Source organism: Equus asinus, chromosome 20 (assembly GCF_041296235.1).
Source record: "Equus asinus isolate D_3611 breed Donkey chromosome 20, EquAss-T2T_v2, whole genome shotgun sequence".
NCBI lineage: Eukaryota > Metazoa > Chordata > Mammalia > Perissodactyla > Equidae > Equus > Equus asinus.
The window spans coordinates 112778771-112921156 of record NC_091809.1 but is presented as its reverse complement, the minus strand read 5'-3'; the positions used below and the strand labels follow the sequence as shown (position 1 = coordinate 112921156).

Below are 142386 nucleotides of genomic sequence, written 5' to 3'. Positions count from 1 at the left end.
GACAGTTTGACAATTTCCCATACAGTTGAGCATTCATTTTCCATATGGCCTAGCCATTCCACCCTCAGACATTATCCAAGAGAAATGAAGGTATCTGTCCACACAAAGACATGCACATGAATATTCACAGCAGCTTTATTCACTGTCACTTAACAGTGAAAAACAAGTAATGGATAAATAAACTGTGGTATATCCATGCAACGAAACACAACTCAGCAATAAAAAAGGACAAACTACTGAAATGAACATCCACATGAAAGAATCTCAACACGTCACATTGGGTGAAAGCAGCCAGATTTAGAAGACTATTGACCGTATGATTCCATTTAAAGAAGCTCTAGAACTGACAGAACATGTCTACAGTAAGAGAAAGCCAGTCTCCGGCTCCGTGGGCCAGGAGCCCGGGACAGTGAGACCAACCACAGGGAGTGCAAAGGGCCGTCTTCGTGTGACACAAATATTCTGTAGCGTAACTGTGTTGATGGTGACAGGGACGTGCGTGTGTCCAAATACATCAAATCGTGTTCTTAAAATGGCGCTCTTGTTATAGGCAAATCATACTTCAATCAAGCTGATTATAAAGTAGTTAAAATATTTACAAGTTTTTTGTTTTTGTTTTTGTGAGGAAGACAGGCCCTGAGCTAACATCGTGCCCATCTTCCTCTACTGTCTGTGGCTCGCTGCCACAGCATGGCTTGATGAGTGCTGCGCAGGTCCACAACCAGGATCTGAACCTGCAAATCCTGGGCTGCTGAGGTGGAATGCGCAAGCCCAACCATTATGCAGCCAGGCTGGCCCCAACAAGTTTTATTTTTAAAAGTAGAATTAGGGGGGGCTGGTCCGTGGCCAAGTGGTTAAGTTTGCGCGCTCCACTTCGACGGCCCAGGGTTTCACTGGTTTTGATCCTGGGCGCGGACATGGCACCTCTCGCCAGGCCACATTGAGGCAGTATCCCACATTCCACAACTAGGAGGACCCACAACTAAAAATATGCAACTATGTGCTGGGCCTATTTGGGGACAGAAAAATAAAAAAGAAGATTGGCAATAGTTGTTAGCTCAGGTGCCAATCTTTTAAAAAATATAAAAATAAAATAAATAAAAATAGAATTATTAATGTCTTCTGTTTAGTATAATTTTCTCTGAGCTTAACAGGCACCTCAGGATCTGTGGAGTATGTTTTTTAAAAAATTATAGTCTACAAAAAATAATTAATTAAAAGTATCAATAGTTTCACACTCACTTTAAAATACACTTTAAAGAGCAGATAATTTTATGAAAAATTTAAAAATAATGGCTTCTTGAGAAAAAATGGGTCCTGATCTGGATGATAAACTATATGGTCACCTCACCTGTAAATGTGGCCCGAATTTCCCTGGCTGTGTGTTCATTCTGCTCCCGTCAAATGGAGCTCTCCACTCGTGCACATCCACGTCTTGCATTTTCTGCCTCTTTGCCTTGATCTCTGTTAGTTCCCAATCCTCAACCCCGTTTCCATTCCTCATGCGTCGCCTCGCCTTTCTCCAAGGCCCCAGTGGCCTTCTCTAGAAAGCCCTTCTCTGGACAGATTTGGCCTCTAGCACTTTGATTCTCTTGGATGACATCACATTTTTTGTCTATAGTTCTTTAAGTACATGTTTCATCTCCTCTTATTTCCAGCTGCTCTAAGCCCAGAGGTGGGATTCATTCCTCTTTATGTCACCATAGTTGCTAGAACAGTGCCTGGCACATAGCACACACTCAGTAAATGTCTGTTAAATAAACAAATACGTGAAAGAAAGAACAAACCAACGGATGGAGGCATGAATGAACGAATGAAACCTCTGTTAGCACAGGTGCTGAGCATAGTGTCAGCACCCATGGTGTAGAGAAACAGATTTTTAAGTCCTTTTTTCACTGCATTGGTGATCATTGGTAAAACTTACAAGTCCATTTTAGGACAAGGTTTGTGCACATGGAGTAGTTAAACATGTTTCTTCTGTCTCCGGAGACAGGAGTCCAGCCAGCAGCCCAGATTCTGACGTGTGATGCCCATTGTCTGCAGACTCTGCCCCAAGATTCTTCCATGAGGAAGTGCCAAGATTTTCCCTGATCATAATTCAGGCTGAGCTAGGACAACCCAGACATCACAGTTCAGAACTTTTCTGTGTGTCCTCCATAATGCTGAGCACAGACAGTATGTGCTCATGACTCAAACAAAATCATTGTAATGTTCACTGCATATCGACAAATGAGTGAGCAATCTAATCAGCACATAAAGCAGGAAGGGCTGCCCTTTGTCTGGAATTGTGAAACTGCAGGCTGTCCCGGGACGTGGGGGGCCGTCCTGCTTAGCTTCCCAGCTGTCTGACTTTAGCCACCACTGTGGAGGTAGCATTTAGCTCCAATGACACAAGTCTACCGAGAAGGAGGACACTTTCCACAAACCCTGCTCGAGTGCCAAAAGCTCACAGCTGAATGAGAGCAAGGAGACGCCAGCCAGCCCGTGCTTGTGGCACTAACTGCACGTATGCACAAGCACTCTCATAGGATCACAAGTTCACAAAGGAAACACAAGGCACTATTCTCGCTTTTCAAGAACTTTAAATTTTGTTGGGATGCAATATTAAAATATTCACAAAACAAAAAACAATGCACAACTATAAGTAGCACAACATCAAATCACATAGTTGAGAAAATAAGGCAGTGCTGAGTTCAGAGAATAGATTGGGCTGAGGAGACCTCTGCCGTCGCGTGGTCAGCGTCTGTCAGCAGATGCCGTGCAGCTCGTATCTGAAAGCATGTTCAGACCCTGTGGCCCAAACGCCTTATCTGATCCCGGCACCCACAAGGCAACACTGGCTCTCTAAACGTCCCGCTCTCTGGCTGGTCCTAAGGGAGGGAAGTGAGCTCCAGGCACGACACCTCCATCCAAGTGCAGAGAGCCTAGAAGCAGGCTGGACCAGGCAGAGCATTTCTGTAGAGCCGCGGGAGACAGGCACCCAGAGAGAAAGGAGGCAGAAGGGGATGCCGGGCACAGGGTAGAAGCTAACAGATCCCAGCAGTGAGGGAGGCAACAGCCAGGAGGCTGACCCGCTAGATCATGAAGCAAGAAGCTCTGACAGGTCAGGAAGAGAGGCGTATACTGGCCCGAGTTGTGCCGGTCTGTCAACTCCATAGGGTACTGGAGGCCAGGAGTGGTCATGGGTGGAAAAGGAAGGCAGGGGTTGGAACGCCAAGGGGCTTCAGAGAAGTTAGATCGGAGGTAGAGAAACTATCTAAACAACCACTAGTTGAAGATTAACCTGTCCAAGAAGTCCAGAAATAAGCTTTTGATCCAATATCTATCTTGGGGAACTCCAATCTGAGTACAAAACTTTCAATCCTACCATTGCCAGGGACGTCATTTACAACAAACTGTGGAGGAGAGACTTGGGTATTAAGAATAAAACTTATTTAGATTGGTTTGTTCCATGTGACTTCTCACTCACCATACACCAGTCTCACTGGTATTTTTCTATTTCTTCTACATGTAAAGCACATTCACACCTCAGGACCTTTGCACATGCTGTTTGCTCTCCAGAGAATTCCTTTGCCTTGAATCTTCAAAGGGCACGTCCTTAACCATACCTTCTAACATTGCTTCCCCTCCACCTCTAGCCTGGCTGAGCCTCTACTGAAGACCTCACTGGGTGGATTCAACCTGTGATCGCCACCATCTTAGAGGAGACTTGTCCACACCCTGAGGAAGCTGCTCAATGGTGTTGGTGACATCTCACGGACAGCCTTGATCTGGAGGAGCTCGGGAAAACTGGTGGCCATCAAGCAAGGATCATCCAAACTTACCTTTTCCTGAACTACTTAGAATAAATTAAAGAAAGAGAAGGGGCTGGCCCCGTGGCCTAGTGGTTGAGTTTGGTGGCCCACGTTCACAGGTTCGGATCCCAGCTGTGGACCTGCACGACTCACCGGCCACGCTTTGGTGGTGACCCACATACAAAATAGAGGAAGACTGGCACAGATGTTAGCTCAACAAAAGCAAAATCTTCCTCAACAACAACAAAAAAAGAAAACAGAATGTGGTCCGCTTCAGAATATTTTAATGCCTCTTTATCTATGGAGAATGTAGAATCATAAAGTTTGGGCTTTTTTAGCACACCAAACTGGCAGGTTTGGAAGAGCAAAGTAATCAAAGCCAAATATTAGCACTGAGAACATTAAGAACAGAAATAAAGGACGGGAATATTAAGGCATCGTGCTAGATGCTTTATTAATTAAGCCATTCTTACACCCACCACAAAAACCAACAGAAATTCCCTTCATGATTTCAGCGGTGTTGGTGGATCACATGAGCACCCAGCCCCGGGAACCAGGAGGGTGATCAGAGCTGAGAACAGAGACGATCAGAGACCCCAGTCAACTCCCATCAACTCCACGAAAGAATTCAACCCTGTGGTTTTTATAATTTCTGCAGATCTTATGATTTTCTGAAGTAATGTGTCTAAGATTTCTGAAACAAACTAAAGCAAAAATGATCTAACAGCAGGATAGACTATTATAAGTAGGACTGTTTTTAAAAATCCTTATGATTTCCTTATCTGACATCAACTGACCCATGCTTAGAAAGACTCCAACTTTGGGCCACGGCACCAGTGTCAGAAGATGAGCCAGTCTCTTCTATTCCATCCGCGTGTTGTCTCAAAGCCCTGGGGCTGACACACCTGTCGGGAACCCCAACTATCACAGCACACAGTTTCCAAAAGCACACATCTTAGTACCTGCACTTGGTCTGGGCTTTTAAAAGTGGGTAAGAAGAGAGGAAGACAAGCATGAAGGCACAGGTCCCTGGAATCCAAAGGCTAGACAGGACCTTCCCGTTGCTCTGGCCCAACCCCATCACTGCTTATATGCAGACGCTGAGTCCACTACGCTGAGTCAAGAGGTTTTTCCAAAGTCCCTTAGAATCTGGGGCTCCTATTCCCATTTCAGTATGCTCAGAAAGACAGTTAAGATGGTTGAATTCGCTCACTCAATAAGTGGTTATCAAAGGCCTATTTGTGTGTCTGGCATTACGACCGGCGCTGGGGGTGTTTACTGAGTGAGGCAGACACCACCCCTGCCTGCACAGAGCTTAGAATCCGTTAAGGAAAACAGATTATTAAATAAACAACTGCAATGAAGAGGGACAGTGTGATGATAAGGCAAGTGCAGGATAATTCATTCATATCTTCATCAAAAAATTATTAAGTGCTTACTGTGCGCCAGGCACTGTCCACGTGTCCTGACATCACAGTAGAAAACAGACAAAGCCTGTGCCCCGGGGCTCACGCTGCTGCAGGGGCGCCAGGCAACAAGCATCGCAAATAAGTGAATGATCGGTAGGGCTTTAGGAGGCAGGAACGGTGGGGAAAAGGGAAGATGGAGCTGGGGAGGGGCCGGGACCGCGGAGGTCGTGAGGGAGCAGCTGCGAAGGGGCGGTCGAGCGGGACCTGCAGGAGGGGGCCCCACGCGGACATCGGGGGCGTCTCAGGCGGGTGTCTGCCCGGTGGGCTCACGGACCCCGACGCCGGTGAGGGAGTGAGGGGCCGCTGCGGAGAGTCATCCCGGACCAGGCTTCTCGCCCTGCGGCCTGGGGGCGCTTCCTGGAGGAAGAGGGCGTCGAGGGAAGACGCGGAGGCGACTCTGGGTGGGCTGGACCGCTGGCCCGAAGCTCGAAGCCAAACCCGCAGATTCAGCGGTCTCTTCCTGAGCGCCGACTCCACAGCCGGGCACGTGCTGGGTGTAAAAATAAATTAACAGGGTCCGTGTGGCTCACAGGTGCCTTTCCCGAAACACCCGGAGGTCACCGACCATCGCACAGTCAGATCGGGCGCCTCTTTCAGGGGACGGTGCTAGCAGAGGTGAGGCCGGCCTCCAAGGCCGAATCAGCGAAGACCGGGTTTTGCAGGGCTCGCCCCGACTCGCCCTCCCCGGCCGGCCCCTCGGAAGCAGACGGGCCTGGCCTGGCTGCCACGACGCCCTGGAGCGCCCGCTGCGACCCGGCCGCGCACCCCGCGCTTGCAGAGGAGGCCCCTGCGCCAGGCAAGCCCTCTGGCGGAGCGCGGGGTGCGGGGCGCCCTGGGCACCCGGTCAGGGGTGGGAGGAGCCTGATCTTTTTTCTCCCCATTCTCTTCTTTCCTCCGCTAGAAAACAACATTCGCGGTGTTTACCTTGATTTTGCCTTCATTAATCTTATTAAGTTTCTGCAAAGCTTGTTCCGTGAGTGCCCAATGGGCATGTTTTCTTTACCAAAGTTCACGGCTCTATGTTCAAACCACTAATTTCCACGGCTTCACTCCAGTGCTTTAGTGCTCCTCAGGCCCTCCAGGAATGAGCTCAATTATCAACCCCGAGTGAATCTGAAACCCGACTCAGTCTTCGCATGATCTGATGAAAGCAGCGGAGTTTTATAAATGTCACTAGAGAAATTGTCGAAGCTAGGCTGCTAGAGGCCGGCCAGGCCATCGCTTCCTCCTGCGGACTTGTGGCTCATTATCTTTCAAATATTTGAAGCAGATCAGTGGTCATTGTGGGTCTTAGGGTTTAAGATTTTACCCTGAAAAGCATTCCTTGTAATACTTGGCATGCACATTCAACAAAAAAAAAATCCTGTCAAGAGACTGGCAGTTTTTAAATTAATTATTTGAGCTTGAACAATTCAAAAGTGTCATCAAATTAAAACAAGGTAATTTGGCAGAGAGGTCATTGCCCATCATGTCTTCTAATTGCTTTTCTGTATTTTGAGAAAACAAAAACAAAAGGTTAAATGCTGAGATAATGAACTTTGAGCACAGCGTTCCACAGCAGCCCCACTGGTGATGGAAAACAGCGCTGGTTTCCAAACAGACCCATCAGATCCGGCCCAGAAGGATCTGTTTCAGGAAGTGGCAGGTCTGAGACACCATCTCCTTAGAACACCTGCACAGCACAGCCGCAGACTGCAGAGCTGGCCATGGAGCAAGGAGAAGAAAAAGGGAAACACAAAGGTGCTTTAAAAGACTCTGCTTTACTGATGGGTAACTTATGTATAATTAAATGCATCTGTTTTAAGTGTGTAGTTTAAAGAGTTTTGACAAATGCACCCAGTTGTGTGACGACCAGTACCATCAACGTATAGCACATTTTCATCACCCTAAAAACTTCCCTGTCTCCCTCGGGGTCGATCCCCACAGTCCATCCCACTTTCCAACCACTGGTCTGTTTTCTGTCTCTACAGATTAGAATTTCATGTAAATGGAATCTCAGAGTACGTACTCTTTTGTGTCTGGCTTCTTTAGTTCAGCAAAACATTTAAAAAAATTCATCCATGTTGCTGTGTGTATCAGTAGTTCTTTCTGATTGCTAAGCAGTATTGCATTGAACGGATGTAACAAAATTTGTTTATCCGTTCACCCGTTGATGATCATTTGGGTTGCTTCCAGGTTTTTGTTTTTGTTTTTTTACTATTTTAATAAAGCTGCTGTGAACATTCGTGTGGAAGCCTTTGTGCGGACACAGCAAGTCTTTTTTGCAAGAATAAGTCTGAGAACTATAAAAGGTTCAGGCAAACTCCATAAGCTCAGTTGTCACAGGGAAGAGGTAGGTAATGTAAATGAGGGAAGCAGGTAGGCACGCGACAAAATGGAGTGGTGGGAGCTATATGCAGGAATAGCTTTCAGCTCCTGGTTTACAGGAATAATGTGAGGAAGTATGAAATGGTAATGGACCAAAACTATCAGAAGAAAAAGCTTTGTTGGTCAGCTCACTCCGCTGGGTCAGGGAACGAACAGCCTTTTTCAGATTTTCCTCTTCCCACAGGCATCATGGAATAAAAACCAAGAACATAAAATTTGGGCACAGTCTTGCGTTTGAATTTGTGATCCACACCCAACAGCTATCTGTGTGGCTCTGGACAGCTTCCCAACTTTCCGAATCTTGGATTTGTTATTTGTAAAATGGGCATAATATTACTAACAACTAGTAGTAAAGGATAAGTGAAGTGAAGGCCACAGGTGCAGTCGGCCTGAACATTTTCGGAGCTGAGTGCTGATTCCCTCCCTCACTTCGGCACAAGCGACACACCAGGAAAGCAGGCACTTTACTCTCATGATCTTTTTATTAAATCCTCACTCCGTTTTGCTAAACAGGAAACGAGTCTCGGAGAGGTGGTGAGCCAAATGATGAAGGCAGAGAACGAGAGCCACCAGCTCCAGCTGGACTTCGCGATGCTTCCCTGAAGCACAAGCCACAGCAGGACGGTCTCTGAGACCCTAGACGCACCTCTTCTCTGAGTTTGTGGTGAAGCTCAGTGTTCCCCAAGTGCTGCAGCCTCTGCCGCGGTCCACAGCCTGGGTGTCTGATGTCCTCAGGAGCACTGGAGGCAGAGCTTTTCGAGGAGCGCATCTTGGACTAGCTGTCTCCAAGTTTTCAACTCAAGTGTCTCCCCCATGAGGTGACATAGTGCCGCTCTGTGCTGCTTTCCCAGGACCTGGTGCAGCACCCGGCATGTACTGGGACCACAGTCAGTGTGATCCCAGCGAAGTTGCGAAGGAATGAGCACGAGGAGAATAACACGGCTGTTACCCACGAGGGCATTCGTCCTATTGTCTGCATGAACACACACACACACAGCTTGAACCCATGAATGATTGTAATAAAATGCAATCACATCCGAATGAAAGGAGAGTTAAGCAGATAATTTCCATAGATGTGATATTGCTTTTGGGCTTATACAGTCTCTGTTAAAAAATTTAAATGAGCCGGTCCCGTGGCCTAGTGGTTGAGTTTGGTACACTCCACTTCACTGGCCCAGGTTCAGTTCCCAGGCACAGACCTACACCACTTGTCAGTGGCCATGCTGTGGTGGCATCCCACATACAAAATAGAGGAAGATCAGCAGCACAGATGTTAGCTCAGGGTAAATCTTCCTCAAGCAAAAAAAAAAAAGTCTATAGTCATCTACGTTAAAGTTTATATACATATATATGTGTGTGTACATGTGTGTATATATATATATCTATATACACATGTACACACAGACACATGTGTGTGTGAGCTGATAACCTGACTGACCATAGAGTTACTTAGAAGTTCAACTTATGAAAAAGATTATAGTTAACTAAAATATTAGGGAATATCTGTGTACTAAACATTTTCATTCTAATGAGATAACTTTTAACTCTTTGGTATGGGTCTGTTTTGTTTTTCACTTGCTTATGAGAATTTGGGAGCAACTCCTACCCAGAACGTGTTTCTGGAGTTTTTCTTCCTGGATTAAGTATGGGGATAAAACGATACTGAATTTGTTCAACTCCTGGCAGTGTTTGGCAGGACAGAGCACAGGTTTTCATTGATCAGGTAGAACGATTAAAAAGAATGTTCCTAGAAACCACTAACCTCTGTCTGGGGACCCCTGAGGGAGTGAGTTCCGTGTTGGGGTGTTGGGGGGGGGTTTCAGAGTTGGAAGAGACTGTCTTGTGGGTCCCACAGTCACATCTGCAGAGCTGAAAGGGACCCAGGGCAGCGTGGAGTGCTGAAGCTCACTTTACTGAAAAAGGAAGAGAAATGACCGTTTAGTTCACAAAGCAAATGCATAGCACTGAGTCCAGAAACCCAGACCTTCAAACACTCATGCCAGTGCTGAGAATGCTGCCAACATCTTATGAATAAATATTTCAAACTTAGAGAAAAGCAGAAAGTGTACTACAACGAGCAGCACGCCCTCCACAGATAGTCAGCAATTTTTAATATTTGCCACATTTGCTTGATCTCTCTCTCTGTAAACCTGAGTAAAGCTTCAGGCTTATTTATAGCTCTTTTTGTCCTTACAATATATCCTATTAAGGATGTACAATATATCCCACTAAGGAACACTGTAGTCAAAAGTTACCTTGAAGAAGTCTTTCTCTGTCTGGTTGCAACATCCATTTGATATACAGTTGGGTTCAGTTGTTCCTGTTTTGCTTCAGTTTTAGAGCGTCTTTGTTTTTTCCATTTGACATAAGTTTATTTTTAGAACATATAAAACATATACGGTGTTCAAAAGTCAAAGTGACATGAAAAGCTACGCTCAGAGAAGTCCCCCCACCAACACCTTCTGCAAAATAAACATTTTCATCCTGTTGTGATTTATCCTTCCTGCAGTTCTTTTCAGGAAAATAAGCAAATATGGGTATGGATTCGCATTCCCCCTTCTTTCTTACATACAAGGGAGGGTAGTAAACATCCAGCTCTGCAACTTGATTTTTCCCCCCATTTCACCACAAATCCTGGAGAGCTCTCTGTTTCGGTTCCTCACTCTCTTTTATGGCTGCAAAGTTCTCTGTTCCATGGATGATCCAGCCTGTCCCCTGTTCATGGACTGGGGGCCATCTCTGATCTTCTGCTCTTAAATCATGCTGCAATGAGCAGCCGCATTCGTTCTTGCTCGTGTTGTTCACATTGTGGAGGCTTATCTTCAGAGCAGATACTTGGTAGTAAGATTGCTGGACAAAGGGTAAATGCATGTGTAATTTTGACAGATCTGGCCAAATTTTCCTCCATAGGAATGTACTATTTTGCATCCTACTAATGGATGAGAGGCCTGTCCCACAGCCTCACAGTGGTCTCGAGCTTTTGGGTTTCTGCCAGCTAATAAGTAAGAGATGGTGTCTCAGCACAGTTTTCATTTACAGGCCTCTTATTGTGAAAGAAGTTGAGCATCTTATCACATATTTGAGTCACTTGTCTTTCTTTTTCTATAAACTGCAGGGTCATGTTTTATATCTATTTTCCTGTCAGTTTTTGTTGTTTTTCTTCTCAATTGTAAGAGCTCTTTATGTATGGGGAAATTAGTTCTTTATAATGAGTTGCAAATATGCTCCCACCATTTGTGTTTTGTTGTTATTGCTGTTGTTTGCTTATGATATTTTGTTGTTTCTCCATAAAAAGTTTTTAACATATTCAAATTTATTGTTATTTTTTCTTTTTATTGGTTCTAGTCTTTGAGTCGTAGTTAAAAATTTTCCCACTGCAAATTATAAATAAGTTCATCTATGTTTCCTTAACTAATTCTCTTGTTTTATTTTTTATACGTAGATTTGAATCCATTTAGCATTTATTCTGGTAATACTGTAAGTAATAAAAATTCATTTTGGTGTTGATTTTTTCTTTGTTTCATAGTATTTTTAAGATTAATCAACTGAATATTTCTATATTTTATCATTGGCATCTTTTCTGATTTTAAAAGTAGCATAAATTAATTGTGGACAAAATGAATAGTAAAGTATAAAGAAATAGGGGAAAAAATCCAGAGAGTTTACAGAGATCCATATTTTTATGTTTTTAATTCTATGTTATATTATTGTGACAAAACTGCCTATACAATTTTGTACCTTCCTCTTTTTCACTTAACATTCTGACACAAGCACTTTCCCATGGTCCTAAAAGCTATTCATTAAACAGGCATTTTGGTGCCTGCAAAATAGTCCATAGTTTGGATATATTATTATGTACTTATCCACTTTGACAATGTTGGTTTACTTTTTTGGTAACTCTTTCATTCATATAACCAACTCTGTGGTGATTATATCAACATGGTTCAATTTGGAAGATAGATTCCAGAAGAGAAACTGCTTTGTGAAAACTTAAGCACATTTTTTTTAGGATCCTGATACATAGTGTCAAATGCTTTCCAGAAAGGTTATAGTAATTAATATATATTATATATATAACATCTATGTAATTGCTAATATATATAATTGCTAAAAGTATATATATAAAATTGCTACCAGCAATATATAATCCTATCACAACATCCAAGTTCAACATTTTTGAGAAATATCTTTTCCCTCCGGTGAACTTTTTTTTTTTTTAATCAAAGAGGAAGTGAAATCTTTACTATGGAGCAGATAAAATAGAATTAGTCAGAATATCTTTACATTGACCAGTAAATTTAGTTTTATTCTCCTTTAATTTTAAGTCAATATAGTGATGGCTACACAATCAAAACACTACTAAAATTTTAGATGTATAATTTGCATACAACTAATAAAAAAACTCATATTAATTCTTTTAATTTTGAGTGTTTTCTATGTACCAGGCATGCCTGGACCACATGAGACTCATGACTGACAAGACACCCCTTCACATGCTTGTCACCCAGCCAAGCCTTGAAGGCATCGGAATTCGTAAAACCTTCTATCCATTATGCTGTCTCCCATCTATTGCTTTACAAATGTTTACTCATTCATTTATGAAACATGTATATATTGATGGCTTACATAGTGCCAGATACTGTTCTGGGATCTCAAGATAAACCAGTAAACAAGACAAAGCCTATCCCTCAGGAAGCTTGTCTTCTCAGAGGGTAGCATGCGGTCAACGCTAAGCATAATGAGTAAGTGTATCCTAAGTTAGAAGGTGGTAAGTACCTGGGTAAACAGAGGCGGGAGCAGTCAGAGGTGGCAGTAGGCTATGAAGGTGGAGTATCTGAACCTCCAATCTTCTCCACAATTTTTTCTCATTAAATTCTCTTTGAGGGTAAAAATAGTTTTAATTTTTTTTAAACTTTTATTTTGATCTAATTTTAAGCTTACAAAAAGAGTTGCAAAAATAGTCCAGAGTTCCTGATACCCCTCACCCAGCTTCCTCGAATGTTAACATCCTACTGAACTGTAGCACAATCATCAAATCCAGGAAATTGCCACTGATAGAATTCGAATTTCACCAGTTTTTCCAGTAATGTTCTTTTTCCATTCTGGGATCTTATCCAGCATCTCACATTGATCTGGTTGTCCATGCTCCTTCATCTCCTTCAGTCTGTAACAGTTTCATAGCCCTTCCACGTCTTTCATGACCTGGACACTTTTGAAGAGAACTCATTTCATAGAATGTATCTCAGCTTGGATTTCTGATGTTTTCTCACAATTGGAGTGAGGTTATAAGTTTTTGCAGGAACACTGGGAATGAAATGTTGTCCTTCTCAAATCAAAGGCTTTGTGATGTGAGTATATGATATTGTTGGTGATTTTAACTTTGATCTTTTGGTTAAGGTGGTGTCTGAAAAGTTTCCCCACCAAAGAGTTACTATTTTTCCCTGAGGAATTAATAAATATCTTGAGGGAGATATTTTGGGACTTGGCAAATCCTCAAACTTGCCCACTGATTTTTTAGAACTATCTGTGGATCTTGTCTGCAACAATTGCTACTGTGATATTTGCCTAATGGTGATTTTCTACTTCCGTCTTTTTTTTCTACATTTATTCATTGGAATTCTACTCTAAGGAAGAGCTGTCTTCTTAGCCATTTATTTATTTGTTCAATTATAAATTTATACCAGTCTGGACTCATGGATATTTATTCTATTCTATGGACAAAATACAATAGTATCAATATTTATTTTGTTGCTCAAATTGTTCTCATTTGTCCATCAGAAGCTTTTTCAGGTAGACTTTTGTTTTCTTTTGATATGCCCCCATCTTATTTTGATCACTGTCCTACCTTCCAGCTCCACAAATTTTTCCAGACTCGTCTTGTATTTTCCCTGTCCCTGCCCTGCCACTTCCCCAAGGAGCCCTGGTTCCTTTTACTGGAGAATGGTGCTTAGAAACCAAGATCTGGGCACTGGGTGTGCTCATTGAGACCGAGTACCATTGCTTCCTGGCAGATAGAACTGGGAAATTACGTATAAACTTTGCATCTATATTTCTGTAAGTGTACAGAGAGAGAGCAGGCTATGATTACCGATAACATATTTACTCATTTGTTTTAGTAAACATTTAATGAGAAACATGTTTACTAAATATAATACAGCATTTACAGATAGTTCTTTTTGTCTTTGGCATGATAAGACCTAGTCAAGATACTGTTTCCATGGCTCCTTAAGTCAGCTCTTTTCAGCCCCCTGCCTTAGCATAGCTATGTTCCTCATTTGTAGAGTTTGTAATCTACTTTAAGTTCCCTCTGTAGTTGGTTTTGTTTGTTTATTTTTTAGGAGAAAATGAAAGGTATATAAAATATTGCTATGGTTTTAATAAACAGGGCTATAAGAAAAGGTAGACTAAAAAATGCTATTAACCTTTTAGAATTCAGGTCTTGGTAATGTTGGCAATTCAATCAATATTTATTGAATAAAATAATTAATTTAGGGCTGACCTGGTGGCACAGCTGTTAAGTGCGCAAGTCCTGCTTTGGCGGCCCGGGTACAGACATGGCACCGCTTGACAAGCCATGCTGTGGTAGGTGTCCCACATATAAAGTAGAGGAAGATGGGCACGGATGTTAGCTCAGGGCCAGTCTTCCTCAGCAAAAAGAGGAGGATTGGTGGCAGATGTTAGCTCAGGGCTAATCTTCGTCAAAAGAAAAATAACTAATTTATATGTAAATGCAAAATTTTGATATTCTAAAAGCATAGTTACAATAGTATTTGAAACTAAAATGATGGCATTGGAAAAAATGTGGCTGGGAAAGAAAAAAAATTAGAATAAAAAATATTAACAGGATCAAACCAAATCAGAGGAAAACATGGCCTCAGATTCTCACTTTAGCTTTTTTGACTGAATTCTATACTTTTTCAATCAGCACTTCTAGGGAGTTTTGCACAAATTTGAAAAATGTCAAATTTGTCAAAGAATTCTCAAAAACTGAGTAATGTACACGTCAGAGCTGAAGTTAGCCAGAAAGTAGAGTCACCCGTAATACCATTTTCTTATCTTTATATATATTTTTACTTCTATAGAATCTGAGGCATCTTTCATTTCTTGTCTCATTGTAGAATTTAAAGAACTTTCAAACAAAAGAACACATTTAATTATTTCACATTATAAATCTGCATGTGTCCTCTAAGTAAATGACATTATAGACCACAAGTAATTTAAATTCCATTGATCAAAGTTGGGGTGGGGTGGAGGAAGGTGTCACCTCTTTCTGTTGTCAGCTATTGTGGGACACTTTCCACTGTCAGTTTTTTTCTAGGTCACTTTCAAAGAAACTAAACATAGGCTTCTTCATAAAGTCTGTAAACGTGTTTTCTTTTTTAAAGTGGGGAGATAAGGAACTAGATATATTATGACAATAACAATGTATAACGTGGAAAGAGTTATCTGAGTAGAGTGTGACCTGGATTCCCTCAGCTGGACTCTTCTTGAATGCGTCCAGCCTGCTCTCCAGCATGGGTGGCCTTGATGTTGAGGATATTCCCCCGTGTACTTTTTGACCAGCAAATGATCATGTTCACCAAAACAGCACCTTTCCCCCAGTCCTCGCTGACACTCCTCCTTGGGCCCATGCTCCCTCTCCTGCCAAGTCCTGCTCTCAGGAAAGTCTGCTTCAGTCTCCTCCAGCGTCCACGACCTCGAGTCCACAGGACAGGGGGAGGGGAAGGGAGCCCGCGTGTGGGGGCGTGTACCCGGCACTGTGCTGAGGATCTACAGATAAGCCTCACGTCTGAGATGAGGAATGGGGGGATTTGACCACAATGTTAAGAGAATTTTAGTGAGAAAGTTAAAAAAAAAGATCATTTAAACAGATGGAGTCATCCATTTTGTGAAAGCTGAGAGCTGCTCCCCTGGCTGGAAGCAGCGTCTCTCTGACTTGGCCTGCGTCTCCCTCGTGCCCTGGCTAGTCTGGTCCCTCATCTACAGACTCTGAGGACCATTAGCTGAAGCTTAGGTTGTTTTCACCCACAATCAGAGCAGATTCCCTGCTCTGACTGACCTCACTTCACAAATATTTATTGAGTTCCTGCTTCGTAAATCTCATTTCCTGTGAAAGGCGATTGGAAAAGGATGCACAGGGAATAAAATGTCACCCCATCTTTGAGAAGCTCACAGCCCAGCGACAAACACGCACACAGAGTGTGATTCGGGAGTACATCCGTGTTTATCCGTGTGGGTCTCCACACCATGTGACTTTGCCTTCTGATTCATCAGGCTCGGGGGGCTCTCGAGTCCCACGTGGACATTCTGGTTTCCCTTTAACCTGCCGTCAACACAGCCACTTTCTCTGACTGTCAGACAATAATACACGTGGGGGCGAGTGATAAATGACTCACGAGGGCTGCCCTGTTTCCAGCGGGAAGGAGGCTCCTCACCCTGGTCAGTGCTGGTGGGAGCGAGGGGCTTAGTGTGGTGTCTGAGCACCCTTTTCTATCCCAAGGTACATGACCTTTTCTCAGCTCTTGTCTTGATTCGCTCAGGGGTGTCTCTTTATTTATGCTCTTGTCCCAGCAGAGGGTGGGCATGAGGGTGTGTTGGTCCCGTCTTCCCGGCAGGGTTGAGAGAGATGCCTGAGCATGTCACCCAAACAACACCCCCATCTCTCTAGATGGTTCTCCCCTGCGGCTGATGCTGGGGTGAGCACAGAGCAAGAGACGAGGCTGGTCGCCCGACCACAACTACTGTGAACTACCCCCTCCCCCCACTCTGGAGTCCTGGCTGTGGGACAGGACTCAGGTTCATGTTCATTCTCTCAGGAATTGCCTAGACTTGATGAGAAAGTGACTTCTAACTCTACCCTTGGACTCACCCCAGCCGGGTTCATTAAAACGTCAGCTGTTCCAACAGCTACTCTCTTGGGTGTAGCCTGTTTACTGTGATGTGTTTTCGGAAGGGCTCTGTGCTCCTGGCTGGTGTGGTTGAGGACCCTGTACAGGGTGACCACAGAATGGACAAAGCTTGTCCACACAAGCACACACCGCTTCTTCATCCTCAGATGGGACGAAGTTGTGTCGCAGAGAGACCTCTGAGGGGGACAGTGCCTCGTGCCATCAGCTTTCCTTTGCACGTATCTCAAAATCTGGAAAAAAGCTGAAGACAGAGAATTTCCTAGGAAAGGGAAATAGACCATATAAATAGCCACAGCTACTCTGGTTTCATGGAAAAATAAAACAGTTATGAGTTCTTTGACACACTTCCTCATCTCACTCTAGGTTTTGGAACGTAACGCCTTAGACCCCCTTGGATGAAATCTAAACGTCACCAGGAAGGCAAAGCTGGTGTTTCTACTTTGTTGAGTGTCCGGCAGAAGCTGAGTGAGGACCGCACCATTTTGTCAGGAGCTTCTAAACAATAGCTGGGAAAGATGTCAAGGATGCTTTGGACTCGGGGGTAAGATTCACCACGTGTCTACATGACTGCACGTGCTCCTATAAACGCTTTAAAGTATTCACACGCCACGGGAGGCTGTCCACAGAGCGCCTGCCGCTGTTGCTCCACAGGACGGAGGCAGGAGAGTGGGGAGCAGTCGAGGGTGGAGACAGGGAGACTGTAATATTGTTTTCTTTACACACTTCAAATCTGTTCAAATTGTATAGCAAGTATCTAATTACATTTACAATTAGAAAAAAATAAAGCATTTTGTTTTAAAAAGTAGCTGGAAGGTTGCTTGTGCACCTGAGGCTGTCTGAGGGGGTTAAATCAGAGCCCTGCTAGCCAGGCAGGAGTGTGCTGGGCCCCACTTAGCCCCTCGACCAACCAACCAACCGAGCAGAGGCTGCCCAGGGGCCTGTCTGGCCACCCCAAGGCTGAGGCCGGCTGTCGGCAGCTCGCCTGCGGTTCCTCAGCCCTGACCTCCGGTCGCCGCGACTGCAGGCCCAGGCGTGGTCAGTCGAGTGCCTGCCAGGCCCAGGCCGGAGGGAGACTCTGGAAACCAAAGGAGCTGATAACCAGGAGCCCTCAGCGGGGCCTGGAGCCCGGCACCGGGCTAGGGGCAGCTGCCGAGCGGGCTCCAGGGCCAGGGGGCAGTCGGCGGGGCACCGCCTTTATCTGTGCGTGCCTGCCGGCCGTGCTGGTCTGTCATCTCACGACGAGAAGCAGGAGCTTATAAAGCTGCGTAATTTGTCCAACTCACTCAGCTTCCGTCACAGGTCTGGGTGAAAATGTAGTTGCAGTTCATTAATGTGTGTGAATAGTTGCACATTCATACTCTTCCAGGAGATGTGCTGCGGCCTCCTAGTTTTTCCAGCACTTTCTAACACCTGAGTAACCTTCCCTAAAGCCTCCCAAAAAACAGCAAGCAGAGGATTTACTTCAGTCCTCCACAGGGCCTGGAGTGTCGCAGGCCCTCCTAAAGAGAGGCTGAGGTGTATTTATTGTCGGAGCAGCGCTGACTGGACTCGGGCCCCACACAGGCCGGGCGAGAAGCCCTCCAGGAGGACATGTCAGAGGCCATCGGCCTCGGGGACATTTCTTCGTGTGGAGAAAGGTTCTCATTCTTCAGCCTGCTCCTTCCTCATATCTTTCTCCTTTTCCTCTTCCTTCCCTTATAAAAATATCTGAGTTTGTGTTCTGGGATAAGAGAAAAATGCGGGTTCTACTCAATTTAGTTCTTCCTCTGCTGATCTGATTAGAATAAACAAGAGCCTCCTAGGACTTGTAAAAAAAAATCCTTACTCAGATCTTGGATGAATTATTGCTGAGAGGTTTTAATTGGCTGTGGTTGGCTTCTGACCTCTTGTACAGATTGATTTACGAGGTGAATTTGCAATCAACTGTTGGAAAAATTGATAGCATGGTAGCAGATAGAAGTCACTGTTTGAATGGGGCTTGGGAAATATTTATGCTATTCCGCGGCCCCCACCACAAGCACCCAGTTTCGTGTCAGCAGACAACATTCCCCAGGAGCAGTGAGGGGCCCTGCGCTGGCCCTCGTGTTCTGTTTCTGGAGTCAGATAAAGGTTGGCATTTTCCCGTCTGCAGAGGGAAAAATATTAAATTATCTGTTTTATTTTTCCTATAATTGTTCTTAAAACTGCTACAAGATTTTACACATGAAGTTTTCTCTTCTAACACGAAAGTATTTTTTTGCTTGTTTTTTCCCACCGTTTTAGTATTTCATGTGTTTCTTCAGGAGGCATGATGGCGCCTACTTGTGAACTGCTGCCCTAGGGATTTCAGACAAGTCTTGGACTGCAGGACGGCTGGTTCCTGGCTTAAAGAAGAAGTCAGATCTGGACAGCCAGTGTGGGACAACGGGGGCCATGCGAAGTGGTCCAGGCGGCTCATAGCAGCCTCTGCGCCTGGCCCTGGATATTGCTGGAAAATGAGAGACCTGTGGATCGTGACATTTCTCTCCAGTTCATATTACTTCTAGGATATAAGGCACAGTTCAGATCCAAGGAGCCGTTCTTAGAAAGCAGTTTAGAAATAAGTGGAGTGTTTCCTTGAGTGAATTTTCATAGGCTGTGTGTTGTGCTGATTCACATTGATCATCAGCCTGCTTTCTCCAACAAGCTTCCGAACCTCCATGGTGCTTTGCCAGGTTCAGAGTCAGTGCCTAATAACTTCATATGAACTTTATCCATTTACCCTTCATTCACTCACCAAGTCTTTGTTGAGTGTCTACCATGAATAGCCTCTGAGGAGGCACCTGTGTGCAGTGGTGAACAAAACAGACGTGGATCCCACCTCACAGGGCTCAGATTCTACGGGAAGGCAGACCCTGGACAAGTAAAACACATCAGCGTGTCATCACAGTTTATCATATAGGCTAAAAGGGAAGAAGAGCAAGATGCTGTGGGGGCCATAAAAGGGGAGCCAACACTACCCCTGAAGAGGTGACATCTAAGCTGAGACCGGAAGAAGGGAGCCAGCCCTGAGAAGAAGGGGGAAAGCATTCCAGGAGGAAGAGACAGCATATGCAAAGGCCCAGCACAGGGGAGGATTGAGCAGGTGCAATCCAGGAGCTAAAAAGGGCCTGTGTGGGAGAAGCATCCCGAGCAGTGCAGAGAGAAGATAGATGGGTGGTCAGAAGACCAGAGTCATTCAGGGCTTTGCAGCCTCAGTTAAGAAGTCTGGACTGTGTTCTGTGAACAATGAAGAGACATGTTGATCCTTATGGAGCGTCACAAAGACACTGTATCAAACTTCTGCCTAAAAAAGGCCTCTTGTCAGCCTTGAGCCAAATTCAATGAGGCTACATCTTTTGAGAAAGTTTAGTGTACCTGCTTCATGTTTTTCAATGCATATTATACACCCTGTGTGTACACTACACCATTGGGATAGCATCCTCTTGTGCTCACTTAACACATCACAGGAGTGTCCCCATGTTATCCAGTGCTCCTCTACGACATGATTTTTTTTTTATTGAGTTATTGGTAGGTTACAATCTTGTGAAATTTCAGTTGTACGTTAATGTTTCTCAGTCATGTTGTAGGTGCACCACTTCACCCTTTGTGCCCACCCCCCACCCCACCTTTCCCCTGGTATCCACTAAACTGTTCTTGGTCCATAGTTTTAAATTCCTCATATGAGTGGAGTCATACACAGATTATCTTTCTCTCACTGGCTTATTTCACTTAACATAATTCTCTCAGGGTCCATCCACTACATGATTTTTAATGACATAGCATTCCCGGCATGGATGTGTCATAACACATCTAGCCTGGCTCCTATTAGATGTTTGAGTCTAATAACTTAGTGACAATATTAATAACAATGATAAGCAACTTAAATAACGTTGCATAGAACTTACTTGCACAGTAATCTTTGCACACGTATACCTGATTCTTTCTTTAGGGAAAACTCCTAGAAACGAAATTGCCGAGCCAACAGAATATGCTTACTTTTACGATTGGATCAAAAGCAACAAGGGTTCAGTCTGAAAGCTATCAATTTACATGCCATGAGTGAAGTTTGAAAGCAGCCATTTCAACGGCAGTATGGTTTTCAACTGGTGTGTCTTGGGCTGCAGAGGAATGGGGAGTCACTCGGGCCCACTTGGTTGGACTCTTGGGTCTGCCTCTCATAAGCCTTGTGTACCACAGGTCAGTATACAAACCTTAACCTGAGAGAGAGGAGGTGAGAGTATCTGCCTCACAGGACAGATGCAGAGATTGCGAACTCACATATGGAAAGCACTTAACACGGTACCCACCCAGAGCAGGCATTTATTAGTGCCCGACCCCATTTTGTGTGTGTGTCTTATGGGTGTGAATTTGGACACTCTCTTGAGCAAATGGAAAAAGGAAAACTCCTGTCTCCGTTATCACATCTTTTAGGCATTGAATAAAGTGTTTACCCACTTTCTCCTGGAAACTAAGAGTGTGATCTCCATATTCAAAGGTGAAATTTCTCCCACACGCGTATTTCTTTTCTAAACAGAAGACAAGTCCTCTTTGGCTCACACTGGCGTCGAGACTACCTGTTTTGCACTCAGTCTTTCATTATTCACTAATATTATGAGCGGAAACACGGTGTGTGAGTAAGAGCCCTGAGGGCTGGGTGGGAGGCCGGCTCCGGCTCTGGCCGCCTGCAAGCGGGAGCTTAGGCAGGTTCTCGTGTTCTCTGAGCCTCCTGTCCCCACTCTGTAATGTGAGGTAATACCTCTCAGTGTCGATGGAGAATTAGATGAGATAACAGAAGCAAGAGCACTTAAATTCCGCTGAGCAGGAGATCAATAAATGTTGTCGAATCCAAATCTCACAGCCACTCCTAAGCAACAAATAGTCAGGATGTGACCTCGTGAAACTTCTTACATCCCTGAGGAGGGACAGCTGCTCTGAGGTCCAGCTCAGCCTTTTGTTCCTACAGTGATCGATTGCCTCTCCTCTTTCGTGTGCTGCCTTGAAAAATCACAGCGACCCTGACTTATAACCACGATAAGAAAACACAAGTGATCCGGACACCAGTGGCTCTCCTGACGCGTTGCAGGGTTATTGAATGATTAGGCTGACCTGCGATCTTCTTCCTTTGTCAACTAGAGAACTCTGAAATGGTCAAGAGGGCCAGGGCAGCCAGCAGCCCAAGGGACTGAAGAGTGGAAGGAGCGACTGAGTTCATGGTGGTCCTAGGAGAGTCTCGGCAAGCAGAGAAGCGTCTCCCGACAGTCACTGTGACAGGAACGTTCGTTCCCAGTGGGAGTGATGGCCCTGTGGCTAGCACACCAGGACGCACTTGAGCAGGTACAGACTGTGTCTGGAGTTGGGGGCGGTGCAGTTACGGGAGGAAAGGGCCCAGATGATCAGGAAAGTTTGGGAGGACGGGGAGTTTAAAAGTCATAACTCAAAAACTAGGCTTTGAGACGAACTCTATATGACCCCACTTATAGGTGGAAGTTAACATATAGACATGGAGAACCAATCGGTGGTTACCAGGGAAAAGGGGGGGTGGGGGGAGGGCACAAAGGGTGAAGTGGTGTACCCACAACATGACTAACAATCATGTACAACTGAAATCTCACAAGGTTGTAATCTATCACAATCTTAATAAAAAAAATAAAAAATAAAAAATAAACTAGGCTTTGAGACTTTCTAATTAGTTTTTTCGTTCTTGTAACTTCTGTGAAGCTATTCCTCATGCCCCAGAATCAGGTACAAATCTCCAGACTCCAGGTTCTTAGGATGTTAGCTCGAGCATGGGCTTTGAGACTGATTTGTACCTGCAGCCCAGAGTGCTCCACCCCTCCTGGATGTTGAGGGCGTCTCGAGCCTCTCCATCTCCATTAGTGACAGCTCCGTTCTCTTACTCCGGGAACCAAAACCTTGGGGTCCCTGTTGTGTTTTGTTTGCTTTTCTCATACTCTAGCCAATGCTCTGGGAAATCCTATTGGCCATAACTTCGACATATATCCAAGCCAATTTGGTCCTTTTTAACTGGCCTATAGAGTTGTTCCATCAATATTTATTGAGTTGAATTAAACCCACATCTCAAACTAAAGCCGGGCTCTCCCACCTGTTAGCTGGGTGATAACTAGCAAGACACTTACCTGTCTGAGTGTGTGGAATACGTGGGACTCTGCTCGGCCTACCATCGATTTCAACAAACATTTATTCTCTTTGCCTTCTCCCAATTCTAGTAATGGCAAAAAGCTTTCTGAAATGCTAGAAAAGTGACAGCCAAGTACAAGGATATTCTTTCTCTTCTCCTTCCCTCTCTATTTCACCTTTCATCCCCTTTTTATTCCTTGTCCTCATCATTGTTCTTGCTAAGGTTGCTGAAATAATGCATGGAAATAATAAATGGAAAGAATGGCAGACGGACTCTGAGCCAGCAGTTATAATTGTTGGAACCAGGAAAGGGAGTTGCTCACTTAGACATCAGCCCCGTACGCTGCTGATGGGAGAAGAGGCCGGGGGGGATACTGGAATCTGAAGAGTTTATAAAGGCGCAGACTTGACGAGTTTCTTGGTGCCGTTCTGGAGAACACAGGAAAGGTATTCAGGAGCTGGACAGTAGTCAAAAGAGGCATTTAAAGTAATTCACAAGATTAGGAGAAAGAATGTCTCTGTGAGCCCCCCACTACTCCCACCGACCCCAGCAAATTGTGTCTTCAGTCTGGAACGGTGACCAGGAGAAGGAATGTTAGACAGCAAACCGGTACATCACACTGCACACGTCAGGCTCGTGCTGTGCATATGAACAGTAACCTGTTCAGTCCTCATAGCTCTCCTAGAAGGTAGGTGCTATTATGCTCATTTTATAGATGAGGACACCAAGGCACAGAGAGGTTAAGTAATTTTCCCAAGGTCATTCAGCTGGTAAGTGGCAGAGCTGAGATTCACATCTCGGCAGGTACTGACGAAGAAATATGACTTAAGTCTCCAACAATTGTGTTGATCACGTGAATGTAGACTTGTTCATCAAACTCTAGACCTGCTGTGTAACCTGACGCTGGCTCCTGCTGACGGTCTCTGGTGGCCCAGCTGGCCTCGTCTTACCTGCCCGGTTGATACTGCTTCTGCAGCACGTGCCTACATTCTAGACTGGTTCTCCCTTTGTCCCCAGACCCTATCCACACATTTGTCCTTGCTGCCTTCCTCACATCCTTCTTAGCACGCTCCCCACTCCAAGCAGGGGCTCCACGTCCCAGTGGGAGTGTCTGCCTTTGGCACCAAGCGGCTTGGGAAACGCTCCAGGTTTCCTCTCCGCCTCCCTCCCGAACTCTCGGGCTTCGGACTGAGCTCTCTCCTTCCTGCCTCTCGCTTGTTCGGGCATCCTGCCTCTGGCCCAGAGCTTCCACCTCGACAACTTCCTGGCTTGTGGTTTGGTGCCACTGGCCGCTCTGTCTTGGCCAAGCTCTGCGCCATGCCCTGCAGCCTCGCAGACCATGCCTGCCCACCATAGCTCTAGCAGCCCAGGGGCAGGAACCTCCCTGAGCCACCTTGCCTCTTCCTCTATTGTCCAAATCCTGGGAGAGTCCTGTCAAGACTTGGCTCTTCAATAAGACCTTCCCCAAGGATGCCACCCGGGGTTTTATCCTTCTGCTTCTTGGTCATCCCCGTGTTTGTCATCCATTAGACCTGTGATTGACTGTCCCTTCAGCACTCTGCACAGTTGGTATTGTTCGACATCTATTTCTTCTTTTTTTTAAGATTTTGTTTTTCCTTTTTCTCCCGAAAGGCCCCCAGTACATAGTTGTGTATTTTTAGTTGTGGGTCCTTCTAGTTGTCGCACATGGGACACCCCCTCATCATGGCCTGATGAGCGGTGCCATGTCCGTGTCCAGGATCCGAACCAGCGAAATCCTAGGCCGCCGAAGTGGAGCGCGTGAACTTAACCACTTGGCCATGGGGCCGACCCTTCTCTTTTTTTTTTTTTCTTAAAAATTGGCACCTGAGCTAACATCTGTTGCCAATCTTCTTCTTCTTCTTCTTTTTCTTCTCCCCAAAGCCCCCCAGTACATAGTTGTATATTCTAGTTGTGAGTACCTCTGGTTGTGCTATGTGGGATGCCGCCTCAGCATGGCCTGATGAGCGGTGCCATGTCCATGTCCAGGATCCGAACCAGCAAAACCCCAGGCCGCCGAAGTGGAGCGAGCGAACTTAACCACTCAGCCACAGGGCTGGCCCCCCAATGTCTATTTCTTACCACATCACTCCAAGAAAATGGTATGTCCTCTAACCAAGGACTGTTTCACGTCCCCCGTTTTTGTTCGTTTTCTCTTTCATGTGCTAATATTTTCCCAACAAACGCTTGCTGACTTGAAGATTCTAGACTAACCTGTGACGAGTGGATTAGTGAGAGGACCGTGAGGCTGTGTCGACATCTGCAGTGTGGTCCTTGCGAGGCTGGGTTTGGAGGCTGACAGGTGTGGATCCCTATCGCGGCTCTGCCAGTTTGTGCACCAGCTCTGCCTCCTGTGTTACCACCACCGCGTCTGGCCCCTCACCTGGAGTTGAGGGCTGTCGCGAGGGTTAGCCGAGAAAACAGACGGAAGTCCTTCAGAAGTGCTCAGTGAACAGTACCTATTCTTTTTCTTGTCCCTAAGTTTCAAAAGTTATATTAAGGGAACAATGAACCACTGGAATGCGTTCCCTGATGAACTTCTCTGATACTTCCTGGACCGTGAGCCTGTCCCAGGACAGCATTTTGCACAACCTTATGTTAAACTGGATTGTGGGGTTTTCAGCCCCTCGAAACTGTGGAATAAATGCTATTAAACACTCAGGACCGAGGGTTCTGGGGAGACTCTGAGAGGCTGGATGGAGGGGAAAGTGAAGACGTCTGATAATCTCCTGATTACCGGTTTCCCTCTGGCCTCTCCCCTTCCGCTCAAGTTTTGGAGGCTTGTCAGGAAAATGAAGGAAAGATCAAGAAAACCACTGATACACTTAGTTTACGTGCAGACGGGTATTTACAGATTCTTTCAAGTCTTCAGCATTTAAAACTTGAGTTTACTGTTCTTAGCAAAGCTTGGTTGGCTGATTCCTGTCACTCTGTTTTGACCTGCACAGTCTGCAGTCGCAGCTCGAGGCAAAGCCTTGTGTGGAAACCCTGCTGTTCCCTCAGCCTCTCAAGATGCGGTTCCTAGAGGCTGAGTCACAGCTGCCAGAGCTGCGAGCTAACTCCGACCTGTGAGTTCAAAGGTCATCTCTCAATGTCTACACTTCTTCTTCATTTCATTAATTCACAAACATTTATTGGGTTCCTGATATGTGTCACTTATGGGGATGGAAAGATCAATACAAGCTCTGCTCTCGAGAAGCTTACGTCTGCTTTGTCTACTTGCGTTATGCTCTACTGGATCATGATGATCGACTGCTACAGGCTATCTTGATTTCCAACGATGCATTTGAATACTAGCCTCATTAAAACACACTGAGGAAGTTTTTATTGGCTAAAGTGGTGTTTACAGGTGTGTGTATGTGTGTGCGTGTGTGTATTTAATGCCCCAATAATTTTTTGGTGCTTTAAACAATCTTTTAAAAAAAGTCCTCAAGTCCAACTTATGATCTGAAGATGTGTCTACTGGAGTCTCCTGTCACATTTTGTGTTGCCGTGTGGCAGGTCAGGTTATTAAAACGTCCTAGTTGTTTCCATAGTTTTGAAATGCAAAAGCCTTCTTATTCCCCTAAGTATTCTTTTGTAAAATTGACCTTTTTGTACTCAGAAAACTTGTAGAATGGATAAATGAACCCATAGGAAAATCTCAGTTCTCTTTGTCTCTCACATAACTAAAAACATTTTATCCAGCTATGTTATTTACTATTTTATGAATTTTAATGACTTTTTTGTTTGTTTTTTAGGTGATACATGTTATTGCAATTAATGACAATGAAATTTAGTTATGTTCTAAACTTTGTTTCTCTATTTGTGTTTCATGTTTTGTTGCATTGTATGCATGAACAGGTTTCTCAGCCTCAGCACTCTTGACATTTTGGGCTGGATAATTCTTTCCCATCATTGTAGGGTGTTAGTGGGATCCCCAGCAGCTAGATGCCAATAGCACTCCCATCCCCAAAGTTCTGACAACCAAAAACGGCTCCAGACATTGCCAAGTGTCCCCTGGGAGGCAAAATCACCCCCAACTGAGAGACCCCAGTCTAGGACTTCCAGAACATTCTATAATAATAGCTGTGATAAGACGTTCTGTGTTTGCTCTGAATTTTTCAGGGAATGGCACTGCTGGTGTTTTTCCATGAAGTATATCAGTTTAGCACAAGTAGTCTTCATGAAGTCAAAGAAAGAATTTTACTCTTACCCTAAAATAAATAAAATGTAAATTTGCAATGACTATTGATTGGTGATAATGTAGGATAAATTCCTTGTGGTCAAAAAGCCTTAATTAATTCAGCAGACCCTCGGGAGTGTGCGTGCGTGTGGAGTGTGTGGGGACTGTTCTTGACTCCAGATGCCTGACTCAGAAGCAGAAGAGAACGTGTGCTGAGAGAGCACAGCCAAGGCTTCTGCACAGTGAAGGGAAGGAAACCAAACCCTGGATTATTGCTGTAATTGAGAAATGGCCCCTAGGTGTTTTGAGTAGATGAGTTCTTTAGCCACTCCTTTCAAATGATAATTTATAGCTCTTTTTGTTTTTCTGAACTCATTTTATTAGGCTTCTGCTTTCAACATTTCAAACATAATAATGAAGTGGAGAGTCCCTGTTACTGGATTCCAGTGGCCTTGAGGAGTCAGCTTCTGTGGCTGAGGTGATGATGGCAGACTTGGCAAGGAGCTGGGAGGTTATGTTCAAACCTCCAACGACAGACTGGAGTCGGGGCCACAGACAGACGCGCAGGTGAGAGGAAGTATAAATTCCACGCCTCCGCGGCTCAGACTTCTCCTGGCCTGGATGGGCCTCCCTTCGCGGGGGTTCAGAGGCCCCTAGGCTGGCGGATTTATGTTGCGAGAGCAGCGTAGTAGAAAGAGATTAAGAACCCTTTCAAAGGGTGTGCAAGGGGGCTGCTTCTGGATCTGAGCAGTCTGGACACAGGGCTCAGGCTGTGGGGACCTGGGCTGGTGCCAGCAGAGGGAGTAGGGCGGGCCTGAGGAATGAAGGTCACCGGCCAGTGGGGTGTTGTGATAATTATGTCCTTGTTTCCTGGAAGGGACTGGGGTCCTTGACTTTCCGGCTTCAAAGAGCACTGGCTCTGAAGCGGCACGTTCACACCTGCCCTCTGCAGTGAGTTCCGCCTTCCTGGCTGCAGACTCAACAGGACAACAACACGTCTGTGGACGTGTTCAAGGCCACACTCATAAGCCAGGCCTGGGAGCTCCTCTTCCACCCTTTCTTCCTGAATGAAAAGAAAGGTTAGTGTGCCCCATGAGACTTCAGCAACGAAACAAATTTAATGGTTTTGCTTAAACTCAGAGGCTTTACCGGTCAGGCCCTCTAAATTATCACCCCACCACCCCAATCCTCTCTCCCTCCAGTTCTGGCTTCTCCCAAAGGGACTGTCACGGACCAGAAGCCGCATGATTGCTGGAGGCGTCAGTACACAGCACACCTGGAGTGGCCTTTCTTCTCCCCTCCCTTTCTTCTCCAGAGAAGCTGCGCCAATGGCAGTTAAGTGTGAGTGTAGTTCTGCCCCTCGTATTTCCTGACAGTACTTAGGTTCCCACGAGAGCTTTACAGAGGAGAGAGAGGTATTTACTGTTTTTAATGGGACCCTGTTTGTCTCCTGGGTGCAGTGAATATGATCGAACAATGGGATATCCACTGACTAAACATGTATTTGCTTCTCCCCCCAACTTTCCACTGATCATGTGAGCCCTCCCATCATCAAATGTGCAAATTTGAAACCATACTTTGATAAGTTCCACTTGTTAAAGATGAGATGGCTGGTTTCCAGCGTGTGAAACCTTCCCGAGAAGTAGACCAGGTGCCACGCGTGACTCGGGATCCTGCACTCTGATGCTCCTCTGTCGTTGCGTCAGCTCACAGACAGCCCTTCCTCCTCTGGGCAAAGGCAGGTGGTGGTCAGACCCAGGAATTAGCGAGAGGGAAGCACTGGGTGTTTTTCTAGCTAGTCCTCGTTCTGATCTTGACAGTGATAAATAGTGGTTCCAGTTGCAAAATGTTCCCTAACTCTTTTTCACTTTTGCTCTGAGATCGTGGAAATATACACTGTTCTGTTGATGAATCCCCAATTTAGTGACATATAAGTAACTAGAATCTTCCCCCTAAGAAACGTGCAGACTCTCCCCCTCCCCCGTCTCTCTCCCTCCGCCTTCCCTCCCTCTCCTCTCCCTTTCTCTCTCTCTCTCCATTGTTCTGAGAGTTTTCCACTTCCTAAATTCACAGGAATGACACCAGGGGGACAGAAGCTCCGTCCTCCACAGTCAGCTCCGACCTGTCCTTGGGGACCCTGGATTCCAAGCTTTGGCCTGTGATTTAATAACGAGACCCGTCGGGCGGCCCAGGTGCTGTCTCTCATACCCTCGCCGATTGCCAGGGGAACGTTTAGTCTGTTGACTTTATTCAGTTATGCTAGTCTGGCAAACGTGCCCGGAGCTGTAAATTATTGAGAGGTTTAATTTATTTGGTGTAGAAGGAATTTTCTTTTACCTTCGTTATCAAATAGCAGAAGATGAAAAACCGCTTTGTTTGCAAATCATAAAAACTTTAACAGACTTGTGCTGTAAAGAGTAAAAGAGACTTCCCTGAACTTAGAGGATAACAGGGGTCACCACACCACCCCAAGATGAAAGTTATGGTACATACCCCTTCAGATTGGGAGCGAAATGTGGAACTACTGCCTCCCGTTGGTGCTAACAGACAACCCCTCTGAACCGAGCACTAGGCAAACCGGGGACGAGGCCAGCAGGGCCTTTGTCTCGATCCCTCTTCCTGTGATGATCGATGACTCCCCAGTCACCCAGGAGAGGGAGACATTTGAAATTGTAGGAAATATGATATAACCTAAACCCTCTTAGTATATAAAATTACTACCTAATAGTGAACATGTCACTGCTTTTAAATTCTTTGATCTTGTACTTAGTACATGTTTCATTAAAATAGAAACAACAAAAACAAATTATCTCACAGAACAGCCACTGTCACCTCAGATTACAGCCCCTCCCCTCCAACTGGCTCATTCACTCTCTTGATGAAAAAGGGTTGATCTGATGCAAAAATAACCATCATCTACAGCAATGCAAAAATATAAACAACAGAAGCACAGAAATTCTTTGTAAAATTTTTCTCTTATAATTGCCTTGTTTTAAATGTACTTCTGGAATCAGGTGACACCATTGAGCTTTTGTTTATCATCTCCAAGTATTTTAAAAATTTGCCTTTATCCATGGGCAGCAACACCGTTTCAGCTAAGAATGCTGGTTCTGCAATCCAGCTGTCTGGGTTTGAATTCTTGACTGTGTCATTAGCTGTGTGATATTGGAGAAGGTATTTAATGTCTCTGTTCCTCAGTTTTCTCATCTGTAAAATAGGGATATTATCTTCCTCATAGGGTTCTTGTGTGAACAAGTACAAAAAATAGCACCTGGCACATAATAAGTGCTCAATAAATGTTAAATTATTGCTATGAATCATTTACTATGTATTTTGGATTCATTTCCTCATTTCCTTACAATAAATAATTATTATAATTGTTATTATTCCCATTTTACTGAAGAGGAAATTTACTCCTGGACCCAGAGTTAGAAGTAAGCAGAGCCCGGGGTCTGTAAGTTTCGGGGGCAGGTCTGGATCCCCCAGCCCCTGAGACGGGAGGTCTACTGGGTAGTGCTCAGGGGACATCAGGGGAGACACCACCAGAGCCCTGGACTGTCAGGACACATTGGAGTTGGCCCCCCCGGGGCCAGGGCTGACCCTTCCATGGAATCGGCAGCCGTGGGTGGCACAGCAGCTCTCTTCAGCCACAGGCTCTCTCCAGAGAGGGTCTCCCCTGAAGAACCATCAGCAGCCCTCAGGCCCCACAGCCGAGGCACAAGCCCTTGAGGAGGGTCCGGCAGTGTCTCACAGGGTCGGCACCTCTCTGCAGCTCCGGAGGGCGTCCGAGGTCATCTCGTGCATCATGGTGGCTGTGACCTCTGCCTCTTTTGCCCAGACTCTCTCAGACCCTGTTCATGTCAGGGAGTCCCAGAAGCACATGGACTGTTTCTGTGAACCCCGGAGGGTCTGGCCGCCACGGTTTATGTTCTCTTCATAGCTGGCTGTTAGACTGATCCTTTAAACATCCTTAAGTGGCCCAGGTTTTAAAAATCCAGTCTCTCTAGCAAGTGCTTTTCATGGTGTTTATGTCTTGATCCAGAGGCCAGAACGACAGGACTTTGAAACCAGACAGAGCCGGAGAGACTCGGCCCTTTCATTTGGGCTGGGGTGGAGGGGAGTGATCCAGTCAAGGTCACACAGCAAGTTAACAGTTACACACAATGGGATTGGGACCGTCCGCACGAAAACTGATACCTCAAGGAGAGCCTAGCTGTTTGCCAACTGCAAAGAAATTATAAAAACAAATTCTTGGCTGAAAACTTGAAAGGATAGGTTTGGAATGTTATCTTAATGCACATTACAATCTTGAAGTTTCTTGTCATATCCTAGATAAAGTACTGTGTTTATACTTTATTCATTTCCATGCAAAATGGCTTCTAAAATTAAATGCCAAGAATTCTCACTGACACGGTGTAGTTCACATTTCTTTGCTTATATTTTGTTTCGTTTCTGACAATACAGTATTTTATGATTAAGACACTCTTCTCCTCCTGGCACTATAGTTTTTCCCCATATAACGATACAATTATATAAATACTGTATGGTGTTGGAAATCTTTAAAGAATCCATTTCACATTTGAGAGTAAAGTCTTATCTTTAAAATTACTTTCAGAAAACACATGAGACACACGGAGCTGTCAGCTTTAAACAGTACCCCAACTTTATGTTAACACCATCTAAAGTGCAGTACTCTCCGGCACAGAGATACATCTATAACCACAAAGATTAGTGCTCAGCCAAAAAAAAAGCTTTTAATTTTTCATTACCTCCTCAGTGTACTACCTGGCTGGAGTTAGACATTTAAAAATCCCATATGATTGTTGAGCTCCTCAGAGAAGTTAACCCTCAAGTTTCCAGCAGAAAACCTACCGGACAATATTTGACCATTAAGAGTAGCATTGGAGCCCAGAGCACGGACTTGGGATCCACACTGCCAGGGCTCAAAGCCCAGCTTCAACAGCTGAGTGATTCAGGAAAGTTACTGAGCCTCCATAAAATGGGAATAGTAGGGGCCAGCCCGGTGGCACAGTGATTAAGTGCACATGTTCCGCTTTGTTGGCCCAGGGTTTGTGGGTTTGAATCCCGGATGCCAACATGGCACCACTTGGCAGGCCATGTTATGGCAGGTGTCCCACATATAAAGTAGAGGAAGATGGGCAGGGATGTGTGCTCAGGGCCAGTCTTCCCCAGCAAAAAGAGGAGGATTGATGGGGGCTGGCCCCGTGGCCGAGTGGTTAAGTTCGCGCGCTGTGCTGCAGGCGGCCCAGTGTTTCGTTGGTTTGAATCCTGGGCGCGGACATGGCACTGCTCATCAGACCACGCTGAGGCAGCGTCCCACATGCCACAACAAAGAATATACAACTATGTACCCGGGGGCTTTGGGGAGAAAAAGGGGAAAAAATAAAATCTTTAAAAAAAAAAAAAAAAAGAGGAGGATTGGCAGCAGATATTAGCTCAGGGCTGCTTCCTCAAAAAAAAAAAAAAATGGGAATAGTATTAGTACTTGGCTCGTATAGTTGTTGTAAGGATTAAATGAGACAATATGTGTAAAGTGCTTAGAACAGCATCTACATACAGGAGTGCCCAGCCGATGCTCCATCATTAGAATCCACTTATTAAACTGCAGAGGACTGAACCTTTACAAAGAAAGTTAAAGATGAAAATTTAAAAACTAGATACACGTAAGTGATCATGTTAAATTTGAATTCTGACAATAGAACTCTTACGTGAAATAGAATCATAAACCTATATAGACTAAAAACTTAGATTCTAAAAGTTTATTCCACAACCTGATACACGTAATAAATGAGACTGTAAATTCCCAGTTTTTAAATAGAAGAAATTTGATTTCAGAAAGCCAAGAACAGTGTTCCACTCGTGAGCTCTAGAAAGTCGTTCTCAGCTAGCAGCTCCATGAAGGCGGTGACAGTGCCTTGCTCATCATGATACGCCCAGCATTGTGCACACTGCCACGTGGTAGGAATTTCATACATGTGGAATGACTGACTGATTGACTACAAGAGGCAATGCTCTTTAACTCATAGAACTTTAGAGTTAGAATGGGTTGCCTGCTCATGACGTCATAAACAAGGAACCTGCGGATAAACAACTTAAAACTAATTATGTGATTAGCTGTTAATAGAATCAAGATCCAAGATGTTGACTCCAGGGCTTGGACACTCAAATAAGTCATGCCTTCAGTAGTATTTTTCTAAAATGATTTCTTAGAAACACCATTCTCTTGGGATACACATGGAGTAAAGGATGGAAGGAGTTGTTCTCCGGTCAAAGAATTTTGGGAAATGCTGAGTTAAACAAATTAAACTGTGGGTCTCCAAGAGGGAGAAAATAGTACCATTTGCAGTATTTCTGAAGCAGGTTTGACCATAAAACTCCTTTTGAAGGGAGCATCTTTTGGAACTGATGGTCTATGAAATGCATGGGAGAAGACTGACCAGTAGGCTTCAACAAATACTTATTAAGCACCTACTACATGCACTTATCATGATAAGAACCATACAAAAAGTTAAGGTGAGTTAGACCTCACAGTGCTCCTGGGGCCCTTCATGAGAGAGGGTAAGAACAGTGGTGGGGGTGGGAGGGCATTAGGAAAAAGCACATGTAACTTCAGTCTACGTCTAAATTTGAGAAGTGTCATGAGAAAGGCTTAGATGAAATGCAACCAAGATTCAAAGGTTAGAGTCCCATTGAAGAAATAGCATTTGAGATGACTCTTGAAGGATGGATGTGACTTCCTCTAGGAAAGGTCTGCTACGGTTGGTTTTATCTGAAAATATCTTTATTTTACTATCATTCATGAAATACAGCTTTTTTGGATATGCAATGGACAGTTATTTCCCGCCAACACTTTGAATAATTATTCCACTGTCTCCTTACAGCTACTGTTGCCCTTGGTAAGTCTGCCGACAGTCTAATTGTCAGTCCTTTGTAGGTTAGCTTTCTTCTCTCTCAGCCTGCTTTTAAAATTTTCCCATTGTCTTTGGTGTTTTCTAGTTTTCCTATAACATGTCTAAGGGATAAACTGCCTTTTAATTCATCCTGCTGGGCTATGCTGTATTTCCCAAATCTGTGGACTTAGGTCTTTTCACCAGCTCTGAAAAATTCTCAGCTACTATTGCTTCAAATATTATGTCTCTTCCTCTCTCTCAATCCTCTCCTTCCAAAACTCCAGGTAAATGGGCATCAGAATTCCTCGCTCTAGCTTCCACATCTTTAACCTTCTCTTTCATATTTTCCATTTCCTTTTTTCCTGTGATACATTCTGAACATTTTTTTCAGATATTTCTTCAATTCACTTTCAGATATTTAATATGTTCATTAAATGTCCACTTCCAACCATTTTACTTTCATTTTAGGAGTTCTTTTTAAATTCTTTTTCAAATTTACCTGGTTATTCCTGAGGGTCCTTTGATATACTGATCCTGATTTCTTTAAATGGGTCATATGCAGCCATTCTACGTTAGAAAGGCAGCAAAATGTGGTGGTGAAGAGCACAGACTCTAGAGTCAAAGTTGCAGCTCCACCACGTAAGAAGTATAGACCTGGGACAAATTAACCTCTCAGTGGCTCAGCTTTTTCATTTATAAAATGGGAATACTAATAGTACTTCCTTCAAAGAGTTGTTATAAGGATTAAATGAGTTAAAGTTTGAATAAAATCTTTACACTACCTAGCACTTAATAATTGCTCTATGCACTTTTGTAAATAAAAACATTGTGTATCTGAGAATTCCCATATCCTAAGGTCTTGAGGTCTAAACTGGATGTTTGTTTTTCCACTGACTCTCTCAGTGTCTTGCCCCCTTCTGTGCTCCATGGTCTTGGATTAGTGGCCACCATACTGTGAGATTTTGTATCCACTTCTGTTAGGAGGCAGAGGGAAACCCACCTGAGAGGCTTTTCCCTCTCGGAGTGTCCTGGCCTAATGCAGAAGTCTCAGAACCTTGGTGTCCCCACCTTCTGATGCGATGGAGCTTCACACAGGGCTATTAAGGCACTGGCCCTTAGGACAACCCAATTTTCTTATCTTCTTAGTACTCTTGGCTCCAAGTTGTGGTTTTAGTTCACTTTTTGGGAGAGGGCTATCCCTAGACAATTTCCTTCAACTTACAAGCCAAGTCGTGCATTTACAAAGCGATCCAGTTTTTCTGTAGTTGGAAGGCCTTCAAAGTATCTAGTTATCTATACTGCCAGGAGCTCCCTCCTGCTTTGTATCAGTCAGAATGGGTTACTTTATGCTGCAGCAACAAACAACCCACAAACCTCAGTGGCTTAGAAGAGTAAAGGTTGATTTCCCACTTGTGTTACACGCCCATCTCAGGTCATTAGGGGCTCTGCGCCATCTGGTACTGACTCTGGGACTCAGGCTGATGGAGAGTTGACCATCTGAACATCATCAGTCCTGTAAAAGGGGAGAGAAAAAACGGTGAATAATACTATGGCTGTTAAAGACTTCCATCTGGAAGCAACATACATCATTTCCACTCACTTTTAATTGACCAAAGCAAGTCATAGGGCCATGCCCAACTCTAAGGAAGTGCTTAGGAAGGACTGGAAACATAAGTGAGCATTACTCACAATTACTACACGCTTTTTCACCTAACATTATAAACTTCTTTATGTTCTTATATAGATTTGGTAACCACATATTTTTTTAAAATTTATTGTGAAAATCTCAAACATAAAAAATGTAAAGAGAATGGTATAATAATACAATCAAGACCTATAAATATAATTTTAAATGTCTGCATAATAGTCCAGATGGGGGATGTTCAAACAAATTTTATCATGAAATATTTCAAACATACTAAATTTGAAATTATGAAAGCTTTTTGTTGTAAAGGTAACATATTTATATTTAAATATTAGTATTTCATTTAAAAATCATAGTAATATAGTTCATTAAAAATTTTTAAATACAGAAAAAATAAAGAATGACTAGAATTTTAATAGATGTGCAATCCAAATGGAAGAGAAAGTACCAGCAAAAATAGTGAGGTAGGGGCCAACCCCGTGGCCAAGTGGTTAAGTTTGCATGTTCCGCTTTGGTGGCCCAGGGTTTCACCAGTTCAGATCCTGGGCACGGACATGGCACCACTCATCAGGCCATGCTGAGGCAGCGTCCCACATGCCACAACTAGAAGGACCCACAACTAAAATGTGCAACTATGCACCAAGGGTATTTGGGGAGAAAAAGTAGAAAAAAAACAGAAAAAGAAGATTGGCAACAGTTGTTAGCTCAGGTACCAATCTTTTAAAAAAAAAAATAATGAGGTCTGAAAGTACAGGGAATGTTTGTAGAAAAGCAGGTAGCTCTGTTTTGCTGGGACATAGGGTCCTAATGGGAACTGGGAACAGAAAGTTAAATGGAAAACTTGTCATGGAGCGCTCTGAATGCCAGGCTGGAACTTCATTCAGGAGGGAATGGAAAACCATTGGAAATTTTTCAGTAGAAAAATAACATAAATTTAATCTAGCCTTTATTGAGTACCAGATACAGTGTTAGACACTGAGATACAGAAATGGACAAAATGTAGTCCTCATCACCTGGTAGCATGATTGAAAATGTACCTGGGAACACTGATCTAGACCATAGTAGGAAAGACCAGACAGCAATGCAGAGAAACCAACTTAGAGGCTACTGCAACAGTCCAGGCAAGAGCTCAGGAGGGCCAGAACAGAGGACTAGCAGGGGGCTAGAAAGGAAGGAGTGGACTGAGAGGTCTCATGGAGCTTGGGTTTGTAGAATGTTCTAATTACTCAGATATGGGGAGCAAAGGAAAGGAAAGACCCAAGCTACTGAAGATCATATCATGAAGGACAGGGAGAATAATAGCATCGATAGAAATAGAAACACCAGGAAGAGGCTTGGTTTGAGGAAAAGATGATAACTTTGGTTGTATACACATTGAATTTGAGATTCCATGAGTACATCCTGGTGGAAGTATCCAGCAGGAAACCGGATGTATGAAAAACAGAACTCGAGGGAAAGTCAGAAATCAGCTTTTGGCACAGCAGTAATGGTTTATATCCTTTGCAGAAGACAGATTGCTGAAGGATAGGAGGCTGCAAAATCCTCTTTTAAAAATTTCTGGATGAACATGTGGAAATCACAGGATTGTCCCTAAAAGAGTGAAGCACAAGAGGATCCCCCACTCCAGGTCCTGTCCCGTCATGTGGATGCAGGTCCATCCTCACAGGCCCATTCCTTTGTGTCTCAGAGGCTTTTAGTCTCCAGTGTCCTCAGTTACAATCAGATGCCCCCAAACAATCCTTAGGGCTTGATCAGAAAATACCTTCCCTAGCATGGGCTTGTTAGGACTTTCCTGCCAGCTGACAGAGGGGGACCGAGAGGGCATCAGGGTGGACAATGCAGGGGTGAGGACCACTCAGGAGATGAGGAAGAGCCAGCAGGACGCAGAATCCAGGTGAGGTGGTAAGAGACAGAACCACTGAGGCCTGAATGGTGTCCTGAGGCTGGGCTGTGGGACACAGGCTCACACATGCACACGTTTACACACGTGTTTACCAAAGGTACAGAGTGGGAACATGGTATCAAAGTTGAGCACGGACGAGTCAGCACTGTCACCTGGTCTGACCATTACGATGCTCACGCGGCAGGCCGGTTGACTGAAATACTAAATTGGTTCTCGCCCTGAATTTCACACAGGCTTCCAGGCTTTGTAACGCTTTGCCCGGAAAATGCGGGCAGGGCAGAAAATCGGATGCAGCTTCTCCTGGTAAAAGTTTTGCACCTTGGTACTCGAATACCACTGAACACTGAAAAACGGTTAAAACAGTAAATTGTGCGTTATGTGTATTTTGCCACAATTTTTTAAAACTGGATTGAATTAAATACAAAATAATTTTGTTCTGAGTATTCTAATATATGTGTGTTATAACAAGAAATAAACATAGTACTTATTGTCTTAAAGAGAAGCTTTGCACCTTGAGGGACCTTGAAGGGTGTCGGGAGAGGAACAGCCTGGGGGACGTCTTTGAGCAGTGAGGCATCTAGGAGGGAGATTCCCCTCAAGAAAGAGTGTCGAATCCTCCGACAGGGCTCTGCCCCGGGTCTCGGCAGTGCCTGGGTGGCAGCAGCGGTGGGGAGGGCTGCATGTGCTCCCAGGGGCGCGAGCCCAGCCTCCCGAGGGGTCCCTCTGACCAGGCGAGGAGCAGAGGTGCCGGCTCAGCCTGCAGCGGACACAGGGATTTGGCCTCTCTGTCCACCTACCTACCAGCTCCTGGAGCAGAGCTGGCACGCGGCAGGCGTCCAACAAATGTTTGTTAAATAAATGAATGATCACGATGAGGCCGGGCCTTGGCGTTGCATCAGACCTCTGACTTCTGCACATGCCACGAGTGGGACAGAGGCCGGGGTATGGTGACCCTTCTCACGAGCCTGGCAGCACGGGGACTGGGAGTCAGAATTAGATTGCCTCCAGGAAAATAATAGCAACATCTTGCACAGCTGATAGACAGCTTTTTTTAACTGACCATTTCCTTGCGTTCTTTATAAAATGTTATGTAACATATTGTGTTTGCAAATAAGGGGTAGATACTTATTTACCAGGATAAAGAGCAGGGTAAGAGCTGTGGTTCTCAGGGTAGAGGCACTTTCCTCCTTGAGATCCCTAAAGAATTAGACACTCTCCCCAGGGAAGCCTTGAGTGTGAGCTGGGTCTGGGGTAGAGCAATGCCACCCTACTCACCTTACCTGGGCTCTGAGGCCACTGGCTGCAGCAGAGAGGGCTGGAGGGCGGGTGCGGGGGCCTGGGCTCCAATCTGAGCTTTGCCACCACCTGGTCTCAGGCAAGTGCTTCAGCCTGTTTTGCAAAACAAGGGCTTGGGTCTGATGGTCCCTAGGATAGGGCTGGGGCTCAGCCTGTACACAGTGGGTCTGGCTGTCCTCAGTGTCTGCAGACTGCGTCATCTCTGACTGGTCAGGTATCTACTATACGATGGTTCGATGTTTTTACTATTATCCCTACTCTCAGGTCCCTTCCAGGTGAGCACAAGTCTCCTGCGGGTCTGCAAAGACAGAGGTAATTTGGCTTTCCAGAAACAGAAGAGTCACAGGAACTCATCCAAAGCACAACTTACCCCGATTATAAGAATTAGTCCTGAGGACTCCAGGAGCACTGCTCTGTGCCATATAAAGCTGACTTCTTATCCCTGGCTCTGTGCTCCAAGCTTCCTTTTTTAACCTCCTCTAAGTCTTTTCTCCACTTACTGCAAAGTAATGTTTTCTCTGGCTTCAAAATATGCGGACACCTTCCCCCTCGATGTGGAAAATAAGAAGAGGCTTGGACGAGGGCACCAAGATCCTCTCCAGTGCTCACTGTTGTCCTTGGGTGAACATGACCCAGAGAGAAGGTGCTGCGCTGAGACACAGCCAGGCGGGCAAGGGTGGTTGTGTTCTCTCACCCCTCCACCCTCTTCCTCCACCTGGAAACATCCAGCCACTGCAGTTCTCTTTTGGAAAATATCTCAGATGCAAATGAGGTTATAAGGACGTGAGGTTGAGGAGGGTGACACCGAATGTTGAAAGTGTTTCCTGATAGTGATTCCAAGGGGTTCCACCCTAACAACAATAAACGCCCTTTACATAAATTAGCTTGAGAGACTCTGTTCCTTTGCCACCGACAATCCTTATCAGTCAGGGTTCTCCAGAGAAGCAGAACCAAGAGGATGTGTGTATGTATACACGTGGAAAAAGAGATTTTTAAGGAATTGGCTCACACGATTGTGGAGGCTGGCAAACCCAAAATCTGCAGGGGTGGTACAGGCTGGAGACACAGGGAAGAGGTACAGTTTGAGTCCAAGGCAGTCTCCTCTTCCTCAGGGGAGCTCAGTCTTTTTCTCATTACGGCCTTCAACTGATTGGCTGAGGCCCACCCACACTATGAAGGGTAATCTGCTTTACTTATTTGTGTCAGTCTCAACTAAAAAACATCTTCACAGAAACATCTGGAATAATGTGGGCCAATGTCTGGGGCCTGTGGCCCAGCCACGTTGACAGAAAATTAACCATCACAGCCCTTATCTCTGATTCTTAGCGGTGGCTGCCTTAAGGACTGTGTTGCAAATGACTCTGAAGCCAAATCCAGACTCAACAGGAAAGAACAGCCTCATGAACTAGCAGGGTCTGCAGGAAAGAACAGCCTCATGAAAGAGTAATGTCTGCAGGAAAGAACAGCCTCGTGGACTAGCAGGGTCTCCAGGAAAGAACAGCCTCATAGACTAGTAATGTCTGTTCTGAGCACAGAAGGGAGGAGAGCAGCCTGTCATGTATTTGCTATTCCTACAATAGAAGTCTAGTTTAGTGTTTATTAAATGAGTGAAGAAGTGACAAATTTTGCCCATTTTGCCATTAAACCGAGGACTAGCCTTGATTCAAGTGGTGTTCAAACTAAACTGTCTGACATCACCCAGGCAGGCAGAGCAAATTCTCATGTGCCCCTGCACACGTGCGCAGGAATGCTCCCGCAGCTTCATTAGCAACATACGTGAACCAGAAATAACCCAAATGTCCATCAACAGTATGTGTAACAGTTCGGTAAATAAAAAATATTGTGCCACAACAACGATGAACTACAGCTACCTACAACATGGACATATCTCACAAACCTAAGATGGAGCGAAAGAAGCCAGACACAGAACAAGGCATGAATTCCATTTATATTGTCAAACACATAAAATTAAACTATATTCTAAGTAGATGCAAACTTAGGTGTTCCTAATTGTTTAAAAAAGCAAAGAAGTGATTCTCAAAAAGCCACCACAGCGATCATCTTAGGAGCGTGAGAGAGGCCGTGGGGGGAGTTGGCAACATCATCCTTGTTGACCTGGGTGTCAACTTTAAAACAACTTGTTAAACTGCTTTTTTCTGTATGAGTGTTAAACGTCGCAATCAAAAAGTCTCAAGATTTTCCTAAGGTCTCCTTATGCTAGTCCCTGAAAAAGCAGACACGAAGGGGACCTCACAGACGGCTGATGCGATGCCCTGGGCAAAGAGGCCAGCACTTCGCTCCCAGCCTTCTTCCCCACGAGATCTGCTGTGGACCCTTTCTGTTCTGCCTCTTCCTCCACAACAAAGGTCTCCATTTTAGTACAGTGATTAGATTTACAATATAACAAATGTAACAGTTGAAAGTCTAAAGTTCGTCCTCAGCAAAACTTGCAAAACAGCTGCAAAAAAGATGAATGTCACTGGTGGGATGAGAGGTCCAGAAGGATTCTGTGGAAAAGTTCAGGTTGTGCACGCAAGGCCTGTTCTGAGCAGAAGCCCCGTCAGAGGACAGGCTGTCGTCTGTCCCATCGTCAGCACGAGGTCCTGGGACATCTGCGCTTCGGAAGGCTGGCTGTTCTCAGGCAGCAACCCTGGGACACGGGGCAGGCGTTCACCGTCCGCCCTCCAGTGTCCTGGGCTTAAACTCAGAATTCAGCTCCAAGAGTCAGAGAAAAGGCAGCTGAACTTAAGGGCAGGTGCGAGGTTGACTTTGCCTCTTTTCACAGCTTTTAGTACTTAGAAATTTGTAGTTAAATATGCTTTATTCCCTCTGGAAAAAGGATTTCCCCCCCTCTCCCATCTCCGCCTGGGGAATAACAAATTTCATATGGAAACCTGAAAACCCAGAGAGAAATATGGAATGCTTCAGACACCTCCTGTCGGCCTGGCCGGCACAGACCTGGGGTGGGTCAGGCTTCTTGGGCTTCTCTGGCGCACGCCTTCATCCACAGTGGGTCGTTTTATAGATCCATTAAATTACATTTCTCTTGGGCTCCTTTCCTCAGTTCCCCTCAACCCCGCTCCAGTCACACACGCTAAAAACCCCCTTAAGCTCCAGAAATAAATCTGTATAAACTGCCAAGTGTTCAATCAGGCTTTTACTATATCTCTTTGCAATTAGAATAAATTTACTGCTCGCAGAGATGGGGGAAATATGCAAGGTACTCCTTGGATAAATACACCGCAGTGAGAAAAGTAGAGGCTCTGTGAAAGTTATCTCTGTGAATTCAACAAGAATCAAGGTCACTGCCGCGGCTGCATACCAGCGAACACTAATTAATGGGCCTGCAGCTGGTGGTACCACTTGGCCGCTCTGCTCCAGCCGCTGCTCCATATTTCTCTCGTTTGTAGGACCATTCTTGGATAGAATCCCATCTCTTTTTTTCCTCCAAGTACAAAAAGTACATGTCTATCCTGGAAGGGTGCCAGCCTTTCAGAGAACTAAGGAAAGTGTTGTTTCTTGGCTATTTTTATCTCCTTTTTTAAGAAAGGACACTCCGTCACCTCTGGAGCCGGATTACGGTAATCTGCGTCGGGCTCTGGTCTGAGGTCGCCGGCCCGCCCCGTCCCCGCGGGGGAGGTGTTCTGAGGACCGAGGGCAGAGAGGGACACCTGAAAGGAAACAGCTATCTCCCCGCACCACACAGTTTGCATTTTGGGCCGAAAGCAACGTAAAGCTGCAAGCAGCGCTCACCCACCCTCAGAGCTGGTGAGGGCGGGGAGGGGGTGGGAGAACCCGCAGAAAGTCCCCCGGGTCCGGGGTTCACTCCGTGCAGACCTGCTGGGAAGCGTCTGGTGAGACGCGCGGTCCCCTCAGCGGGACAGGCAGCTGCTGAGGGTGAGGGTGGCGTCCGGAGAGGGGGGACGGGGCTTCGAGGTGGGCACCCCGGGACCCCAGCTGTGCGGCGCTCTGGTCAGACCCGACTGCAGCGCCAGAAAGATCCGGGCTCGGCACCTGCCCCGCCACGAGGCAGCCGTGTGTCACGCGGCGGCCTAAGTGGCCGCGAGGCCTCAACTTTCTCCTCTGGAAAACGGACCAACAGTAGGAGGCGCCTCCAGGCTGCGCAGGAATTCTAGGCGGCAGCATCCTGCGGGGCTGCGCGGGCCGCCCAGCGCCTGGGCCGTCTCCGTGCACGGTCTCTGTTGCAACTGCGGCTCCTCACCCGCTTCGCCCCTCGCGAGGGAAGCCTGGAGGGAAGCGTCGCAGGAAGGCGGCCTCCCCGCTCAGCTCCCGCGCCTCCCCGCCCGCCTGCCTTCCTCCGCGGGAAACTCCTTCTTTCCTGCGGGGCTCGCAGCGGGGACTCGCCCGGGAAAGACGGGGTGCCTGACCCCACCCTTCAGGGGGTTCTCCAGGTGGTCCGGGGCACGGGGTCGGCGTCCGCTGGTGCCAGTTCCCCCAGAGGGAGGCCCAGCCCCCCCGAGCCCCCCTAAGGAAGGAAGAACGTTCTGAAAATTGGGAACTGCTCTCCCTTATTACGTCCAAACCGTAAACTGATATTTGGGCCTTTTAAAGGACTTGGGAAATCTGAAATTGAGGAGTAAGGATTTAAAGGAAGCCTTGGGGGGTCGGGTCGTCCGCCTCCGGGAAGCTCTGAAGCGCCTTCATCTGCCCCTGGGGCAGCGTCCTGGCGGCGTCTTGTGCCTTCTTGCGCAACTGATACTTCTGCGCCTCTTTTAAAATGTATTTGGAGAAATATTTAGGGTACAGGAAAAAATAAAGCGTCAATTTAAGGAACAAGACTATTCGAGGTAAAGGGTTGGCTTCTAAGATGCTTGAAAGAAAGTTTTAAATTTGCGTTTGGCGCCTAAGAAAATTAAACAAAAACCTGGCTGTTTATGCAACCAAAGCGACATGAGCATTCATGTGGAACTTCCCAGTCATTGCTCCTATCACGCATGTTCATGTATACGGTGCTTTACAGTATACAAAAAATGTCACACACTCTCACAACAGCGCTAGGCGGGGAGCAGGTGTTATAATCCTTATTTTACCAACAAGGAAGCTGGGGCTCAGGGAGTCAAATTTTGCTTAAAGAAAATGTAAAATGGCAAGAACTTGAACTTGGGACTTGGGGCTTTGGTCCCAATACCCTTCCCACAACACTGGGTCACCTTTAACCTGCCGTGGGGCCTAGGCCACCAGTCAGTTTTCTGTGCCTCGGTTTCCCGGTCTGTGAGATGAGAACCTCCCTGGCCTCCTTTCAGGGATGCGGGGACAGGCCTTCCAGGCCCAAGTCTGTCTATCATGTGACCAAGATTTCCAGGAACCGGGTGTCATGAGCCCAAATGAAACACTCTGCAGTGAAATACCGTGGCGCCCTGTCTGCGCAGGCTGCCCCAGCTCTGCGGAGACCCCCGCGAAGCTTCCACATGACACAGGTTGCCAGAGGCCAGCACAGAAAGGCTACGCCACTGGCAGATGGCCTGGAAGCTGGGAGTAACTGCGAACAGCTAGTTGTCCCAGGGCTGGGGGACCTGGAGAAGCGGCAGGGAGGCAAGGAAGGACACACACTTGCCGTCAGGGCCTGAATTCCCTGAAGCTTTAAATGAGGAGCTAAGTTGTGTCGTCAAAGTGGATGAAACTCAACAGCTGTGCAATTCTAGAAGAATGTACAGTTTTGAAATGTCTAGGAAAATACCATTTCTCCTTTTTATTTATTACAGAAGCATATCTATTGTCAAAATAACGGATAGAGAAGTGCAGAATTAGAAGGTGCATCTCTCCTTCATCTGCTCCTCCCTCCCTCACTGACTCTCCCCGCTCCGTGTGCCCTGCGGATGCCGTGTGTGTGTGTTCAGACACACGTTATACGGATTCGTATGTACTTTTAAATGGGGACTCACGACACATCCAGTTCTGTAACTTGTCTTTTTCCAGCTTTACAATGTATCAGCGATACCTGCGCACACAGCCCTCGGATTTCCCCCCAGCTTTATTGAGATATACTTGACAGGTAAGAGTTGTGTATCTGAGGTGCTCAACGTGATGATTTCATATATGAATACATGGTGAAATGATTACCAGGACCAAGCTAATTAATATATCCATTACCTCACAGAGTTCCCTTCTTCAGCTGTGGCCAGATCTACTCTCTTAGCAAATTTCAAGACTACAAGACAGTGTTATTAACCAGAATCCCCACACCTCACATTGGACCCCCAGAACCTGTTCATCCTCCATAACCGCAACTTTGTACCCCTTGACCAATACCTCCCCATTTCCTCCAAGCCCCAGCCTCTGACAGCCACCATTCTAATCTCTGCTTTTATGAGTTCAGCTCTTTCAGAGACCTCGCCTTTCTTTAAAGCACGGAGAGGATTCCATTGTATGGATATGCTGTAGTTTCTTCAACCACTCCCTATGCAGATATAGGTTACTTCTGCTGTTTTTTCCCTCTTTTTTACAAATAATGCTTCAGTGGATAATAAGGATGGTTTACCAATATGAAAGAAAACAATCTAGGGATAAATGGGCCAGAGCAAATTTGGGAAATTTGGTGCAAAACAAAACCCTACGAGTGAGCCCAGCATGGGCATCAGAGAGAGGGGACCCTCCCAGCTTAGCCCCTCTCTGTGTCGGATCTGAGGGACCCCCAGCACCAATAGAACCCAAGAAAAAACCAGTTAAAGAAAGAGAAAAGCACAGCAGGACTTTTGAGAGTGTGGGTAAATTGAAGTAAGCATTGGGTATGTAGACAGAAATCCTACAGAGAAACGACAGGCTGGGTAAGGAAGGTCACCTGGAGAGCTCAGGCTGGCAGCAGCATGAGGAGGAGCAGGCTGTGAGGCTCAGGGTGTCTGAGCTTCAGGCTCCACGCCAGGCCTGCAGGACTGTCCTGTCCTCTTGTCTTATCCCTTTGTGGCCTTGACACCTGCACGATGCCTGACAGGTAAGCACGTCAATAAGTTCTTGAAGAACGGGCAAGGAGTGCTGCTCTCAAGGGGACCACGCCTCTGGATGTGGCCAGCAGACCCCACCCAAGTGCAGAGAATCTTGATTTGTGACTTTAAAAATAACGTAAAAATTTTGAAACATTTAGCTTAAGTTGGAAAGCAGTAAGTTCGAAAATGGTTTTACTGAAAGCCCCCTATTTATGGAGCGTGTTTCCCTGCTTAGTGTTGTGTTTTAATTTGTTGCCTGCTTAAAAAGTGTAGTAATTAAACTGTCACTGGACATTGAATTAAAAAACTTTTTAAGTTGACCTCATTTTTCTTGAACCCATCACAAAGTTGTTCTGTGTCTAGTTGTGTCAGTTGGTGGGTTTCTGCTCCTGGCCTCAGCATTCATGTCCCTAAATGAAGTAAAAAGAATCAGTGGCTGGGGCACGACTTTGGCCTTGTTAACAGAGAATTCAAGGGAAGGTGAAGACGCTCTCCTGTGTGACGGTCCTGTTGACTGCATGACTACGTTCCAGCCAACAGGAGATCAGACAACTGGATGTGTGTGCACTTCCCTCAAAGATGCAGTCATGAGAAAGGGATACGTGCAAGGCAAGCAGGTGGATGTGAAGGGTTTATTGTTAAGAAGAGAGAAGAGCAGCTCCTCTCCTCCACCTGCATCAGGGCTGCAAACTACCAAGAATATGCCCAAAGGAAGACTGCCCCCTGTTCTCCAGCGGCCGAATCCTCGGGAGCAGTGATCCATACTCATGAGGACGGCCTCGATGCACAGGGGAAGAAAGGTCGAATTAAATCCAGTAGAGTTGCTGGTATTTCAATGCTCCATATATTATTCATCATTCGACAAATATTAGCAGAGTCAGTAGAATCAGAAAGACGACTCTCCAGCCACTCTGAATCAGCAGGACTGTTCTGTTGAGCCTCTTTTTTTTTTTTTTTTTAAGATTTTTAAAATTTTTTCCTTTTTCTCCCCAAAGCGCCCCGGTATATAGTTGTATATTCTTTGTTGTGGGTTCTTCTAGTTGTGGCATGTGGGACGCTGCCTCAGTGTGGTTTGATGTGCAGTGCCATGTCTGCGCCCAGGATTTGAACCAACAAAACACTGGGCCGCCTGCAGCGGAGCGCGTGAACTTAACCACTCGGCCATGGGGCCAGCCCCTCTGTTGAGCCTCTTAATCAGTTCAGTACCCAAACCGATGCCGAACCCCCTGCCTCCCTGCTGCAGAGCTCCAGTCCACGATGAGACGCTTCAGAGGGCTGTGAATTAGCTTGTGGACAGAACTGCCTGCAGGGAGGTGACCCTCGGCTTTGTCAACAAGAGGAGGACCATCTGTTTGGGAGGAACTTTTTAAATCATCCTTTTGGCCCTGTGGCTCAGAGGATGGAGAACGGGACTGATGTCAGCAGTCTTGGGTTCCAGGCCTTTATTGCTATCCCACTGTGACTCTGGGCTTCAGTTTCTTCACCATAAAATAAAGAGCTCAACTAGGTGGCCTTTCTACGAGTGTACAGGATAAAGGATACTGCTCACACCATGTTAAGATGAGTCTCCATAGTCCTGAAGACTTATGATTCTTCAGAGAGGAAAAAAGATCCTGGGGATCCTAAGGGGGCTACTCTGGGGCCCCAGTCCTAGGTGTGGACTGTCCCCAAATCAGATGTTCCTTGTGCTCAGGGATTCTGTTAAGAGCTGTCCTTCCTAAACCAGATCAGCTGTTAGCCCCACCCTTCCTGGAGGCAGGAGAACCTGGGGTTTGCTCGGGACTCCGAGCTGTAAACCTGGCAGGTGGTCCTGTGCCAGCAGGAAGTCCTCTCTTTGTAGCCCCCTGAGCTCTGTGAGGCCACCCAGAGCAGCCACACTGGCCCAGCTTCCCTCAGCTCCCACCTCGAAAGGGACCTTCAGGCCCCCAAAGGGAAGGCCTCCCCAGGGCTGTTGATTGGGTGGCAGATTGAACTCTGCAGCCCTGACTGGAGCCATCATTCGCTGATAATCATGAACAATTTCAAGGAGTTAAGAAAGCCTCAACCCCAGAGCTCTGAACATTTGCTGCCAGTCGCTGTCTGGTGGGTAGAGCCTCATGTTACCTCTGGGCACCTTATGTCCTCAGAGTTCTTCTAGAAGAAGAGAATCTGAAAGACGAGCTTTCTGAATTGGTTCTCTGGTCTGATTAGAGGTAAAGGCCCAATGACCGCACGTGCTGTGGTGAAGAGGGCACTGACCGCCAGTTCACGCGTGTTGTGGCAATAGAGATACGAAAAATGAGACCGCTGGATACTCCTCAACAAGCACAGAGGACGAGGATCTGGGTGACCACGTCATGCTTCTGCAAAGGAAATTCAGTGGTGGCTCTTCCAGGAAAGATTGCACTCCCCCTTCCTGTTAATATGGAGACAACGCAGACCTGAAGAATCTGGCTGTGGAAAGGCTGGCTTCACACTGCTCTTGCTGAAAGCCACGGGGGTGGGGGGCGGGGGGTGGGGGGGAGGGGGGGAGGGGGGGAGCCGCGGGCCGGCCGGGAGCAGAGGCCTGGAGGCAGCAGGCCCCGTGTGAAGCTGCCAGGACAACCTGAACAACCTGAAGTGGTGTCTCTTCAGGCCATTTGCTTTTCCCTGCCTCCCCATCCCGTTTTTCAGAGTCACTAAAACAACAATAGTGGCCACTCACACGGCCCTCACCACGTGCCAGCACACGGATCTCAGGCTGTAGAGAGGTCCATGCATGTAATTCTGACAACAACTCGATGAGGTGATATTATTATTAATCCCATTTTAGAGATGGGAAAAGGAAGCAAAGTCACATAGCTAACAGGGGAGAAGCAAGGATTTGATCCCAGGAAGTCTGACTCCAGAGTGGACGCTCTTGGTGCACGTGGGTGATGAACATGTCTGTGCTGAATCCTGGCCCTGCCGCTCAGTGGTGATATGGTCTTGGACGGGGCCCTAAAACTCTCTGGGCCTCTCCCTCTGACTCTGAACACGGGAGTAATAATGGCTCCTGCTGATAGAAATGCTGCAAGATTGAAGTGGAACAATAAAAACAAGGGGCTCAGGCCAGGGCCTGACACATCCCAAGGGCTGTCAGTGGGCTTCCTGTCCCCCGAGACGCCTGTGTGCAGTCACCGCAAACCATACTTTCTCCCAGTCTGGAGCTCGTCTTTTCATCCTCTTAACGTGGTCTTAGACAGAAGAAAAGCTTTTAATTTTGATAAAGATGTTGTTTAAGAGAGCAGGTTGCTGCAGCTGGAAAGAAACAGAAGATGACCTTTCTGGAGGTCACAGGGTTGTAACTAAGGGGACTGTCAGGTGTGAGGGTGCAGTGGGTCCCCACGTCCTTGCTGGCCTCAAGACAGGCGGGCCGATCTGGCGTGAAGATGGCCCAGCCCTGTTGCTCTGCTGCTGTAGAGCACAATCCGTCCATCGAGGCTCCCTTTGCAAGTCCGGCATGTGGGGCTTCTGATGGCTAGAACCCACTTCTGACCCCTGGACCCTGGGCCCCTGCCTCCTGTCCCAGCCCCTCCGCGGCCTGACTTGTTGGCCACATGGTAACAGCTGGGATTGGAGCAGGGGACTCCAGCAGGACTCTGCCACCCGCCCACTCTACACAGAAGACGTGGAATGGTCTTAAAAGACAGCGCTAGCTGTTTCAGAGGCTCCCCCCCAAACTTCTGAGAAGCTGATACTTTTGAAAGGGCATTTTGCATGAAACTTGAAAGGCTGTTTGAGAGAAAAAGGTGAAACTTGCTATTTAAATTATTTAGTGAAGTTAGGAAACAATCCTGCATTTGATTTGGTCAGTCTAGAATTTCACGTATCAAGTTCGTGCTCAGTGGAGCACTGCTTGAAGTACCTGACTATATACTTGCCAAGAAGATCTTATTTTTTGTTTATCAAATATTACTGTAGTTTGCTGAATACCGAGGAGTCAGGTAAAACCCCTGAATGGTGATGCACAAAAATTTCATAAAAATTTAGATTAAAAGCTAATTATGTGGTGAAAACTGCAATCTAAATGTCCATCAAAAGAGATTTGGTTAAATTATGATAGATCCATACAAAAGCTCAACAGTTTTTGCTGTAGAAAGGTACCCTTATGTGTCAGGTATAAAAAGCCAGTTATACATTAACAAGTAGAATTTGATCCTATTCTTAAAAAAGCATTTGGAAAGAAATATACCAAGAGATTTTCAGTAGTAATCTCTGGGTGATAAAGTTATGAAACTTTTTATTTTATTTTTTCCTGAGTTTTCCAAATCAATTGCATTGAGTTTATATTGCATTAATAATCAGAAAAAAAATGAAAATGAATTCCCAGAAATGTTCATAGGATGGCATGTTAAACAGAACTGTTACAATTTTATTAACTAGTTTTATAATATAAAAAGATCACAGGTGGGGCTGGTCCCATGGCCAAGTGGTTAAAGTTTCGTGTGCTCTGCTTCAGCGGCCCAGGTTCTCTTGGGTTCAGATCCTGGGCATGGACGTGCTCCACTTGTCTGCCATGCATGGCCGCGTCCCACATACTAAGTAAAGGAAGACTGGCACGGATGTTAGCTCAGGCCTAATCTTCCTCAAGCAAAAAAAAGAAAAAAGGCTCATAGTTAAAAATATTTAAAAGGGACACAGAATATGAGGAGAAAAGTAAGCATCCTCTCCCTTATGAGTCCCCAGAACCCTCCCTGCCACATGTAACTGCTGTCAACAAAACACACCTTTAGAGCAGCAACTGAGTAGTGAGAACCACTCTGAGGTGCAGACACTGACAAAGAGGCAGAGGCCACCTGGAGCGGAGCGGGGCAGTTCGCAGCCTGCTGCACCCCAGCCCTCTCAGGACGCCCTTCGTGATCACAGCGCCCTTCACGTAGGGAGCTGCCCTCTCACACTGGAGCGCATGGCGCCATAGGACGCGGGGCCCAGCCAGGCTTGAGAATCAGCCGGGCTCCAAACCCTGGTGCCTGGTCAGGGGGACTCGCACAGTGCACTGGGGCAGTGAGTCCCAGGGGCAGCGGGCTCCCCAGATGGGCTAATTTAGGAGTTTAGTAGCTGACTCCTGCTCATTCCCAGGCTGGAGCGTAAACGTTGCTTCCTCAGGGAGACAATTGGCCTGGCGAGATGGCAGAGTCCTTCCTCCATTCTTACCACCTGATCACATCCTTTATGTAGTGGTGCCGGACCCCTGCCTCCCCCTCGCCCCAGGCGGTAATCGCCACAGGGGCAGGGACCGTGTGTGAGAAAGCCGGCTTTGTTTAGCCAGCTCTTAGCCCATGACAGGCATTTAATAAATATAGTGTTAATAAGATGGAAAACTTCACAAGTCCATTTTTGAGATGAAACTAATTTTATGAATGTTTTAGATAATGGCTGACTCTTGAATGCCGGGTCCGTTTCTTTCTTCATTCATTCTTTCATTCAGTCAATCAACAAACCCTATTAAGTAGGCACTTACAAACAGTAGACCTATTTGCCAGGTCCTGTGCTAGATGCTGGGGACAGATGTGCCAGCAGGGAAGACAAATGGAAATGAGCAGATGCGACCCACGAGCTGTGATGCAGTTACACGGGGCTGAGGGGAGCATCGAGTCACCTGTGTCCTGAGCTCCACAAGAACCACAGCTGACGTCGTCTCCACCCAAGTCACCCTGTGACGTCCATTCGAGCCCAGCAACTTCATTCCCAGAGCGCTGATCTGGCCTATCTGTGTATGTATAAGTCTGTACAGAAACGATTATAATCAACTTCTTAAACAGAATAAACAGCATAAGAGAGTGACACTAACAAACAAGAAGCCAGAGGGACAGTCTTAAAAACTCTCCCTGCAGAGGAGGGTTTTATAAAGTGCGTGCTCTCCCTCCTTTCCTTCATTCCTCTCCCCACCCTCCTCCCTCCGTTCTCTCTCACACAGCTCAGACACAAGACATGGAGAAGCAAATGTTTTCTGACTCGATGACTTCAGCGGACTAGCGCTCCTTTGAAAGTGATATAGTTACGGGCATAACGTGCTACGTGTAACACAGGCATCTTTATGTGTAATGCAGGCGCGTCTGTGTGGCGGACATTAGCATCCCGGCCTTGTCATTTAACGAGGTAGGAAGTTCACCTACAACTGTAGATCCCGAAAGCTCTGGGGAGTCTCGGCTGAGAGAAGGAGGGAGCTGGAGAGAAGAGGGAGATTTCTTTACGGTTAGTTCTTTGTTTCTAAGTCTCCTGGGCTTAACTCCTACTCTTTGAGAAACAGTCCTCTTCCAACACAGCTGGGATGGTCGTCAGGCAGAGGTGTCCTCGCCGAGGATAGCAGTCATCCTAGAAAGGTCCACTCAATTAGGAGATGCTGGTAAATCACGGAGACACCACGGTGAGAGCTCGGTGACCTGACAGCAAAACATCCGCTTCAGGCCCTGATCCACCACCCCAAAGACGCAGGCTAGAGGGAGCGTTTCCCAGTAGCTTTCTTTATATGTCAAAATACATCCTGCAAATTAACTTCTTATTCTAATATTTTAAAACTCTTTATTGTTCTTTGTGAACTGTGAAAGCAGCGCAGGCTCACTGACAGGTCAAACACTACACAGTGTAGAAAGTGACCAGCGAGTCCAGTCCCCCCGCCCATGCCCGAGGCAGCTCTGCCAGGGAGAGACCGCGAGCCACGCGTGCAATTTAAAACTTTCCAGGAGCCACAATAAAAGAAGGAAAAAGGAACTGGTGAAGTTAAGTTTAACTGTTCATTTTATTTAACCTAATGCACCCAAAATATTATTACTTCAACATGTAATCAACATTATCAAATTATTCATGAGATAAAAAATTATTATTGATATTTTTTCATCATTTTTTGTAGACAGTCTTCTAAATCTGGTGTGCATTTTTGCACTTAGAACACATCTCAACTTGGACGCTAAATTTTCCTTGAAAAGGCTTGATCTGTATTTAGATTTCAGAAAACATACAGTTTAAAAAGTGGATTCACATATCCAAGTTGTTGCGAACATACTTAAAAGTTTTCCAGTAACTGAATGAAGCACCAGTGTTTAAATTAAATATGAAGTATTTAAAATTAAGTAAGATTTGAAACCAAGTTCCTCATTGCCCCAGCCGCATCTGAGTCCTCAGTCGGCTCGTGTGGGACTGACTCCACTAGGACCGTGCAGACCGAGAGGGAGCCACTGTTGTAAGTTTGTCTGGAATCTTCTTGGCCTTTTCTCTCTGCATGTACATATAGACATATAATTAAACAAATATACATCATACTTATCTGGATTCCATTTCTGAAAAACATGTAAGCATGCTACATATTTTACTCAGCAACTTAATTTTTTTCACTTGAAGTTGTATGTTGGACGTTTTTCCTTTTCAGTACATGTGGATCTGGCTGTGGAGCAGACTGAGTTACCCACTTCCCTACTAATGGACACACACTGTTTCTGACGTTTTGCCGTTATAAACATTCATGTTTGCACACTTATGCTAGGATTTGCATAGGATCCATCCCAGGAATTGATACTTCTGGGCCAAAGGTATGCCCATTAAAAATCTGAAAGCTCATGCCCAATTATCTTCCTAAATGGTTGTGCCAAATTTTATCCTACGCTCTTTGCTGACATTTCTCTCCAGCATCTGTAGATGCTCCAAACACCAGCATCATAAAATACCCACAAGAAAATATCTTAGAAATCGTCTCTTCAGTCCCTTTATCTTATGGACAAGGAAAGTCACGCCTCCACTCAGGGAAGGGTTGCACGGCATGTCTGAGGCCTGAAGCCGCTCTCGGTTCTTGCCCCCGTCCCAGCGAGCACCCAGGAGGCTGGAGGGCCTCTCAGGGGCATCCCTGGGAAGGTCATCTTTCCTCCAGCTCAGCATCATTATCAGCGGGTGGGCAAGATCAGCAGGCCTTTCAATGGAGCATCGCATGCGCCTCAGTGAACAGCAGGAGCCTTTCCTTGACATTTGTATCCAAAATGGAATTCAATCTGCTCAAATGCTTGCTACAATTTCAAAGTGTACTTTTCAGGCCTCCCTTCTGCTGAGCACAGCCAAGTCACAGGCCCCAACAGAGGGAAAAAAATAGGTGTTTTGTTTCATGCAGAAATCAACTCCACTGTTCAGCAGTTCTGGCTGGCCAGCTCGGAAACTTTCGCCTTCAATAGGAGTTGCTTTGGGAGGACAGCAGCAGAAGGGCGTGAAGGTCCCTGTGGGGGAAGGTGGCTCCCTTTAGCCACCCTGGAGCGGGTGGGGCCGGCAGGAGACCAGAGGCATCTCACAGGCCAGCAGGATGAGCTTCTGCTAAGGCCTGCGCTCCTGCCTTCCAGTTACGACATCACAGCCCAGAAACACGAGCGCTGTCTCAGAATCCTGTGCAGGAGACGGGCTCCATGCTCACGTGCTCCCTGGTGGCAAAGCCGGGGCCAGGAACCTCTCCCCTGATTCTATCTCCAGAGAGCCTCCTGCTCCCCGTCACTCAGTCCCCACCCCACTCACACCCTGCACAGCCACCAAGGGCCAAATGCCCCCAGCCCAACTGCATTACAGGCATTAGAAATGGAAACCCATTTGCTTATGCAACTCATTTATTTATTTTTAAAAAATTAATTCATGCATTTTAATTCTATTTAATTTTTCTTCCCCTCTTGTCTGACATCACCTCTTTCTGCTCAATTATAATGCCTTGTTCACATACCAGCACCAAAACCCCCAAATTCAGGTAAAAGTCGTCTCCTGTTTTTGTTGCATGCTGCCAAATAGCTCAGCTTCTAAACCTGGTGCCTCCCTTTGGTCCTGGTTTTAATTTTTCTGATGTTTCTTTATTATCGGGAGAAAGGAAAAAGGTACCACAGTAGGAAAAGATGGGGGTGGGAGAGCAGAAGAACAACTAAGGGTTTATTTCATGCTGTAGTCGCATGCCGTTGTCAGGCTGCCGACTGTCGCCCAGCACATTCTCACCGTTGGACGAGGCTCACTCGCAGGCCTTGGTGACTTTACCGGGCACCACCGCTCAGCCCCACCCATTCCCGTTTCCACCGTCTTCACGCTAATTCAGTCTTCCTCGGATTAGCTCCTGCCAGCTTGCACTCACTCTTGCCCAAACAGTGTATGTTCCACACTATAGACATAATGACCAAAAAGGACTTTCAAGCCTCCTGTGAAACCCCATAGGGAATACGATAACAGTCATCATCACTACTGTTAAAATTTGACGAGCACTTCCTGTGTGCCAGGCACTGTTTTTAGTGCTTTAATGTCTGTCATTTAATCTTCACAACCCTAGAGGTAGATATTATTGCCTCTGATAATAGTTAGAGTTCAGGTTCCAGTTCAGGAAACTGAATCTAAAAGAATCATCAAGAAATACCAGAGTAATTAGTATTCATATATATGGCCATGCCGGCGGGGCCCCAGCCAGGTGTAAGTCATCATACAGACCCCACATCTCACTGACTGACCGGGAGGCGTGGCCTGGATTGTGGGCTGAGAAGGATGGTGAGGCTACCCCTGGCCCTCTGGGAAACTGTGAGGGGTTAGAGATGTCTGTCCTGGGCCAGGTCCTGGCTGGAGTGGGAGAGGATGTGTTGCTGGTGTAACAAATGACCACGAATGTAGAGGCTTAAGACAACACAGATTTACCCTCTTGTCGTTATGGAGCCCAGAAGCCTCGAGTGCTTCTCCCAGGCTGCAGTCGAGGTGGTGGCTGGGCTGCACACTTCCTGGAGGCTCCTCTGGGGAACCTGCCCGCCTTCTCCAGAGTCGAGGCTGCTGTTGGCTCGTGGCCCCAGGCCAGGAATTGCATCCCACCCCCTCCACCCCCCCCCGCCCCCTACCCCCCCCCCTTCTGTCCTCACCTCTCTTTCTCTGACTCTGGCCCTCCTGTCTCCCTCTTTCACTTTTAAAAGGACTCTTGTGATGACACTGGGCCCACCCAGATAATCCAGAACAATCTCCTCATCTCAAAATCCTTAAGTTCAAAGTCTCTTTTGCCTGTAAGGTAACATTCACAGGTTCTAGGATTTGGCTGCGGGCACTCTGAGGCCGCTACTTTGCCTCCATGGGGAACGGTAGTATCATGTGGCGTGAGTGCCCCCTGTGAGCACAGTCAGTCTGACCTGCTTCTCTATCTTTCATGTCTGTCACACAAGAGGTGTGCAAATCTTTGATAAATGAAGAGATGAAAGAACGGATGAAAATACACAGAATTACAGAATATCTATTGAGATCTCTCTCTCTATATATATACTTGGGAGTGTAAGGAAATGCTGCTATTTTAACACAGAAATTTGGGGGGAACCATTTTTAAACATAGTGGGGTCCCACAGTTTGGGCAACGCCAAAATGAATGGTGGAAACTGAGGTTAATACTAAGATCTCAGTGCTGCACGAATTTTTGGATTTGCTAGTTGTCTTGATCAGTTTGCAGTGCTGTAACAAATTGCCACAGACTGGGTGGCTCACAAACCACGGAAACGTATTTCTCCCATCTGGAGGGTGGAAGCCCGCAGGCAGGTACAGGCACGGACTGGTTTCTGCTGAGAGCTTGCTTCCAGGACACAGACGGCCGACTTCTCACTGTGTCCTCACGTAGAGGAAAGACAGCGAGCTAGCTCCCTGATGACATCTGTGAGAACTCTGCCGTTGTGGCCTGATCAGCTCCCAAAGGCCCCACCTCCTAATACCATGACCTTGGGATTTCAACATATGAATTTGGGGGGAGACGCAAACATTCAGTCCACAGCACCAGTCTTTTCTTCCATCACCATCTTTTCATGGCAGCAGAGGACAGAGGTCTGATAAGGAAGGAAGGATGCAGAGCCCACTTCTCCTGCAGATGACGGAGGGAAGGGGGGGTGAGATGCCCGCCCAGCAGCAGCTTCCGTCTTCCATGGGGACACCTCTCCTCTCCCAGCTGTGGCAGTACCACCCTGAGTCCCATGTCCGTCAGGTCCTCTGGGAGCTCCCACACTGCCCAGCACAGAGCTCGAGATTCCTAGCAGGATTTACAAGGTCCCACCTGCTCTGCCCCTTGCCTGCCTCTCCAGCCTTGCCTCTCATCCCCACACTGCAGTCACACCAGCCTCCAGGGCCAACTGCTTCTGCTGCAAGGCCTTTGATATGCTACTCCCTGATTCTGGAATACTCCTGTTACCTTCTTTGGCTAAATTAATTCCCACTTCTCCTTGGGCTTGGCCTAAAATCATATCCTGAAGGAAATTTTCTTTAACCTGCAGATCTAAGTCAGCACCGGCTCCTGACTCGGGTCATAACAAGTGGCGTCGTGTGAGGAACGGGGCCTGCACTCCACTGCTGGACTGCATCCTAAGCCACCACCGTGGCTGTGTGAACTTGGGCAGGACACGGAGGCCACCGTGCCTCTATTTCTCCATCTCCAGAGCGGGGCTGACAGCACCTCCTGCAGAGCAGATTATGAGGACTAAATGGACATCCTCGCGGAAAGTCTGAAGAGCGTGGTGCCTTTAGTATAGGCTGCTATCTTCCTTCATAGCATCTATCCAAATTGTAATTATGAAATTATTCTTGTTATTTGTCCAATATCTGCTTTTCTACTTGTAGCAGGCTCTGCAGCAGCAAGGCGGTGCCTCTCGTTCTCATGGCACCCGCAACGCCCAGCACACGGCCTTCCAGGCGGTGGGCCCTCAGTATGTGTTTTTTGAATGGACGGATGGACGGATGAACATCACCTATTCCTGGGCTGGGTGCCATGAAAAAGCGTCACCTTGTCAGAAAGTAATCAATGTGATTAAAGAACATTATCTGGAAATTCTAGATTGTCAGATTCTGGGCTGATTAATAGCCTCAAGTGAGACGCACGTTCACTGTCTCTCCGTTTCTGGGGCCTGTTCTCACGCAGGGCCTTGCGATGCTCATTGCCAGGCAGATTTATGAAACATTTCAACAGACGCTTACATTCCATATGTTACAATTTACGCATTCCTGCCGGGGTCAAGGTGGGGAATGGCATGCCTGCTAATAGCTGCGTTTCTCACGTGAACTTTCACATAAACCCTCTTCCCAGCCCGTTTCACGGATACATTATAATATACTTTTATAAACAATTTTTCAAGGTCATGAATGAACACTTCCTCATTTCCATTTTTAGAGGATTACGAGTCTAGAAAGGCCAACCGGAGGTTTCTGAGCCTGGCCCCTTCCACAGGCCAGAGCTGCATCTGAGCCGGCCTGGCGGATCTCCAGGAACCAGGATGACAACAGCTCCAGCGCGTCGCAATAGACCTCTGTTCTTCCTTCCTCAGGTCTCAAGGAGGCTATGCTGTGTGTGTTGATCGTGTATTTTTACTCTTATTATGTTTGAAGTCCTAGAAAAAGTGCTCTTTTGCCAGAAAATATCCAACAAAATTGCTGAATCCAAATGTCCACCGTTGAGCCAGTTTGCCATGTGGATGGAGCCCTCCCTCAAGCGTTTGCTCTTGGCAAGGAGACAGATCAACCTCGGTCTTCCTGGGCTTCATTTTCTCTCTGACTTGAATTGTCAGTCAAGCTGTATCTGTGTTCCATTTGTGAAAACACCATTGTTCTCTCTCCTCCCTGTGGCAGTTTCGTTTCATTGTTAAAAAAAATCAGAAGTCAGAGCAGCCTTGGGTTGATGGCAGCAGGTCTTATCGACTGCGCAGCTAGTTTGTGGCCAGGAGCCAGCCTCATCTTTGGTGTTCAACAGACCATGGAAATCATCTCATGCCAACCAACTCTGGCTCCACCAGGAGTCTACAACCCACAAAAGAATTTCTGTCACCAATTGTTCTGTGCTGGGGCCAAACTTACTGGGTAGTGGTTTCTACAACAGGGTGCTCTCTCCTCCCAGCTACAATATCTTCAGGTGAAATAACAAGCTCATTAGAAATAAAACATCATTTTTCTAAAAGAAATGTCTGGTAAGTCTACTTTTTGAAGAGTCTGTTCCCCTAGTTATTATTAAAAGGACTGTTTAGTGCCAACCTAGGCCTTTCTTGTTCAAAGAAAGCAGTTTTCATGTGAGGACAATAACTGAGACATTTTTAGATGCTGAGCAGAAATACTATAATCTTGGACACTCCTACTGTCATGAATTTTTTTCTCCCCATATCTAACGTGATTTACCAAGAGAACGTATTTTAAAACAGAATTTAAAATTCAATACTTATATTAGATTGAGCTCTAAATGCCACTTATGGAAAAAGTGATTTCTCCAAAAATGGATTAGTAATTCCTTTTTCTGCATCTATAAACTGTCATTCTAAAATAGTTGTTGGGACAATTTATTTATAGATTGATCTTTTTAACAGGGATTATTGGGAACGGAATTCGGCAGTTCAGAGGACTCCTGAAGAGAAGATCCTGTCAAATTCCAGAGAGAAAAAGCTAATTTCTTCACAACAGCTTTGGATTTCTCAAAAGCAATGCTGGAAGCTAAAAGGCAAAGAGCAATGTCTTCAACATTCCAAGGGAAAATGATTTCCAATCTGGAATTAAACAGCCAGCTAAATATCAGTCAAGAGAAGGCTAAAGTCATTGTCAGACATACAATCCCCCTCCAAATTCATCTCTACCTTTATTCCCCCGACTCTGGGCCTCAGGAGGCTGACCATTGCCTCTTGCAGCCTCAGGGGGCTCCCTTGCCTCCCACTTCTGGTAGGATGTGGCCACTGGGAAATCGTGGCAGAGCTTGGCGGGAGAAAGAAGAATAAGGTCAGGCTATTTGTTCCCTGCCCCTCCCTGACAAATCAGCTCAGGCCGACTTCCCCACAGAAGGTTAGCTGAGGTGGGCCTCTCCACCTCCCCACACCGTCAGTTCCTCTATCTGGGCTCCAGGACCCACTCCCTCCCTTTACCCCCTCTCAGCCCCAGGATGGCAACAGGCTCCCTGGGCGGCCAGGGTCAGGGGGCTTCACCCCTGCACTGGCTTCCCTCGACCCTGCCCACAGCTTTCTAGACAGACATTCATTAAACGTTCCTCAATCACCCCACCCGACTGTGTCATCGGTTGCCTGCAGGACCCTGACCAACACAGAGGCCGGGTGACCAGCAGATGGTCTCACCCACTCACCTTTCTGCCATCTCCCACCCATGGGATTCTGGACACATGAGAAGCTCTCTGTGCCTCATCTATAAAATGGGGATGTTCTGGGGCTGGCCCCGTGGCAGAGTGGTTAAGTTCGCGTGCTCTGCTTCGGTGGCCCAGGGTTTCCCTGGTTTGGATCCTGGGCGCGGACGTGGCGCCGCTCGTCAGGCCATGCTGAGGCAGCGTCCCACATAGCACAACCAGAGGCACTCACGACTAGAATATATAACTATGTACAGGGGGGCTTTGGGGTGAAGAAGAAAAAAAACAAGATTGGCAACAAACATTAGTGCAGGTGCCAATCTTAAAAAATAAAATAAATAAAATAGAGAATGTTCTTATGATTTTTCTCCCAGAATGTCTGTGAAGATCAAATGAAATAATTGAAGAAAATATGCCAGTCATCTAACAGGCCCAGGATAACAGGTGGTTATTATCATTATTATTGTCCTTGTGCCATTGCTGGCCTGTGAAAGCTGCCCACTCTGCACAGGGGCCAGAGGACCCACGTGGCGGGGATGCCTCAGAGCCTCCTGTGAATCTGGAAGGGATGCCAAAGAAACCCGAGCTGGGGGAGGAAGGTGGAACACGGCCCCTGAGTGCGGCTTGGGTGGAAAGGGCTGCTCCCGCTCTTGACGTTGGACCCCGGCAGGCAGGGGGCCACCCAAAGTCCTCAGTCCATGATCACAGTGCCCTTCGCCAGAGATAAAGGGGAAACTGGAACCAAGACGCGTTTCTGGGAAGAGCTGGGATCTCAAATACTGGCCCAGGGCTTGTCATCTTCCTAAGACACCCTCCTTCTCAGCCAGGCAGAGCCGTCTTGGCCTCGGAGCACAGGACTCCCCGTGGGGGTCCCGGACTTTCTCCTACCAACGTGCAGAAGCTCCAGGAAGTCACCTCGATGGAGCTCCGGGTGTCAGTGTCCGTGGAAGGCGCCAACTTGCCCCCATGAAGCCATCTTCCTTTTTAAATTTGCAATATCCTTTTAGTTCAAGACTTCAGGATTGTTTGTGATGGGGCGTGTGGAAGGGAGAGGACGTGCAAACAGAAGCTTGCTTTTACAGACGGGGTAAAAGTGAGACGGTGCAGCTCAGTGGGCATCAGAAATGTGTGTGGGCATATGAACATCTGCACACACAGAGGAGCTTCTGGGTTTATAAAGGTGCGTTTTCTTCCTGTGACCGCCAGGAATGGCCTGGCTCTGAGATCTTTGGGAGCCACCTTTTAAACACCTGAGCAGAGCCTTTGGCGGAGCTGCCTCTGGCTTCTTGTAGACACAACGCTGGGGTGCCCGTGCGTCTCTGCTCTCCAGTCAATCCTGGCAGACGAAAATTCAAGTTTGGAGAGAGAGGAATGACTCAGGAGGGAAAAAAGTCACCTTGAGATTCCTTGAACTAGCAACTTCTTTTTGTAACTCCCCCACAGTGCAATGACACTATTATTCACTGTATTTAACAAAAAAATTAATTTCAGGGACACAGCCATTGTGGGAAGTAGGTTATGCCAGAATTTGATACAAACAGGAAGTGGGTAGGTCAGACTTTAGTTGACACTGTGTGGTGGAAACAGATTCTGTGGCAAAAGCAGTTTAATTCTGCTTTGGTCTGTGGGTCTTGTCCTGATGGGGCCGGACAGTAATTGTGATGCTGAGGACGAGCTTTGCCGAGGTCTGGCTCTGGATCCGCACTGTCTAACCACTTCACTCCTTCCAGAATTGGGATGCTATACACACAAAACCATGACGGCTGCTCTGTCTGGTCACACCACATTCTGGATGCCAACAGTGGGCAACCCGACCTGCCAGCATCTGCTTCCTCATCTCAGAAATAGTGGAAATAACCTCTAATTAGAATAGTTGTTATGAGAAGTAGAGAGAACGTATGAGAGGGCTCGGCTCTCAAAAAATGATGGCTAATAATAATAATAATAACTGTTATCATGAAAAGAAGAGGAGGAAAGCTAATTCTAATCACAGGGAAGTCACCCGCAGGGCCATCAGGGAGCATGAGAGAGATTTTACAGCAGCTTTAAGAAATCTTATTTCACATTCTCTTAAAGAAGCTTGCTAATGTTCCTGATGGGATGCTTTCTTTGTTTCTAAGCCTCAGTATTTTATTCTGTTTTAATTATAGAGAATTTTAGGTCTGATGTCACAAAGAGCGTCATCTGTTTCTGTCCTTCTCAGCCTTGTCCTGTCCTGGTTGCTGCTGCCACGTGTCCTGGGGCCACGCAAGTCCTCTTGTTCTGGAGAGTAAGCCGACAGGGCAGTTCAGAAAACTTCTCTTGTTTGTGGACAAAAAAACATAAAACAACCAAGGGAGCAATTACTTTCTGGGATAATTTTTTTAATGCCATACTGTACACATTTGAAATGCTTTTCAGGTCCTTTGGGAGTCAAATTAGGAGAAAATCTCTTTTATTTTGTTTATCTCTTGGAACTTGACTTTGGTAAATGTCTGTGATGTCTGCACATGTGTCACTAGAACCCTCGCCCCCCCGCCCCCCATCCCAAATGCTGTCAAGATGTCATCAGCTTGAAATGGGCAACAAAAACACGGGCTGGAGAGGATTCCTGATTTCCTTGTGTCTCTCAGGTCCTCCTCCTCTGACTGTGCCACTAACTGCGGCTCTGAAAGGCTGAGCTTTGGGTTTATCAGCCAGTCGCTTCCATTCAGTTCCAAACCAGAAGAGCTCCCCCTTGGGGCACCCTTGTCGCTAAACCTCGGGGAGGCACCACTGACTGGTTCCAGCAAACAGACATCAGCCTGTCAGCTCTCCCGTCGAGTCCTCCTCCGTCCAGCACAACAACGCATGGCTCATTTCAGCAACATGGTGATTAGCCAATTACTTACAGACTCACCAGAGCCCTCTCTGTGGAGCTTAACGGAGTGGCCCTTAGGCTCCCCGATCACCAGAGGGAGGGACTGAAGGGAACTCTTGGGCCTGGTGTGAGGGAGGGCTGCTGCCAGGATCCTTCTCAGGGCAGACTTTCCAGACCCTGCTTCTGTATGACCAAGTCCTGGCACAGCCAGGCTGAGCAAGCTGAAAGCAAGGGCTGCCTCGCTCCACTTTGGCCCCGGGGTCTGTTACAGGCATTCAGGAAGCGTGCGCAACTCCATGCTCTTGCAGAAAGGTGGCTCGCCCTCTCACAGGCCTGGCCTTAGGGAAAGCTCTGCTACCAACTAGCTGTGTCATCTTGGGCAAGTCATATAACGTTTCATCTGCAAACGAGGGGCAGGACTGGGTCCTCCTCAAAGCCCCTTGCAGCTGTAACCTGCTGCAAACCGCTGATTCGACCCGGAGAGAAAGTGTCTCATGGGTCTTGCGTGAACTGAACTGCCTCTGGGAAGCCGCCTTACTGAGTCAGGAAAAGGAGATGACTAAGGACGACTTCATGATATTTAGATTCCTCCTGCCCCAAATAATTACTTACAGCACACACAGTATTTCTTTTAAAATGAAGAAGGCCAGCTTGTCAATATCCTCTGCCTCAAATATCCACATTTTTTGAAAATGGTTCAGTTGATGGAATTCAGAAGGAAACTGCGGTCTCCATGGGGCTCTCCACGCATGTGACCCATCCAAGATGAGCAGGTGAATGTTTTCCTTTTTTAAATCTGGTTTTCAAACACAGAGAGGATCAAGGAACAGCACTGTCATTATACACCCATCTGAGACCCACCTGCAATGGATGTAATTAGAACTGTGCTCAATGAAGCCAGTTGCCTCAAGGAAACAGGGCAAAACTGGCCCAGCAGATGTTCGGCTTGACCAACAATAATAATGATACACTGTGTTTATTTGGAACAGACTAAATTGTTCCTGCTGACTTGAAAGTCCCAGAGCAAACCCTGGATTCAGATCCTGTGGATTTATCACACCCACTGGAGGATGCTGGCTTTCCAGCCCTCTGAGTGGATTATCCACTTCCATTAGAGCGGGCTCATCCTTTCCAAAAGATAACATCTTGTTTCTCTGGCCTGAATTTCCCTTCACTTCTTTCAAAACACGATTTGTGAAAACACTGTGTGGGAACACATGACAATGGGAAGTGCTCAGCGGGAATACTGCAATAAATATGTCAGGTATATAAACTCGCTGATGCTGTTTATTTGGTCCTTAAGAAGAAAGTTTTGGGATAAATAAATTACGACCATTTTTCAGCATCTCGGATTTCTCCAGTAATGCGTATATGTTGGCAGACCTTAGCGGATCGTGCTAATTTATTTGTAAATCATCAAAGGGAAGAATAAAATATGTGTCTCCAGGCGAGTGAATGGACTGGAAAACCAAATTGGGCAACAGCGGTATTTTCCTTCGCCAAAAGTAAACACGTCGACGTGGGGAGAAGGGCTTTGTCCCACTCCTGGCTGAACTCTGAGGGTGAGATGGCTGAGACCGAGGGACCTGCTTTGTAGTCCTTTCTCACAAAGCGTTCCATGATTCCAGAGAAGGACAATCTGCAGCATGACACCGCGAACTGGGTCAGAATAATATTTCTTAGTGGCGATTCCTGCAGTGTTTTATTAATTACAGCATTGGTTCAGAATTTTCTGTGCCTGGATAGGTTGTATTTTTAAGTAGGCACCCATTTTTTAAATTTGATGCGATATAAAACTGAGTTCCAAGGAATCTCTAATATGTAAGTGGTGAAAAATGATGTGGAGTCTCTCCCTGTACACACCACAAGCGGCGTTCACGAAACGGTCTTGGGGAACATAGACAACATTTATGCTGTCTTTGATTTGTGTGCTTTTCAAAAAATGCTAGCAATATTGAGGGATCTTGGAGCATAGCGTCAGAACAGAACGCTTTGCTCTGAGTGTGTGTGTACGCTCTGCCTTTCTCTTACTGCTCCACACGGATTCCCCCTCTTTTCTGGCCAAACCAGTTAACCCACAGCTTCTGCGTGGACGGCAGCCCTGCACCATGCCTGGCCTCTCCTCACCTGCTGTTTCCTCACCACCATTTCTTGAGCCTGGGGAGTGGAGTCTCCACCCGCCCTGGGGTGGGGTGGGGGAAGTGAGCTCAAGGCTCCCTCCGCCACGAAGCTTTTTCCTTTGTACTCCAGCTAGAAATGATGATCTCTCCTGCTGACAGTACCTAGGGCAGGGTCTTTCAACCTCAGCACGACTGACATTTTGGGCTGGATAACTCTTTTTAGTGGGGGACTGTACTGTGCATTGAAGAATGTTAGCAGTGTCCCACTAGATGCCAGTGGCGTCCGCCTTCCTACCCCACTGAGCTGTGGCAATCACAACTGTCTCCAGACGGTGCCAGATGTCCAGGGGGTGAGGGTGGGGGCTGTGTGCAAATCACCTCAGTTTAGAACCACTGCCCTTGGGCTCTCCCCACATCAGATCACAGATTCTGGAGAACAGGGTTAGGTCCTTAGCAGTGTTTTGGTTCATGTTCAAAGTTATTCGATGATTAATGAATAAAAGATGTTTGTAAAAATTATCAGTTGGGAGTTTCTGAAAATTAACACATTAGGTTAATTTAAATCAGGTCAGACCCCCACAAAACTATAAAAAGGGACTATGTTATTGCCTCTCTCCTCTTAGAAAAAGCACACAGAACTATAAATTTAAGACTACATCATTTGGTTGAAATGGGAAACCACCAATCAGAGAATGTGTCCGCAGTTTTTGAAACATTATTGTGGAAGTCACTAACCATCGTCTGATGACCCTTATAGAAAGGCCAGTGAGATAAGATCCTCTTAGAGTTTAGAAAAGTTTGTCTCTTCTGAAAAATTGGGTTTCTTCCTTTATTGCATATTGAGAGATAAGTAACTAGTTTTATTTTCCCTTTTTGACTAAGCTGGGGGAAACTCAGAACTAAATTTATTTTCAACTACAGTAACTATCCTCATCCTTTGATTTCTAATATTAATCCAATCTTTTCTTCTTCTCCCTAGACACACTTAACTCTTGGTCTTTCATCTTTGTTCTAATGGCTTTCTTAAATCTTTTTTATAAAATAAAATTTTAAGCAAGTGGAGTCCTTATCATTTAGAATCAAAACCAGGACACTTTTGGGAATAAAAGGAGAGCAATTAATAATTAAGTCAGGACAAGAGCTTAAACTGAGACTGTCCTGGGCAAAATAAAAATGTGGAGTCACTCTAGAAATAAATAATAAATATAGCAGATAACAACAGTTACTCCATTCCCAGGTTGGGGATAATTAAAGATAAACATGTGCTGTAATAGAGAATCCAAGTTAAGTTATGTCCTTCTCATTTATTGTGGTCACATCTGCTGCTTAGTTTATTTATTATCTCTTGGGAAATTTTGTAATTAGCCTCTGTATTGGTAGAGAAAAAAATCCTAGGCTTTCTTAAATGTCTTTAATTTCTACCAAAGGGGAGAGGGGAACCCTTTAGATCTGGAACAGTGATCACAATAGAAGTTTCATTTGTTTGTGATTTATGGAGACTTGGAATAAACGCACTATTGACCAGTATCAGATTTCTAATGACTCTATCTTGTTTTTCCTAAGCAACTTCTCATAAACTTTTGTAATCTCTTGAGCAGCCAGCTGATACTATGTTCAAGCCTGTTTACGGAGCTATTAATAACGCGATGTGGCAACTCGGGAAGAGTCAAACTGCTTTTTACCTCCATTGGCTGAAACAGCTTCCTGCTTATTTTGCAAAACATGGGGTTACCAAAGTCCTTGATGTATGCTGGATATTCTGCAAAGAAACCCAGTAAAAATAAATGGGATAATGTCTTTTAACCTACAGAGCTTGTAGTCAAAGGAAACATTGTCAATGCCTCGACTGCAGCATCTTTCATACAGGGAAGAGTGAGGTTTCAACCTGGTACAGGTTTAGAATTTAAAAGAAGATGGGAATCTGTTTCTGCGCATGCTCAGTCACGCTGTAAACCACCTTGATGGCTGATCTGTTTTTCGAAGTCGGTTAATATTCTCTGATTAGACAAGTTGAAAATTTAATAATGACCATTTATTTTTTTGTGACTACATGCCAGGCACCACGTAGGGACTTTACACGTGTGTGTTGATTTGTTCTCAAAACAACTCTGTGAGGTGAAGCCATCGTTAGCCCCATGTTACAGTTATGAAAATTCCTGCTCAGAGAGAATAAGGAAGTCACCCAAAGCCACACAGAAAAAAAGGAGCAGAGGAGGATTTAAACCCCAGCGTCTGACCCCTAAGCCTTGGTCTTCCTACTGTTCTGAACTTCCAGAGTAAGAAACTATCAGTGTGTAGACACAGGCTCAGCTCTGGGCCCAGGAGGAGGCCAGAGAAGGTGAGAGTAACAGTAACAGCAACGCCCACGGCGCACACTCTGCCAAGGGTTGTTCGCAAAGTTCACCAGGCTCGTCCAGGTCTCACCGCAGCCCTCTGGGGAAGGTACGGTGCCCACTTCACAAACGAAGAAACCTGGGAACAAGCCATGTACCCTCAAAGCCCCAACAGCACTTTCTGCGGTGCGTTCCCACATGACAGATCATCCAGATGGTTCTCTGTACCGCCTAGCACTTTACAGTTTTCAAATCACTCTGTATGCTTTATTTCATTTTTATTATCATCCTTGTTTCAGGTACTGAGAAATTGAGAAATTAAGCTGTTTCCCCAAAGCCACGGTCCTTGGCAGACACAGGATTTGAGCCCAGGTGTTTTTATACCTAGCCCAGGATTCCTTATTCCGGACCAGCCTGCGCCCCTGAAACGCAGCTGTAAGGAACAATGCGATCCTCAGCTTTTCCAGCTGATGTTAACCTATACCCTTCTGTACTGAAGGAAAGAATGGAAGCTTGATTTTGAAGCAAAATCCACATATTTCCTATTTCAGGGCCCAGGTGTAGGACAAAATGGTTTCAGTTTTCTTCAAGGTGGCAGCAACCTTCCTTAAAGTCAGACTCGGTGGCAAAGGGCTTGCCTTCCTGGCCCCTCCCTGACCCAACGAGAACGAAGACGGCTACTTTTCTAAACTCACACCCGTATCAGTACTAAGTCTAGAACTTACACATTATCAGAAGTAAAGGAAAACAGAATCTATGTCAATACAGATAACAGCCACCATTCCCTGAGCACTTCCTACCAGCTACGAAATCCCACGACTTCCCTCAGCCAGTTCTTACAACGCGAAGAGGCACTGTAGTTTTTTTTTTTTATCTTGAAGGAGAAAATCGAGTTTCCCAGAGGTTAAGTATCTTTCATAGTCGCTCAGCTGGTGGTGGCGATTTAAACCCAGCTCTGTCTCAACAGCTGCTCCGTGGAGTCCCTGAAGTCCAGCACCTTGCAGGCAGAGATGAACCCAGACCAAGCGTCCTAAACCCTTCAGGCCCCTCAGTCGGGTGGGGTACTCAGCAGACACGTGAAAACGTGGCAGTGTGGTGGAAGACAGAAAGCAGCAAAGGAGCGAGGGCTGGTCGTTCCTACTCCCCTCTCCCTCTAGTGATCTCTCAGCTAACAGACATCCTTGCTCCTTTACGGAGGCCGCCACTATCTGAAAGCATCTCGCTTGTTCGCTCATAATTTGTCTGTCGTTCCTCCTGGAACATAAGCTCCGCGGGAGCAGGGGGAGCCTGGCCGGCAGCATTCTCAGTCCCTACACGATGCCTGGCACTCAGGTGGCACCAAAAGGATGAGGATGCCCCTGCTGAAAACAAAGGGGGACTACTCCCTTTATCTGGTAGATGCCTTAATTTTAAAAAAAGCTTCAGAATCACCATTTCTAAAAGGCAAAGAATGCCCTGATTTGCCAAGATTTTCGGAGAGCCGTGGTTATGAGCTGTGCCAGCCATTGCTCCTTAGACTTGTCTCTGATTTTTGTCTCGGTAAACCCTGCTAGGGAGCCTGACAACTCCCCTGCCTCACTCCCCACTCTCTTCTCCCGTCCACCTCCAGTGAATACACAGCCTTCTCCGTCGACCAGCTGCACATCCGAGCTTGTAAACCAAGGCCCAGGTGGCTCTTCACTGATGGCTCATTCGTTATCTGTATGCTGAGCCAGTGCCTTTTCTGAGCAGATTTTTTTGCAGCTAAATTGATTTAAAAAAAAAATGCATTCTACAGAAAAAGCACTGCCTTTTGCTCTCTGTTCATCTCTTCCTTATTTCTTTGCTTCCCATCAAGTATATCCTGCAAATCTCCCTTTAAAAATCTGTCTACTGAGTATTTCAAATGCAAACTGTTGAGATTTTTTGTTTGTCACTTTTTGAGCCACCACAACGCCAACAGGCTGCTCTAAAGAACACCGCCATCCTGCCACCGCCCCATGTTCCTCTCAATGTTTGGCTATTTTTACAACATATATCCAGTTTGAAAGATAATACTGATACCTTGTTTTATACGAACATTTATACACCAGGACCCTGGCAAGGGACTGACTTCATTGGGATATTTTATGGCTTAATACATCTGAATGATTTATACCTCGTTTTGTCTAAGCATTTATGCTAATAAATTTAACAGATTCCCCAGCACTGCCTGGTCCTTCACTTTCTTCAGGGGTCAAAGTGAGAGGAAAATAAAGCAGCGTGTTACTAAAGAAAGAAGGAAGAAATTGGTCCAACCGATTTAGAACACAAATAAAGTTACAACACAAATAAAATCTCTGATTACAGTTAAGCTGGAGAAACAGTCAAAAGAAGATAAGTTCCTAGATCCAGATAAATTTCTGTAATTAAGCTGTTTCTCAAAGGCGAAATCACACAAACAACAGAATATTCAGCAATCTAATTTACTGAGGAATCTTTTGGTCCTACATAATTAAATCCAACACTGAGGAAAAACTGACAACTATTAAACTGAGTGCAGTCAGGAGAGGAAAAAGAGATAAGATAAGATCCAGTCTATAAAATATATTCCATTATCTTTTACAGGTTAAAAAAACACAGAAGAAATACTTGGAAAGAATTCTCTAAGATAGATTTTAAGATTGTGTGGGGATTTTTTTTTACAGGTGCAGAATAAGTTGAGTGTTCTTTCTCTTGCTTTTCTGCTTTTCTCCTTTTTCCCCTGTTGTCTGCAGAGTTGAATCTGGGGTCAGGAGTTCTAATTGTAACCTCAGACTGGAATTCCAGATGGTGCGCCCGGGACTGGAAGCAGCTCTCAGTTCATCAATTTCATGGGCCGAGTATCTGCTCCGGCCACGGCCCGGCCTCCATCCCCACTGTGGCATTAATGCAGAACAAATTGAGACATATCCTCTATATAATTAGTTCCAGAATTTAAAAAGATTTACGGTATCGTAATAGAGGCGGCGCTGCGGCGTCCTTTCACCGGGGACTCTCTGGGAGCTCGGGGACCATCTCGCGGGGCGTCAGGACAGACGGTGGCCCCGGCGGTTCGAGGCACCGAGCGGGGAACCGAAGAATTTTCACGGCGCACCCGGCAGTGTGCGCGCCCCCTGCGCCCCCAAAGCGGCTCGGAGAATTGGGTTTGAACCGGAGATGGGGGATTGGTCAAAACATCGACCTAATTTTCAAATGAACAGAGGGGGCCGGGGTGGAGGATGGACTATAACAAAAGTCCCTCCCTTCCTTTTTTTCAGTTTAAAGAAATGAAGCTGCGATCTCCCGTGCCCAAGCGCCTGCCCCGCGACCAGGGCGGGCAGACTCCGGCGCTGGGCCTGCTGCCGGTCTGCGCCGCCGAGCCCCCCTCTGGCCGTCCTCCGGCCGTCCGCGGCCCCGGCCCCGGCCCTGACCGCTCCGCGCTTCACTCAGTTGGGGCGGCCGCGGGGCGACGCCCGGAGCGCAGCCTGAGCGCGCTGGGCCCTGGGCCCGCGGCTGCAGCGCCCGCGCCGCGCTCGGGCAGGGGCAGTTGACAGCGCCGGGGTCAAGCGGGGGTTCAGAGGTCCCCACTGCCCGCTCCCACTCAGGCGCGATATTTTGATCCTGTAATAATTAAGCACCGTCAGGCCAGGATGAGCTTTACCGACGTTCCAAAGCCACCCGGGCTCCCAGAGTCCCGCTCGCCCTCCTTCTTCCTTTCCCCCTCATTCCTTTAGCTCTAGAGGGCCTTGGGGTGGTGGTAAAGCCCGAGCTGGATGTCGAGGGACCTGGGTTTCGGCTCGGCTTTGCCACTAACTTGCTACCTGTGTTTGAACAACAATAGAAACAAAAGTGGTAACGTCTGTTGAGCGCATAGGCCAACACTAGCCTCCTGCCCAATCCCCGAGACCTCATGAGCTCATTTCCCATTATTCCGTTTGACCAAAAGGGAAACTGAGGTTCGGAGAGGCTACGGAACTCGTCTAGGGTCACACAGCTGCTGGTCACCCGGTGGAACTGATTCCATTCTCTGGCCACCAGTCCTTGCTCTTAACCCCTGCGCTCCACAGCTACTTTTTCTCCCGTCTGTGCCTCAGTTTCCGTCTCTGTAGAATGAGGAGTTGAAAGTCCACCTCTGCCAATCAGTGATGCAGACCGACCCTCTGCGCCGCACGTCTCAGGGCTGATGGGGTGGTAAAGCGGGTGAAAGAAGGGGCCGGCCGGGTCTCCGCAGCCTTCGTTCCCGGGACCCCGGGTGGGCCTCGACCACAGCGGGTGCAGGAGCGCGCCGACCTGCGGGGGCGGGAGGAGGGTGCAGCCCGTGCCCAGCTCGGGCACCGAAGCCGGTTTGGCAGGGGTACCTGCCTGGGTCACCGAAGAGCGGGTTACTCGGGGAAGGAGAGGCGGGAGCGGGGGGGCCCTGCAACCGCAGGAGTCTGCGCCCCACCCGCGCTGGCCCAGGTCCGCCTGGACCCCTGGCAAGGGATGGGTGGGCGTGAGGCCTCCGGCTGCGGCTGCGGGCGGCTCGGGGCGCCGCGTTCACTGCGCGGTCCGCCGGCGGCAGGGAGCTCCTCCCACCGCAGCGGAGTGACTGCGAGTCCGGGCGGGAGAGGGGGTGCCGGGGCCAAAACGAGGTCGCACCGCGGCTCTTCCCTTCCTCGAGTATTGTCAGGCAACACGTGGCGGAGGGGAGACGAGTCCTAAATTTGCTCGGCTCCCCTTCCCCTCTCCCTACTCAGCTCCCCCCCCCCCAACCCCCGGGCAAAAATTCTTTTTAACGTAAAGACCGAGAGTTAGGCGCCTTTGCCCTATCTGGGATTCAAAAACACAAAAGCTCCCATTCAAGTCACCTCCTCCAAATACCAGCCCAAAATCTTGCCAAGGAGGATAAAAGAGAAACAATCTCCACCTTTCGTTTGGAAATGGAAGTCCCTGGCTTTTCATAAAGGGCGGTCCTTCCCGCGCGGGCTCTTGAGTGAGTCCTGGGTAAGAAAACGACTCCGAAGTAGAAGTAAAATCGGGGGCCGGACACGGGTCTGGGCGTTCCAGGGGCGACTCGGCCGGAGAAGCTGAGCCTCGCGGGGCGGTTCTCCGCCAAAAAGACCCACCGCGCACGCCCCCCGTGCAACCCTGGGGCGCGGGGGCTGGAGATGCAGCCTACGGGAGAGGACGGGCGCTGGCCTCTAAGGTCTTTTCGTTTCTAAAACAAAAATAAAAAGCTTCCGAGTGGAGACCAAGCAGAGTTAAGGCACCAAAGTAGCGCAGAGAGATGTCCACACCTGCGAAGGTAGCCTGGGGACACGCGGGGAGCACACGTTCCCGACCTTTGCCCTTACGGTCTCCCGTGCCTCCAGGACCCGTGCCGCCAGGAGTCCCGAGTGCGGGTCCCGAGCCTGCGCGCGCTTCGGGTCCGCGGCCGGAACCGACGGCTACTTCGTTTACTCCGTGCAAATTAAAACCAAAACGTCAGAAATGGAGAGTAAGTCAAGGCTTTCACGACGCGCGGTTCCTCTACAACTGCAACTGCCCTGATGCTGCTTCACGTGGGCTTGGCTGGGAGCCGGGGGCCCCTCCAGGGCCGCTTTGGTGAGACGCCCACGGCCACCGGCCGCTCCCCGCCCCGCGCTCCTGGCCGTCCCAGGCTGCGCCGTCGCCGCTGCCTCACGGCTCTCCCCGGGGCGTTTCCGCGCGCCCCTGAAACGCACTCCAATCCGGTTCTCGGCGTTTCTCCTTGCCTGGGGTCTCCTCCATAGATGCCGACTACTTTGGAAGAACCAAAAAACAAAACCAGACCTCAAACACCTGCTCTGGGGCGCGGGGCTCGCAGAGTGAGTAGGTGGAGGAGGAGTCGGCTTTGGTGATGCCAGGCGCCCGGAGCGCCCAAGGTGCGAACACTGCCTTGGACCGTGGGCCGCTGGAGGCTCTCCTCCTCGGTCAGCCTAACTGGCTCGGCCTCTTGAGCAGTCTGCATCCCGAGTGGGACTCCCGACCGCGGGCAGAGGCAGAGCTCGGCGGGAGCGGCTCCAAGAGCCGACGTCTCCCCGCGGGCTTCCTATTCAAACCCTCCCCACGTCCCACCCCCACAGTGGGCACCGGGTTCTCTGGCCGGGATGTGTGCAGGCGCTGAGCGTTCCCTAAGGGTTTAATGCCCTCCCAAACCAGCTGCTGTTTTCCCAGCTTCACCGCAGAAGGTCAGGTACTCACTAGAAGGGGCGATGGTGCCGCTGACATCGATTTTAGTACGGGGCCACCGCCCTCCTCTGGGCGCAGACCTACCAAGTGACCAACTACCAGACGGCCGAATACGCCCTGGTTATCACAACTGAATGCAGCCCCTCCAGGTGACCCACGATGGCCTGGAGTCTGACCTCCGGAACCCAAAAGGGGTCACCCCCTCCCCAGTGACCCCGGAATTATGGCTACCACTCCAGCCCGACAGACTCGCGGGCGCTGAACGAGGGAATCCGGGACAGTTCGCTGCACTCGCCTCAAGATCCCGCCCTCGGCGGGCGACCCCCCGCCCCCCCGCACCCGTCCCTCCCCCTGATCCGCCCTCTCAGATTGACAACCCCATCCCTGCCCCCATCACCCACGTTCGCGGAGGACACATTCACCGCTCACCTGGAGAGGCTCGCCAGTGCCTCGAGGCGCCCACACCCGCGAAGGCGAAGGGGAGGAGGAGGAGGGCTGTGGCCCACAGGCCAGCGAAGAGCGCGCGGCGGGTAGGAGAGGAGGGAGTCTGCGAGAGGAACGCTCCTTCAGGCCCGCCCCCCACCCCCGCTGCCAGGGCGCCCCCAAGGAACCGCGCGCGCCGCCTGGACCGGCCAGGGCTGTGGTGTGAATGGAGCAGACGAGGCTCCTGGCTCCTCCTCCTCCCCCGCCGCCAGCCCCTCTTATTTGAGCTTTGGGAAGCCGGGGGCAGCCCGGCAGCTGGGGTAAGGAGTTCAAGGCAGCGCCCACAACCGGGGGCTCTCCGCAACCCGAGCGCCTGCCGGCTCCCCCTTCCCGCCCTCCCTCCCACTCATTCTCCCACCCACCCAGAGCCGGGCCCGCCGCCTCCTCGCCGCGACCCTGGACTTCCTCCTGCTGCAGGAGCCGGCCTCCACGTGTGCCCCAGAGCCGGCGTCTCCGCACGCGCTCCGCTCGGCGCCTGGGTGCCCTCCGCAGTCCGAGCCGCCGGGGGTCCGGGGCCCGGGTGGCACCTGGGCCAAGCTAGGCGCGGCCGAGCCGAGCGCCGAGTGCCTGCCGGGCCGGAGGAGCCGCGGGGCGGCCGGGGTCGGGCCGCAGCAGATGGGCTCCGACGTGCGGGACCTGAACGCGCTGCTGCCAGCTGTGCCCTCGCTGGGCGGCGGCGGCGGCTGCGCCCTGCCGGTGAGCGGCGCCGCGCAGTGGGCGCCGGTGCTGGACTTCGCGCCCCCCGGCGCCTCGGCCTACGGCTCGCTGGGCGGCCCCGCGCCGCCGCCCGCCCCGCCGCCGCCGCCGCCGCCGCCGCACTCCTTCATCAAGCAGGAGCCGAGCTGGGGCGGCGCGGAGCCGCACGAGGAGCAGTGTCTGAGCGCCTTTACCGTCCACTTCTCGGGCCAGTTCACCGGCACGGCCGGAGCCTGTCGCTACGGACCCTTCGGTCCTCCTCCGCCCAGCCAGGCGTCCTCCGGCCAGGCCAGGATGTTCCCCAACGCGCCCTACCTGCCCAGCTGCCTCGAGAGCCAGCCCGCTATTCGCAACCAGGGTAAGCAGGCCAGGGAGCGCCCCCTGCACACGGGGCGGTGGCGACCTGGCCGTGGCCGAGCGCGGGCCTTCCTCGCCCTACCCCTTCCCTGATCCCCGCTCCAGCCCGGGTGCCTCCCCGGACTGCGAGTGTAGCCGCTTCCGCTGGGGGCGAGGAGGCCCAGGAGAGGGAGCGCACGCCGGCCCGGGCTCCTGACATTCTCCGGAACCGGACTGTTCGTAGGAGCCGGGAGGCCCCCTGGGGCACCTCGGACCCGGGAGGCTCCTGGACTGCGAGTCCCCGTGGGAGTGGGCAGGGGGAACCGATGCAGTGTCTGACTCTGCCTCGGAAAGAGGTTTTGTCCCTCAGGGCACCACCAAAGTGTCACCAGGCATTGGACTTTTAAGACATTTAAATTTTGGATTCGGAGTGAGACCAGCGCAGGGTGAGCAGCGCATGCTGCCTCTGCCGCCAAAACGTCCAGGAGCCGCTCTCGTCCCTAATACGTAGTGGCACAAACTAGACGCGCAGTGAGTACCCCCGAGCTCAGAACGCGCAAAGGAGCGGGCCAGCCGTGGGTAGAGGCTTTCCTGGAACGCTGTCAGCGTACGGCTCCCGCGTCTTTGATATAGAGGCCGATCTCTCCTGGGTTCCAGCTCACGGGGCGGCCACGCGGGCTCCGGCGCTGGGAGGGAACCCGGTTTATGCGATTCCTAGTCTGCGGGCCGGGGCCCTACCGCAGGAAGTGGAATGAGCCCCGAGCGTGGCCTGCCTTCCAGCTTGCCTCGGGCGCCTGCTCCTCGTGGAACTTGGGGCTCAGCTGGTGAAAGGTTTTTGCAGGACGTGTGCGTGAGAGCAAGGACGGGCTTACTTGCCGTCTTCAGTCGTCCGTCGAGGGATCTGGCTGGTGGTTTTCCCATTCTGCGCTGGCGCCCGCACACCTCCCTCAGGGACCCGCGCGGGACCAGTCCTGCAGAGTCCTTGTAGTTGGGTTTATAAATTTGTTCTAATTGGACTCCACTGTTGAGAACCTAAACTACTTCGGGGTGACTCGATATTTTAGGAAATGCTTTACAAACGCAATGACGGATGCTTTTCCTGGAGGAAAAATTCGCGCGGGCCTAGGGACTGGGATGTTTCTGGAGCGTGAGAGATGGGAGGAGCAGAGCGTACCGTTTGCAGGACGTGCCGGGGTTCGGGAGGCGCGCGAAAAGGGCTCTCTTCTTCCCGCCGTCGCGCGCACCTGCTAAACGCGCATCTGCAGGCCGTCTCTACCGCAGCTCAGCCCGGAGCACCTGGCCCACTAGAAGCCCAGCGAAACCGCAGTCTCTCTCCTCACTGCGTCCGGGGAATCTGGGATCTGGTCCCGTAGAGGAACCTCAAGCTGACCCACGGGGTTCCTCCTCTCTAGGTCTTTTCTAAATGAAATTAGTATTTCAGACTCAGGGGATATGGGAACAGCTCAAGTAGAACGCAGAAGCTTAGGTTGTCTGATGTGCCACCTTTAATTAGCAGGTTGGTGTTATATTTGGCAAATCTCCAGGTCTCAGTTTCCCCATCTGTGAGAGGAGAGCTGAGCTGGGCAACCTGGAGGTCAGTCCGGCCTGAAGTTCTAGGCCGCAGAAGCAGAAGCCAACTTTTCATGGCTTTGGGGTTTAAACAAAAGGCAGCAGCCCACCTAAACTTGACTGGGCCAGAAACGCAGGGCTGGGCGGCAGGTGTGTGAGGCGAGTGAGTCTCTGGGGACTGTGCTGTTTGGAGGAGCCTGAGAAGCGTTTGATCTAAGTCCCCAGGGTACAGAATACTCCTGGGTCATTATCATTTACTCCTGTCCTTCTCCGTTCCTTGGGATTTTTGGAACCTGGGCTCTGTTGCTTTGGGCCCCTGTGTCCAGCCTTTTACAGGGCTGGTCTGGTGCCTGGAACCCCATCAACCTAGCATGGGGGGGGGGCAAGACTATGGGCTTCTTAGCTGGTGGGCACTACATGTAAGGGGAAAATCAGAATTCCTCTCTAGCAGATAGAGTGGCTGCCAAAAAGACAAAGGGCTTGGGAGCCAGGGACCAGGACTTGCAGGTGAAGGAGTCCGCTCTCCCTACCCCGGGGAAAGCCTAGTGGAGAGCTGGCCCCAGACTCAGGCCACAGACTGTAGGCTGGTTCCTGTCTGTGGGCTCAGGTTTTCTCCTGCATTGAAGACATAAATGGGCCACCCTGACCTGGACCTTGGACCCATGAGGGAGCTGGGAGCTGGAGTGGGATGTCAGAAGCTGCTCTGGCCTCAAGATTCTGGGTTTATTCTCTTGATTCCTGGGTTCCTGTGTTCCCCCCCTCCTCGTGGGAGGCCTGGGCTGGGGGAAGCCGGGGCTTCGGCTCCTTCCCCAGAGTGTGGGAATGGCCATCAGCAGGGTGAGGCCACACTCAAGCAGAGAGGAGCCCAGACTCTGGATCCCTGTCTGCAGGCAGGGCAGCCATGCCACCGCCCACGGGAGAGGACAATTGCTGGCACCCACTCCTCCCCCAACCAGGCATCTTATCCCATTTACTTTCCCCCCTATTTTTTTTTTAAAGATTTTATTATTTCCTTTTTCTCCCCAAGGCTCCCTGGTACATAGTTGTATATTCTTTGTTGTGGGTTCTTCTAGTTGTGGCATGTGGGATGCTGCCTCAGCGTGGTCTGATGAGCAGTGCTGTGTCCGCGCCCAGGATTCGAACCAACGAAACACTGGGCTGCCTGCAGTGCAGCGCGCGAACTTAACCACTCGGCCACGGGGCCAGCCCCCTTTCCCCCCTATTTTTTAAATGTTATAGCTGATGCCCTAACCTTACTTCTAAACATTAATTCAGCAAGGATTTATTGAGCATCTCCTCTGTGCCAGGCTGGGGGTTGAACATTGGTTAAGACCATTAATGTGCCTCAACCTTTGCAAGAAGCTCCCAGCCTGGAATTGGAGGAGTCCCTTATGTTTGGATGAGGAGGCCTGGCTCTAGGAGATGATGTGCAAGAGACCTCTCAGTTTGTGGCAGAGCTGGAACTCCAACTCAGACCATTCTAAGCTATTTCTACCTCCTTTTCCAGGGATCTTGGCCCCACTGTTGAGATGATTCCCTCTGCCGGGTTAGATGGGCAGTGAACCCCCTGCAGTCCAGGTGTGAGGGTTGGGGGGTTTGTCAGCGCAGAAGGGTGAGAACTTCAGTAACCCCAGAGTAAGCGAGGGATTTAAGGAGGGAAAGAAAAGATCGCTTGTCAGTCAGCCCGATTCGCCAGCCCCGCTGGCACAGGAGGAGGCCTCGGCATCGCCAGGCCATCCCAGGGCCACGTGGGGGACCAGCTCGGCCTAAGGCCCGGGGTGCCTCCTCCGGTCGCACGGGAGAGGGTATCTCGTGGCGGGACAGATTCCCCGTGTGCTGCTGCAATGCGAAGTCATCATTTTCAGCCTCTCCCGCCTTCTCGCCTTCCCGCCTGGGCCTGCTGTCCGCTCCACCTCTCAGCTCCCCGGCCCAGGCCCATGCTTCCCAGCTTCCCCCCCCCCCCGCCCCCCGCACGGCGGGGACGGGGCGCGGGGCACAGAGCGAGTCTCCCCTCCCCGCGCGTCAAGGTTGCGCTCCCTTCCCGGCCGGGACTAACCGTGGGAACGGCTAGAGCGCGTCCCTCTAAGGCCTGGACCAGGAGCCTTCGAACGCGCTGTCCTTTCCGCCCGCAGCGCCCCCGCCCCCGAGCCCCCCGCACCCCCTGCGCCCGGCCCAGCGCGAGGCCTCGACCAAGCGCCCTAATCAGCCCCGCGGTCAGATAAGCTTCTAACTAAAAGAGCCCTCCCTCCCTCGGCGCTTTCGCCGCTGCCCCTGGGAGGACCTGAGGGAGGGGTTGGAGGCGGCCCTGCCCCCCGGGGTCTGCGCGTCCTGTCTGGGAGGGGACGTGGGGGGCTCGCCGGCACGGGAGCTGCGGCCCGCACCCCGTGGCCCTCGCCGCACGGCGGCTGCGGAGCCCGCCTCCGAGGACAGCACGGTGCAGGCCCAGCAATGGAGCAGGGTTCGTCCGGAGACGATTTCTGTCGCTTCCTTTTCTCCTTTTCTTTACTTAAAAAATGTCCTTTCAGAATTGGGCCTTTCCTCTGCAAAATGGGGCACTGAGAGCCAAATTTCGTTTGTGTGCTGATTGGTAAGCCTCAAACGGGGCCTGACCTCCGCTCCCAAAAGGAAGCGCCTGGAAGCCCAGGCAAGCTCACCCGTCTGACACCTAACCGGTGGGTTATCTCTGCCCACCTAGCAGGCGAGAAACGAGGCCTCAGGGGTTACGTAAATTATAAAAGCCGGTGGCTTTTTGAGTTAACCTGTGGCGCCAATCGGTGGGTGAGACTTGGCCTGCCCTACACAAAACCCAGTGATTAAGAGACGCTTCCTCCCGCTCTGACACCACATCCCCCGGGGTGGACGGTAGAAGCTCGGATTTTGTTTCTGTTTTAGGGGTGTGTGTTTCCAAGACGTCGGAAACAGCCTCCTTTCTCTGTGCAACCTAAGTCGGCGCGGACACCTGCTCCAGAGCCCTTGTCATGGGAATGGGATTCGTGGGAGGCATCTGGCTCCCCAGAACTGAGCAGAGTTTGGAGACCCAGCGCAGTGGCTGGAGGTGGGGGGACTGGGACTGACCCGGTGGCTCTGCAGGGCCGACGTGAGCGTCTGGGCCAGCCTCATTTCCCATTAGGCCTGGGCCTCAGGCCAGAGACCCGAAGCCTGCCCGTAGGAGGGGACCCCACCTTTGGTCTCAGGGCCCCAGGACTGATCCTTATTTTAGCGGGAAGGTGTTTATTCCCCACAGGCAGCAGCAGTTTTCCAGAAGCTGATAGGGTCTATGTTTAAAGCAATTTAGTAACAATAATCCTAGGAGACTTGTTCATCAACGGAGACACCAGGACACGCACCGTATTGCCCTCGGTTTCTTCGCAGGGAAACTGAGGCAGAGGACGGTGCACTGCCATGGAGGGAAAGGGAGATGCAGCGTCAGGCACACACCGAAAGAAGCTGACTTCTCGGCCTGGGCACGGGGAGGTGGCCCCCACAGTAGTGGTTCGGACCACTGGGTGCACGGTGGGTCCAGAGCGGAGAAGGAGGCGCAGTGTCTAGGCCGGCGGACCCAACTGGAGAGGCCCGTTCTCTCCCTTCCCCCCAGCTTTCCGAGGGCCTGGGTGTCGGGGCGCACAGCCTCGGGCAGATTAGTCGGTAATTACTCTCCCCATTTGAAGTCCCTGCCGTTTAACTGGCTCGGAGTAATTAATGAAAGTGGGTGCGCGGGCCGCTGATTTACGGCTCCGAGTCAGCGCGGGGTCAGCCGAGCAGCTTCATTTCGCTCGCCGGCGCTGCCGCTGCGCGAGAGCCCCGGGTTTTGGTTTTGGGGGAGAACAACTTTCTCCGCCCAGCGGTTTTCGTACCCAACTTGCTGGAGGTTCGGTGCAGAAGTGGCACACACCGTGGAAGGCAGGGCGGGGACCACGTACGGGGTCACACGTCGAGGCTGGGGCCTGGCTTCCCGCCCAAAGCCCGGGAGGCTGGCGGGGCGCACAGCCCTCCGCCGGCGTCCCAATGCGGGGCGGGGGCCCCTACGCCGGTTCTGGTTCAGACCCATCGGCCCCGTCTCCCCGCTGACGCTGTGCTTCTCTCCACCGCGCCCGCAGGATACAGCACGGTCACCTTCGATGGAACGCCCAGCTACGGCCACGCGCCCTCGCACCACGCGGCGCAGTTCCCCAACCACTCCTTCAAGCACGAGGACCCCATGGGCCAGCAGGGCTCTCTGGGTAAGCCCGCGCGGGAAGGTCGGGGTCCACCCCCGCTTCCATGCTGCCCCTCCCCGGAGTTTCAAACCCATAGCAGATCCGGGAAAGGAGAGTACATCTAAAGAGGTTTTAGGAATAAGTAGGTCTACCTCACTCGACTTAAAAAGTTGAGTTTCTCCACCCCAAATGCGTTGGGACAGCTCCACTCAGTCACACCTTCGAACGTCTTTTCGGGGTGCTACTACGCAGTGGCGACTAAAGGAATGTAAAGTGTCCCGATCAGGTCGCCCTTTCTCCGCACCGCCCAGCGTCCAGGCCCCATCGCCCCCAGCTTGGCCTCGGAGGCCCGCTCCGCATGCTCTCCCTGCCCTGCCTGGTGCCCCCGAGGCCTGGGGGCGCTCAATCGACTGTTCCCGGCTCTCTGCAGGCGAGCAGCAGTACTCCGTGCCACCCCCGGTCTATGGCTGCCACACCCCCACCGACAGCTGCACAGGCAGCCAGGCCCTGCTGCTGAGGACGCCCTACAGCAGGTAGGAAGGCAGTTGGCACCACCGTGAATGGGTCCCCGGGACACGGAGGGGGAGCGCGAGTGGCGGGCGCCGGCAGCCCGGACCGGGGGGCGCAGGGTCCTGGAGGCGAAGGACGCCTTAGCCCACTCGGTACTTAAAGCAAATTAAAGCAGATCTTCTGGCTCTGACTTGAAAGAAGGGCGTTTGTTCATTTCTTGGGGTTCTTATTTTGCATATAAAAGAGGGCGATTACTGTTTGGAGCTGAAGAAGAACGGCGCTTTGGGAAGGTATTTTTTTAAGGGCTCTGCTGGGAGGACTTGAGCTTCCTCGGGACCCAAGAAAAGCACGGGGTCCACTCCCACTCGGCTCTTCTCGCTCCTCAAACCCCGCGCCACTGGCACAGGGGCCGAATTTCTTGGGGACTTGAATTATTCGAGGGCGCGCACAGCCCCCACCCCTGCCCCCGCCCTGCGGAGTCCCGGGAGCGGCGGCGCTCGGGGGCGTCGTGCTCCGCGGCTGCCACCGCTGGGCCGGACCGGGCCGTGCAGCCGAGGCGCTGCCTGCGGGGACTGCTCAGCCCGCGCCGGCCCCTCTTCCCGCTCCCGGAGGCGGAAGACCGGCTTCTTCCTGCGCCTCGTGCCTTCTCTCCCCAAATTTACTCTTCACCTTCGGGTGAACTTGGCTGGCGTCCGCGTCCGCGATAGGGTTGCCTGGTAACGCGCGGCGGAGGGAGGCGGCGCGCAGCGCCCGGATTGGGCGCGCATGACCTCATCGCCCCCCACCGACCCCGGGCTGCGGGGGGTTTGATACCGCCTGCCCCCAGACTCACCTCCATCCTCCTCGGCTCGGGACGCGGGGCTGATGTCACGGAAGGAGGTAGTGAGGTCATGAAGGAAGGAAAAGGGCCTGCCCCCGGAGACTGGGTGGGGGCCGGCGCCCTGGGCCTCCTGTCCACAGCGGGAGGAGGGGACCGACTCTTCCTTCTGAGCCCACGGGCGCGTCCCACCACCCGGCGTGCTCCGGACGCTGAGCCTGCGGCTGGGCTGGTCTCCAGGTCGCCTCTCCTTCCGTGGAGGGACACGGTCGCGCACCCGAGCGCGCGAGTTTTGAGACCTTCCCTTTTGATGGGAAAATCCCATACATCGAATCGGGTCTTGGGTTCGAGATCACTCTCGCTCTCTTCCTTCCTTTCTTCTTTCTTTCTTTCTGAGAAAGAGAGGCAGAGAAACGCACGCGGTTGCACAGACGGAGCTGGAATGGTCATCCCTCCGCACCTCCTCTTCTCCCTCCTAGCTGGAACCCAGCTCTGTCTTTGGCACTGCAGGTTCTGCCCCAAGTCCGCCATCTTCGCTCCTCTCTCCGTGGGTCAGTCTCTGGAGTGGGTGTAGAGTGGCACCATTCTCTGTCGTGACCCCCGCCTCGCCCCAGAAAAACTTCGGCAGCTGTCATTGCCATCCTCCTGGAGGAGCTGCTCCTGCCCGTTGCGAAAGCGGGGTTGCTGTCCTTCCGGGAGTCACTGGGGCAGAGTTGGAAGGGTTCCCCATAGGGTGACCTTGGCCCACTCCTCCTTCCTTGGCTCCTGGCGCCTCATTCAGGGGGCGAGGAGGACCTGATGCCGGGAGTGGGTGCTGTTTAGATGAGCTGGGATACCCCCTTGGGGTTGGGGCCCAGGAGGCATTGGAGTCTGGTTGGGTGGTGACATGCAGCTACACACACTTTCCTTTCTCACAAGTGTAGACCCAGCTTTTGGGTCACTAGGAAGGGGCCCATCAGAGGGACTGAGCAGCCTAGAAGGAAAAGGAGTGAGGGCAGGGAGGGTACAGTGATGACACCACCTCATGGAGTCCCTGTGGTAGGTTTGACTCAGGGCTGAATTTGTGATTGCTGTGAAAGCAGGGGAAGTCACTGGATTGCGTTTTATACATACATTTTTCACATTTCATGATACAGCTTCTCATTGGCCGTGGTGTAAAGCAGCTTTGTCAGGTTCATCTTTGGGAAATAATTCCTTATCCCTTTCTTCTTTGTACGTAATTGGAACTTTTTTGGTTCTTGTTTTTATGTGAATGTCATAAAAATACCATTTTCTCCTGTTAGAGAAAATTTCCTAAGCAACAACTTCTCCTAAAAAAGAATTTGTGACCCTGATAGGAAGAGTTTGCTCTCTTAAGTTTGTACTGTCTGAGACTTTGATGCTCTGTCCACCCTGAATTCACAACGTTTCCAGTCGCTTTTCTGAGATCAGGTCAGACTCTTCCCCTGAGGTAACATGAATGGACAGGTGAGGGGTGTTTTGCTATGGGGTCTGTGCATCAGCATACCTAGAGTTATGTTGGTGCTTTCTTCCTTGCTCCTAAAAAGCTTTGAAAGGATGTTGAAATGCCTTTGTAAATGCAGTGTTTGAAAAGTCATAAGGAATAAGACTAAACTTCCATTGCTTAACGACTCAACGTTTAGTGGTGCTTCCACTGTCCCTGGCTCCATCCCTTTCCGTCCGACATTGGGACCTCCTGGAAAAGGCTGGCTTGCGTTCTGTGTGCCTGGTTGCATTTGACCCCCGGGCAGCCTGCTCCCTCGTCTTTGCTTTTCCCGATGCCGTCCCTCCCGAAGCTCTCTCTCTCCGACCTCAGAGCCCCTCCCTTCCCAGCGTGAAATTAAGGTGGCATTCCTGGGCCGACATTAAATAGGCACGCACAGCATGACTTTGCTTTGAGGAAGTTCTCAGAACTCGCTCCTCGTTGGGAGAGAGCCGCACAGCCATCCTCCCTCTCCCGAGGGCGGCAGGGCTGAGGAGGTGCATGTACCTGTGTGCAGACACAGGCGGTAGCCAATGGACGCTGCCCCCATGCAGCTTAAGGAAGTAACTGGAGATGGGTTCCCCCTTCCCCCTGCCCCCACATACGAAAGAGGTTTGTCTGTCACCAAGGCTTCTGAAACCTGATGTCAGCCCTTAGGGAACCCAGTGACCACAGCAGGATAAAAGCATGAGACCCTGTAACATCCTAACTGGTATTTGTTGCATGCTGACCGTGTGCTGCTGGGCACTGTGCTGCGTGCTCCACTCAGGTCCCTCATTAATCCTTCTGACTACTCTGTGCAGTAGGTGCTCCCATCGCCACTTTCCTGAAGAAGAAATAGGCCTAGAGACTCAAGGTAACTTGTCCAAGGTCACACAGCGAGTGAGAATCAGGACCAAGGTTTGATTCTCAATCTCTCTGACGTCAAAGCCTGCCTGTGTTCTGAATCACTGAGGGATTCCAGGCCACTCTGCGTCCTGTGCCTGGAATATTCTCCGTAGACAGTCTGGGCTGGCGCTGTTGCTGACGAATAATAAGAGCAGATGCTTGTGTAGACCTACTGCGTCCAGGCACCGTTCTCAGCGCTTTACAGAGTGTTAAGTTGTTTAATCCGTGACTCTTTGGGGTAGGCAGTAGGTTATCACCTCCATCTCACACAGGAGGAAAGTAAGGCCCTGGGAGGTGAGTTAGCCCAGGGTGACTCGGGACTGGGCGGAGCTGGTGCTCAAATCCAGGAGGTACGGCTCCGAGCCCTCCTCCTACCAGCTCGCCGCTCCCCCTAAGGACACGTGTTTTCTTTCTAAAGGTGGCATCTGTCCTGGGTCTCACTAGAGGAAGGTGTTTATTCCTCACAGCTGTGAGAGAAACCCTGCTGTTTGTTAGCTTAACCACTCTTTCAATAGAGAGCACTTAGTGGACAGGGGTGGTATTTTCCCTGGTGGACATTGTGGCGCCACCTGGAGCTCTCTCCCAAGGTCCTGAGGCACAGAGCAGCGTCTGTCTCAGACCCCTCCAGCTGCTGGGCGGGACACGCCGGGTGACGCTCAGTCCAGGCCCCCGAGGAAACCCAGCACAGAGACCTCCTCCCTGTGCTTCCAGACCCAGGGGCTTGCAACCACGCTGGTTTGTGCTGGCTCAGAGGCCAGGCCCAGGGAGGGCTGGACCCCGAGCTCTCTTGGGGGGTGGGAGTGGCGAAGGGCACCCTCGGAGACCTTGGTTTTCCCCTGATCTCTCCCCAGAACGGGAAGGGAAGCTCGCAGGGCCTCCCCTGCTCTCTTTTCCTGAATTCTCCTCCCTCCACAGGCCCCTCTGCCTCCTCTGCTGCTGACCTCCTTGGAGCCCCCACTTTGAAAAGGAGTTCCGTGCACTGTTTGGAAAATATTCCCGTGCACACTGTTCTTTTAGGCATTCTAGTCTTTTCTTTGTTTTCTTTGTTTGTTAGGTTTGCAGATCCCCCTTGAGCAACTGTGCTACCGATTTAAATGAGGGTAACTCCTTCTGCCCCTCGGCAGGTAGAACTGCTCCACTGTGGGAAGCAGTAATTAGTCATTTGGATATTTTAAATTGAGTGTTGATGACTCACAGATGGTGAAGTTGACAGTGGAGCCTGTTACAGGAGATTGTGAGAGAAGCTCCTGAGCAGCCGTAGAGCTTCTGGGAATCTGGGTCAGTGGGAAGTCCTCAGTCCAACATTACAGCTGGACTTCTCCAGAGACAGCTTGTGCCCGGGGAAATACAGTCATAATTCGTAGTGCCTTTCTCGCTTGTGTGTCCATGTACACTTTACACTGCATAAGAGTGTCACTTAAGACGACACTGGTAGTTGTTTCCCGCGTCGTAGGCATGAAGACAAAAAGTCTGAAATGGTTTCCAGGGTGTGGGCACTGTTATCAAAGCCAACGGCCTGAATTGGACTTGTCTCCAGGGAAGGGGGAAAATCTGGTTTCAAATATTCCTGCAACTTTTTGCTGACCAAGTGTTTATTAATAGAAGTTGAATCCCCAGTGGGTTTTTCTTTGGTGAGCTTGAGAGAAATTACAATACCAAGAGATTGACTGTAAAATAATTATTCACCGTGGCCTGCTGGGCAGAGATTTCTCAACAGGCAGCCTCCTCGGCGCCTCAGAGGGAAGAAGGCAGGAAGAGGGCTGTGGAGTCTGGCTGCAGCCTCTGTGCAGGAGCCTCGGTTATCAGGTGGAGGTAAACCCACAGAGGCCTCCCTGTCGGTGTGGGCAGGGCTACTGCAGCAAAAGCTGGAAGCAGCTTGGGTTCTGATCGTGGATGCATTGTCTCGCCTTTTTCTTGTTTGGCTGTTTTTTTATCCCGTGGGGCAATTCTTTTCTTCCATCAAGATGCTCCTTTGCCGGCTGGCACCATCTGGCAGAGGGAACTCCAGGCTTGACCAGGTTTGAGGGTTCCATTCTGCTGGTGACATGAACTTCTCTACCTTGTTCTGCTGAATACAGTAAACGGACTTAAAGATGAAACGTACTTGAACTACAGATGCATTTGAGAGTGGAGGAGTTCTAGTCCAGATAATAGCCGAGGCTTTTTCTTCCTTTCTTTTTGTGTGGAGGTCGGGAACTCGGTAATACTGCAGTCCTGGCCAAAACAAACTCTATATGATCTACTACTGGTTTCCTTTAAAGTTCCCCTTTTTGCAAGGACTGACTTCCTTTTATTTTACTCCAACTTGCATTAATCCCGGTTAAAGAAGTTTCTTTCCTTTCTCCCTTGCCTCCACTTCAAACATTTCTTACATAGGAAACAAGTGACTTCTTTTTTAAAGATTTACTTAGAAAAATATAAAGGACACCATGAGTTTTGGAAAGTATTTTGACAGCCTGTGATTTCAGAGTTCACTTCCGAGCAGACAGAGTTAGATGGGAGCTGAACTGCCTACGTGACGGCTGTGGTCACTCTGAGCCAAGCCACCTGCTTATCTGATCTCCCCTGGGAATGAGGTGATCGACACCTACAGCGCTTGTTTGATAACTACATGCTTTGTTTGTCAGAGGCCGTATATCCTTTGACCAGTGCTGCCTCTTTCCGTGGGTTTCATGATGAGAGCTGAGTGTTGACCGATTGCCCAAAGAGATCAGATCCTGAGCATTCTGGGGCCCAGTATTTTTAGCTCATGCTCACATTTTGTCCCCTCCTCAGCAGGAGTTATCGTCATTGCTGTCATTGACTTCCAGTTGAATGGTTGTGCCAGCCAAGCCGACTCTCGGAGCCACCGAGGAGCTCCAGACAGCAGAAGGCAGGATGTGTTCAAAACTGTGCTCTGACCCTATCACTGGACTCAGGAAACCTGTTAGGAGCCTGGGGACTTTCTAAAAGTCCTTCTCCCTGGTGGCCCATCCCACCTTCTCTCCCTTTCTGAGGATTCTCAAGTTGAGCTACCAGGACACTAACATCAAGAAGTGGGGCTCCTTGGGGGTCTTAGTACCCCATTCTTAGTCAGTTGAAGAGGGTGTGTTGAGCGTCTCACATCTGGTAACTTTATGAAGACAGAGAGGTCACAGTGCTCCCTTGAGCGTGTTCTCTTTCACCCCAAGACTTGTCTGTACTGTTATTGTATTTATTATTATTATTATTTTTTCTTTTTGAGGAAGGTTAGCCCTGAGCTAACATCTGCTGCCAATCTTCCTCTTTTTGCTGAGAAAGACTAACATCTGTACCCATCTTCCTCTACTTTATATGTGGGACACCTGCCACAGCATGGCTTGACAGGCACTGTGTAGGTCTGCACCCGGGATCAGAACTGGTGAACCCTGGGCCACTGAAACGGAAGGTGTAAACTTAACTGCTGCACCACTGGGCTGGTCCCTTATTATATTATTATTACTGTCACATTTAGATAATGGCAGTGAGAGGATAAGGCTCAGAGGCCTAGTCAGCCAGGGTGTCCCTTAGGGTGGGGTGGGATAGGAGGGGGCATCAGACAAGCCAGCACCAGGCACCCCCCTGAGCCCCGTCTTCTCTGATGAGTGGGCATAATAATTACACCTGCCTCACCAGGTCTGAGTAGTGGGGATGTGTGAAAGTACTGTGCAAAATTTGATCGATTAGAAAAAGTTAAAATACAGGATGTGTGTAATCCTCAAAGAGCCTATATTAGAGCTTGACATCCCTGGAAAGCTAGACGACTGAGATTGATAGCTCCATCTGGCAGGTGAGGGAACCAAGGTGCAGAGACTGGCCCGATCTGCTCAGGTCTGAGGCTCACAGAGTGCTGTCCAGTGGACATGCAGCACATGCTGTATCTGTGGTTTGAAGTTCGCTAGTAGCCACATTAAAAAAAGAAACCGTGAAAATTAATTGCTAAAATATGCTATTTAACGCAATATGGCCAAAATCTTGTTCCAACATGTGGTACCAGCCGTCCTTCGAGCTCAGTACTGCGCATCTGACTGGTGGCCGCCATGCAGGGCGGTACAGTACGGGGTGCTGACTGAGCCCTCCCTCGGAGGATGAGCAGCAGGACACAGATGCTGTGTGGGAGAGAGCTCGTTTTCTAGGGGTTGAGAAATGCCCTTAGAAATACCTTCTCTTTGGGTGCTTCCTCATGGAGACCCTTAGGAGTCTGCAGGCTGCTCTTTGTGAGAAATGCCTGTGTCGTAAAGCGAGGTGCATGTAAGCCTGCGGCCCTCTTCAAAATCATGGTTTGTGCACTCTTACGCAGGAGTGAAATAATTCCAGAAAGATCCCACATCCCGATGGGGCCGAGGAAAACTGTCAGCTGGGACTGAGTGATCTTAGTTGGTGAACAAGTTTTTAAAAATTAGTGACAAAAATACAGAACTGTCTGGGGAATACAATACCCTTTGGCTGAGATTAATGGCAAGATTAATAAATGGACTGCTTGATGAAAAGGCAGGAGAGAACAAAAACCAGTGGAGATTGTGGAGGAGGCCGCTTATTAATGAACTGTCAGCCCAAAGAAAGTTCAAGAAGCTCTCTTGTGCTAAATGCAGCAGGCTGGCACTTCTAATAAAAATCGGGGTCCTTCAGGAATTAATTACAACAGCCTTACAGCAGGAATCTGTGGAATTGCGAAACGTGGTGGCACAGACCAGCACGGCCGCTGCTGCAAGTGGGGAAGCTGCAGGGGAAACTCATCATTTTTTTCATTGATATGCAGGATATTGTAGTCGCATTGTAGCCAGGCAGACGCGGGGTGAATGATGGGGTCCAGACGTACACTGACTAATGAAGCTGCACATACTTGGAGTTTGAAGTCACTTCACATTTCACATGTAGAAATCCCTCCTGGAATCTGATTTCCCCTTATCCCAGGCACCCACGGCTGAGGAATTCCACATAACTTTCAGAGTGATGATGCGAGAGGCAGATGGACTCCGCCACAACTTAGCAAGTGTGCCGAGAGAACCAGCATTCATTTATTCCAAGTTGCTGTCGTTTTCCTCACCCGCCACAAGTTCCCAGTTTGGTTGGCCTGACATACCTTCTCTTAATTAAAATTTGGCGTTGCCTCTGCCGGATGAAGCAACCCAAAGGAATGCCGTGGCAAGACAGAGGTTGTCCAGGGTTTTTGATCTGATGTCGAGAATCAGCTATCGGAAGCGTCTTACTTCCACTCGTGCCTGCCAGGACAGTGGAGTGCAAGTTATCTTCTGTGATGTGTTCAGACCAAGGGTTCCCAGACAAACCATCCATTCTTGGGTCTCAGATTTCATAATGAACCCTTTCAGTTCAGGAATAAATTTATTCCTAGGAGAGCTTGGTAATTCAGGACATTTCTGGCTATTGATTATGTGCTAGTTTTCCAGGAATGAGGGAGAAATAAAGGGGCAAGAAGAGCATGTGGTTGGTGTACCTCGTGGTGTATTTTCTCCTTTGGGGTGTGAATGGAGGTGACCAGCCAGGATTTTCCCCCACAGAACTTTATGGAACTGAGATTGGGGCTTTTTAAAAACTGTGTTTGACTTGTGCCAGGAGGACAGACTGCGGAGAGAGCATTCCTCCAGTTGCTCAGTCTCCCGTCCTCTTCCTGCTGCTTGTCACGCCTTGAGGATTGGGCTCCTTTGCCCCATCACTCTGACTTTTCAGGCCCTCATAATCCATGTGATACTTCTGCTTTTGGTTAAAACAACTTAATGGTCTTTTCAGGAATAATTAACCTGCTGTCTTTTACCTCCAGCTCCACGCCTTTAACTTTCCTGTCAAGTGACTGGCCTGGCGGAGGCTACTCCCTTCAGCCTCTCCCCTCAGAGGTTTAGTTCTCCTTTAGAAACTGCAGGGTTTGCCACACTGAGGGTTTTTAAAGGCTTCTGAGTTCCTCTCAATCCTTCCCGCTGTGTGTGAAGTGAGTAACTGTGCTGGGATCAGTGGGATGAAATGAAAATCACCTCAGACCTGGGCGTTCCGTCATTCTGGAAACTTGGAGGCCACTGTTGTAAGGAGAGGTTAAAACTCCATTGCTCTTTGAAGAAACAATTGCATATTTTTTTGTAGTTGTGTGTTTCTAACTCTGGATGTTTTTCTAACAGTGACAATTTATACCAAATGACCTCCCAGCTCGAGTGCATGACCTGGAATCAGATGAACTTGGGAGCCACATTGAAGGGGTAAGGTCTTCTCTAGTCCATCGCCCGTAAACAGTAATGTACCCCTGTCTGAACTGCTGTCTAGGTGCTTGTGACTCAGGAAGAGAGTGCAGTTTTAGAAGACTGGGCATGGCTCTCTGTAGAATTAACACACTTTCTTCCCTCCCCAGCTGGTGGGTTGTGTTCAGTGTTAAATCTCCAGGAATATAAATCGAGATGTTTGGTCTGGAACAAGGACTGCTGGAGGGCTCTTCACAGTTGTGTCCATTCAACCACCTCAGTGCTTGTTTTGCTAGTGGTATCACAGATGTGACCCACTACACCGTCTTATCAAGAAGTGCTTTCAGTTTACAACGTCCAGCATCCAAGTTCGTAATGAACAGTAGTGGTTTGGACAGTGCAGTCGCATGTGCTCACACCTGGGTACCCCATGGGTTTTCTTTGCCCCTGATGGATGGCCACAGTTGGGAGCATGCAGCATAGGCAGGGGCAGCTCCTTGCACCTGAAAGTGAGTAAAGGAAAGCAGGTGGGACTTGCTTTCAACAGAACAAAAGCTCACTTTCAGTTTTCCAGTAAGTATGAGTGGAGGGCAGTAGGATCTGACACTCAGAAAGTCCCTGTGCTGTGTCAGGTGCTCTTCTAGGTCATCTCATCGAATCTTCCTAAAGGCATTATGAGGCCTGGTATTGTTGCCCTGTTCTGTCAACCTCAGAGAGTTAAGTAACTTCTCCAGTTCACATCGTATTAAGTGGTGGAGCTGGGATTCCAAGCCTAGATCTTGTTCCAAAGCACAAGCTCTTTCCAGCCTCCCTGTGGTGCCTCCCCCGCTATTAGCCCCATGGGGTCAGGGACTTAGTTCAGCACTCTTGGCTAGACAGCTGGTTTCATGTCTCTGTGTACTTAGTGGCCTCTCACTGGATTCTGGGATCGGGGGGCTTGCTAGCGCCATGCATGCTCCACTCCCCATTCCCCACCTCTCCTTCTCTTCTAGAGTTGCTGCTGGGAGCTCCAGCTCAGTGAAATGGACAGAAGGGCAGAGCAAGTGAGTGGACAGTGCGATGATGGCAAAGCAAATGACGTAGGCCTTTGGACGGGCGCCTGGGTGGTGCGGGAGTTAGAACTGACAGTGGTAATCAGGGTCGCAGCTGGCGAAGGGGCGGGAGGAGCGAGTCAGTCCCTTTCTCTTTGCCTCTCATTTGTCCCAGATGCCCTGTGGGCAGAGAGGAGGTGGGGACGTTTCTCGTCAGCATACACCTGGGAGACGGTTTTGAAAAGGATGCAGTAGGAACCCTCTCAGATGTTTCACGGAGTAGATGTTTCACATAGTAGATTTGTGGTTTTACACGTAATCCTTTTAGATCAGTCAGATATTTTGGACATACTTAACTTGCTTTTTCTCTATTTACCTTTAAATCTCTCAGGGAGAACTTAATTCTTAGCCCAAGTCCAGGGCCAGACTTGTTTTCATTCCCAAACTTCTGTGCCTCCAGCCCGGAGTCTGCACTCGGGGCGTAAACTCCAGCCTCCCTCTCTCACCCTCTGTCTGTCGTCGGTCAGTCCTGGCTTCTGGGTGATCATCCTTCAGTGATCAGTAGAGTCACCATCAGAGCCCCCTCTCCCCCCCACCCCCCAACTTCTCTGCTACTGTATCCACATCCCCACCTCTTCTCTCTAGACCTGGAAGTAAAAGGCCTCCTGTTGATTTGAATTTTTTCTCTCCCCTCTTCCATCCAAGGGGCTGTGACCATTTCAGTGTTGTCTTCTGCCCACCTCCACTTGTCTTCTGTTTCTTGGCTTCTGGGTCCCACCCTATCTCTCTGTCTCTCCTCCTTCTCTCCTGTCTCCTGTTCTCAGAATTCAGTAGCTCTCCCCAAACCAAATGCCAAGAATGGACAGAACTTGATTGTGAACTAAGCCGCAAGCTTCACTTTTACAGTTTCTTCATGCTAGAATACAGCGTTGGCTTGTTTGCTTACTTACAGAAATTATAGATAAGCAGTCTTGGCACATGTTTGAATCTGGGTCTTTCCATAGTTGAGATAATTTTGATACCTTTTAAGGTCTTTAAACATGTGGTATTAGTCACTTGCTGGGGAATCAGAAGCTGTATTGTAAGGATGAAGCACAAAGTGTGAATCATTTGTTTTTTTCAATCCTGTATAAGAAAAAAACTAGAGGAGTTTTCACTGGTCTGGTGCTTTCATTTTGGAAAAGAATTCCTGAAGTCAAATGTATTTCTTCAATACTTTATTCAGAGAGCTGTATAAAAAGGATCAAATGGCCCCAACAGGTAGTCTTACAGAGGAGCAGCTCTTTGGAGAGTAAAAACTTCCTCTTGTGTAACTTGCTGACATCTCCCCTCACGTTGTGGAGTTTTTCTTCTGGCAGGCGTTGTGAGTCAGCTAATGTCTGCTTCCATTTGTGAATTGAACGTTCGTCTGAGGGTGGAGGTTAGCATTACTGGGCCCTGTGTTGGGGGCTTTATATACGCTTCCTCTTGATTTCACAATAGTCCTGGGATACTGTGGTCACCTTTGTCGTCCAGGTGAGGAGGCCAGAGAGCTCACACCACTAACGAAGTTCATACAGCGATTAAGTGGCAGGGCCATGCTGGAACCCACTTCTGTCTGACTCCAGGATCTGGGCTCCAGATTAGAGGTTCTTAAACTTTTTAGACTGTGACCATAATTAGAAATACCTTTGACACTGAGATCCAATATACACACATGCGTGCACACGCACACCCCACAAATTTTCACAAACAGTACTTACCCTTACTACGTGCTGTGCATGTTCATGCTTTCTGTTTTATTCCATAATTTTTAAAGTGCTGGTTGTTTATATGTAGATTGATTTTACAGCCCACTGATGTGTCATGACCCAAGGTTCGCCTCTCTTTCAGCTCTTAAGAATAGCGACTCCTTAGATCCTCCTCCAAGGCTGTGAACAGCCTCGAGTTGGGTTCAGTCGGATCTGATATTCCAGTAGAAAGTTTGCCTTTTCCCCAGGGGGACATAATCTGGGGAAAATAATCATTATTCTCTATTATACTGAGTTTACTTTCTTTTGCCATGTTATAAAAACACTGTTAATATGGACAATACATTTGAGAAAAGATATTTGATGAAGAAAGATGAAGAGAAATAGCCATCTTTTGCTTTAATCCACAACTAGTGTGTTGACATTATTTGAAATCAGTGGTAAGAACAATCATGGCGACAGAGTAGATCTATAACAGGAAAACTGAGGTTTGACTCATGTTTTGGAGGAAAAAAGATATAGTTCCCATGCCACACCTAAAACTGAGGCATTATCAATTTTTTATGAAAAGATCATATACCTTGGAATAACCCCCACTAAATATTTGTTCATGTCTTCTTTCCTTGAAAGTGTTTCTTTTACAAAAAGAATAGGCATGTTTCCTTGGGTCCTAAGCAGGTCCACCGAAACATCTCTCACTGGACGTGAGGGAGCAGCAGTGGGTGGGGACGGGGTTCTGGGGAGAACGTGGACCAGATGAGATGAGAAGATGACACAATGAGGAGGAGGGGCACTCTGATTTCTCTTGTCTCCTTCCACCTCCACTCATTTTCTCATCTCTGCGTGCCCATTGGGATCAGAACTACTTTCATGACCTCAAACGGGAGAATATCCTATTTCGATTTAAGTCAGAAAGAAGGTACTTTATGGAACCACTTTCTTAACTCTGACTTTTTTCCTCACCCACACACAAATGAAATTAGATTTTTTTAAGTGGGTCACAGGAAAAAAAGATTGCCAGAACTCTTTGTAAGCATTAGTCCACCTTTATGTATAATTCTGTTAACGGTGCCTTGCATTGTCTGTTTTTTATTTCTTTAAAAACGTTTTCTCTGCATTCTTAATGGCTGCTGATTTTCTAAGGCTGCTCACAAACCTTGGCGACTCTGTTAGCCTCTGTTTTGTCTCTTCTGAAGAAAATATCCTGCAAAATGGAGAAACACATCAACCTTGACTGTGGTCCAAGTTACTAAAACAAGGAAGAAGCTATTCTCTGGAGACTCGGGCAGGGGAGTGGGAAATGGAACACAATAGAAATGCAAAGGAGTGCTCAGCAAAATGAATGTCCCTTTGCTGGTCCAAGAAGTCTACAGACTGTTGGGAACACACAGTGTTTGACCTGTGGATGCTTGAAAGGAAAAACGAAAGACTCACGATGAGTGATGTATAGTGAAAACAAAGCTGCGAGTTTTGGTAGGGCCAAGGCTGTCGAATCTGGAGAAAATTCCCACTAGACATGGTCTCATCCCTGAGAACCTGTGCCAAGAGAGATAGCGGTCCTCTCTGGCCGGAAGATCCAACACACAGCCCGGCACCTTCCCTCTCCAGCTCGTGAGCATAAGGTCCTTGTCCAAGAGATTTACTTCTTGAAAATAGATAGCTTGCTTGTAAGTGGCTCCTGGAGCTTGAGATGCTGAAGCAAAGGTGGGGAAGCAGCTCCTGGAACATCAGCTTTCCTGAGTGACTCCTTCTCCACACCCTGCAAAAAGTTGTTAATTTCTCCTTTCAAATGGTGACCTTGATGCCTTGGGAGCCCCTTTGTCTTGCACCCGACTCCACGAGGGTCTGGTGGCCTTGCTGCACAACAAAGCATGGGACTCCTGGGCTGTGTTGCCTGTGCCTCCCAGAGTGGATGAGTTGGGGCTGCTCCTTCCCTCCTGCCCGACCCGTCCACATTTCCCACCCTTTCTCTCTGAGCACGTATTCAGTTAATGTATGTGATTTTTTTATTATGTCAGGAATGTGTATGAATTATGGAGCACTTAGAAAATATGACTGTGTTGGGAAGGAAATTAACACCCTCAGAGCCCTGAACAGTGTGCACACTTCCAGACCTTTCTCTGTGTCCATGCACATTTGTGTCACTTTCTGCCTTATGACAAACCATCGGTTTCCACGTAGATCTATGTCAGCAAATACGTATCTGTAGCTGTAGCAAAGGTCTGTGTTTTGACCTTTATGAGAGCCTTGACTTTTGGAAAATATTCTCAACATCTTAAAAAATCTTCACTTAAAAAATATGTCAGGCATATCATTTCCACACTATGTTTCTAACTATTTTATTTTAAAGCAAGGAATGGTCTTCATTGCATAAAGGTGAGAAGACAGGTTTGTTTAGATCAGGAGAAGAAAGAAGCCAAGCAGGAAGGATAGTGGAGGGAAGATGGTGGTGAAGGGGCCAAGCTGAAAATGAGCATGGGGGTGAAGTGGGGCGGGGGGCTCCGGTCTGTTGATAAAGGGGTGTGTGCACGTGCATGCCTGCATCTTGAGGGGAAAGGGTATAGCAGAGGAGTGGAGGATGTCTTTCATGACCTAAGGGAATATTTTGGACCTCTCATGTCTATGCTCCCATCTTGGGCCCTTCTGAGACCCCTACTTATCAATTATCTTTCTCCCTGTCATCTACCCAAGAGAAAATCACAACCTCTAGCTAGGAAAACATTGATATTGAAGCTACACTAGTAAAAGGTCATCCTAATAAATGTGTCTCTGAAATGAGGGCTCCTGCATATTTTAGTAGGCTTTTTTCCTACTAAAAGTAAACAAGTTCATTTATTCTAGCTTTATTTCTGACTCTCCACTTTAAAAGCAAAGCCACAGATGTAGTGTTCCTAAGGCTAAGATGGGGACTTTATAAAAAATGAAAACAACTTTTTTCCCCCTTGATTATAAAAGTAGCACAGGCTTATTATTAAAAAAAAATGCAGACAGTACCAAAACATTAGAGAGGAGGAAAAAAGTCATCTGTTATCTCCTCGCCCAGAGATAACTATTTTTTAAACATATTCCAGTGTATTTGTATCTGCAGAGAAAAAATTTTGGAAACACTTATTGAACTGTTAGCTGTAGTTGCCTCTGGAAAGATTGGAAGGAAAGGCAAAAGTCCCATAGAGCCGCGTTTAAGAATCGGGAGCAGAGAGCCTGGAGACCTCGTGTGAAGACAGCACTTCATGGAACTTTCCTGCGAAAGAGCAAAGAAACGGGATTCTGGTTCAGTAGGGATAGAGGGTGAGAAGGTGGTGTTTTTATTGCTTTGCTTTCCTTTATTTATTTATTTTTAGATAGAAGTACCTGCATGTTTGTTTGCTGATGAGAATGATCAAGAAGAGGAAAACTGTTGATGACGGGAGGACAAAGAATTGTTGGAACCATGTCCTTGAGAGCAGAGGCTCCCTGTGCAAGCGGGCTGGTTAGCTGGGAGCTGGGGCAGTTCATCTAGTAGCAACGCTGATTTACAGAGTGCTTGGTTTGTAATGGTGTTAACCCTTTGCTTGTCCAATGCTCTGCAAATATTTTCTCTGGTTTGTATTTTAGCTCTGTTACTGGTGGTTTTTTTCTTTCAGAGATTTTTATTTTTATAGTAAAAATGATCAGATTTTGTTTTATAGTTTAAAGTTTTTGGCTTTTGTATCATGCCTAAAATGATTTTTCACATCCCAACATTTTTAAAAATTTACTCATTTATTGGTACATTTTTAAATTTGCTTTTTACATTTAAACATTTAATTCATCCTGAATTTATTTGGCAGTTGGATTCCACCTTGATTTGTTTCTAGATGACCAGCCAGTATTCCCGAACCATTTTGAATAATCCACCCTTTCCTCATTAATTTCAGATACTACCTTCATCAATCCTTGGATCCTGTCAGATTTCTTGGATCCATTTCTAGACTCTTGATTCTCTTCTTTTGATCAGTCTGACTCTTTCTGCCAAGTATCAGACTGTTTTCTTTGCTATAATTTTGTAGTCTGTTTAAATATCTGAAAGGAAAGATCCCTCACATTGGACTTCTTTTTCAAACTATTTCTGCCTGTTATCTCTTGTTTATTCTTCAAGATGAACTTTAAATTCCTTTTGTTAATTTCAAAGAAAGTCTTTGTCAATGTTGGTTCTTTAGTTGTGACAAATGCACGACACTAATGTGAGGTGTTAGTAATAGGGGAGCCTGGGTGTGGGGTGTATGAGAACTGTCTCTATTATCTTGGAAATTTTTCTGTAAATCTAAAAACATTCTAAAATAACAAGTTTACTTTTTAAAAGTGTTAATTGGGAGTTTGAATGGATTATATCATGTTTAAAAATTGATTTGGAGGAAGATTGACTTTTGAAAAAATTTTAATCCTTTCTTTAAGAACATGGCATTTCTCAGACTGTTTCAAGTTTTGTTCTATGTCAGATGTTCCTATTTAGAGTTTCCTCCTTTTCCAGATTTTTAACAGTGATGCCTCTGGCCTCAAAACCTCTTTACAGTGAGTGTGATTCCTGTGGATGCGTGGCAAGGTTTTCCTCTGTTTCTTCACCTTGAATTACTTTGTTGTGTTACTCACGTCAGTTTGGAGGGTGGGGTCCATGGAAGAGATGATTACACACACATCCCTCATACCTTCAAGCCTCCATTTCAACTGGAGAAGCAGGAGAAATCTTAGTCTTAAGAGCTCTGTACTTGATCCTGGGGTTTTAGGGAGGACATTTTTTTTCTGTAATTTTATGTAATGCCTTGTTCATGTAATTGAGTAAACTTTTTCAGATTCACTGGTGTGTGAGCAAGCAGGGTGGGAGCCTTTGGGAATACAGGCTGAAAAGATCCTGTTCTATCTTTCCTGTATGAAATGCAGGGTTTGTCTAACACGTGGATTTAGGATACCCATTCTTGGAGTGGAGCCAGCAGCAGTCTCTGGCCATAGAGCCAAAGCGTTGAGCACATAGAGCCCAATGAGTTGAGATGAAATTGGGGTTCCGATGAACTAGTGCCTCAATACTGGACTCATGTAAGGGGAGAGCCAGATATTTCTTGTGATCTGATGAGATGGTCTGTGAGATGTGAATTCCTGTGTCTGTATGTGTTGAAGTAGGAAGGAAAGTCCTGCCTAAAAACGTTCTTCTGAGGAGTAGGGGCCAGTAAACACTGTGGTTTTTTGAACCATGTTCTCCCCAGACTGTTGTGGGAAACTGGATGTGAAATATCTCTTAGCTCTGCTCAGAGTGTGAAATAAGAGGAAAAAGGTCAGTTGGAGAGGTTGTGTACCATTTCAGGTGGTGAGGAAAGCTTGGTGGTTCATCAGGGCTGATTTATACAAGTGTTGCTGGCAGGCTGTTAACCTTTCAGCCTGTGTCCCTATTAAAGAGTGGCCAACGGCTAGGCTGCGTGGGAAGTGAAGACACATGAGCTGTGACTGTAAAGAAACTTAAAAATAGGAATACAAACAAGGTTTTATTAATAATAGCATGGTTGGAACAAGTGGGCATCTTCCAAAAGGCAGAACTTTGAATGGACCAGTGTTCATTTACAGGTATCTCGTTTAAATATATTTGCTGAAAAATAAGCCCAATTAACTTTAAATAACTGTCAGATTATGTATTAATTGGGACCTTTTCTATAGCAGGTGGCAGAACCCCAGTTGTAACTGGCAGCTTGTTGTGTTGTATTTGAAACTCCGTATTTGGATTCAGGAACTCTCCTGCCCTGTCTCTTGTCTCTGCTCCCTGGGCTGGCCGCTTTCTCAGGCAGGCTCTCTCCATTGTGGCAAAAATAGCTCCAGTTTTTGGCACCTAAGCCCACAAGGAGAATCCCTCTCTGTTGGTTCTTGAGCGGAAGACCCCGAGAAGGCGTGGATGGGCCTGGATGGGGTCACGTGGTAGAGAATGCAGTGGTCTGGCTGGCCGGGCGTTGCTCACACACTCACCCCAGGAGCTCAACGGTGGGATTAGAGGGGCAGAGCAAGAGACGCTCAACAGAAAGTTTAGCACACTGAGTCCGTGCAGTGGGGTGAGCCCTCTCCCCCCAGATGTGAGGTGGAGCTGGAAGGACCTGGATGAAAATGATCGCAGGCTGCAGTAGGGGGAAGCCTGCTTTCTGATGCTTGTGGGAAAAGTGTTCATTAGAAAGTACGATAGCTAGGATCCCTACCATAATGCAATTTTTAGTTAAAAGTGACACAAAATATATTGTGTTTCTGTTAAAAGTCAAAATGCATTTTTCTCTTGAGGTCTGAACTGAAATGAAACACCTGAAGGCAGGAAGAAGGTAAATTTTTCATGTAAAAAAATAAGTGATTCTTTTCCGTAGACTACTTCTGAGGAAATTTTATACCTATGAATTGTCAGATGACAGGAGTGACTTGTGTTTTTTTAAAACTCAATCGAATTTAACTTGGTTGTTTTACTTTTAGGTTCTGCTTTCTGTGCTGGATTAGTAAAAGAAATTGCATCGTCCACTCTTTCTCTTTATATTCTCAGGAGCAGAATAATCCTTTGGTTTTTAATATATCCACTGACCTATTATATTCCTACTAGAAAAGATGAAATTGCACAAAGCAAAGAGAATGGCTAGGTGGCATTGCTGATACTGTTCATGTAGAATTTTGAGTATTGTCCTTAGCTCACACGTGCTGGCCAAGAATGGAGCAGTGTTCACGCTGAGCTAGAGGTGGCTGTGCTAGGCTGCCACCAGCTCTGAACATGTGCAAAAAGCTCATCCAGCATCCATTCATGTCCCCAGGTCAGATGCTGTAAGTGGATGTGAGAGTGAGTTTTGAAATTGGTTAGAGAGAAATTCGCTTTTCATTCAGTAAATCTTTGAACCTGAGCATTCTGCTGTGACCACTGGGGCTTCCTAGGAGAAGTTCCTGGTTCTTTTGGTCCTAAATCCTCTAGGACTGATTAGTTCAAGTCTGACTCTCGCTCGTCCTCATGCATCGTGGGCATTTGTGCAGAGGCTTGTTGTCCTGTGGGTTGTGTTTTATTTTGTTGGTGTCCTCTTGTCTCTTTTATCCTGTAAGTGCCCTTGCCTTCCCCACCCCTCTCTGGGTCTCGAGCTGCTGGTTTGTTGGAGAGAGCAGGTCAGGTGGCTGGTCCAGTTTCTCACAATCTGAATTTGGCAGATTGCTTCCTCTGATCTTATGGCTTTGGACCCCATACCCTGTATTTCCTATAAAGAGGTAGTTCAATAGATCTGGAGGCTTGATTAGAATAACCGAGTGGTGGTGGTGTGTTTTGAAGGAAGCATACTTTCTGAACATGGTTTTGTTGCTCTTTGCCCTCAAAAGTGGCACACTAGACAGAGGTGAGCAGCAAAGTGTATTTTCAACACCAGAATGAACCAGGCACTTAAGTTTCTCGCATGTGAGCCTGAGTGTCAAGGATGGAGAGAGAAGAGTGGCTGATGGGTAAATTCCCTTTTCTGGATAGTTGATGTTTTCCCAGTGCTTCCCCTCAATCTCATCCGCTTTGCAGAGATGAGAAGACAGGTGAGGGTGGGGGACGCCCCTGGGCAGGGACTGGAGGTGGCCGAGAGAATTCACAGGCCAAGGTTGCCCCTTTCTGAATATTCATATCAAATGCTAATCTCTTTCAAGGTTCTTCTTTTTCCTCTTTTTTTCTTCTGTTGATAAGGGATTTCAGGGCGGCTCTGGTTTTCCTCATCTGTAAAACCTCAATTCCTTTTTATTAATCTTCTCGTGCCTGTGGAATATCAAAATTAATCATTTCTCAAGAAGCTACTCAAACATTAATTTCTGGGCCAAACCTCAATGTACAAGTTTTTAGCATGAAGAGGGTTCATAATTTGTGTTATATGAGGGACATTTTTCTCTTTTTGCAAACTTTCTAAGGACATGCGTTCATGTATTTTAAAGCTGTCTAGGAAAAGCTAAATTTCTCAGGATACATTTTTATGCATTTTAAAGCTGTTTGGGAAAATGTACAGTCTATACCACTGCCAGAAATGAAGTCACACAGTGTGGGCTCTGCTTGGTTTATTTTCCCAGTTAGGTAGAAACAGCTTTTTTGTAAAAAGGTTGCTCAGTTTCAGCTGCTCTCGCGCAGAAGCAGGCCGCTTGCATCAGTCAGCCTTGGGCTTCCTTTATACTGAAGCACATGCGGCACCTCAGCATGGAAGCTCAGTTGCTGAAGAGGGAACATTTTGAAGTGGCTCCTCCTCGTTGCCTCAGTCTCTCATCCTTCCCGCTCCCAGCACGTTTTTTAAACCTTCAACCATCATACTCCTGGAGAAGAGAGCTGGGGATCATGCAAGTGTCATGATGACAGAGTGAACCCAGGATGGGGTTCCACCACCAGAATATCTCCTGGTCTTGAAGAAGACGGGAGCTGACCTGGACTCAAACCCCCTCCCTGCCACTTGCCATCTGTCTGACTTTGTGCTGATAACTCCGTCTCTCCTTAAACCTCAGGATCGTTTGCTGTAAAATGGGGATAATGCTGTTGAGTAATAGGTACCCAGCATTGTGCTTTGCTTAGTCTCCTCTGATCCTGTGACAGTCCGGTGGGGGAGGGAGGCGCTGTTTTCTCTTTTATGTGATGCTGAGTCCAGGGAGGTTGAGTCATTTGCCTAAGGTGCTATGCTTAATGTCTCCTAGGTTGTGCTAAGGATATAAAATAGGAATTTTATAGCTCTCAACCACCAGGTTTGTGGGAAGCAGAGAGGAGACAGTTTCTCTGCTTGCTGGTCATCTGCTGCCTGCACTCATGGACCTGAACGTTTGTTGGGATAGGGCCAGAGTGATGCTTAACTTGTATTCTCCATGTAATTTACCTCTTTGATTTGCAAACAAATCTGTGAAAGAGGTGATTGGGTTCGTCTTACAGATGATGAACCTCAGTCACAGAGAGGTTTAGATGACTCACCCAACCACAGAACACAGAAATGACAGAAGTAGGCCTGGAGCACAAGCTCTCAGACGCGGAAGCTGTGTTCTTTCCGACGAGTCTTTCAGATTAATCTGGAGATAAGGATCCAGATTAATTTAGCTCTTTCACAACTATCTGTAAAGAAACCAAATATCCAGTTCCCTTGGTTTGGTGGGCTGAGTACTGACCCCAGCATTGTCCAAGTCCTGATCCCAGGACCTGTGAATGTCGCCTTATGTGGAAAAGGGAGTTGGCAGAGGTGATCAAGTTAAGGATCTTGAGATGGGAGATTATTCTGAATTATCTGTGTGGGCCCTAAATGTAATAAGTGTCTGTATAAGAGGAAGGAGAGGGAGATTTGACACAGAAGAATAGAAGATGAGACGAAGGAAGCACGAAGTCGGAGTGATGTTAAGAACAGACCAAGAGACGCACACGAGTCCTAGGACAGAAAAAGGCAGGGAGAGGCCCCCCTCAGCCTCCAGAAGAAAACAGCCCTGCCAGCACCTTGGCTTGAGCACAGTGAGGCTGATTTTAGACTTCTGATCTCCAGAATTGTAAGAGAATAAATCCGTGTTGTTTTAAGCATCAAATTTGTAGTAATTTGTTACCGCAGCTGTAGGAAACAGATACACTTGAATTTACTGGGTAGAAAATACGGTTTTCTGAGTATAACTCCAGTGCTTACACCGACTTTCAAGTGGGCCAGTGGAATTGGAGGTAAACAGCTGACACCTGTGGATGATGACATTGTCTGGATTTTTCTCTAGCAGCATTGGCCATTCCCGCTGTACAGGTATAGCATCCTTGCAAGCTTTGAAGAGTCTGGAAGATTCTAATATTCGATTTTCAAAGATTCAGGCACATCCCCACCTCTACTTTGTTGCCATGTGGGTGGAGACAACAGAATCAAGATGGAAGTTTCCAACCTGATGGTGATTCTATTAATTTCAATTATTTGCCAGAATTAAAACCCAGGCAATCTCACATAGAAATGCTGATTTCCAGCTTCTCTGGAGAGTGGAAAGATCTGACAGCACTGGGTTCCTGTTACTGCCAGTGCTCGGCTGGTACGGCAGAGTCCTGGCTGCCTCCTTTGGGCAGGGGTTGGGATGGCCCCGGTGGCTGTCTTGCTCTGCAGGGCCTTCATTTATTTTCCCCACTTTCTTGGCCCCCGTAGTCATATCTGAGTTTGTGACTCTGCTTTAAAGAAAAAAGAACCAAATCCATATTCTGACCAGTTTAGCAAACACATAAAATAATTGCCCATTGGCCAATAATCTGGAAATTCGTGGAGAATAAGGGAGGTGACAGAAGATTGAGACTGTTGTCTTGGTTGAGGTAAATGTCTTAGTTTTCAAGTAGGAAAAAACCAGTGGATCCTAGAAGCCACAGAGCAGTGGGATTAGCATGAGTTCTTGGGAAGCTGTTAAGCTGGATGTTCGGGAGCACGTGGGGAAGAATGGAGATCGTTAGGAAGCTGGGTGTGTTAACTATACACATGGCGGTGCTCAGGTCTGTTCTTTGCTCAGGTAGAATTACTAGTCTCATAGTAGAAGGTCACTAATTAGTGGATCTTTATTTTGAAAAGACATTTCATAGTTATCTTTGATGTCCTTATGGGAATTATGGGCTAAATACTTAAAGGAATGCTTTGTGTCTAGTTGAACAACAAAACCAAAGGAGCTGTCTTGTGTCTCCGTCAGTCTGGCCAGGTTTGCAGTGCCGTGCTCTGGTGGCAGGAACGGAGCTGTCTTGTGTCTCCGTCAGTCTGGCCAGGTTTGCAGTGCCGTGCTCTGGTGGCAGGAACGGAGCTGTCTTGTGTCTCCGTCAGTCTGGCCAGGTTTGCAGTGCCGTGCTCTGGTGGCAGGAACGGAGCAGCAGTCACCTTGCTGTGAGCCTCCTTTGCCACGTCTTCCCCTGCCTGCACCAGACCCGCCAGCTCCGCTCCCCACCTGCTGGACCATAGCCGCCCTCCTTACACCTCACGGTGACCTCCCTGGTTATCTTGGCCAGGGAGTCATCAAATCCCTTTTCCCTGTAGTTCAGCTGAGTCCAGTATCTTATCTATCAGAGACAAGTTTATGAGGCAACAAAACTTGAAAACATTTTATAAATCACCACTTTTCATCCTGAGAAAGTCCAGCCTTACCCAGGCATGGCCCACATGTCTTGCTGCTGTAGGGCCAGGGTTCCTTCGCTTTCCTTCTCACTACCTGGGTTGGAAAGTGGGTGCAGCCACTGCGTGCATTTCTACCCTCTGGGAGATATGGGTTTCTCAATTGCTTGGTCTGGTGGGAGGCACAGTCTGCTCTAGAACCTGCTTTCTGGTATCAGCTCCATGAAGGATAACACCCTCGTCTCTGGGCCACGATGAATTTTTACCCCACAACTCTCCAGGGCTCTGTGATTCCTATATGTGGAAGGTGCATCTTTGGCCCTAGAAATCTCTTCATGATGCTGGTAGTTCTTGCCCTTCTTGGAAGGCTTTATGGCTCCGGACATCTCATCCTTTTTGGTTCATGCACAGTACAGTTGCTGTAACTGTTTAAGGCTGGTCTATCTTGGGGTTAAGCTTGGCTTCGCTTGACTGTCTAAGCTAGCAGCTAGGTCTTAACCATGGCTGTTGTCGCAATGGTAGCCACCATCATCCTGGGCCTTTCCCTCTCAGGTTAATTCCTGCTGATAACGTGTGCCCTATTGGGCTGGACCCTGCCCAAATGACTAGATTCTCTGTGACGGCTTCCCCCAGGTTGCTCCAGAGAGACCTTCTAGAATCCCATCACTTCCTGAATATCAGAGAACAATTACACGTATTGTAAATATAATCGTTCCCAACAATGGCAGCTCTTATGAAAACACAGAAAAGGTGCTTCTCAAATGTAGAGATGACATGAAATTGAATAGGAAGCAAATGTTTTGGAAGCCAAATCAAGAGTCAAAAAGATTTCAAGAGTTGAGGATGACTTGCTAAAAGAAATAGGATGGAATTTGAAATATAAATGCATTGTCCTGACCCATAGTTTAAAAAACTGTGTCTTCAAGCTTGAGATTGGCCATAGCTACCTTAACTGCAGTTCATGCTGGGGTGGGAGTGGAGATTCTGTCTGGCTGAAGACCATGGCAGCCTGAGTGCTAAGAAGCGATGAGCTCTTCAGTATGTTACTAGTAGGACTTTGTCCAGAGGGAAGGGGAAGCCCCAAGCCCTCTGTCCAGGGATTCAGCCCTGGCAGCCTGTGGGCCTGACGCACTGTATTGTGTTTGACTAGCATGTTGACTTTGAAAAATCTGGATTCCCTTTGGGTGAGGCATATACTCTCCAGGCTCAGGCATTTATGTTACTTCTGATTCTCTGGTGTTTGTGTGTGGCCTGATGAGTGTTTGCGGATGTTTCTCCCTCCACACTCCCTTATGGCCATGCTTTTCTGGGGCACTGGAATCCATCCTGGGCCCACACTTTGAGAGGGACTTAACAAAATGAAGGGGATAAAGATGTTCTGGAGAGGAAAGCAATTAGACACCAGCTCACACTGTAATAGATGAGAGAACTGCGTCCCAGAGAGCTGTTGGGACACTGAGGGGCTATCCTGTGGGGAGGGTTAGGTTCATTCCATCCCAGGGAAGGTGATGGACTGTGAGTCTTATTCAGTCACTAAGTTAGAGGAGGCTGAGAGGAGCGAGTCAGTCTCTGTCCTCAAGGCCGTGTACCAGAGAGCAGAGGAGATACACAGAGATGGTGTGAAATAGCAATATGCACTCCATGTTCTCCAGAAGACGAAAATGAGGAGGCCGGTTTCCGCTGGGTTTAGAATGGCCTTTCCTAGCAGTTAAAGCTCTCCCCAGATGGGATGGCTACCCGGGAAACTTGTCATGAGCCATGCTGTCCCACTGATGGGGAGGAGGTGGAGCCACTGTGCATGGGGTCTTGGTGGGCGACATGTCTGCCTCTAGTAATCTCTGGTTCCAAGACCATGACTTGCTCTCCTTCACTGATCTAGAGAGTCATCACCATATTATATGCCCGTGGGTTGTGAGTGGTGTTCTAGGCAGACCACCCTGGGTGAGCGCTGGGTTGCAGGGTTTCCAGAGTGTGTTTGTCTTTTGGAAGCACAGAGCCAGTGCAGGGCCCGGCTGTTTTCCTTGTTCCCAGGCTTGGTGGAAGATGCTGGTGGCGTATTAGGCAGGTACAGGCTTGTTGCTGGTGGCATCTCTTGTTGGTTGGCTTGCATCTGCTGGGAGGATCATGATAGCCTCTGAGTGGTGCAGCTCCTCATTTCCTGGGACAAGCAGCCCGAGGAAAGTGTGTTTCCCATGCCCCCCACCCTCCAGGAACCCAGATAGAATCCAGAAATTAGCTGCCCAGACAAGAGAGTCCAAATTCTTCCCCTTTGATGGCAGAACTTTAAAATAATTCAGGTTTCTATTGTGTCCCTAGAGTCCCTGAGCCCTGGAAAACATGTAAGTCACATCTTGGCTCCACGTGGAAGGCTAAACCAAGCAAAGGCAGCATCTCTTCACGCCCTTGGGGGAAGATGTTCTGGTAGCGCATTCTTGTCCTGTCCTCTTCCTGCTCCCACATCGCTGTTGTCATCAACTCTCACATCCCCAGTGTCTACACGACTCAATTGTGAGGAAGGCACACATGGCTTCTTTCTCTTGGCAAACACACTCTAAGGTTCAGAAAGGCAGATGCTATCTGAATTTGGCATTTCTTCTCAGTTTTTGCATGTTTGACCCTGGTTTTGCTCTCTGGAACATTTTCCCCCAGATATGTCACAAACCACCTGAAGAATGTAGAGACAAATTGTAGTAGGTCATGGGGATGGAACTGCCACCCATCTCCCCAGACTTGCTGTCACTGCTCTATGCAAAGGAGACAGGCAGCTCGTTCTAAAAAGCTTGGAGCCAGAACTAAACGTGAAACCCCACAGCTGCTGTGGCTGCAGGATGTGTGGATGTTTCAGTCATCCTGGCAGACACTCTGCCCTTCTGGGAATTCTCTGCTCTGGGTGAGCGAGAGTTGAGCCAGCCCAGGCTTCCCCACACCTTCACAGGATGGGGCCGATTGGCCACACTGCCCGCCTCCCACACCAGGGCCCCTGGAATCTCTAGAGTAATAGCAGAGGATGGACGTTCTCAGCCCTTGCACCTGGAAATTGTACGTGGAGGCCTTAAGAAGTGCTGGTGCCTGGGCCCTGTTCCCCAGCGGTCATTCTTCAAAGCAGCTTTATATATTTCACATGCTGTACAGTTCACCCCTCAGGGGTGTACAGTTCACTGGTTTTTAGTACAATCACAGAGTTGTACGACCATTACCACAATCTGAGGACATTATTGGCTGTCACTCTCCATTTCCCACCAACTTCCCAGCCGAGGCAACCAACCAGCAGTCTACTTTCTGTCTCTATAAATCTGCCTATTCTGCAGATTTCTTATAAATGGAGTTACATAATAGGTGGTCTTTGTGACTGGCTGCTTTCACTCAGTGTGATGTTTTCAAGGTTTGTCCACAGTGTCATGTATCAGTACTTCATTCCTTTTTATCACCAAATAGTATTCCAGTGTATGAATATACTATGTTTTGTTTATCCAGTCATCAGCTCGTGCACATTTGGGTTGATGCCACCGTTTGGCCATTATGAATAACACTGCTAATGAGCAATGTGTACATGTGTTTGTGTGGACATACGTTTTCTTCTCTCCTGGGAATATACCTAGAAGTGGAATTTCAGGGTCATATGGTAACTTTATGTGTAACCTTTTGAGAAACTGCCAGACGTTTTCCAAAGTAGCTGCACCATTTTACAGAGGAATTTCATAGAAGCTCCCGTGGCGATTCTAGGTGTGATTCTGTGTGCTGCAGTGTGGACGAGAATCCTCACTCTACCTCGTTTGGAAGTAAAATAACTACAGAACAGACATCAGCATTCTCACTGAAGGAGGGACTATTTTTAGAGCAGAGCATGCCCTCCCCCCAAGTTGTTCTCTTCAACATCCACATCCCTCAGCTCTCCCAGTCCAAGGTTGGCCTGAGCACCTGCTAGGAGACTGGTCGGTCTAGTGTCCACCTAGGGCACAGCTTGGCTTCAAGGAATTAAGCTGATCTGGAAAACTGATCTGTAGGTTAAGCAGAGTGGGGCCACAGATGTGTAATCCCCACTTCTGAGGATGTGACATCTCTTCTTGTAAGTGTCATCATTTTCCTGGTGCAATCTGATCAGAACTGAGTCATGAGGTGCTGACAAAAATCCAGGGCACTTAATGTGAAATTTGAGGCATCTGCTCATTCCTGAGATATTCGCAGCTGTCAGCCTGCCGTCTAGATGGTAAATAACTTGCTGGGGATGAAGTCCTGCCACTGGGACTTTTCCCGGCTCATCTGAGAGGCATTGACCCGGAAGGTGCGGTGCGCCTGTGAGAATCTGATCGTCGGGGGGCGCTGCGTGGTGGTGGCAGAGGACGGAGCAGCCCGCCCTTCACAGCCCTGCTTCCACAGTGCCCCGTGGAGGGAGGCAAAAACCACCCCCTGTCCTGTGGGCTTTTAGGGAACGTTGCTTCCACCGCAGGTGGGCATTTCCAGATGGTGCCTGTGAACCGACGTGAGCCCGGTGTTCTCTTCCTTGTGTTTGCAGCCATGGCGCAGGGTACGAGAGCGACAGCCACACCACGCCCATCCTCTGTGGTGCCCAGTACCGGATACACACCCATGGCGTCTTCAGGGGCATTCAGGTGAGGACGTGCCTCCTTCCCCTCTCGGCAGCCCTCCCTTCCTTGCTGATGGCCATTTGGTCCTGGAAAATCTGTTCCTAATTATAGGCTCTTGTGGCAGCAGGGACCCCTTTTCTTCCCCTGGCGCAGGTAGGGCAGCCTGCCCATCTCCACAGGCCAGTGTGAACGTGCCACCTCCGGGATTCAGACCCAGGTGCTTCCTGCAGAACCCTTTCCTCCCTCACCACCTAATTAGCCTTCTCCCAGGTGGGGGCACATCTCTTCTGTTTGGGCTAATTGGGCCTGAATTAATGACCTGGACCCATGACTTGTAAGATTTGGTCTGCATTGTAAAGTGCCCAAAAGTAGTCTCTGTCTTGCCGATAATAATAGTAACAACAACAACAACAGCAACAATAGCAGCACCACCTGTGGCTGGACACCTGCTAGATGCCAGGCATTGTGCTAAGTTTTATAAATGGACTCTTTTTTAATAGCCTTAATTTTTAGGGTAGTTTTAGCTTTACAGAAAGTAAAGAGCCCGAGTGTCCTCCCCCTTCCCCGTGCTCCCCACAGAGTCCTCTGCTGTTAGCAGCCTACATTAGCAGGTACATCTGTTATGAGTGAAGAGCCGGTACGCACACATTGTTGTACTCAAGTCTGTGGGTTACATTACGCTGCACTTGTGTTGTCAGATTTGTGTGTTTTGTTAAATGTGTAATACGTGTATCTATATTACAGTATCATACGGAAGAGAGCCATGACCTAAAGATGCCCCTGCTCACTGCACCCCTGCAACCACTCACCTTCTCCCTGTCTCCATAGTTGTGCCTGGTCCGGAATGTCATGTAGTTGGAATCACACAGCATGTAGCCTTTCCAGACTGGCTTCTTACACTTAGTAACATGCGTTTAAGGTTCTTCCGTGTCTGTGCATGGACTTCCTTTTCTTCATTTAATCCTCAGCACACCTTTATGAGGGTGGGTACTGTTAGCATCTCTGTTTTATGGATGAGGCAGCTGAAGTCCAGAGAAAACAAGTGACTTATCCAAAGTCACATAGCTTTGAAGAGGTGGAGCGGAGACTTATAACACAAGTCCTGTCCGGCTCCAGACCCCGTGTTTAATGGCCATGTGATCAGCTTGGGGAAGGGTGAGTCTCCAAGGAGAGTAAAGAAAGTCAAGCAAAAAGGTGAATGTTTCAGAGAATTCAGGAAACTCCTGGGAGGCCCCCACGGAGCCTCTCTGGGTAGCCAGACCACACACTTACCAGGGGTTCTTGCTTGTGACTTTGCGTGTGACTTGGTGGCTGCATCGTCAGTGACAGCACTTTCTCCAGAGTCGTCAGCACCCTAGAAATAAGTCCTGGGGGCACTGGGTCCCCACATAACATCTGGGGCGAGGAGCTCTGAGATGTTCTGAGGGATGTTTCCAGAGGCGTCATGGTGATAGAACAGCGTGTCCTTCATCCTAAACCTTCCAATGGAGAGAAAAAAAGGGAGAGGTTACAGAAATAGGGAAATCTAGTGTAAGGACAGAAGGAGTCAGCCAGTCTCTCCTCTAACAAATTCCACGAGAATCCTCCACCAGGACCCAGACTGATGTTTTATAGCCCATTGCTGTATGTGCTGCATCTAGGATGAATTAAAGGAGATGGAAAAAACTCCTTTCAACCCAGCCCTTCTGGTCAGACTCACTGTCGTGGCCTATGATTAGACTTCAGACCACACAGGTGTAGTTTCACTACCTTCTCATGACCCAACACCACTGGCTCACCATTTACATTTATGCCACCCTTTGCCTTAAGACAGTGTGGCCTATCAACAGCAAAGCTGTATGTCAATACAGTACCTTTTCTTCAAAAAAGATGATCTTTCAGTGCAAGGCAGTGTGAAATAGGAACCAGACCACAAGCATGGGGGTGGCATGATAAATGCACAGGCAGGGGTGGGTTAAGCTCAGAAGTGGCTCCAGTCCTCACACATAACATGCATGTGCTCTTTGGCCTTGACCGGCTCATCTCTAAGAGACTGAGGAGGGTTTGGCCCCTTGGGCCCTTCCGGTGCTCCCATCTGTGGCTCACCCACCAATGCTGAGAATGGGAAGAGGTTTGCCTCACCATCCTCCTCTGGCTCCTTTTCAGGGAGGGTTGACCATACACACACTCATTCTCACGAGACGAAGGGATCAACAGGAGGCCCTGTGAGGGGCATGGAAAGTGCATGGGAGGCACACATGTTTCCTGGGATCACTGTGAGAGGGCTGCTCCAGCTACACAATGGGCCTCAGCCGCCTTCACAGACAGAACCCCCACCTGCTGGGGCTCCTTTGTCCTTGTCCCTTGTCACACACTCACACGTGGAGGGCCTGGTCAGTTTGGGGCCCATTCAGTGCCCGCAGTTCCCTCTTGTAAGGACTCCTTACCTGTTGCAGGTTGGGCCTGATGTCGTATGTCCCTGTCTCCGATGGGGAGGGAACAGAGCAGAAGGTGGAACTGTGGGCTCCAGGCCTCGCTGCCCCACGTGGAGATGCAGAGGGGTGGGGGTGGAGTAGGGGCTCTTCCGGCACGAATGTTTCTTTCCAAATGCTCGGGGTCATGACCCCAAACAGACTTCGTTTCAAGTACGGGTTCTGGTTGATCGGTGGGGATGGCGTCGGGCTGCGCTGCAGGATGTCTCCATCTGCCTCTCTTGACGGCATCTGCTAGGGCCTGTGGGGGTGGAGGAGTGTCCAGGCTGCGTAGCTTCCGCCCCTTCTCTCGGCGGGTCCCAGCACCCTCTCCCTTAGGGCGAGCTCGGACAGCCCCGTGTGGCTGAAGCCTCTGTTTCTCCCACTCTGCTTGCAGGACGTGCGCCGCGTGCCTGGAGTCACCCCGACGCTTGTCCGGTCAGCGTCAGAGACCAGTGAGAAACGCCCCTTCATGTGTGCGTACCCCGGCTGCAATAAGAGATATTTTAAGCTGTCCCACCTGCAGATGCACAGCCGGAAGCACACCGGTGAGTGTGTGTACCGGCCAGCCAGTCCCAGTGGCCTTGCACAGGGTGGTCAGAGCTCCCGCTGCCGGAGCTCACATGCCTGGGACACGGGTGGCTTCTAGGGTGGGACATAGCTCTGCTTTGGAGGGTCTGGCCTCGGCGATGGGAGAAGCTCGGGCCATCTCTGTCCTGACTGCCCCTCCTTTGTTAAGGAGCAGAGCAGAGAGTGGGAACGAAGTCCCCAGAATGAAAGACTCTTGCTTGAATTCTGGCTTCACTGCAAGTGATGAGACCTTGAGCAAGTCACCTATCTCTCTGTGAACTTCATTCGCTCATGTGGCAAATGGAGATGAGAATGCCTGCCTTGTATGGCTGTTAAGACTAGATCAGCTTTTAGAATCAAATTGAGGGAAAGGAGTTAGCGATATGAAGCACTTAGAAGAGCACCCTGTGTCGACAGTCTGAGTGAATGATAGCGTTATTGTTAGAATGCTGTTAGTGTCTGTGACGAGGGAGGAGCCAGCCTGGGGAACTCAGTTATCCGACCATTTTGAGAGCTTGATGGCAGGTCATCTGAGATAGGAAGAGATGGTCCAAAGGAAAACAATTGCCTGCGTCAGTAATAACTAAGCAGATAGGCATGAGGAGATGGATTGTAGGTTTAATTTTAATTTTAATTAAAAAAAGATGATTTTTGAAGATGTACCAAAGAAAACTGGATTTCCCACAGTCAAGGGGCCTGCCTCTGGGAAAGAGAGAGCCAGCCTCGTCTGCTTATTGGCCCCCTTGAAAGTGAGCTGCCGCCTCCCAGATGTTTGCTGTGGGCCTCATGAGCACTGGAGGGGAGTGCGGTTGGGTCTCCCCTGCAGGGAAGCGTTCTTTCCTACAGGAAGGAAGGGAGCTGGTGCCTTCTTTCCACAGCTGAAGGACAGCTTCGCCATTATGATTACCATTATTATTTTACTGTTACTGCTGACTTTGCTTTTGGGAAGCTGGAGAAGAAAGCAAGTTGCATTCAGATCTCTTTAAACTATTGGGCTTTGCTAATTCCTTGCACCTAGAGGATATAATTCTGGCACAAACCAGGGTTTGCACTCAGTAGACCACTTGCTTGAGGCTAAAGGTGAGAGGACCAGTGGCATGTTATGGATCATTTGAAAAGTATCTGTTCAGGTTATAAGGAAAATTGTAAAGTAAAATTCTGCCTGGAAAAATGCAGGGGAATGCATTGAAGGCAATATAGTTGTAGGAACTTTTAATGGGAAAGAGGCAGTTAGAAAGTAGTGACAGATCAATGTGTGTGTGAAGGAGGGCGTGGGCAGGACCCCCAGATTGCTGGGGCCCTTAGGCAGCTCCTTGAATAAGATGAGGAAGCAGGCTGGTATTTAACAGCCCTGCGGCCCCTTCTCAGAAGCGTGCCATTTTTTCTTATTTATTTATAGACCAGTAGTACAGACTGTTGCGTTAAGTACTTTCACATTAAATACTTTCTATGTGCCGGACTCTCTTAGTCCTCACACACGAACACTTGATGGGTAGGATACGGTGGAAACAGATTCAAACTCGTGCCATTTCACCCCAAGTCACAAGCCGCCTTCTCAAGGAGTTTTTGGTCTCTTTCGGAGCTAGGGACTTGGAGGGTTTGTGCTAATGAGCTAAATTGGAGGCTGGGGGTGCTGAGGAGTGCTGAGGGTATTGACTTGAGCTAGGGTCATCCCAGAGGGCTTCTTGGAGGAGGAAGGGCCTGGGCTAACCATCCAGGGGTTGGTAAGTTCAGGTAGAGGAAGGACGAGCAGAAGCAGAAAGGCGGGGAAGAGAAATGAGACTGAGTGGGGGCGTTTAAGTCTCAGGCGCTGGGCCAGGTAGAACGATAAAGCCGAGGAAAGGCCCCTGCCCTCCAGACTTCCAGCCCTGGAAGAAGGCAGACCTGGACTCAGCCCCTGGCGGCGTTAGGTGTCATGGTGATTCTGTAATGAGGGGAGGAACGCCTTGATCTGAAGGCGAGGTTTCCGAGAAGGCATTGCCGAGGAAGCAGCATTTTTGAGGGTGGGTGGTGGACGTGACGGGCGGGGGTGAAGGGTGATTAGTGTCAGCAAAGAGCAAGGCCGACTTTGGGGATGGTGTGCTTGGGAATGCCGATCAACTGGGGAACGGGAGGAGGTGGGGAGGCTGGAAAGTAGCCGGGACTGCCCTGCAGGGGAAAGACCCGGCCGAGGCTCGCTCCCCATCCCAGAACAGTGACTCACAATTCTCCTAAGGAGGTGGGCAGGCCCTGGCTCTCGTGCATGCCTGGGGCTCACTTCCCAGGGTTTGGCTGAACTTTCTCCAGGAGGACAGGGATGGGGCTCGTCCCTTCTGCCCCTGGCAGGAGGTTGTGTAATCCCCCTGCTGCCTTCTCTTGGATAAGGGACACCAAAAACCTTCTAAATGCTGTGACTCCTGGTTTAGCTTGAGAGTCTTGCAGCCACGGAGCTGCCTGTGTTTGGCCAGGAGCGAGAGGTCAGCAGCAGAGAACGCCAAGTCTTCAGGCCGTGAAACTACATCGTGGGGCCAGCTCTCAGGCCCATCGCCCTCAGAATTTTGCCTCAGACTCACTCTGGGAGCTAAGACCTCTGTGGTTGTTATTTGTCTGAATGCTCTCTACCAGTGTTTTCTGGGCTGAGCCCTTTACCTGGATGGTCTGGTTTAGTCTGTTCAAAGATCCCTTGAGGTTGTCAGATTAGGGGCCCAGTTTCATGAGAAGGAAATGGCACCTCGCCCAGGGCTTTGAGGGGCAGAGCTGGTGTGATCCTTGGGTCAGACTTGGAGCCTGAGTTCCCCTCCACCTCTGATGGGGGAGGGGCCATCTCCTGCACCTCGGCCCGGTTCTGGGCCCACTGACCACGAGTGCGTGTGCACGAGGGCCTTAACCTCACTCTGCCGTTGGCAGCACCCTTCGGACGGGCTCCGCCAAAGAGCCTCAGGCGTCTGGGACCCCTTCAGGCTGACTTGAACAAGACCCCGTTCCCAGTGTCCCTTTCACATGGGTGTGTCTCCCCAAGGTGAGAAGCCGTACCAGTGTGACTTCAAGGACTGTGAGCGGAGGTTTTCTCGGTCAGACCAGCTCAAAAGACACCAGAGGAGACACACAGGTTTGTGGGCTTGCTTCTTGCTGCTGACAGGTCATTCCTTTGGGTTACGGTGGACTGGGGATTCGCTTTGTGCTGAATGTGGATGTGAGAGGGTCAGCCATTTGTTTAGTTTTTCCAGTAATTTCTCTTCTAACCTCTGGAGATTTTTCCCTCTCTTAAAAATAAGAAAAAGGAAAGAAAAGGAAACATCCCACATTTCTCCTGCACACCACAGGACAGTGAGACTGCACCGCAGTTTGCTGATGGGCACTGAGCATCAGTAAAGAGCACAGGTGCCGCCTGCAGCGGGAGGTGCCTTTGCTGTGTCTCGGGCACGGCTGAGACCTCGCGCGAGCTGGACAGTTGTGGTTCAGGGATAGTTGTTCCCAAGACAGCAGCAGGTCTTCAGGGGGTACTCGCGGCCTCAGGTGGTTCGTGCTGACCTGGAGAGTCGGGATGTGAGAGTGAGGCCGGCGTTGCAGGTGTGGCCGCCGGGAGGCAGGCCTTCTGGGCCTCGAGCCACCCCCACGCTGTTAGGGCCGCGGTGAGACCTTCTCTGTCCGTTTAGGTGTGAAACCATTCCAGTGTAAAACTTGTCAGCGCAAGTTCTCCCGGTCTGACCACCTGAAGACCCACACCAGGACTCATACAGGTAAAACAAGTGCGTAACTTTTCTTCACATTTATTTTTCATTATTTTTTTAAACTACTGTTGGATGCAGTTGTTTGTGATGAGAGAGACTGGAGAGGACCAGGGTGAACCCCTAGCAGGGTTAGGGGCGGCCGAGAAGGGAGAGAGTGCGTGACTGTCTTTAAATAAGGACAATGCTGAGGAAGGGCTGTGGGTACAGGGCAGAAGAGAGACCTGCCAGACTCCTGTCACGAGTGTCCAGAGGGGACGAGCGGTGAGCGGCTCCTTCTGTCCCTGCTTGTTGCATCACCTTTTTATCACTCATTTTGACTTGATAATCAACCTTATGGAAAAACAGCAGAAATTCCAGCAAGCCAAGTGTTTATTCTCCTGAAAGCCCCCGTTCCATGACACTATTTCCAGAGACCTGGCTCCTCACTCTGCTACAAGTGAGGGCGGCAGGAGCGGGCCCTGTGTCTGTTGGGCTCAGGCCAGTGTGTGGACGTTCTGGCAGAGAGCAGGGAGCAGGTGTCTGCTCGCGGGCTGCCAGGCTGCTGCTTCTGCACAAGGCTGCTGTGATTTGTGTGAAAAGAGCCCCCTCCTTGTGTGGGAGGAGGGACAGTGCCTTGGTTTCCTCAGTTTATCTTCACGACAACTTCTTCAGGCGAGTAGGGGCCTGTTTTACCCCCGTTTTACAAATGAGGAGACTGAGGCACACGGTGACTGAACGACTTGTCTGAAGTCCCAGCGCTAGGAAGTAGCAAGCCCAGTTCTATCTGCCCCAGCCCTCCACATCCCTCTGCCTTCTTTGTTGGAGAAAGAAGGCTTTGGGGTTTGGGGTTCACCTCTCAGCCCAGGGAGGAAAGAGAATCAGGAAGAGCCAAAGTCAGCAGAGCTGAGCACCATTGAGAGCTGAGAAGAGTGCAGACCGACAGGAGCAAGGGCTAGGATCCGTCCCTCAGGACGACCTCTGACAGCAAGGCCAGAGGTGGGGGAGCGGGAGGCAGATCTAGAAGGAGAGGAGCAGTGAGTGGGGTGGAGGGAAGCCTGAGGGCGCCAGCCCCCTGTGGTCCCACCTCCTCGGCCCACCGTCAGGGTCCAGGCACCTGTGCCCGAGCTGATGAGATGGGCGTCTCCTTCTGCCTGCTCAGGGGCCCTTGGTGTTGTGGCTTCTTTGCCTTAGTCCTGAGTCCATAATTTGAGGGGAAAGAGTTATTGTCCCTGCCCCCGGCCCCACCCCATGCACATCTGCATGTGTGTCGCCAGCAGACCCTTTAATGCTGGATTTGATGGGCCCCCAGTTCTGACCCTGGGACAGTGCCCGCCCCTCCCCCCACCCAGGACATTTCTTAGTGCTGGTTTGGACCAGTAGTTCTCTGAGAAGGCAAAGTGGGACAAGTGATACTTGAGCAGCTCCCCCAGGTGTGAGAGGGATCAGCTCCTGTGGCGTTTTCACTTAGGAGAAAGCACAGGGGTGCTCCCGTTATGACTACAGTGGGGGCGCGGTGTGGGGGCACATATAGCAAAATACATGGGCTTTGCAATTAGACGGACGTGGACTTGAGTCCTCTGCGTCTGCGCTCGCCAGGTGGCCAGCCTCTCCCGTAGAGTGGGGATAGCAAAGCTTCCCTCGCAAGGCTGTGGTAAGGAGCACATGATGTGAGGGCACAGAGAATGTCCAGCACAACGTTTGGCGTAGAATAGGCATTTAATAAATGCCGGTTATCTTCCCAGTACAGAACGAGGCTTGGAAGGAACCGCTAAGGGCTCCGTAGATGGAGAAGCCTCCATCTTTTGGCAAGTTCGTTAAAAACCTCAAAACCATGCTCAACTAGAATTTTCTGTATAATAGGGTTTGTGCTCTAACGCCTGAAGGAAAAAGAAGCGAGCACCAGGCACTCAGATATTGTGATTTATTTAGAATACCCCACCTCTCCAGAATATACAGACAGACATTAAAGCCACAGTGCAGCTCTCCTGCTGCATGGCAGTCAGTCAGCAATATCCAGGATGAGCATCTGGAGGCCCTCGAAGCCCAGTTAGGCTCAATTCTCTGCTCAGACAGCAAAGGGGGAAATCAAACAGCTCACAAAACAGTCCAGCAGCAGAGGTTGAGGCCGATGTTTTCTTCCCCTAAACTAAATATGAATTGCCCAGATATTTCATTAATTAGACTCATTCCTCCGCTCCCATCTCCCAAGTCATCTGACTTAATAATATTTTATAATTCTTACAATATTTCAATCCTTAAGCCCCCAGAGGTACTGCCATTTCCAGGCTGCCTGTGAAATGAGCCGTTGCTCAGCTCAGGGAGTGAACAGGAGGGAATGTGGAGGAGGGGCCTGTGTTGACTGAACTCGGGCCTGGATGGTTGAACTTGGCCCGGCTCTCCATGTGAGGGTTTCTAACTGGCAATTGTGTCAACAGGTGAGAAGCCCTTCAGCTGTCGGTGGCCCAGTTGTCAGAAAAAGTTTGCCCGGTCAGACGAATTAGTCCGTCACCACAACATGCACCAGAGAAACATGAGCAAGCTGCAGCTGGCGCTGTGAGGGCGGCCCAGGGCAGCTCCGTCCCAGCCGACCATGTGGGAGCTGCGCTCAGCTCTGGCTCGAATGCCTCCTCACTCACCTCTCCAAGAAGGACATGGCAGTTGACCTTCTTCATCCAGCTTCCAGGACAAGATGCCTGAACCACTGGACCGACCAGGTTTGCCTGGAGGAGCTCCGGGCTCTGCTTTGGGGACTTGTAGTTGACTCAGGGCCCTGGAGAAGTGGTTGACACCGCTGGGTCGGTTAGAAGCCCACCCCATTTGGTCTGGATTTTCCACTGTAAGAAGAGCTGCTGTCGATAGCTCCCTTCTCCTGTGCACATTTTCACTGGGAATGGAGTCATTGTCCATTTTTCATCATAGAATATTTATAGGCCAGGGCATGTGTATGTGCCTGCTAATCTAAACTTTGTCATGGTTTCCATTTACTAACAGCAATAGCTAGAAATAAATCAGAGAACGAGGCACTGGGGCGAGTCGCGTAGACATTCTGGAGGTCAGGCGGGCTGCTAACCTGGGAGGCAAGATGTAGTGCTCCCAGCAACTGTCAGAACTCCTGCATTTCAGCAGCTGAAAAAGAATCAGAACTAACCAGTACCTCTGCAGGGAAATCTGAAAGAATCTTACTGATCAGTTAATTCCGTGTCAACATGTGGCACATCTTACAAACCGTGCTTGAAGATCGGAGGTGTTGTTTTTGTGTTTATTTTTGACTTTTTGGAGTTGTAATCTTATGCATCTTCAGAAACATACAAATCTCCTCACACAAAAGGAGTAGAGCTCATCTTCATCATGTGGGGTGTCCTAGAGTGTGCAGATCATGCCGGTTATGTGGCTTCAAGTTGTAAAAATTAAAGTGACTTTGAAAGAAAATAGGGGCTAGTCCAGAGTCTGCGCTGATGACTGTTCTCAAGTAGCGTTGGGTCCTCCTGTGAGGAAGCCCACTGAGGAAGGCGGTTGGGGTGTGGGTTGTTTTTTTTAAGGGAGGGAAGTTATTATTTACTATTGCTTGAAATTATTATGTAAATAATATATCTGATAATGATTTGCTCTGTGATGACTGAAGTTAGGAAATGTACAAGCGTTAGTTGCATCACTGTTCTCGTGTTGAATTTGCGACATATTGATGGTGACACTGAAATGTAACCTGTGTTTTCACTTCTCTCAATTAAAGTCTGTTCAAAAGGACAGTGGCAGGATTCCGTCAGCTGTATTGTGTTCAGATCTCGAGGACAGTCGAGGCTCTTTTAACAGGTAAGAAGGCACCGACCTCCATGACCACTAGTTAAGCCGGCCCAGGACCCGACCACGGTTTGCTTCCCGGTCAAACCTCAAGAGGCGGTTACTGTCCCGGAAGTGGCCCGGGCAGCGCCTTCACTGGCATGGTGAAGTGACTGCTGGTGTTAAGGCTGGATGGGCGCACAGATGGCGTGGCAGGAATCAGTTCTCAGGGTTTGTTTTACCCAGCCTGTCATTGCAGCACCTCTTACTCCTCGCCAGCGGAAGAGAGTAGGGAGATGCTGATGACAACTTGTCTGTTGTGAAAAGCTCACAGGTAGACGCTATGATGAGGAGGGCTCAGTACAACTGAACTTAGAACTCTTATTGCTATAAATCAGCTCGGCTGGCTGACAAGCGCCCAGGCTTCCCAGGGCAGCTGTGTGAGAGCAAAGATCTACATTATCTATAAACTGTAAACACTCTCTGGTTCTGCTGTATGGCTTTTCAGTTGTAAATAAGGAGGTTAATTTGGTGCCGCCCCTCTCAGCCCCATTATCTTGAAGGTTGTATCTTGGAGGGTCCAGGTTTCATTTCTTCATTTAAATGTGTCTTGAACAGATGGCAGCTCAGCCACGGAGACTCTGTTCTGCATTGAAGTGCAGCTCAAAGTTTGGGCTGCCTAAAAGTCAGGTCCTGAGGCCCCTCTTAGTTTGCATCTGGCTCTTGCATCACCGTTAATTATAGCGAGTGGTGACTCACTTGTATCAGCCGTTTTTATCTTTTCCTGCCAGAAGACAGCATTTCTCTGGAGAAGCTCAGGACCAGCACGGCAGATGTCAGCGGCGAGGTGGGCGAGCCAGTTTCCCAACAAAAGCAGCCACATTGTCTTAGCTGCACTGGGAAGACCAGAGAGCCTGACACTGCCCCAGCCCGCTGGCGTGCAGCTAAGGTCAAGGGCTTTGGGAAGCAGACCAACCTGGGTTCAGATCTGAGGTCCCTGTTTCCTCATCGTTGAAATGGGGACCAAAAAGTCCCCACCTAATAGGGTTGTAGTGAGGATTAAATGGGGAAAAAAAGCATCTAGCATGTAGCAAAGACTTAATAAGCATCATCTGGGAAGATGACTGCCCGGGACTCACCTGCTGTCCAGTCGTCTTCACAGGTCAGTTCTGAAAGATGACAAGCCAGCCCACCTCCCACTTCCGAAAGCCCAAACCAGAATTGACTTCAGGTTTGCATAGCAGGGCCCTTGCCAGCCTCCCCACAGGCCACACCCGCATGTTCTGTCTTTTCTAGGGCGCTGGGGGCGTTGTGTGTGTGTTTCTGAGACCATGGTGCTGACATCAGCACATCGTCAGGGTGAAGGTTGGTCAGTTGGAGCTCTCTGTCTCCTGGGCATGTTAGGTGCAATTGTCAGAATGTGCATTTCTCCATCTCAATTCACTGTAGTTCCTGGTTCAGTTTGTGGTTCCATGTCTTTAGAAGACCACCTCCTGCCCCCTCCCCTTGCTGGATTTTCCCAGGCAGTCCAGCCATCCGTGACATCTCACCTCTAGGCGATTGCAGTACTCAGAGCACGAGTAGTTAAGGAGTACCTCGTGGGGGGCAGGGCTATCCCACCCAGGACAGCCTGCAAGGCACCTCCCACTCCACAGATGGGGAAGCTGAGGCTCTGTAGAGTAAGTGGCTTGATGGTGAGACCTGACTCTTGCTGTTGTTTCCTATCATCTTCCAGCCAGGTGAGCATCTAGAGGGAGGGACAGGCCACCCTTCCCGTGTCTCTCATGTCAGGACTTCTCGACCCTCTGTCCAGGGGCATCCCCGAGGAGCCTGGGGTGGGCCTGGGATGTGCACTTCTAACCAGCTCCCAGTGATGCTGCCCTGCTGGGCTGTGCTCCTCACTTTACGGAGCCAGGACCTGACGGCGGGCCTCAGAAATACTTGCTGAGAGGTGACTGCTGAGATTTGTGGTTGACCCTGGGACTGCAAAGGACCTTCTAGCCTAGAGAGGGTGGCTGTGAATGTGGCCGGGGCTCCACAGCACTGCTCTAGGGGCTGTGGACATTGTGTTGCGTGTGGTCAGAGGAGCTGCACGCGCTAGTCCAGGTGAATCCATCTGTGAGGAGACTTGTTTTCAGTTTGCCTGTCCTGTCAGTGACTTTTCACAGGCAGCGGGGGAGGCCTTCCCAGGTGACAGGAAGCGTGGGGCATGGTCACACCTGCACACTAGCCCTTGCCCCCACTCAGCCCACATCATGAGAGCAGGTCTCTACCTTCCGACCCGCACACACTTTGGAGAGGATTTACTCCCTGTAAGCAGGCAGCCTCTCTGGCAGCTAGGATTCCCCACATCTTGCTCCCACTAGGATCCACTCGCTTGGCTCTCTTGGGTTCCACAGGGAGGGGACAGTGGCTCCTGGAGCCCCATCCCTCCCGCACCTCTGATCATGGACCGACAGGTGAGTCAGGGGTGTGTGAGTGGAACAAGGGTTCTTGACGGGGGTGTTTTCCTCAAAGCCTTGCAGCAGACAGAGTGGCTTCTAAGAATTTTTCACAGGTAAAATGCGTAAGATCCACAGTAAGGAAAACAAAACCTCAAGAAAATATGAAGTCTTGGCCCTTTTCATCCAGGTCTTTGCTTCTTGTGACCTTTTTACCTATCAAGTGTTTGAAACCTGTGCAGAACTTAATAAACATGTTGAAATGATCATGATGACAACAGCCATACCTGGTCTGAGTCCTTGCATAGAGAAACCAGCTGCTTCAGTGCAGGTCTGGGCTTTTCTCTGTTTTTCAAGCAAAACCGTGATTCTGTTAGTTCTCAGACTGGCCTTGAGAAGGAAAGAGCGAGCCAGACAGCATAGGAAGGGTGGTCTCTCAGACGGCTGGAAACCCACCAGCCCAGCCGGCAGACAGCGGTACACAGTTGAGTCTTCCTGATGGAGGCTGGGCCTCAGGCTAGTGAGGGGGTGAGGCTGACTCCTGAGGACCAGGCTGGGGAGGGGATGAGGGCAGACTCCTGAGGACCAAGTCTGGACAGTCAGCACCTTTCTGCACAGACTGAGACCAGCGGTGTGCAGAAGCCTTGCACAGAGACCTCAGATGCAAGCAGCTAAGGCAGAACCCATGAGCAAACGTGAGCTTGAGGAATGACAGGTATTTTTATGGAGCAGGAGGACTGGAGGATGGTCTGGAGGATGCAGCTGAGATCGCTGTGGATGGTGGGTTGGTTGAAACACATTGCTTTCCCCATTCACAGCGTCCCAGAAACATTGCCGATGGTGATGCTGGGTGAGAAGGGATTCTGGGCCACGAGGAGGCAGTGGACTCCAGGAGAGAGAGGAAGGAGCGAGTGGAAAGAGGGGGAAGACTCTGGGAAGAGAGATGAGCCGGATGAGGAACAGAGTGCAGATGACCCTTGTGAGCCTGCACTAGTGATGTGCACACGCACTGAGGGCTTTCCCAATAGAGATCACGCGGTGGCGATGGCACCATCTGTGTACAGACCAGGGCCAGTTACAGGCATTCTCTTCCTGGAACGTCCCATCTCACAGATGAAGAAACTGGGGCTCTCAGAAGGGTCACACAGCTCATGTGTGGCAGAGCTGAGCGTCCCTGACCCCGACTTCTGTCCTTGTCCCCCGTGGAGGGCACGTCGGCCCGTGGGCCAGAGCAGGAATGCCAAGAGAACGCGTCCGCCGTCTCGCTTGTTCGGATACTGGGCACGTTTGTCAGGTTCCCAGAGCGAGGACAGAGGTGACCGCGTGTTCCCTCCCCCCATATCCAGTTGCAGAGCCTGTTTGTAAAATATGTTTTCATTCAATATTTTATGTTAAATACCGGAACTTAAGAAATGACATAGCATAATGATAGCCGGACAGTGATAAAAGGGGAAAATTGAGAAACACATTTAAAAGTTCAAGGTCAATGAGCACTTTTTAAAAGCAGCATCCTGCTTTCCCAAGGAGGCCTACGTCAGAGGGAGCGGCTGAGGAGGAAGCTGCCGGCCTCTAGTGACGGCGACTGGGGGGACTCCTGCGGACGCGCCCTGTGGACAGGACCGTCCCCTGTCTCAGCGGACAGCCGCCATCTCTCTAAGATGTCTCCGGGCCCTCACCATGCAAAGGCAGGAGGCCGGGGAGGCTGTCCCATGTCTGCTGTCCCGGTTTTTCTGAGGTCTAAAAATACGGCGACCCATGTCCGTGGCCTTGTCACTCGGTGGGGGCGTCGCCTACCAGCCCTGACAGCCAGCGGGAGGAGCGGCGGGGTCCGGTCGGCTCGTGGAGCTCTCGGGGGAGTGGAGAGGGCTGCACGGGCCAGCGTCTGCCGTCCCGCTGAGAGGCCTATGAATTCACTGAGGGGCAACCGCGTGCTCCGAGGAGGACTGCGGACGCGGCCATGTGGGGACAGGCGGCCGCCATTTTCAGGCGGGGACGCCCCGGCCCGGGGGCAGCTGCGCGGCCCGGAGCTGTGACACTCTCCCACCCCACGAGCGGCTCGGCTCGTGCCGTCCAGCCGCAGGGCCTGCCGCCGCCCCGGAGTCTCCGTCGCCCCGTCTGACCCGCCCGAGTCCGAAGGCCGGCGCGCGGGGGACACGAGGTCCCTTCCCCATGGCGGTCGCCTCAGAGACGGGCTGCTGGGACCCGCCCTCAGACGCCGGGGGTCCTGGGCGGCCTTCCCGCAGCGGCCTGTCTGAGCCCGTCGACCGCTCCCCCGGCCTCTCCTCCAGCTGAGGCCGGGGTGGCGTCTCCACCTGCAGGACGCGGCGGGAGGGGTCCCGAGGCCCGGGGGGCTCAGGGCGGGCCTGGGCGGCACCCCGCCTCCTGACGGGAGAGCAGCAGAGCTTAGAAACCTGCGGTTCTGAGAGGAACTTGAGCGAGCGCTGCAAGCCACGCGGTGGGCCCCCTCCTGGGACGGGCGTCTCCGCGTGCTGCTACCGCGAGACGCTCACAGTTGACGCCCGTGCCCGCCTGCGCCACACCCCAGAGAGCTAGCTGCACGTTGCCTACTTGCCTCCACACTTGTCCTCTTTTTTTTATGTGAGGAAGATTGCCGCTGAGCTAACATCCGTGCTCGTCTTCCTCGATTTCATAGGAGGGACTCCGCCACAGCGTGGCTGGTGAGCGCAGTAGGTGCGGCCGGATCGGAACCGCGAACCCGGGCTGCCGAAGCGGAGCGTGTGGAGCTTTAACCGCTCGGCCACGGCCGGCCCCCACACTGGTCCTTTTTGGACCACAGGCTGTGTGGACAGTGACACTCGGTGTGTTCCCCGCACCTGCCACTTCCCAGCCCGGGCACGCGGGGCCGCTTTTCTACCTCCCTGTGCCCGCGCTCGCGGACGGCACGCTGGCGGCGGGGGCAGCCGGGGGTCGGGCGGCGGCCGGCGTGGGGCGTCGGACAGCGGCGATGCGGGGCGGGCGGAGGCTCGTGCGGGCCTGGAGGGGACGCGTCAGGCCGCCGTGGGGCGTCGGACGGCGGCGACGCGGGGCGGGTGGCGGCCGTGGGCTGGCCCCACTGCGCCGCGCTGACCAAGGCGGCTCTGCCCGCAGGCCGCATTTTCACCGCCGTGTCCAGTCAGCGATAACTCGTTTTTGCGAAAAATCTCCTCGTCCGGTCCACCGTGCACGACCTGCCGGTGAGCCAGCCCCATGCTGGTCACGAGGCCGGGCGGCGCCGCCGCTGCGGACAGTGAATGCGGGCCGTGCTTCCCTCAGCCGGTGACCGCCGCGGCCCTGGCCGCCGTCTGCGCGCCTCGACGCCGGCTGTCCGCTGTCAGGGTGTCGTTGGGGCGTCGTTCGGTGTCTGCCTCTCCTGCCCGGGCCCGGGGCGCGTCCCTGCGCTCTCAGCGGCACTCATCCTCTCGCCTCACCCCGGTCCTTCCCTGCGCTGCCCTCTGGCCCGGGGGAGTCGCCAGTTGGAAGATCTAGCCCTTCCCTCTGATGCCCGCGTTCTCGTGGCGGGTCCTGGGCGACATCCTGGGGCACATCCCTGTGGAAGGCTCTCAGTTTGGGGAGCTTGAGAGAAGGATCAGGGTCTGGTCTTAAAATCCAGCCTCCCCCTTCTGTCTGATCGCTAGCAAGTTTAAGGCCAACGGTGGTGGTCGGGCTCTTCCCGGAACATCCCTTCAGAGCTGAGGCCGGCCAGAGGGAGCTCTGTCTCCTGCACTGGTCAGTCCCTGCCCACAGCTGGAGAAAGGACACGCGTGCTAGCGGCCGCCCAGCCACCCGGGTTAGCACTGCTCCTGTGGGTCCCCTGGAGACGTGGAGGCTCAGACCAGCTTAAGGAGGGGCGTCGTTCACAGCCTGCCTTGGAATCCGAGTGTTTAACTCTTTCCAACAGCAACATGTGTCGTGAGGCCCTCTGTCTGCCCCTCATTCAGAGGTGAAGGGAGCCCAGCCCTCTGTCCACAGGCCTCACAGTCCAGGAGGAGAAGCAGAAACTTCAACAGAAATGCAGGCTTGGGCGGAAGATCAAGAGTGCGTCTGACCTAAAGAGGCCAGGGAAGGCTTAATGGTCAGAGCATTTCTCAGCCTGGTCTTGAAGGATGTAGAGCAGTCTCTCAGAAGGAGGAAGACGGGATGAACTCTCCAGGCCGAAGGAACCGCAAGAAGTAAAAGGACAGGATATCTTGGAGTGGCTGGAGCCGTGGTGGGGAAGGAGGCCCTGGCCATTGTCCAAAATGTCCCCTGCTCTCTCATAAGGCTGCCCCCTGGGCGCTTGCTGCCCAGTGGTGTAGAGCTGGTCCCACTGGCTTGCAAGAGCTGGTTGTTAAATGTCCAGGGATTTTATGAGCCGGTTGTGAACACATTAGTAGCTTGAATTGGGAGTGCTTACGCAGTGGAAATTGGCTTTTGTTAGTCTGTCTTCCAGGGAGCCGGGTCACCAGCACAGCCCTGACGGTGGGCACAGCTACATCCCAGGAGAGTCTGGGGACATGTCTCTTTGTACTTAGAGTCGATTATTCTCATCTGCCAGGAAGACCTGGAGTGTGGTTCTTCTTCAACATATGCTCTTCAAATGTGGGGTCAAAAGAGAAGTAGAAAAAAATCCAGTTCTTTCTGTTTTGAAGATGGCTTGGTTTGTGCAGGCCTTGTCCCTGCTCAGGCCATATTCGTATAATTCCTCCCACGTGTCCATTCTAAAGCCTCCTCGCGCCAGACTACAGGCCAGTCCCCACTGCGGTCAGTTCCCTGCCCTGGATGCCTCTCATGGGCGGACTTGTCCAGAGGAGCTCCTTCAGGACAGGGCTGGGCCTCAGACCCCAAGACCTCAGCTCAGACAGTGTCAAGAGAAGACTGACTTTCTAAAGAAATACTTTTTCTTCCTTCCCACTGAATTGACCTGTTATTTCATTGTCAGTCGACACAGCCCTGGCCTTGATAAATATGTGTCTGGATGTTCAGAAACAATTGTCCGAGTGCAGTGTGATAGGAGGAGGCAAACAAGACGTGTTCCGATCGCGGCTTTGTTGCTGGCCAGCGCTGATAAGTGTGGACAGGTGATTTGATCTCTCTGAATCTGAACCTCTTCTTCATCTGTACAATGGGAACAACAAGCTCCCCTCACAGGGTTGCCGTGAGGCTCACACAAGACTGTGTGCCGTGCTGGCTTTGCTACTTGCTGCCTTCTCCCCTCCCCGTGGGCTCTCACCACCCCCTGCCTTCTCCTCCATCAGTCAGTGGAGGGAGGCTGACCCTGACTGTTTGGAAAAAATCAGTGATGGATCCGTCTCCGTTTCTTCTGCTGGACCCCACCTGGTGCATCTTCGTCAGGTTGGGGGAAGAGTCGGAGCGGGGAGAGGACTCGCGGCTGTGGACCACCATGCTCTGATCTCTCGGAAGTTGGATGATGTGGGCAACAACAGTGCTCACCTCCTAGGTGTCGTGAGAATCCAGAGAGAGAATGCATTTGGGGTCTTGAGTTTGCCTGGCTCACTGAGTGCTTGGGAGAGGAGATGCCATGATGTAACCTGTTGTGACTAAACAGACGGAAAGGATTCTGAGAGTCAACAGACTATAGAACTAGAGGGAGACTGGAATCCAGTCCTCTTGTTTGCAGAGACAAGGGCCACACAAAGCAGTGTGAGGCCAGGGCTCAACTCCAGGTGTCCTGACTCCCGTCCAGAGGCCACCACATCGAGTCAGCAGGAAATAGCTCATCCTGGCACTTGGACTTCTTTTTCCTACCGAATCTGGAATGCCAGAACAGCCCTCAAGGAAGATCGTTAATATTGGGGTTTGTTATTTGGGGCTAATTAGGACTCTCATTGCCATGTTCCCCGAGGGATAAACTGAGAGGGCCCGGGGCCTTGTTTCCAGGAATATGGAAGCTGTTACGTGTGGCCTCTGAGCACAGCCCCAGTGGGGACCGGAGTCCCTGAGAGCTGATGGACATACATCATCCAGAGATCTGGCTGCTTTGAGCCAAATACAAATACAGGCGAGACCCCAAACTGGGATTTCAGCTCTTTGTTTAGCAGAATGAGGCGTTTTAGCAGATAAGACAAAGCTTAGGAAATTGGCAAAAATCAAATAGCCTCAAAAATAAATGTATTTGGAGCAGAGTATCGACCATATGTGAAGCATGTAAATGATTTTTAAGTAGATTTTTTTCCTTTTTCTTTTCCTGCGTGTTTATTTTGGCAATTAGCTTGAGATGACTATTGACATTCTTGACTGTTGAAAATCTCCCTCTAGGAACTGGCCTCGTTTCTGCATTTTTGGCCCTTGTTTTAATCTGAAACACCCAGGACACATACACATGAGGAGGAGGAGGCGAGCCTATCACTCTCGTATTTGGCCTCTTCCCTTGTCTTTCCTCTGACTCCTGGTTGGCGCGGCAGAGTGGTGAAACCAGCTTTAGAGCTGATGGTCTGGCTTTGTGTCCAGCTCTACCACACTCCCCATGTAATCCTGATAAACCATTCAGCCTCTCTAAGTCTCATTCCCTCATCTCCAGAAAAGAAATACTAATGGTGCTTGCTGGGACCAGTCTGGGCGAGTCAGGAGACAGAAACCACGCCACGGTTTGAACAGGGTGATTTAATCTAAAGAAATATTAAACCGTGGTAGGTCAGCTATTCACTACAAAGACGTGAGGAGAGCCCTGCAGGGTACCCCAGGCCGAAGGAAAGTGCCCAGGGGAGACAGCTGGGGTGGGGCCTCCCCAAGCTGAAGAAGGCGTGGCTGTACCGCTGGGAGGGTCCTTTGACCCCAGCTGGTGAGCAACCCTGAGCAGGTGAGCCGGGTGGCTGGGCCAAGGGGCTGGGTGCTGGGAGTGTGCTTTCTGACTGGGTGGCACGTGGCCTGGGGCTGTGGTGTTGACTTTGGGAGGGCCCCAGAAACCGTCGTCCAGGGTGCAGATAAGCCTTGGTGCGCAGGCGGTGTGCAGGGCACTTAGGGAGCCTGAAGGGGAGGCCGCAGTGAGGTGGTCACTGGGCCCTGGGTGGGGCGGAACCCTACTGGAATGCCTCCACTGGCTGGCAGATGCCTGGAGAAGCAGGAGCAGCAGAGTGGACCCGCAGAGCCCAGAGGAGGAGTGTCTCCCCCTGTGGTGCGTCTCCATCACCCTCTGGTGACAAAGCCTGACACGGTGCTCACAGTGCCAAGGAGAGATGTGGAGCCCAGGCTGTCACCATGGAGCAGGTACTGAAGGGTGAATCTGGAGCTGAGAGGCAGGAAGTCACTAACCAGCTCTTGACTTCCAAGAGTTGTTTGAGGGTTAAATGGAAGAAGCCACGTAGGGTCCGTGGCACAAAGCCTGCCAACTTTCAGTGAATGGAATCTGTTCTCTTGGTTCCTGCTAGGGGATATCAATGGACATTTTCCAAAACGTGTACTCAGGTCTTTACTTTATGTGGTAATAACTCTACTGTTTAGTGAGAAACTGGCTCAGAAGAATAGCGTGAATATCCTGTAAAGGCCACAGAGGAAAACAGCCCCACAGGCCAGAGTCTCTGAGTGGTGATAATTAGCAAGAGACCCCTTTAGGGATCATCTCTGGGTAGCTGCAGCCTGGACTGCTTGGAATAGGATTGTAATGACCTGCCCCCACCAAGGTTTACAGGGCCCCCAACAGTGACCTCTTATTTGTGTTGGCTTACACCCTCTCCCTAGGCTTGGACATTGTTTCCTGATGGTTCATTCCCACATTTCCCTGCATGAAGGGGGCTTCCCTGGGTCCCAAAACCTTGTGAATAGCTACATTGAAACAGACCTTAGAGGCCGCCTGTCCCGACTTCGTTTTTCAGACGATGCCCAGACAAGGGAAGTAGATTTCCCAGGGTTGGCCAGCTCAGTGCAGAACAGTGACTGGAGTCCAGATCTTCTGAATACATCCTGTCTGCAAAGAGCATGCGATAAATGAGGCGAATGTTTCATAGCCTGAAATTGAGTTTCCATGGATGAGCGAATATAGGTAGTCTCCCCCAAAATTATGTCCCTCCCAGAATCTCAGAATATGACTTTATTTGGGAATAGGGTCATTGCAGATGTAATTAGTTAAGGTGAGGTTATACTGAAGTAGTGTGGGTCCTTAATCCAGAATGACTGGTGTCCTTACAAGAAGAAGAGAAGAGGCCTAGGAGAGAAGGCCCTGTGGAGACGGAGGCAGAGGCTGGAGTGATCATAAGCCAAGGCATGGCAAGGACTGCTGGAGCTGCCAGAAGCTAGGAGAGATCTGGATGGGCAGACTCTCCCTCTGAGCCCCCAAGAAGGACCCAGTCCTATCCACCCCTTTACTTCAGATTTCTGGCCTCCAGAACTGTAAGAGAGTAAATCTGTTGTTTTAAGACACCTAATTGCGGGAGCATTAATACCATGTGCAAAGATGAATGTCTAAAGATTCGATGTGCTAGGAGACATTGTGCTTAATGGATACCCATGGTTGCTTGTCATGTTTCAAGGAAAATTTTATCTCAAATCACCAAGTCTTGCTGTTGGGATTCACTAGGCCAGGCCTCCATCATCTGTCTGTCCATTTACTCTGTGCTGTGGGAGCTGCTGGAGCTCAGACAGATGGAGTAACCCACCAGGTCCTAGGGCTGGTGAGTGCTGCCTGATATTTGGAGCAGTTCTATTTTTCTCCCAACTCAGTAAATGCTCTCTCCACTGCACTGAAAAGAATCCTTTATTATAAAAATTCTTCCAAAATATCGGGGTGGGGGAATGATCTGTTAACTGAGGTTATTATATGAATTGAATTTGGTTGTTTTTTGCAGGGAAAGATTTGCCCTGAGCTAACATCTGATGCCAATCTTCCCCGCCCTTTTTCTTTTTCCTGCTCAAAGCCCCAGTGCGTGGCTGCATATCCTAGTTGTAAGTTGTTCTAGTCCTTCTGTGTGAGCTGCTGCCACAGCATGGCTACTGACAGGCAGGTGGTGTGGTTCCACGATAGGGAAGCAAACCCAGGCCACTGAAGCAGAACACACTGAACTTTAACCACTAGGCCATCAGGGCTGGTTCAAATTGAATTTGTTTTTTTTTTTTTTTTGAGGAAGGTTAGCCCTGAGCTAACATCCATGCCCACCTTCCTCCACTTTATATGTGGGATGCCTACCACAGCATGGCTTTCCAAGTGGTGCCGTGTCCGCACCTGGGATCCGAACCGGCGAACCCCAGGCCGCCAAAGTGGAACATGCACACTTAACCGCTGCACCACCAGGCCAGCCCCTTGAATTTGTTTTTGATCCTAAACCTGACAAGGACATAGCACCACCTTTACCCTGTTCCCCTCACCACCAAATGATTCACGCTAATTTTATGTGGGAAAAGATGCAAACACTGTATGTCAAATTGTATCCGTTAGAATAAAATAACACATATTAAAAGAATTGTCCACTGTGGTAACATAAGCTTTATTCTGGGAATGAAAGATATAATTTGTAGAAACTATTAATGGTTTCCTTCTTGACAGGAAAAAATTATCTTAATAAATATAAGCTCCTTAACCAAAAATATGTCATTTTCCTTGATCAAACCCTTACAATTTTTATAGGAAGAATTTCTTCACACACACACACACTTACACTTGCAAATTAAAACAACAGTGAGATACCATTTCACATTTGCTCTAGTGGCTACAATGAAAAAGACTGACGCCATCAAATATTAGTGAAAATGTGGAATACCTGGAATTCTCATATATTCCTGATGAGAGTGTAAAACAGTAAAGTAATTCCAGAAAACTTTTTGGCAGTTCCTTATAAATACACACCTATCCAATCCTTAGTATCTATTTAAAAGAAATGAAAATGTACATCCACAGTAAGAATTGCATAAGAATGTTTATGTCATCTATATTCACAGTAACTAAAAATAGGAAACAATTTAAATGTCCATTGGCAGGAGAATGAATAATAAATAAATGCAGTCTTATTCATACAACAGAATACTGTTCAACCGCAAGGAAGAATGAGTGACTTATTGATGCAACAACATGGATGAATCTCAAAAACAGTTTGAATGAGAGAAGCCAGACACAAAAGAGAACATAGCATATGATTCCTTTTACATGAAGTTCAAGAAAGGCAAAATAGGGGCCCGCTCTGTGGCGGAGTGGTTAAGTTCGTGCATTCCACTTCGGCGACCCAGTGTTTGCTGGTTCAGATCCTATTCACAGACCTATGCACCAGTCATCAAGCCATGCTGTGGCCACATCCCACATGGAAGAGCTAGAATGACTTGGTAACTAGGATATACAACTATGTGCTGGGACTTTGGAGAGGAAAAAAAAGAGGAAGATTGGCAGCAGATGTCAGCTCAGGACCAATCTTCCTTACACACAAAAAAGAAAAGGCAAAATAACTCTGTGGTGATAGAAATCAGAGCACTGGTTGCCGGTAGAGAGTGGGATTGACAGGAAGAGGGCACAGGGAATTGTCTAGGGTGATGGAAGTGTTCCATCTCTTGATTGGGGTGTTGATTGCTTGGTGTATGCATTTATCACAAGTCATGAAATTGTACACTTAAATCTATACATTTCATTGATTGTACTTCAGTTAAGAAAATAGTCCAGTGTGCCTCATTGTCACCACCCCAAGCCAAAAACTGGAGGGGAGGAAGAAGAAAGAATGGAGTAGAGTCAGGAGATAATACAAGAGTGGAGAAATGTTAGGAAGCTGTTGAGGCTGTGTGTTGAGCATGTGGTTCAGCGTACTTTCCCTTGGGCTTTGTGCATGTTGGAAATTTCCATCATAAAAAGTTTTTAAGAGCCAGCCCTGCTGGCCTAGTGGTCAAGTTCGGTGCTCGCCATGTCTAAGGCCTGGGTTCAGTTCTGGTCATGGAACCACACCACCCACCTCTTGGTAGCCATGCTGTGGTGGTGGCTCACATAGAACTAGAAGGACCTAAACTAGAATATACGACTACGTACTGGGATTTGGGGAGGAAAAAAAAGGGGGGAAGATTGGCAACAGATGTTAGCTCCCAGTGAATCTTTCCCTGCAAAAAAAAGAAAAAATTATCAATGAAACTTAAAAAAAAAGTTTTTAAAAATTAAATGCAAAAGCCAATAATATCCGTGATGAAGAAGAATCAAAGCAATTCTCCTTCAAAATGGAAGCAGCCAGGGTGTCTCATGCTGCCACTGCTGCGTAAGGGGCTAGAAACGCTGGCAGGAACTAGCCAAGGAGATGAAGAGACAAGAGACATTAGGAGAGAAAGGCTAACAGTGCTTGTGGTGATGCAGCAATATGTCCGTCTGCACTGAAATGTGAGTGTATTATTGTTTTATATCCTCCAGGGCACTCTGGTGCAAAACTATTTCCCCAAAGTTTAATTTGGTTTTTAAAAATTTTTATTTGATTTGTTAAAGTTACAAAATTAATGCCTTAGTTCTTTCATGAGCTTCTGAGTCCTGTTTACAACTTTTACTATTTTATTTACAAAACTAGCAAGATTTGATTAATGTTTGATGCTATTTGAAAACTCGATTTTGAAGTGCATTTTTACATTTAAATTTTACATTTTACATATTGGGCTTTAATTTCAATACCCTACTTATCTGATCTGACAAACAAAACCTTCCTGCGAACCTAGTAACTCTCTCAAATCCAATAAATTAAACTCATAAGTATGGTGATTCTCAAGCCCTCTTCAAGCTTGGGTGTAAGTTTAATCAGAGTTCAATTTAAATATTACACATATACATCAACCACTCATTGCATTTTAAAACAGAATTGCAAAACTGACCTGTCAACTCAACTCAACCAAATTCTCTTAACATTATACTTAAAATACCAAATATGTACAGATATTTTAACACAAAAATATTAGTCTTTTTGTTCAGCTCTCTTACCATTTCTATACTTACATATAAAAAATCCTCAAAGTTTCAGAATTAAGGGAGCTGTTATCCTCTGAGGAAACAATCTCATTAAGCCAAACACTTTGGGGTTACCTTGCATGTGGAATCTGGATGCTGACTGTGGAACTGTCCACCTGACTGAGGGACCCCCCTGAGCTGTGTTCAGGGACCAGTATCTCAGCTCCCTGGATTCAAATCACACAATTCCTAACCCTTCTCTCCACTCACAGAACTCTGCACTCCTCTCAGTCTGCTGCTTCACTTGACTGGGTTTTGCATTTCTTTGATTCTTAAGATATTGAAATGTCTTGGGTCTAGTTTTAAAGACTTTTAAACTTGGTAGAATCCTTCATTCTTCTAATACTTTTCCAGTCTTGGAGTCCAACAACACATAAAAGATATTGAAACAACACCCAACTGGATTCTGGATATTTCTCATTGCATTGCCTGACCTTGTGCTCACCACTTCCAAAATTGTCCTACTGACAGGAGCACAGGAATTTGAAATGCTGTTAACTATTTAGATGTTAATGTTCCTTGAATTCCATTTTTCTCTTATGAAGTGGCTATGTTCATAATAATATTTAAAGGAAATAAATTGCCTCTGGTGTCTCATAAATCATAAGACTTTCACTTGTACCAAATGGTACTTTTGCCTGGGAAAATTAATTATTCTCTCTGGGGGGACAAGTAGTGTTAAACCACTAGGAGAAGTCACCCGTATTCTTTCAAGTGCCTGTGTGCCTAGATGTTCAGACAGAGGACTCTCTCTGATGGCAACACTAGGTTGAAATCAGAGTGAAGAGAAGAATCTACTGTTTGCTGATGTTGTTGGTGTTGCTGATGCCGAGAAAGGACTGCTCCCACCCCCTATGCCCACCCAGCTTCGCACGAAAACAAACCAGCCTGGAGCTGATCCTTGCCATCAGCCTAAGAGCCCCCGACTCCTCCAGGGGATGTTGGGGAACTCCTCATCCAGGGCTGACCCTCCCTGGAACGGCAGAGCAGGTGCACCCAGGGGTTTGTTCTCTCCATAGTTGGTTAATGCTAATCGATGCTCCCATGTCAGCAGGTAAACTGCCACCTTCCCCTGCTTGTCCTTGGGACTCGGAGTGAGAGCATGGGTGTGCACGCAGCTACACAGCCACCCTTTTCCTTGTTCTCTCCTCACTTATTCGCCTTCTTTTTGTACACCGTCCCCCCTACCCCAATGGCTCACAATGTGGTTTATTGAAACACAGCACAGACTTGAGTATAACACTAATAAATAATAATCATGCCTCATATTTTTTAAGTACTTACTCTGTGCCAGCCACTGGGCTAAGTGCTTTCCATGGATCATTTTGTTTAATCCTCACAAGAACCCGATGACAGAGCTGTAGCCAACGGCTTCCTAGGCAGCTCCACTTGACTCTCCCACGGGTGCCAACAAGTCAACATGTTCAGAGGGAACCCATCATCTTCCCCAGCCTCCTCCTCCTCAGTGACTCCAGCCAGAATACTGGGGGTCATCCTGACTCTTCCTTCTCCTTCATGCCCCCTAAACATCCAGTCAATCCCTGAGCCCTGACAGCCCTAAACCTAAATCTGCATCTCTCCAATGCCTCTCCTTGTCTCCGGCACGCAGCCCCAGCAGCCGTCTCTGGATCACTGTAACAGCCTCGAGACTCTCCTCTCTATCACCCCTCCAGTCTACACTGGCATGGCAGCCAAGAGGGACTTTTCTCAGATGTGGGTCCTCTCCCCTAACACCCATTACCACTGGGATAAAGCCTAAACTTCCTAGGTTTGCCAGACCTTTGAACACCTGACCCTTCCCTTGCAGCTTGGCTCAACAACTCGCAGCTCCGAAAATCTACTTACTTTACTCTCTATCGTCTTTGAGTCTTCGTTCTAGACTTTGTCCGAATCCCTCCCTCTGTTGCCTCCTCTTCCCATTTCTCTCAAATCCCTAACTCTTATTCATCCTCCAGTTCTCCCAGACAGAGAAGCATTTCCTGGTCCCCAAATCTGCTATCCCTGTGACCTCTCATACACCCCTACATTTCTCCCGTTGTTGCATTACCACAGCAACTCCAGACTCTCAGGCCCCCAGGGGGCAGAATAATGGCTCTACAAAGATATCCCAATCCCAGAACCTGTGAATCTGTTACTTATGACGCAGAAGGGACTTTGCAGATGTGATTAAATTAAGGATTTTTAAATGGGGAGATTATATCAGCTTATGGAGGTGGCCCCTAAATGTAAGAAGGGTGCTTATAAGGAAAAGAGAGAGACAGAAGACTCAGAACCAGAGAAGGAGAGAAATAAAGGAAGCAGAGCTCAGAGTGACGTGGGGCCACAAGCCAAAGAACATGGCACCTCCAGAGGTGGAAAAGGCAGGAGATGGATCCTCTTCTGGAGCCCCAGAGGAGCCAGTCCTGATGACACCTTGATTCAGCTCAGTGAGGACCGTTCTGGACCCCCATTCTTCAAAACTGTAGTGTAATAAACTTTTGTTGTTGTGAGCCACTGAGTTTGTGGTCATTGGTTACATCAGCGAGAGGAAACTAACCCACCCTCCACGTAGACTTTCTCTACCTCCATCCCGCGGCGGGCGCTCAGCAATGCGTGAAGGACATGGTTGGGGAGTACTGCCCTCTTCAGTGTCCCCTGGCGCTCTGCTCTCCCTCTCCCTGATCCAGCGGCTTGTCCTTGGGTTCCTGTCCACAGGAAATGGGCATGACAAGAAGAAATGGCCAGGTGGTCCTCTCTCAAGTTTTTATGTATTTTTATATTTGTATTTGCCACTGAGTGGAAAAAAGTCATGGCAGGAATGACTGAGAAGAAATCACCAAGATTTAAAAGAAGGAAAGATTTTTCCTGAAGACCCGAGAAAGATTCCTTCAGGCAGGAGGCGGTGGAAAAAGAGGATGGGGCTCAGGAAGGGACTGGAGAGGCCCCAGGAGGGGCAGCTGGGATGTGTCTTGGCAGATGGGGGGTGGAGCGCCACAGCTGCCCGGCTCGTGTCCAGCGCCCTCCAGCCTGAAGGTCAGGCAGGCAGGAGAAGCATCTCGGTGATTCCTGTGTGCAGATTCCCGGACAGCGGAAAGGCCACCTTCCCAGCTCTGGCCGTGAGTCCCTGACACTGAGAGCAGAATCTTTAACAGTGATGATTAGCCCTCCATGACAGGGGAGTCTGATATGGGAATTAAGTTCCACTGTAGGAAAGTAATGTTGCATTTCTGATGCTCTTGAATGTACGGGCTGAAATTCAAACTCCCCGCTGGCATCTGTCCGGTGGACGGCCGTCCTCGCCAAAGATGCCCTTGTTGCCCCAAGTGCCTGCAAAAGCCAACTCCGCCACTACTTTAGTGACGGTCCTGCCACAACTCAAAACTCTCTCTTAGCTTCAAAGAAAATCTGTTTTAATAACCTGTAACACAGCAAGTGCTTTAAGCCTATTTTCTTGATTTTTGAAATGAAAATTTGGATCTCTAAGCCTAATATTTTCGTGTGTTCATTCATTCGTTCAATGCATTCAAACAGGCAGATTATACAGTACAGTGCTTAAGAGCAGCTCCCTGCTGGGTGTAAATCCTGGTGCTGTGTAACCCTGGGCAAGTCGGCCCCTTTACAAGCCTGTGAGTTAGGCTAACACAAGCTTCCTGTCAAGGTTGTTTGAGTTAACACATGGAGAATACTTCTGTTTGGGTGTGCTGCCTGATTTAGTTTGCACTGACCTTTTTTTTAACCTAACATGTGCATAGAGATTGCAATAATGTCTTCACCATAACTGGAGGTAGCAAACATTATAGCCTGATACAAAAAGCACCCCCTGGCGGGTCAGGCATTTACGCATGTGCTACTTGTTGGGAGCCTGTGCAGACTCGGTTCCAGGTGCCAGGAATGTCAGTGAACAAAACAAAAAATTCTGCTCTCCTGGGACTTACAGTCTTTTGGGAGAAAGAGAAAAAGCAGTAAGAACAAAATCAAATGAATATCTATTAGGTTGGGTGAAGAACAACGGAACAGGGTAAAGGGGAGTCCATTCTAAATGGGTTGTTATTTGGGCAGAGGGAAGCATGAGCATTCCAGAGGGAACAGCAGGGGAAGAGGCCCGAGGTGGGCATCAGAGTTGCCCGAGGACCAAGAAGGAGTCCAGCTTGTTGGGCCAAGTGGGTGAGTAGTACGTGAGTTTAGAGAGGCTGCAGGAACCAAGTCACGAAGGGACCCTGTAGGTGTGAATATTTTTGTTCTTATTCTGTGTGGGAAGCCATGGGAGGGTTTTGAGCAGAAGAGTAACATGATCTGACTTAAAAATTAAAAGGATCATGATCCAACAGTTCCAATGCTAGGTGTATATCCCAAGTATTAAAAACAAGTGTTCAAACAAAAACTCGTATGAGAATGCTCACAGCAGCACTACTTACAAAAGTCCAAAGGTGGAAATGACCAGATGTCCACCAGCTGATGAGTGGATAAACAGAATGTGGAATATTGCTGGGCTATAAAGAAGAATGAAGTGCTGACACATGCTACAGCATGGCGAGACATGAAACATGCTCAGTGAAAAGAGCCAGACAAGAACCGCCACCTGTTATGTGATTGCATTTAAAGGAAGTGTCCAGCATGGCAAATCCACAGGGTCGGAAAGCAGATTAACAGTTGCCAGGGGTCGGGGGTGGGGTGCTGGGCAGTGACTGCTTAATGGGGATGGGTTTCCTTTTGGGTGATGAAAATATTTTGGAACCAGATAGAGGTGATGGTTGCACAACGTGGTGAATGCACTGAACGCCACTGAATTGTACACTTTAAAATGTTTAATTTTATGTTATGTGAATTTTAACTTAATAAAAAAAATTAAAAGGATCCTTCAGGCTGCTGGGGAACAGACTGGAGTGGGGCAGGGACAAGGGGCAGCAAGGGCTCTTGCGATAATCCAGGTGAGGTGGTTTGGACAGGCTGGCAGCAGTGGGGAAGGTGAGAAGTGGGCAGGCCGGGTAGATAATCTAAAAGAAACGCCCCTCAGTGTCCTTGCTGAGGCCAGTTCTCAGAGGACCCGTGTGCTCTGTGCGCCCCATGGCCCTGCAGTTCCTCTCATCACTGAGCAGATGGGATTGAGGAAGACGCTTCCTCATCTATGGAGACACTGAGCCCGAGGACATCCCAGTGGAGGTGCTGTGGGCCACAGAGAGGTTTTACTGGGACAGTGTGCTGGGGGTCACATTGCCCCCGATGAAGGATGCACTCACTTAAGGGCGGATGGCATGTTAAATCTCATATAAACGGTTTTCTTCCGTCCCATCAATAAACATTACTTTGAGAGAGAGCCAAATGCACTCACGAGTCTTAATTGTTCAGAACAGTGACTAAGCCCCACTTGGTCAAGATTTTCTTGACTTAGCAGCTGTCCAGAAAGTGACAAATTTATGATTTGAGAGCAATTTCATTTTTCTGCCGGAATCACACGATAATTTGTGGGAATTAGCTACCTGATAAGATAAGGGGTGAGGCGGGGAGAGGTGGAGGGGAGAGGAAGGGCGCTCAATGCCCCTCAGTGTTCTAGGAGGGCTGTGGAATTCTCGGAGCAGCCCTGACACACTGCAGGGACCATTAAAGGCTTAACCGGCCCTGATGGGCGGCTGCATAGCGGTGAGGTTAGTAAATCACGGGAGGCCGGGTCGTTATCCTTGGAATTAGTTCAAGTTGTATCCGCAGAGACACCGGCTATCAACCGGGGTCTCCAGGGAGAACACCAAACCCCGAAGCTGAACTCCGGGACACAAGGGGCTGAGACTTCCAGGTCACAGGCAGTGGGGCTGGCTCTCTTGTTTTGGCACAAACCTTCCCTAAATCTTAATCCTGCTCCCATTATCAGCACATTTTTGTGGGGCAGTTCATTGTAAGTTTATTTCTCTCCACCAAATTGTATTGACTTTGCACTTAGTCCCTGCAGGAAAAAAACATTGGTGAAACACGAGAATGAGCATTTATTGGATACAAAGAGAGTTTCCTTTCGTGGTATTTGTCAACAACAGAGGCTTAGGTTTCTGCCTTTTCTCCTTCTTTGTATGTGGTTTTTCTTTTTATTTGGCAGAAGTGGGAGGGGGAGTCTTATTTCACTTAAACGTGAAACAATAAAAAAACCCAAAAAACCTTAATCCATCTGGCCGTTGGAACATGGCGGTTCTTGACAAAGGCAATACATGGAAATAACAAATGTGCTTGAACTGCTTGCGTTTCACTCCCCAGATGCCCAGCACAGTGGCCGCAGGTCTCTCCCTGACCCTCCTCAAGACATTTATTAATTATGCTGCCGAGTGAGACTCTGTGTGAGGAATCTGTCTCTGTGTCCTCGTGGAGTTTGACTGCCATCTGAAAGAGCAATTTTGCAGAAAGAGGGCATGTTGTGTTGCTGGTTTAAGGGCTCTCAGGCCCCTAATGCGCCATTGCTGAAGTGGTGTTAACAGATGAGGTGCAAGTATTCAGCCTGATTCAATCACGTAACCTGCTACCAAGCAAAGGTCCTGCGGGCGTCAGGTTGCCTGAGGAATGGGCTGAGGAACAAGCTCCTCGGGAGCAGGAGGAAAGCACAGTGGTTGAGAGTCAGGACCTCCGTGGTCCCACAGCCAGAATGAAGACCTGGCACCACCACTTTTTGTCTGTGACTGCAGACAAGTCATTGATGTCTCTGAGCCTCGGTTTCTTTGTTAACAAAATGAATAATGGTGCCCTCTCTGTAGGTAGCTGTGAGGAGCAGGAGGTGATGCTCATGGAGTGTCACAGCCGTGCCTGGCACGGAGGAACAGCTAAGGGCAGAGGTAACCAGCTGTTGTCGTTGCTGCTGGAGGACAGCATGGCTTTCTTTGCCTTGTCCAGGACAAATGCAGGCCATGCCCAGGGACACTTCCTGATTCAGTGCTGGACTGTGCTTTGTTTGGGATCACTTGCCCAATCTTGGCCAATGGAGAGAAAAGAACACTGGACTTGGGATCAGAGACCTAGTTTCAAGTGCCTTTTCCTCTACTAATGAGCTGAGCGGACTGGGAAAAAAGTCCTTATCTTTTCCAAGCCTCAGTTTCCTAATCTGTTGGCTGGGGACCCTCATCTGGGGCTCACTGATGTCTCGTGAGGATCAAAGTATGGAACTAATTCAGGTGGCTGTGCTGCTAGTCTGGAAAGCACTCTATGAATGGGCGATGGTGGCAGTTACACCACTAACCCTGACGTCATGAGGGCTCTGATGTCACGGGCTGTCCCCGTACCCTCTGGCAGCCAAGGTCCCAAGGAGGGACTGGGAATGGAAGATAGGATGGTCGGAGTGACCCCACCCGCATAAACGCTTTTACTTCCTGGAGTGGGGCAGAGGTGTCAGCCTCATGGGTGCCACAGGTGCCAGGTGGGTCTCTGTGGGGCTGGTCTCTGCCCTGCAGCAGCGCTGCCTGTGTCGCTAAGACCACGTCAGTGACAGCTCATGTAGTCACTTCACTCTCCTGCTTCCCCAGGAAGAGCTGTTTCAAAGTGTGGCGATTGACCCCCTGTCCAGTTCAGGTTCAAGAGGACGGGCTACGAGCACAGCAGAGGCAATGACTCCAGCGACAGTAGCTTGCCAGAGGACGGAGCAGAAGCTGGCCCAGGCGGGCTCTCAACAGCTCGTGGTTTCACGATGGAGGAAAGCAGCAGAGACAGGCCAGGACTTCATTCAGGGGAGGGCCTGGTCTCTTTCTTCATTGTGGGCTGAGCCCCCTTTAATACAGCGCGTGATGTGCTGAGTGTCAGTGCTTTAGGACTTTACTATGTTCTACTCACCAACTTATTGGGGTGGTTCTAGCGCAGATGGGAAAGGGATCACAACTGGAAACATGATGTACCCACTTTCCAGACTTCCCTGTTAGGATCCAGGCATGCGTGATGAAATACCCCCGAATATAAGCCTTCCTGGGGAGCTGTGCCCACGTGGGCAACTGTGGCAGCCGGGTTTCAACATCTGCTGTTTCAGCGCTGCTCCTTTCTGAGGAGGAGCATCATGGGCTCCTCCCGGCACCAGCCCCTAAGAACAGAGATCTGTGACCAAATGCTCGATGTGCTAAACCTTGCCGTTCTGTTCCAGTGTAACCTAGAACAATCTGAGGAGACCTTCCACATGGCCAAATTGCTTTTTCCTCATTTCAGACAAATATTTCAGAAACAGATTTCCAAAAGATGCCATGGCTGCCTAACTGAAGTCTTTTAAATCCAGCAACCCTATATCTCGTGCACCCTGCACCTCCCACGAGGCAGTGTATTTGCCCTCACACTATCCACACCACAGCCTCCTGGAGTGTTGGATCTCAGCAAGCTGGAGTGCCCAGGGACAAGACGCACATGGTCTGACTCAGGCCGGGTCACGACTTTTATTTTTTGAAAGCTTAATGTCTAAGAAAATTATTGTTGCAGAAGTAATGTGTTTGCTCTATGAAATAATCAAAATGCAGTACATAAAACAAAAGGTAAAAGTGATCCTTCCACTTGATCCCACCCCTTCAGGTATCAAATATTCATTTATATACAACATTTAAAAGAAAAATGGGATCATGCTGGATATACTGTCTGCAATTTATTTTTTTCACTTAAAAATATCTTGGCTATCTTTCAATGAATATAAATTTTAGAGCAGGAACCGGGGTCTTTGGATCCCAGGGAGCCCCATGGACAGGCCTCAGGAGCTCAGGGACCCTGAGTTTCACATGAATGCACACACATGCATTTTCCAGGGCCCGGGCGATGCTCAGGTCTCAGAAGGCTCTACCACCCCCAAAATGTACAAACAAAAACACTCAGCTCTGTGCAAGGCTTTCTCTAAAGTCACAGTTAAAACTTTTAGGTTCATTGTTCAATTGCCTCTGTGACATATTAGTCTAATGATGACTTTTATGAAATTCCCTTTAAATGCTAAGTGTCTTCAAGCAAAGAAAGTCTCTCTAACTCAGTAACTTGCTCAGTAGACCTCATT

The 142386-nt window shown here is 48.8% G+C and overlaps 1 protein-coding gene and 2 long non-coding RNA genes across 18 annotated transcripts; 1 reads left to right on the top strand and 2 right to left on the bottom strand.

Annotated features, from left to right (window-relative positions):
- Positions 1-26965: 26965 nt before the first annotated feature.
- On the bottom strand, positions 26966-73638 carry LOC139041167 (uncharacterized). Of its 2 annotated transcripts, none has more exons than XR_011495977.1 (4): positions 73500-73638; positions 34773-35285; positions 28439-28589; positions 26966-27924 (listed from the first exon to the last, which is right to left on the bottom strand). It is a non-coding gene; the product is annotated as an uncharacterized lncRNA (long non-coding RNA). The 2 variants fall into 2 exon arrangements; XR_011495978.1 differs by having other exon boundaries at positions 26970-27924; positions 35147-35285.
- LOC123278651 (uncharacterized) lies at positions 66580-73445 on the bottom strand. Of its 2 annotated transcripts, none has more exons than XR_006516150.2 (2): positions 73083-73445; positions 66580-72641 (listed from the first exon to the last, which is right to left on the bottom strand). It is a non-coding gene; the product is annotated as an uncharacterized lncRNA (long non-coding RNA). The 2 variants fall into 2 exon arrangements; XR_006516151.2 differs by having other exon boundaries at positions 66580-72638.
- Positions 73620-119075, top strand: WT1 (WT1 transcription factor). Of its 14 annotated transcripts, none has more exons than XM_070491436.1 (11): positions 73834-74607; positions 79527-79667; positions 80252-80374; positions 80781-80883; positions 90174-90251; positions 91223-91273; positions 108550-108646; positions 111470-111620; positions 114641-114730; positions 115278-115370; positions 117767-119075. In XM_070491436.1, the coding sequence occupies exons 1-11, from the start codon at positions 74169-74171 to the stop codon at positions 117886-117888; spliced, it is 1488 nt and encodes a 495-aa protein (XP_070347537.1). In that variant the 5' UTR covers positions 73834-74168; the 3' UTR covers positions 117889-119075. The 14 variants fall into 14 exon arrangements, with proteins under 14 accessions (XP_070347535.1, XP_070347537.1, XP_044607908.2 ...); XM_070491431.1 differs by having other exon boundaries at positions 74035-74607; positions 115278-115361; XM_070491434.1 differs by lacking the exon at positions 79527-79667 and having other exon boundaries at positions 73620-74607.
- The last annotated feature ends 23311 nt before the right edge of the window (positions 119076-142386 follow it).

What these genes read in the sequence shown, in the direction of transcription:
- WT1 (XM_070491436.1), top strand. Translation starts at nt 74,169, where the DNA reads ATGGGCTCCGACGTGCGGGACCTGAACGCGCTGCTGCCAGCTGTGCCC. An exon ending in GGGCCAGCAGGGCTCTCTGG is followed by an intron (nt 80,375 to 80,780) that starts GTAAGCCCGCGC and finishes GGCTCTCTGCAG; the next exon opens with GCGAGCAGCAGTACTCCGTG. An exon ending in TGGACAGAAGGGCAGAGCAA is followed by an intron (nt 91,274 to 108,549) that starts GTGAGTGGACAG and finishes TTGTGTTTGCAG; the next exon opens with CCATGGCGCAGGGTACGAGA.